The sequence below is a fragment of the Eucyclogobius newberryi genome, unplaced genomic scaffold (assembly GCF_026437365.1).
Source record: "Eucyclogobius newberryi isolate DKJ021-1_F unplaced genomic scaffold, fEucNew1.0.hap1 SCAF_17, whole genome shotgun sequence".
Taxonomy (NCBI): Eukaryota; Metazoa; Chordata; class Actinopteri; order Gobiiformes; family Gobiidae; genus Eucyclogobius; species Eucyclogobius newberryi.
The window spans coordinates 27,294,687-27,430,570 of NW_027315801.1; the positions used below are offsets into that span (position 1 = coordinate 27,294,687).

General features: G+C 40.2%; 8 protein-coding genes across 9 annotated transcripts in view; 4 read left to right on the plus strand and 4 right to left on the minus strand.

Moving 5' to 3' along the window:
- Positions 1–270: 270 nt before the first annotated feature.
- On the plus strand, positions 271–2,533 carry LOC140363602 (uncharacterized). Its single transcript, XM_072450235.1, has 5 exons — positions 271–274; positions 662–1,659; positions 1,897–1,991; positions 2,133–2,282; positions 2,371–2,533. The coding sequence occupies exons 1-5, from the start codon at positions 271–273 to the stop codon at positions 2,531–2,533; spliced, it is 1,410 nt and encodes a 469-aa protein (XP_072306336.1).
- A 38,426-nt stretch (positions 2,534–40,959) lies between these two features.
- Positions 40,960–44,134, plus strand: LOC140363273 (amphoterin-induced protein 3-like). The gene is made up of 2 exons (XM_072449746.1): positions 40,960–41,443; positions 41,888–44,134. The coding sequence occupies exon 2, from the start codon at positions 41,913–41,915 to the stop codon at positions 43,290–43,292; it is 1,380 nt and encodes a 459-aa protein (XP_072305847.1). The 5' UTR covers positions 40,960–41,443; positions 41,888–41,912; the 3' UTR covers positions 43,293–44,134.
- Positions 44,135–53,486: 9,352 nt separating this feature from the next.
- LOC140363274 (protein TASOR-like) lies at positions 53,487–67,665 on the minus strand. The gene is made up of 22 exons (XM_072449747.1): positions 67,322–67,665; positions 65,719–65,864; positions 65,538–65,630; positions 65,387–65,459; positions 65,141–65,232; positions 64,926–65,060; positions 64,715–64,839; positions 64,607–64,638; positions 64,424–64,526; positions 64,244–64,347; positions 63,536–63,645; positions 63,323–63,395; positions 63,148–63,222; positions 61,755–62,591; positions 60,480–60,751; positions 60,277–60,379; positions 59,260–60,170; positions 57,597–57,719; positions 56,408–56,567; positions 56,221–56,329; positions 55,290–55,603; positions 53,487–55,021 (listed from the first exon to the last, which is right to left on the minus strand). Exons 1-22 carry the CDS (start codon positions 67,623–67,625, stop codon positions 53,877–53,879), a joined length of 5,439 nt encoding a protein of 1,812 aa, XP_072305848.1. The 5' UTR covers positions 67,626–67,665; the 3' UTR covers positions 53,487–53,876.
- A 685-nt stretch (positions 67,666–68,350) lies between these two features.
- On the minus strand, positions 68,351–72,134 carry asb14b (ankyrin repeat and SOCS box containing 14b). Of its 2 annotated transcripts, XM_072449749.1 has the most exons (10): positions 72,045–72,133; positions 71,615–71,773; positions 71,248–71,300; positions 71,042–71,173; positions 70,714–70,872; positions 69,991–70,236; positions 69,694–69,862; positions 68,878–69,412; positions 68,642–68,795; positions 68,351–68,570 (listed from the first exon to the last, which is right to left on the minus strand). In XM_072449749.1, exons 2-10 carry the CDS (start codon positions 71,740–71,742, stop codon positions 68,395–68,397), a joined length of 1,752 nt encoding a protein of 583 aa, XP_072305850.1. In that variant the 5' UTR covers positions 71,743–71,773; positions 72,045–72,133; the 3' UTR covers positions 68,351–68,394. The 2 variants fall into 2 exon arrangements, with proteins under 2 accessions (XP_072305850.1, XP_072305851.1); XM_072449750.1 differs by lacking the exon at positions 70,714–70,872 and having other exon boundaries at positions 72,045–72,134.
- Positions 72,135–72,874: 740 nt separating this feature from the next.
- On the minus strand, positions 72,875–91,105 carry dnah12 (dynein, axonemal, heavy chain 12). The gene is made up of 70 exons (XM_072450236.1): positions 90,916–91,105; positions 90,777–90,840; positions 90,547–90,705; positions 90,280–90,472; positions 90,013–90,201; positions 89,783–89,936; positions 89,623–89,714; positions 89,363–89,541; positions 89,114–89,249; positions 88,901–89,026; positions 88,692–88,826; positions 88,411–88,604; positions 88,120–88,342; positions 87,859–88,044; positions 87,578–87,778; positions 87,299–87,493; positions 87,089–87,210; positions 86,871–87,006; positions 86,502–86,648; positions 86,304–86,417; positions 86,058–86,214; positions 85,810–85,982; positions 85,571–85,723; positions 85,256–85,495; positions 84,921–85,166; positions 84,725–84,844; positions 84,534–84,643; positions 84,260–84,440; positions 84,044–84,184; positions 83,896–83,979; positions 83,634–83,822; positions 83,413–83,532; positions 83,145–83,327; positions 82,915–83,066; positions 82,662–82,800; positions 82,414–82,580; positions 82,022–82,277; positions 81,649–81,945; positions 81,388–81,566; positions 81,089–81,281; positions 80,857–81,018; positions 80,462–80,656; positions 80,242–80,375; positions 80,009–80,171; positions 79,373–79,453; positions 79,106–79,282; positions 78,873–79,004; positions 78,705–78,794; positions 78,477–78,617; positions 78,155–78,396; positions 77,917–78,064; positions 77,699–77,844; positions 77,415–77,629; positions 77,142–77,334; positions 76,858–77,050; positions 76,604–76,776; positions 76,360–76,500; positions 76,132–76,290; positions 75,748–76,043; positions 75,373–75,626; positions 75,148–75,288; positions 74,891–75,028; positions 74,533–74,766; positions 74,250–74,438; positions 74,068–74,171; positions 73,786–73,990; positions 73,561–73,698; positions 73,374–73,465; positions 73,230–73,297; positions 72,875–73,112 (listed from the first exon to the last, which is right to left on the minus strand). The coding sequence occupies exons 1-70, from the start codon at positions 91,103–91,105 to the stop codon at positions 72,919–72,921; spliced, it is 11,553 nt and encodes a 3,850-aa protein (XP_072306337.1). The 3' UTR covers positions 72,875–72,918.
- A 3,635-nt stretch (positions 91,106–94,740) lies between these two features.
- On the plus strand, positions 94,741–97,098 carry LOC140363276 (glucose-induced degradation protein 8-A homolog). The gene is made up of 5 exons (XM_072449751.1): positions 94,741–94,881; positions 95,443–95,564; positions 95,683–95,879; positions 95,981–96,178; positions 96,285–97,098. Exons 2-5 carry the CDS (start codon positions 95,447–95,449, stop codon positions 96,456–96,458), a joined length of 687 nt encoding a protein of 228 aa, XP_072305852.1. The 5' UTR covers positions 94,741–94,881; positions 95,443–95,446; the 3' UTR covers positions 96,459–97,098.
- Positions 97,099–97,796: 698 nt separating this feature from the next.
- On the plus strand, positions 97,797–102,770 carry slc17a9b (solute carrier family 17 member 9b). Its single transcript, XM_072449752.1, has 13 exons — positions 97,797–97,958; positions 98,677–98,874; positions 99,303–99,442; positions 99,664–99,763; positions 99,847–99,977; positions 100,318–100,414; positions 100,505–100,601; positions 100,742–100,829; positions 100,905–100,939; positions 101,465–101,580; positions 102,151–102,206; positions 102,279–102,308; positions 102,575–102,770. The coding sequence occupies exons 1-13, from the start codon at positions 97,819–97,821 to the stop codon at positions 102,751–102,753; spliced, it is 1,407 nt and encodes a 468-aa protein (XP_072305853.1). The 5' UTR covers positions 97,797–97,818; the 3' UTR covers positions 102,754–102,770.
- A 31,650-nt stretch (positions 102,771–134,420) lies between these two features.
- Positions 134,421–135,884, minus strand: part of bhlhe23 (basic helix-loop-helix family, member e23) — a 1,493-nt gene continuing 29 nt past the window's right edge. Inside the window, exon 1 of the mRNA XM_072449754.1 lies at positions 134,421–135,884. This exon is cut by the window's right edge and continues 29 nt beyond it. Coding sequence (XP_072305855.1) covers positions 134,936–135,619 — 684 coding nt within the window. The 5' untranslated portion in view covers positions 135,620–135,884 and the 3' untranslated portion in view covers positions 134,421–134,935.

Below are 135,884 nucleotides of genomic sequence, written 5' to 3' on the forward strand. Positions count from 1 at the left end.
TTTACCTCAGTACACATGGTGTCAGATGCCAATTATTGTTCCTCACCATTCATTTCTTCCTTTTTAAAGACAATGTCAACTTTAAATGAGTTGCGAAGTATCATCCAAAGGACCCTACCAACCTGTTCAGAGGAGACCCAAGAAAACATAATGGAGCGACTTGTTAGCTCTGGTATCGACTGCATTGATGACCTGAAGTATTTACAACAAGAGGATATCAAAGATGTTCTACCCGTTATTCAGCAAAGAAAACTGATGGAGGCCTTCAAAATGGGTACTGCTTAAACTTATTTTATTTTCCATCCATCCATCCATCTTCTGCCGCTTTATCCGGGGCCGGGTCGCGGGGGCAGCAGTCTGAGCAGGGACTCCCAGACCTCCTTCTCCCCAGACACTTCCTCTAACTCCTCCGGGGGGATCCCGAGGCGTTCCCAGGCCAGCCGAGAGACATAGTCTCTCCAGCGTGTCCTGGGTCTTCCCCGGGGCCTCTTCCCGGTGGGACATGCCTGAAACACCTCCCGAGGGAGGCGCCCAGGAGGCATCTGGAACAGATGCCCGAGTATTTTATTTTCATCATTATTATTATTAGATTTTTTTTTTTACATCTTATCATTGCTTTTTCTTCATATCCCAATTGTTTTATGTGATGTGTCCAATTTAGTGACGGAATCCATAACGCTGAATCTTGAAGATTTGACATGCGCCCTGGCTGATGACACCATCATTGTACCAATCCCAAGTCCATGCAGCTCATCCTCATCCTCATCCTGCCACCCATTCTCTAGCGAATCTGAGGAAAGTCCAGGCACCTCCCAAATACTAAAAACATGGCCAGAAACCTTCCAAGTTCCCTGGAATCTCATGCCAGCAGACATACAATCTGCTATTGTAGAGGAAAAAAGGGCGTCACCAGGAGGACGCCGACAAATGGTGAGGATAATTGCAGACAAAATGAGAAAAAATGAGCTGAACCCTACCCGTGCCCAGTGTGCAGTGGTGTGTCGAAACATCGTGAGGCAATATCCAAAAACATTTGCAGATCAGATGAGCAGTGGCCAAATAGTTGGAGGAGGATATGATTCTCTTCTACTGCAGATCAAGAATAGAATCGAAAATATTAATCGACCCACCAGCTTCAGGCAGCATCGCTCCAGCAATGGAAAGAAAAGAGGACCCACAGACACTTATGGGTGTACACGTTTTCAACCTGCTCTACCACCAGAGGAAACCGAAAAGACACAGGAGACAAAAAGGAAACAATTATTGGAAATATATGCAAGAGAAGGGATGAATGGAAGCGAGAGAGCTGATGTCAAAGAAACAATGAACGTGACTTTCGCCTTACAGCGGCCACACATTAATGCTCTTCCATCTCCAAACATCGCTGAGCTTAAAACAATGTGGCCCTACCTTTTCACCCAAAAAGGCCTGTTCAGTCATTTTGAACTTCTAACTGACATTTCTGTGTTGAGCACACTGGAGATGGCAATGGAGGAATGTGGGAAGGCTATTATTGAGTTCTTCAAAATAAAACCAACAAACAAACAAGTTAAAGAAGTTCTCAAGTTGACCGCAGATGTGGAGGTCCCCTTTGTGGTGTTGCAGCTCCTGATGGCACACTTTGGAGAACAACTCGACGGCTTAGTCCTGCTAGCACAAGTAAGTAGCCTACAGCACAGCCATGGGGTTGCAGTGTAAAGTAGGACATCAGGCATTCAATTTTTGGAGCCCAGGTCTGAGCCCAGGTCTGAGCCCAGGTCTGAGCCCAGGTCTGAGCCCAGGTCTGAGCCCAGGTCCATACACTATGCTTGCATTTCCCAGTTTGCCTTTAAAACACATAGAATACAAATGTAAAATGAACAATATAACCAAATAAGTTATGTTTGTTTGTGAAAGGAACACATGACGTCTGCTGACATAGAGGGAACCCTTTCCCTTCCTGCCACGCCTCGTCTCATACTCTGTGGTATGTCACCTGAAGTTTTATTCATGTTATCATAGTTCTCCATCTTCTTGAACTGTATTTTGAAGGATTTATATATTGTCATTTGACAGCAGAATAAATACTGACTATATTATATTTACACTAAAACCATTGTAGTTTCAGGTGACACTGGTGGCAACTGCATCAGGCACTGGAAAGTGAGCCTTGAGGGCAGCATCGTCTCTGATGGGATCCAGCCAACCTTCGGGACAGGACTTGCAGCTGTATTTTCCACCTATTATAATTTTAACCTGGAGTACCCAGACGAGGCAGTCTGCACTTTGGAGTTCATTCAAAGGTTAGAACAGTAATTATTATAGAAATGAATAGAAGTTATGTTCTCGAAGTAATAGATTTCCTGACTTTATGCCTCTTCTATTTTCCAGGCGTTACATAGGGATAAACCCTGAAAGGGGCACCAAGATCACAAGGGGAGAGGTCGTCTCCAAAAAAAACGGGAAAGTGACGGTGAAAAAGACATCCACCGTAAACCCACGTGTCTCCACACTATTGAGGAAGCTCATGGACTTTGAATGGGATTTCATTTAACGCTTCAATCCCAAAGAACCTAATGTGACACTAGAGAATGTTCCTCTTCTCAGGTGACTTTGTTCCTCTGCATCAGCGTTGGCTGTAAGTTGGCTGTAAGTTGGCTGTATCTTTAAGAAGGTGTGAAAAATGACATGCAGTATAGAATTTGCACTTTATTTTATAATAGGAAAAGGAATCCCACACATCAGATTCTGTGCCAGGTGCGTAGGAAAAAAGGCGTACGTGACGCTAAATGCAATGCAAAGGAATCCTTTTCCTATTACATTTAGCGTCACGTACGCCTTTTTTCCTACGCACCTGGCACAGAATCTGATGTGCGGAGCACCTCCTTGATAGCACTTTATTTTATAAAATCCTGCTGCTGCGGTGTTTTTATGTTACTATTTTATTTTGTTATTATTCACTGCCAATTATATTGATTTGTTTAATAAAACAATCAAAAATAATGCACAATTGTTGTTTCTTTGTAACATTCACATATTTTTGAATATATTTTTTAAAAAAAAGAACATTATTATACTGTTTTTGAAATTAGATTTAACGGCAAATTAAAGTTAAATCAATGAAATCACAATGACCTAATGTTATTTCATGAACAGTAATAAGCTGTTAAATTTGCGACAGTAATGCCCTGTTAAATTAACAGTTAAATAATGGCAACTATACTGCCAGCTCTTAACTGTTTTTTAACAGGGAAATTCTTTACAGTGTGTGTTAACTTTGCCTTGCGATTGGCGTGAAGGGATCTGGAGCAAAAGTTTGAATATGGAACAGTGAGTGAAAGAAAAGTGACTAATAAATGAACGCATAATATCTGTTTTCTATAAATGGAACCAAGTAACTGTCAAGTCAGTAACAAACCTGCGTGTCCTGTAGTTTAATTTCTGGTCCAAGCCCTGTGGCATTGTTGGCTTTTCTTATTTAATCATTTAGTTTAGTTATCCAAACTACTCAATGATTATGACTATGATGTTGAAACATGGCAGTGGATGTAATAAAAATAAAGCTTATCTAACTTCTGAAAAAGCCATCAACAATGCATGTTGTATGCCATCCTGAATTTACTTTCATTCTAAAGATACAAGCTAATAGCTGATGTTCTTTGGCAATGCAAAAAATAGAATTTTAATCATCAAGACTTAATTAAATTGTGTTTACTGCAGCTATAAGCACGTTGGATCTGCTTTAGTGTTTTTCCATTTTCCTAAGATGCACAATATGTCACCTCGGAGAAATTTTGATTGACCGTCTTTCATAAATGCAAGAGACTGAAAAGGAATAACAGTCTATTACAGTCCCTCTATTTTTTATTTTTGCTCAGGGACACCGGTGTTACACCCATGTTGCCAATAAAGTCTTTGCTCAATACCACGGGTTTTTTGCCTTACCAGCACTACAGACAGCAATAGAAAAATCTTGTATAATCGTTTATCTTTAAAACAACTCATGTGAGCACCATTTTGTTTGTTGAAAACTCTCCAAGTGGTAAAAAAGCAGCTGCTATCGTTGCGGTCTCAGGGGACTAGTTAAATTTAGAAAGATAATCTCCTCCAATATACAGAGGGATTAGAACGTTAACGTCTAAACACAGGCAGATGATGAGAGCTGCATGTGCATGGGGAGAAAAAACACACTGAAATAGGGAACTACCAGGCTTATTGTGGTAATCAACATGCAGATCATGAAAACAACAGTTGTTCAAAGACATACAGGCAGTGTTGGGTAGGATTACGTTACTGCGCTACACTGTTATAAAAGTGTTAGAGTACTCTTGCTTTAGCAATAATCAACATTATTGTATAGCCTATATCGTTTGCTGACAATCCCTTTGCTTAACACAGTAACATAATCGTTAAAAAATCAAAAAAATAAGCAAAGTTAATGCATTTGACTGAGCTTTATTTATATTTTATGTTGACAGATTACCACAATACCATGCCATACAATAAGCAAGGCCTGTCCTCAAACAATGAAAAACGTTGAAACAAATTAGTGGATTAGCAAGAGCACAACAGAACACACTTGTTTTAGGCCTGTAGTTTATTTACATCAAACTCACCACATATATTTTACCCTTCATGTATTCCTCAGTTACAAAATGGTGGTTATTACAAAAGAGAAGGAGTTTTTCAAAATGTGCATCTAAAAGTTTATATCTCTTGAGGGCAAGACTCTCAGTCAAGTCTTGAATGTGAGTCAAGTGTCTGCGGCAACCCTGGCTTTGGGATTGTGAGGAGATGAGCCCTAACCAAAACTGATGCATTACTGATTTGAAAAAGTAACTCGGGGAGCCCAACTCTGCATACAGGTAATATGCCCGCACTGCCACCTTCTGTGAGGATCAGTAATGAGAATAGTGATAGAGGTTCCTCTTTGGATCTTAGCAGTTGCTTCAGTATTTTATTTACTTAATCACACATAGGAGTCTATCCCTGTAACTACAGGCAACTGGCCAGTTAGTTGTCGGTCTGACTCATGGATTCTTAAACTTCCACATCACTAGCAAGCAGAAATCAGCGTGGCAGGTTTCAATCAGAAGCCAGACTTATACAGCAGACAAATGACCATAGATACAAGAAGTCACTAACAGGTCCACTTTTTCCATTGACGCCCAAAGCAGAGGCCAGCTCTCCTGTTGCAATCTTGCAGTACCGTTACTTTCTCCGGAGATCACCTACAGAGGAACACCGCACCAAGACTGTGCTTGTGGCTTAATCAGGGTCATTTGCATATTCAGGATAAAACTAATCCTCATCAGAGGGAGGGTCCCCACCTCGGGCCTTTTCTTGTCCTTTTCCTTTCCTTATTAAATGATCCCTTGATGAAATTCACCTTGCCAGAGAGAACAAAGCGTGCACTCTCATGCTGGGAGCAGAGGGAGGCAGCTCCACAGGGATGTTTGGGATGCAGTTTGATGCAGGGAATAAAAGTGAAGACAAGACTGAGTGTTGCAATAATGCTGTTTAGGTCGGCACTGTTTAACCAAACAGTAAGTTCCAACTGAATAACAATGTGTGGATTTAGAGGAATCCAGTTTGGAGTCTGTAGCAATGTAACATGCTCATGGCCACATGCTTGCTTTTTGTGGTAGAGCCAAGGTTTCCAAACAATCAGCACTGAAAGCAGCTATAAAGACATGTACATAATAAAAGTATGATAAGTACATTTAATACCACAACCAAACCCACAGTCATACTAGTACAATATAGATAAGAGAGAGCCACCAGTTTTCAGGTTTTATCTGACCACACTATCCTCTGAGCAGATTCTCCATTACATCTGAATGACATTTACATTTTATGGTTCATAGAATGATGGGATATTACATGGCCGCATCATATATGCTTGTCAGTTCTTCCTGAAGAGAAACAGCAATATGGACTACCATATTGGGTTATATATAGCCAAGTACGACAGCTAAGCATTCAAAACATTAAAATTGTTAATACTTAAGCTTGGAATATATGTTTTCTGCTGTGGCATCTCTTTTAAACGTAATAACAGCTGATTCAGTCAGACCGCCACAACCAAAATCACCAGACTCTAAAAAACAATCTCTAGCTGACGATGGAGGAGCCGTTTCTCTGCTGGGGGGATTTGTCACATATTAGATGGGTGCTGGGCAGAAAAGAACCAGGTTTTTGAAAGATCCCTTAAGGCCTACACCTTTGGAGACAAGCTCTTCCCTTCTGCAGGCTCTCTCTATAAGATAAGCAAATTTACACAGGCGAACAGACGTGACATTTCTCTAGTGCAGAGGCTGCTTATGTGGAGGCATGGTATTGTAGGTGGGCCGTGCTGATAAGGCGACAGCTGGGACCGGAGCGACTGGGAAACTGGTGTGAAAAGGAGATGACAGAAATCAGCATGAGTGGGATTTGATTTCATTCTCCTTTATGCATGAGGTAGATGGATGACTTGAGCAAGACCAGATTGAGATGGTTTGAGATGATTGAGACATACAGAAAAGGGACAGTAGATGAAGGATGTTGTTAAATTTACCACAGACAGAATGATCAGAAGAAGAGATTATAATAATAGTAAGATAAATGTTTTAAGATTGATTTGATCAAGAAAAGCATACCAGCCATATCTAAAGAAATGCCAAATAAATGATTAGCATTTTGTTTTTTTCATGATTCACACAGTTGGTGTCTTCAGGCATGTCATTAGCAGGGTTGGTGTTGGAGCATAGAGCTGCATTACACGGAGAAGCACAGATTCACCATGACGATATCACTAATATAGCATATGGTCACAGGGATCAGATCACTATTAGATTATTCTCACCATTTTACCCAACCTTTACATGCCAATATGAGGAGAAAGGGCATGCCGCACTTAGTATGATATATATTTTAGAACTGGTTCATAACAGACACATGACCTGTATACTCTGTACCAATATTGGTGCTAGTAACTGAAGCAAACAAACACAAACTACAAAGAAAATCTGCATAAACTGCTCGAATATCAGTTCTAATCTTTACATTGTAAAGTATAGTAGCTGCATTGCCAAACACCAATTTAGCTTCATTGCAGCAAGTTTTGCATAACATGCTAGTCAATGATTAGCATTCAGGTCAGACATAAGGCACTCGAGGATATCCTCGATTGAAACCTGGTCTGTAAATGTCTAAAACTTTCCGAATGAGTAATAGTAGAGCTACACTAACCAATAGTTAAGTTAATAAAGACTTATGAGACTGTGAAAATGACAAGCATTAAAATAACTCACAACTCTGCAGTTTACACCACTAGACCACAATCGGCACTTAATAGTTAAATTTCTAGGGGATTTTGAGCTTTAGGTGCGAACATTGGTAACTATTTCTGCCTTAGAAAGCCATAGAAAAGATGCTTGATACAACTAGAGTTCCACTGAATGTCCAGAAATCTGACTGCCCTGAGTGACGTTAGTTGGCAGAAACCAATGATGACATATATGTGTGACCAGACTTCAGTGGTCTCCCTGTGTTTATGTGCTATCAAATGTGTTGTAGTCTCATTATCAGCGGTTTGTGACCACAAACACACACCACATTTCTACTGGTCAGCCAGAACCCCATCCTGCTCAGAGGAACTCAGCTCACTGTGTGTGTGTCCTGGTTTTATCACGTCACGGCCCTTTCAATTTGACTCTACACTCACTTTTCACACACTGTGTGTTCTTATGGGAATAAAGCCATGGGTCCATAACATAAATCATACAGTTGAGGTTGGGATGAGGGTTAGGCTGAGAGCTACATACATTGTGGTTAAGATCTGGAGGAATAAGTCAATATGGCATCTCCAGAGAGCGTACCAGGGGCTGTGTGGTTTGTGTGTCAGGGTGAAAAGAAACCATCAGTCATTAAAGCAAGTCCAAGCCATTTAAACGTGGTGTCTAATTTTTTTACTTGAAGCTAGATTATTGAATTTACCAACAGACTTGATAGAGCTGCCCTTAAAACACTTTTACCAGTAAACATAAAATAAAAGCATAAACTATTAATTTTCCTGGACCATTTTGCTCCCAGCTCGCTCTTGCATTAAAGAATACTGTGCAAAGTAATCAGAAAAATGTTGAACCAAAAAAAGTTAAATCTATACAACATTAAGTTGCCGATCAGTCGTGCCCAAAATTTCAAGGGTCACTTACCTGAAAGATTGGCTAGTTGTTCTTACCGTTACGTACTGCTGATGTGCCAAATTACTATGTGACTAAGCAGTTATGGAGACCCTTAAAAACATAGCATTATCATAAAAAACAGGACTGCATTAAAATCTTATAACCACCACTGGAGAGGTGAGCGGGGAAGAACCCGTTATTCAGTTTTAGGTATGGCAGCATTGGTCGGCTCCAGTCTAAAACAGATTGATGATCAATTTTCTCTGCCCTGGGGCCACTGTAACACAGGGGCCCAGGATCTGTACCTAGACAGATGGGACCTTGTCTGCTTTGACCTTGCTGAGCTAATATTTCTCCCAGGCCTTCCTTGTCTGTGGCCTCATCATTACAGAGGTGACAGCTATTAACATTGGAGCAAATACTTCAAAGACACTGTTTACTCGGACAGGCACAATCAAGAGCAGGGGGAGATTAGAGCAGGTGTTCAAGGGAAAGAGGGATGGAGAGGAAAATGGTGACAGACAGAGGTTGAAGGGTCAAGTCAGAAGAGTCAGACAGTAAACTACTGGTAAATAACAATTTTAATGCCAAGATCTGAAATACCTTGTCAGAGAATATATTCTTCATCACAACATAGCAACAACATGTAGCATAAAGGTAAAAATGGTTTGCTAAAACGTTGCTCAAAACGTCAGACTATGAGCCGCTACTTTTTCATATACAACAATTAAACTGATTTATATATTTTTACAGGCTAACAGCTTCTAGGGGCTCCAGTAGGTAGGAGTGTGGCTAGCACTCTCACCTCACAGCAAGAAGGTCGCGGGTTTGAATCACGGTCCTTTCTATGTGGAGTTTGCATGTTTCTCCCTGTGTCTTGAACCACATCAACCCAAAACGCACGATAGGTAAAATCATGCAGCGAATGTAGCCCTAACCAAGCTTAGCATGATTATCTGAAAATTGGTCCCCAGGTGCTCCACTGCAGTGACCACTGCTCCTGAGGAGATGCCCCAGTGGCAGTGAAGGATGGGTCAAATGCAAATTTCAAATTTCCCAACAGGAACAATAAAGTGCAAAGTAAGATGTATTGTCCCTGTAGGGCAGGGATGTCCAAAACTTTTTCACCAAGGGCCGGATTTTGAAACTTAAACGGGGCAGAGGGCCACAAACAACTTGACAATGTCGAATTTGTTGAATGACAAAGTGAATCATTCGAAATTTGGCATTTGACATAATTGCGATGAGCCTCCACACCTTTAATTAGACCTAGAACATTAATATTAGGTTGGTATAACATCAATATGCCTGAATTTTCCCAATTTCACAGTAAAAAGTACTACTTTTTGTTGTTTGGGCCGAAATAGCAGGAAGCTGGAGGGCCAACAAAAATTGGTTTGAGAGCCGCATTTGGCCCCCGGGCCCTAGTTTGGACATGCCTGCTGTAGGGAAACCTTAAGCTCTCTCTCTCACTCGCTAAGTACATGTGCAGGAACAGAGCCAGACGTGGAGGAAAGCAGGTAAATCAGCTCACAGAGAGAAATCAAGGACAGAGGGGACTTCTCATGTGTTCACTGTATGTTAAACTTCAAAATGCTGCATTTTTTATTATAATCTTCAAGGAGAAAATAGTTTAATGAGGAACTGAATGCATCTAAATGAAAAGACACATGTGGAGTGTGTTCAAGCTGAGCTTTTAGTTTTTCTGCTCCTTCTTCTTGGAACACTTTTCAACTGGAAACTAAATAGTTTCTAAAATCAAATTTAAAAAAATTAAAGAGACAATGGGATTCTATCTATATATATATATGTTAAGATATGCACCTGTGCACCTTACTTTAAAACTATAGATCTTTATTTGTTTTGAATGTTTGTGTATAGGATTTCAAAAGAATCACTATTGTCACTATAGTCTAACTAAACTCACTATAATCTAAAGGAAACCAAACAAAACAAGGGAACAAAGCGTTTATGTGAAAGGATTGAATTTATGTAAAGAATCAAGAACAATGTACTGCATTTAAGAAAGACATGAAACATATCATAATAAGTAAGTATGGAAAATAAATTTGCTTGTTGAGAGAAAGGACCAGAGATAATTTTGTATGTAATTTTATTGCAAATGGTTATTGTAATGTTTTAGATATCAGCGTCAAGTACAAGTTGAAAAGGGGAAAAATAAAATAAGATTTTTTTCTGTTCTTTTTCATGTATTATTTTTGTAACTGTATGTCGATGATAATGTAATTAATATGTTATGAAATAAATAAATACAACATTTAAATAAGACAGATATTTGTAAACTTGTATTGCTCCTGACGTGTGCTGCTGACCTCTTGGCCTGGTCCCCCTTCAAAAAGAGATCTTGATCTCAATGGGTGTTTTCCTGGTTAAATAAAGTTTAAATAAATCAAAAGAAAAATGTGAAACTATAACTCGCCACAACCCGGGTAAAAAGACAACCTGTGCATCACTACACTGTACCATCTTTCTGTGTAAATATCTCAGCAGCTTAAAAGACAAGTGAGGCATATGCATGTAAAAAAAAAATATATAATCATTGTTTTCGGCGCACTCTATAGTCTGAATTTTAAGGTAAATAAAGTATTTTATGGGTCTCAGTTCAAATCCTGTTTTGCTCTGAGAGCTGCTTTTGACACTGTCCATCATGGGACTCTCTTACAGAGACTAGGACTGGGAAAGCATCTCTGCCCAAAATTGGTTCGAGTTCCATCTAGAAATTGGTGTATTTCAGACCGCATGATATGTGGGATACCCCAAGGGCCAATCCTGGGACCCTTTCTGTTCAATCTCAACATGTTGCCGTTAGGCAAGTTAATATACAGTAATAATGTGTCCTCTCACTATGAAGAATACACGTTTTAGAAGCAGCTTTTTACCATCTAAAAAAAAATTGTCAGAATCAAAGCTATTGTAAACCTGACTTGTAGGTCTTTGAGACTTATCCATGTGTTTGTTTCCAGTAGGCTAGAGTTAGACAACTGCAATGGCCTCTCCAAACAAGCTGTAAAACAGCTGCAGTACATCCAGAATGCTGCTGCTCGGGTCTTGACTAGAACCATTAAGAAAGTTTGTTGCGCTCACTTAAGAGAGGGCCAGAGGGGAGTGCAGTGTTTCAAGATGCAGAACCTCTTTTGGTCAGTCCTCATTCTCGTATAGAGCCATAACCCTCTGTGAAATCATATCATGTACAAATTAAATGTTTACACGCCAGAGGAAACAATGGCTTCTAACTAAACAAACAGGTACACACTGAACTGTCATGAATTCAGCAACATGAATTATCAATATCTAAAAAATATTGTATGGATGTGTGTGTGAAAGTGTTTTGGAGTGGGATTGGTTTTACTAAATGAATGACTGGATGAGTGATTGTATTAATATGCTTGAAATGTATACCGTACATATATTGCATTTTTTTTTAACCTGCCTAGGGACGGCGGATGGAAATTAGCAACTTTGCAACAACAAGCATCTTTCCTGTAGGTCAATGTTTTATGTTTTATAAATAAACTATTAAATGCTTCCTGTGGCTCAGAGAATAGAATCTCTCCATGTACAAGTCTCTCCATGCACCAAAGTACATCTCTAATAATAGTGCCATATGAACCACCCCAGACTTCAGACTCTGCTGCTAGTGCCCAGAGCACTGAAAGTTTATGTGTGTTTTATGTGGAAACAAAAATAAACTTTTTCATGTATTTGCATTTCTAACAACTCTAGTTCTGATCCATAGTAATGGGTCTCTGCAAATAATGCAAGTGTCTGGCAACCAACAGTTTGTGGTAAATGTATCAACAGTTCAGGCATGTTGTATTTGAACACTGATAACCACACGAGGGCCCTGTAATGTTTAAAGTGAAATATTATAATGAAAAACTATGATAAACCTTATTGCATCTTACAATAAGATAAGATAAGATAAGATAATCCTTTATTGTCCACACATGGGGAAATTTCATTGATACAACGCAGTAGATACAGAGGAAAAGGACAGATCACAGAATATAGGAAGTTTAAAAAACACTCAATAGAAGAACTCTTATAAACAAAAACTCCTATAGACAAAACCTCCCATTTCCCAACAAGGGATGGAGGGGAAAAATTAGGATGTCCACCGGGATAACGTGACGATCTCCGGGTAAGACGATGGTTTTCCGTAGTTTCATGAGTTCAATCTGTGTGTTATTTAATCATTTTTTGAGACTTCTATGTTAAGATAATGCCCAGTCCCACTGAAACTAGTCTGAAACTTGCTGTTCTAAATGTCAGATCCATATGTAACAATCATTCTTAACTAATCACTACTCATCATTTGAGTATGTATCCTTTAAAATGGAGCTAAAACAGTCTCCATCCATTCTCTTCATTGTTTTATACAAGCCTCCCCAGCACTCCCAAAGTTGTATTGATGATTTTACTGTGATGCTTTCGATGGACAAACTTTGATGGTTTGGGCATGTTGTGGTTGAATGTGGAAAAATGTTCAGATTGATAATATTTGTGACAGAAACGCTTAAGAGCTTGACACTGCCCTTGAAATCTTCAGTCTTCCTCAGCATGTGAGAGGCCCCACCCACAGCAAAGGGCAAACTCTTGATCTTCTAATTACAAACAGGGCTAATATTTTAATTTTCAATGTGGTTGATGCTTTGTCTGATCATTTTTGTGTCTTCTTTGACCTGTCTGTTTTTCCTAAACCACCAGCTGGTCCTAAGGTTGTTCGGAGGAGACAAAAAAAAAAATACAGCACAGGAGCACTGTTTATGAAAAGGATAAACTTTGAAAATGTCTCATGTTTTAATGTAAATGATTTGTTGAACTCTTTTACATCTAGTGTTTTGAATGTTCTGGACACCATTGCCCCTTTGAAGGCTAAAATGTTTAAAAATAAGCAGAAGGCGCCATGGAGAAGTGATGAAATGTTGATTCGGTCAGGGCACAGAAAAGGGAGTTTCGGACATGTTAGTATGAACCATCTCGGACTCTGAGGACCTCAGGGACCGGCCTCCTGCTGGTGCCCAGAGTCAGGACTAAACATGGACCGGCCTCCTGCTGGTGCCCAGAGTCTGAACTAAACATGGACCGGCCTCCTGCTGGTGCCAGAGTCAGGACTAAACATGGACCGGCCTCCTGCTGGTGCCAGAGTCAGGACTAAACATGGACCGGCCTCCTGCTGGTGCCAGAGTCAGGACTAAACATGGACAGGCCTCCTGCTGGTGCCCAGAGTCAGGACTAAACATGGACCGGCCTCCTGCTGGTGCCCAGAGTCTGAACTAAACATGGACCGGCCTCCTGCTGGTGCCCAGAGTCAGGACTAAACATGGACCGGCCTCCTGCTGGTGCCCAGAGTCAGGACTAAACATGGGCCGACCTCCTGCTGGTGCCAGAGTCAGGACTAAACATGGACCGGCCTCCTGCTGGTGCCAGAGCCAGGACTAAACATGGACCGGCCTCCTGCTGGTGCCAGAGTCAGGACTAAACATGGACCGGCCTCCTGCTGGTGCCAGAGTCAGGACTAAACATGGACCGGCCTCCTGCTGGTGCCAGAGTCAGGACTAAACATGGACTGGCCTCCTGCTGGTGCCTTGAGTCAGGACTAAACATGGACCGGCCTCCTGCTGGTGCCAGAGTCAGGACTAAACATGGACCAGCCTCCTGCTGGTGCCAGAGTCAGGACTAAACATGGGCCGACCTCCTGCTGGTGCCCAGAGTCAGGACTAAACATGGACCGGCCTCCTGCTGGTGCCTTGAGTCAGGACTAAACATGGACTGGCCTCCTGCTGGTGCCAGAGTCAGGACTAAACATGGACTGGCCTCCTGCTGGTGCCAGAGTCAGGACTAAACATGGACCGGCCTCCTGCTGGTGCCAGAGTCAGGACTAAACATGGGGAATCTGTGTTTCAGTTTTATGCAGCTAAAATCTGGAACAGTCTTCCTGAAGATGCGAGACAGGCTTCTACTCTGGTAATGTTCAAATTTAAGCCAAAAATCATTGTGTTTAGCCGTGTTTTGCACTCTTCTCTCTTTTGGACATAAGTTGCCTTACATTTATATTACAACATGATAAATTGATATCTCTAAATCTTTTTCCTTTTTCTTTAAATCTTTTTCTAAAGATTTATTCCAATACACCAATGTATTGCCTTAAAAAAGCATGAGTATGAACAAATTTTCTTTTTATCTTAATTTGTTATTTTCATGTTTAATCTTATTTGTTTGAATAAAGTTATGTACCAAGCTAGTTTCTTGCCCCAGTTTAAACAAGTTTGCTTTTCCATCGTCACAAGCATGTTTTTCTAAGCAAAAGCAGAATTTGCCACATCTTTTCTTGAGAAACCATTTTGCTCTTTGGGAGATTCTAAACCTTTCAAATGAATCTCCTGACATTAGGAATGGATGGCGGTGCAAAAGTCAGTCCGGGAAATACGTTTTTCAGAGGCAATCCAGCGGTCACTGTTACTCGCTAGCAGCAGGCAGTAAGAGCGAGATAAGGAAATAATCAAAACAGAGCAGCAAGGGCTAACTTCAGGCAGGCCACGCTGACAGATAGGCTTTCTCTTTAATTCTATGAGAGACCACTATTATTTTATTCCATTCACGTTTTTTTAGCAGCAATGTGCAAATGGCTGGAGTTAAAAATGCTGTTAGATAAGAGGGCTTTTGATTAATTAATACATGACTGTATCTTATCATTTTGGTATTAGTTGTATAAGACAGTAAGACAGGAGTTGGTCCGATTAGGCTCATAAGGTTTATTGTTTTATTTTGTATTGTTTTTTTCTTTATGAGGCCTATATTTATACACATTATGCCAAAAGTTAAAATAATTGTAGATGTACAATGTACAATTATGTTGATTGCTATTTTTCTATACCCTTATTTCAATTGCACAATATTGCTGCTGGCATGTGGAGCATTATCCCTCTGTTATAACCTTTCTGGTCTGTTTGGCTGCTTAGTGAAAGAACAAGAATACCCCGCAAGCCCAAACTTCTTTATCTCCCTTCCTTATCTCTCATTAGCTTTGGCCTGTGCAGCAGGCGATGGAGGAAATGTTCTATTGAAATTGGGTTTAATTTTTGAAAGATATTATCGGGTTTAAGCTTTTTGAATGTTGATAATGAGGAACAGTGTAAGTCTGATGCTCCGCAGAGCACACTACAGCAATAACAAGACACAGCGGGTGGTAATCACCACTCCAAGCATACACCAAACATCTCAGGCCTCTGCAGTCTTGATCCAGTCCCCAAGCAGCATGAACCCAGAAACACTTCTACTATCTCAGTAAGAACCTCTACACATAGAGCAGGAAATCCAAGCCTCTCCAAGGTTGAATGGACAATACTTTGACTTTGATGGGTTAAAAAACAGTAGACAGTATGTCATTATTATCATGAAGGACAACTAAATCATTTATATTTCAATTACATTTTCATAAAAAGTAATTGGCCAAGTGCATGCATAGTTCAAGGAAATAATCTGGAGAGAATAATCTACATCCACAATTCTCTTTTATAGAATTTGCATAATAATGAATGAATGAGGGAGTAGAACGAGCAGACTTTTTCAAAAATGGTTTGTTTGACATTTGTGGATAAAAGGGCATAGATTCAGGGTCATAGATTATATTTTACTCTCCTTTCTTGCATTAAAAGCCTGAGTGACACATGATGGAAGAGCTCCTTGATCCCATAAAAAAACACCTAGATTTACCTAGAATATTATCATGAAAGAGAACCACTCTGTATTGTCATATCTGCCTGTGTTGGAGTAAAGATTTATCTCCTCTCAATGAGAAAAAAACAACAGGTGCCAACGCCGTTTGCCCAAGGACACTTCATAAGGACGAGTCCCCATAACCCAGACCTGCCTGTCTCATTATTTCCACATAATAGATTCAGTTAGTGGTATGTTGAGAGTGCTCCTCCTCCAACATGAAGGTGCACAGATCCAATCAGCCTACAGGGAACATTAAAATTTCATCTAATGTCTTCTAATGGAGCTGTACAAGACTTTACAGAAACACCATGTGCAACATTCAAAAGCATTTCCAGTGGTGGTTATAATGTATGTCTGTGCGGTGTAGTCCCAAAAGAGCCCGTCATACATCACTCCTATGTAATGCACCTCAGGCTTTCAAGAGGCATCGGCATTTTCATTGTAGCACATTTGCAATAATTAACAGAGCTTTAAGTTTTTCACTGTGATAAATAATGGATAAAAGGGAAGCATTATCGAGCCACACGTTTAATTCTGCGCATTAAACGCAACATATCAGTGTGACCACAATGACGGAATTAGGAAAGGTCAACATGATCATTATTTGAACAGGATGGATAATGGGTGTTGTAAGGGTGTTGTAAGACAGATCATGCTCTGAAACATCAATCTTCTTTATTGTTACCATGGCGTTTTTGGTTGTCATCTTGTTCAATTAACCCTTTTCTTTTGTATATTATTATTCTCCCATCTTCTTATGCTTATCCGTGGCAGGGTTGCGGGGGCAGCAGTCTAAGCGGACTCCCAGGCTTCCCTCAATCCAGACACTTCCTCCTCTTCCTTCCCAGGCCAGCCAAGAGACATAGTCCCCCCAGCGTGTCCTGGGTCTTCCCCGGGGCCTCTCCCGGTGGGATATGCCCGGAACACCTCCCCAGGGAGGCGCCCAGGAGGCATCCAGAACAGATGCCTGAGCCACCTCAGCTGGCTCCTCTCGAAATGGAGTTGCAGCAGCTCTACTCCGAGCTCCTCTCTAAGGGAGCGCCCAGCCACCCTGCAGAGGAAACTCATTTCAACCGCTTGTATCCTTTCGATCATTACCCAAAGCTCATGACCATTGGTGAGGGTAGGAATGTAGATTGACTCAATTGATTCGACTCAGCTCTTTCTTCACCATAACAGCCTGATGCACCAATCCGCCTGTTAATCTCATGCTTCATCCTTCTCTCACCTGTGAACAAGACCAGAAACAGAACAGAAACAAGAAACAATACTTGAACTCTACCACTTAGTGCAAGGACTCCCCACCTACCTGGAAGGGGTAAGCCACCTTTTTCCGGTTGAGAACCAAGGCCTTGGATTTCGAGGTGCTGATCTTCATCCCAGCTGCTTCACACTCGCCTGCAAACCATCCCAGTGTATGTTGCAGGTGCAGGCTTGATGGAGCCATCAGGACAACATAATCTGCAAAAAGCAGAGATGAGATCCTGTGGTCCCATCTTCCAACCACTGACTGTGCCTACAAATTCTGTCCATAAAATCAATGAACAGCACCGGTGACGAAGGGCAACACTAGCGGAGTTTAGATCTGACTTACTGCAGACAATGCTTTATTTTTTGTAAAGCCCTACATTTGGAAGACTGTAAACCTGAAAAGAAATTAGACCAGGGATATGAATAAAAAAGAGAGATACAACTTAACAAAACAAAAAAAATGTTTCTTCCTTGCTGGCTTGTTTTTGTGTTCGTACCCTGTTAAGGCCCACTTTCCCTGATCATGGAGGGCTTGGGCTTTTGTTCCCATTAACTCCAATGGAGAAAGAGTTTTCTTAAGCCAAGAGACATAGTCCCTCCAGCCTGTCAGAGACATGCTATATATTGTTGAAAATGTTAGTAGTCACACTAAAATTTGGAAATGTTTTTGATTTGTAAAATTGCAAATTGAATTACAATAGGTGAGGATGGGAAAATAGGTGCCATGAAAAGTCATTAAAAGCCATGAAAAGGGAGCAAACAATATATACCATGCTAGGGTATTGCTGCGAACATTGTGCTTTTACTGGCTTTGTAGTTAACACAGCTATGTTTAGTGTCTTATTATTTAATGAACAGTTTAGACTTCATGGGATTAATGAGGGACAGATGAAGCATAAATTCAACAGAGCACCCCCATCATTTCCAGCCATTTCAATGTCATCAGTAGTCAACATCTTTCTCTGATCCTATCTGCCTCATCAATGTCAATTATTCTTTAGCAACAAGGGTCTTCTATGTCATCCTTGAGACAACTTCATCGATGCCCCATATTGACCTCCACTGTTTCTCACCATCTCATCAATGACTAGTTCTAGTCACCTCAGGGCCTTTTCTAGTTTAAGTACCATCATCAAGCCCAAGCCCTCATTATGGATGTCATTTGCATTCCCCTTTTCCCCAATCTCTATGATAAGTTTGGCAATGACACACAGATGTGTGTTTTTACATAATTTTACACATATGTGAGTTTATCCCAATCCAATCAATTTAGACGCGGAGGGAAGTTTTGAACACACTGGGAGTGTTAAAGAAATGTGTGTATCCAGAGGGGGATGTAGAGGGTGCAGGAAATGTGTAAATGTGTAAAAGATAATGGTCACATTTATATTGCGCCTATCTATTTTCAAGGCACTCAAAGTGCTTTAAATCATTAATTCATTAATTTTATTTGGTTATACAAAATAACCCAAGGAGAAAAGTTCTCTTTAACCGTCAAACCCTTAAACAAGAAAAAACACAGGATACTAAAACACAAATAAAACATTCAATGAAATGAACCAATATATAAAAACACATTTACACATACAATGAGATAAAATTATATAAATCAGTATCTATTCAGTATTTATCAGTATTATCATTAAATGTTCTAATGAAAAAGTCAAGTGCTGTGTTGGGTTCTGGAATACTAGTGGTAAAACTCCAGAACGATCAGACAGAAATGCTTGCTCATTAAATGGACCTTTTAACAGTTATACTTGATCTGGATTTAATACATTTTGTGTTCTGCACACACCCAATAGGACCGTGGTCACTAAAATCAAGAGGATAGAAACCACTTCAATGGTAATTCTGAGGCTTGTTGCCCCAAGGACACAACAGCAGAATCCACATGAGGCAGCTGCAATCGCAGCGCAAAACTGTGGGTCAGTGGATCTGACCGCTCTACCAAGGATGTTTATGTCGAGAGCGGGTGTGTGAAATTGAAGTGTTCATCAAAAACATGCATTAGGGACGAACAAATATCTTAATTTTGTAAAAAATTCTCTAAATTAAGAGTTTTGCTGACAGTAAAAGAAAACAACTAATCTATACATTACAGAGGCAATAAAACCATTGACAATGGAACAATAGAGGAATTGGACAAAAAATATATTGTTCAGACTGACAGTCACAAGGATATGAAGAAAAATAATTTAACTTCATGGAATACATAATATGTAAATAATACCAATGATAATCATGGATTTAAGGGCTTCCTTTTATACGATGCATCACCGTAAACGTTATCACAATAAAGTGCCACGCCGCCAGACCCTGCTGATCGCCTCGCCTATGATAGCAGCAGATCAAGGGAGAGAGAAGTAGATTCATGTTTAATTGGATCAAAATGGTGACACTGCTGAATAGAACATGATTTCACCATTTAAGAAAAAAATTTGATAATCGGAAAATGAAGGCCGTAGAATACAGAATGTCCCTGGGGACGGTGAAAACAGAACGTGATGTAATGGCGTCTTGACTGCAGGTTACAAAAACATGCATGACCAACTCTAAATACAACTTGGAGTGAATAAATTAAAGGGAAAACAATCATTAACATTGTTTGCATTGGTAATATTGTCAAAATTGTTCAGATTTTCTTAATTTTCTCCACAAAACACAAAACATAAGGGGATGAATAAGAACAATGAATCAAAAAACAAATCTTTTAAAATGTCCTTTCGATGTCATGCTGACCAAGTTGTGATGTTTCAAACTGGAGGAAAAGCTTAAATGTAATTTCCTTCCAATGTTGAGAATAATTGAATCACATTTTGAAGTTTAGCCACTTCACTGCCTTTACTACAAATTGAGCTAGAGTACAGTGCCTTCCTACTGTGCAGGAAAATACCTTTGACACGAAGGCCTGAAGAAGTTGGAAACGGTTCCAGGAGACCAACTCTCCATTTTGTCAGCTCCAGCACTCAATAGCTTCTTGATTAAAGTCGGTCTATTTTATTGATTGAAAGGGAAGAGGAGGAAAACCTTGGGCCTTTTCTCTGCTTTTCAGCATTTCACTCCTGGCTCGGCAAATATAGAGGTGAGAGTCTCTTTTGACCATATCCAGGCAATTTGGGGAGGAGCAGGCCCCTCGTGTTGCACTCGGCGACTCCTGACATGGTCTGTTACCTCATCTCATCAGCTGGGAAAAGTATTTGGGGTTGTAGCAGGAGAGAAGACGACCGCAAGTTAAATTGAGTTACCTGTTCGGCGATGGTTTAATTTTGCACGGATGGCCTCGGAGATCCTTGATTGAAGCGCTAACAGCTCATCACCCGACTGCACCCCCCTCAGTGTCGATCCGAGCCGAACGCAGAGATGTGACTCAGGTGGCACAGACAGCTGCTGCGGGATCCATCAAAATATCTCAACTGTGCAGAGCAGTCGCATAGGGAAAGTGGGCTGCACAGAAAAAAATGATAAAACAGGATGGATGATCCAACAGCTATAATAATACTTAATATAATATATCTTCAATAAAGTACATGATAAATAATGTTGAAAGCTCTGGATGCCATAAAAAGTAACACCACCACAAGAACAACAACGACGACGACAACAACACATGGATTTAAAATCAGATCTTTTTTGGTCGTAATTTGAATAAATAAGGCTACCATTATTCCAATGGTGTGTTAATTTCATTTCTGTCCAAAAGAAGACTAAACCGTGGAACCAAATAGTCATGAATGTTCTAACTTCTTCAATGGACTATTATTTGGGCTAAGTAAGTCAAGTAAATTAATAATATTATGCGTGCTGAGGCGGAAACTTAAAGTACTGAGCTGTGACAATAGAAGCCAGATGGCTCTTCTGAAATTTACTGTTATTGTTTTCATGTTTTATTAGTGTAAAAATCTGCAGTTTAGCTGAAGCTCCTTGATTATAAAACAAAGTAATAATATTACATCTCCACTGTCAAAAAATACTTTAACTGGGCTGTGTGAGGTTGTGCCAGATATCAAACTTAACGTTCGCCACAGAACGTTGTGGCAAATCATGTCAGGTAAATTAGTAATCTTTCGGAGTAACTAATGCAGCCAAAAGCTCCTGGTATGAAGCTCAGATCTGGTAACCAAAATGGCAGACTCTTTCCTCAGGGACTATATTAACATGCTGATATGCTGAAAAGGTACATACACAACACACCAAGACCTGGAAAGTGATGCAAAATTATGCTTTAAAAAAATATGAAGCTTTAGGGCTACATGCTCAGTCAGTCATTAGTTGTTGCAGTAGTGGTTCGAAGTAATTCGGGAAAGGGAAACGCATGCACAGACTAACAAAATACTAAACTTAATATTGTCATCTACATAATATGACACAAAAAAGACATAGGCATACACCCCATGTATCAAAATGCATTATCCAAAGACTAGTCCAACCGGTGGAATTTTGTTCATTAATTGTATGTAATATACACCATACCCCAGAATGTAACACATTTAAAAGCATTCTTCATGTTTACTTCTGGTCTGGGAAACAACAGCAAAGATGCATGATTTAGTATTTGTTAAACTAGTTCTCTTCCCACAGGGCTGTGGCATGAACAGAGAAAAAAAACATCAACAACACAGTTTCCACTGGAGTCACTGCCGCCCCACTGTGGCACCTTGTATTCCCGGTGGTCTCCCATCCCAGTGTCAACCAGGCCCAGCCTTAGTTTGCATGGATCCGGGCATCAGTTCCTTTTGACAACCAAAATTGTGATAAAAGGTCAATTTGAAGGTGTCTCTGGTGCGGGTTAAGTGGTTTTAAAGCAGCAGCATGTACCAGTATAAGTGTCATAAGCTGCATTGGGAGCTTGATTTCCAGCAATAGCAATTTGTTGAATGTCCTTCCCTCTCTCACCTTCATTTCACCACCGTCCTGTCCAATAAAGACTGTTTCTGACTACAATACAAGACCGACTACAGTTGAAAGTACAGACAAAAAGTGATTTGTACGGAGTGATTTGGAGAGAATTGGACAGTGTTTAAGTATAAACACATAATTTGTCGTCATCCCCTTATAAAGCACTCATTTGCGCTAAGTAGCTCACGAATACGTTCCCCATCTCTTGCATGTTCCGTGCATATAAGCATGTAATGCAAAAATTGAACATTATTACTGTATAGAGGGCCAAAAACACAAAGTGGGTGGAGCCCACTCAAAATTAACGAAAGTACCCGTCAGTGACCAGGGACCCACACCATGAGGTAGGAAAGCGCGAGCGCTTTCCGAAAATGTATAGTTTATGATATTTGAAAAATGGGAAACATTGTTTTCGCATCGGAATATTTAGGCCTGAGCCCCAGCAGGGCGGAGGGCCTATTGCTCCCGCAACGCTGCCAAAGGCAGCGTTGCAACTGTCTGACCAAACATGCGGGCGCAGCCCGCATGTTTGGTACCCCGTCGCCCCTGGCAAGTACAGTGAACTAGCCCATGCCGAAGGCATGGATCATGCATACTTACTCCTGCTATGACAGAAATAGTCGACAATGAGTGAATGGGCGTAGCCCATTCACTCATTGTCGACAACAGCAGCGCGAAGCGCTGCATTCCTCCAAAAACCCTCCTGGCACCGTCCTGTACGCGAGAGTCCATGCCGCAGGCATGGGCCATGCTTGTATCTGCTCAAATCAATGGAAGTCTATGGGGAGTGAGCGGAGCATCCCAACGGAATAGGGAATGACAAGCGCGTAAGCGCTCGTAATGATGATTCCACCCCATGGCGGCATCGGGAAGGCTTAGAGCTTTCAAACGATGTATCATTTGTTGTTATAGTGGAAACGGCTAAATTGTTTTTGCTAAAAATATTATTATTTTTATTATTTTTCTTGTTCTTCTTCAGCGCTTTGAACTCTAATTTGACCCCCTGAACATGCTCAAAAACTCACCAAACTTTGCCCAAAATTCAGAATCGGCGAAAAATTTTGTTTTTTCAGGGCCATTTTTTTTACCTTTCAACTTTGGCGTAAAGCTACGAAATTCGGGACACGCATTCCTCTCGTGAGGACAAAAAAAAATATTATTGTGGCCACGCCCCCAGACTTACCCTATGGCCGCCATCCTCCTTTGAAAATGAAAACACGCTGTGTTAGCCATTTTGTTCACGTCAAACTTTGACGAACTCCTCCTAGGGCGTTTTGCCCACCGACTTCAAAATCGGCGTACGTCCTCTGAACAAGTGGGGCATCTAAAGTTATCAAATTTTTTGAGATACCTTTTACGGTCTGTGTGCGGCGCAGCCGCAAAGTTGGACAACTTATTTTGGAATATTGCAGATCTAAAAATTGCTCCCATTTGATCAAAACGAGTCCGATCAGGACCAAATTTGAATCAGTTGTTAAACTTTCTAGTTTGGACCAGTTTATGATGACAAAATTGAAATGGGCGCGATAGCGCCCCCTACAGAGTGACCTTTAAATTAACATTGAAGGTCAAAAATTAGTTTTACCAAAATTGTCTAAACTTTACCCAAAATTCTATTTTGCCATCCCGATCACAAAAGCCAATCACAAAAATGCCTAAATTTTTACGGCGTAGTCGTAGCGATGACAGAAACCTCCCATGTTATCCCTATGGGAAAACCACAAAATCTCTCAAATTACCACATTTTTATGTTTTACACTTTAACGAACTCCTCCTAGTGCGTTTTGCCCACCAACCTCAAAATCGGTGTACGTCCTCTAGACAAGTGGTGTATCTAAAGTTATCCAAATTTTAAGGATAACTTTTACGGTCTCTGTGCGACGGAGCCGCAAACGTTTCCCAGAATTCTGACTATTTGGCCTTCAGAGTGGCCTATAAACAATAGAGTTTTTCCAAATGACATGATATTTTGAATAAAATTCGCCAATTTGCCATCCTGATCATACAAGTATGAGAGCCAAAGTCATATTTTGTACGGCGTAACCGTAGCGATGACAGAAAAATCCCATGTTATCCTCATGGGAAAATCGTAGAATCGCTCAAATCACCACATTTTTACGCTTCACACTTTAATGAACTCCTCCTAGGGCGATGTCCGATCAAGTTCATATTTGGAGAATATCATCTACACAAGCGGGGCATCAAAACTTGTCCATATTTTGATTCTAAGTGCTACGGTCTCTGTGTGGCGGACCCGCAAACATATGTCAGAAATGGGAAAACAGCGAAATCTCTAAAATGACCACATTTTTACGCTTCACACTTTAACGAACTCCTCCCAGGGCGATTGCCCGATCAAGCTCATATTTGGGGGAAATTATCTACACAAGCGGGGCATCAAAAGCTATCCATATTTTGATTTTAAGTGCTACGGTCTCTGTGCCGTGGAGCTGCAAATATACTCTCACAAATGGGAAAACGCCAAATCTTTGAAATGTTCACATTTACGCTTCACACTTTAACAAACTCCTCCGTGGGCAATAGCCCAATCCGCTTTACTTTGGGAAATATCATTTACACAAGCGGGGCATCAAAAGTTATCCATATTTATATTCCAAGTGCTACGGTCTCTGTGCGGCGGAGCAGCAAATTTGACTGACACTTGTGTTGATTTGCACTGGATTGGCCATGTCCAATGTGTCGCCGTCTGTCAAGTTCTTTTTTAATTCAACACAATAAGGGCGCCATCTTTATCAAGTCGAAAGTACAGAGTCGGAAGGCCGGCGGCCCGCGAGGGCCGTTGGATGCCGCTTGCGGCTTTAATTTTTCTTGTTCTTCTTCAGCGCTTTGATCTCTAATTTGACCCCCTGAACATGCTCAAAAACTCACCAAACTTTGCCCAAAATTCAGAATCGGCGAAAAATTAGATTTTTTCGGGGCCATTTTTTTTTTCGTTCAAAAATGGCGCGACAGCGCCACCGACAAAAGTCAAAATACATTGCGCCTATGGGAGACGCCCCGAGGTCAACTTTGGCGTAAAGCTACGAAATTCGGGACACGCATTCCTCTCGTGAGGACAAAGAAAAAAAATCATTGTGGCCACGCCCCCAGACTTACCCTATGGCCGCCATATTCCTTTGAAAATGAAAACACGCTGTGTTAGCCATTTTGTTCACGTCAAACTTTGACGAACTCCTCCTAGGGCGTTTTGCCCACCAACTTCAAAATTGGCGTACGTCCTCTGGACAAGTGGGGCATCTAAAGTTATCCAATTTTTGGAGATACCTTCTACGGTCTGTGTGCGGCGCAGCCGCAAAGTTGGACAACTTATTTTGGAATATTGCAGGTCTAAAAATTGCTCCCATTTGATCAAAACCAGTCCCATTATGACCAAATTTGAATCAGTTGTTCAACTTTCTAGTTTGGACCAGTTTATGATGACAAAATTTAAATGGGCGCGATAGCGCCCCCTACAGAGTGACCTTTAAATTAACATTAAAGGTCAAAAATTTGTTTGACCAAAATGTTCTAAACTTTACCCAAAATTCTATTTTGGCGTCCCTATCAAAAAAGCCAATCAGACAAATGCCTTAATTTTTACGGCGTAGTCGTAGCGATGACATAAACTTCCCATGTTATCCCTATGGGAATACCGCTAAATCTCTCGAATATCAACATTTTTCTGTTTCACACTTTAACGAAGTCCTCCTAGTGCGTTTTGCCCACCAACCTCTAAATCGCTGTACGTCCTCTAGACAAGTGGTGCATCTAAAGTTATCCAAATTTTAAGGATAGCTTTTACGGTCTCTGTGCGACGGAGCCGCAAACGTTTCCCAGAATTCTGACTATTTGGCCTTCAGAGTGGCCTATAAACAATAGAGTTTTTCCAAATGACATGATATTTTGAACAAAATTCTAATTTGCCATCCTGATCATAAAAGTATGAGAGCCAAAGTCATATTTTGTACGGCGTAACCGTAGCGATGACATAAATATCCCATGTTATCCTTATGGGAAAATCGCAGAATCGCTCAAATCACCACATTTTTACGCTTCACACTTTAATGAACTCCTCCTAGGGCGATTGTCCGATCAAGTTCATATTTGGAGAATATCATCTACACAAGCGGGGCATCAAAACTTGTCCATATTTTGATTCTAAGTGCTACGGTCTCTGTGTGGCGGACCCGCAAATATATGTCACAAATGGGAAAACAGCGAAATCTCTAAAATGACCACATTTTTACGCTTCACACTTTAACGAACTCCTCCTAGGGCAATAGCTCGATCAAGCGCATATTTGGGGAGAATCATCTACACAAGCGGGGAATCAAAAGTTAGTCATATTTTGATTTTAAGTGGTACGGTCTTTGTGCCGTGGAGCTGCAAATATACTGTCACAAATGGGAAAAACGCCAAATCCTTGAAATGTTCACATTTACGCTTCACACTTTAACAAACTCCTCCCTGGGCAATAGCTCGATCAAGCTTTACTTTGGGAAATATCATCTACACAAGCGGGGCAGCAAAAGTTATCCATATTTTTATTCCAAGTGCTACGGTCTCTGTGCGGCGGCGCAGCAAATTTGACTGACACTTGTGTTGATTTGCACTGGATTGGCCATGTCCAATGTGTCGCCGTCTGTCAAGTTCTTTTTTAATTCAACACAATAAGGGCGCCATCTTTATCAAGTCGAAAGCGCAGAGTCGGAAGGCCGGCGGCCCGCGAGGGCCGTTGGATGCCGCTTGCGGCTTTAATTTTTCTTGTTCTTCATCGCTTTGAACTCTAATTTGACCCCCTGAACATGCTCAAAAACTCACCAAACTTTGCCCAAAATTCAGAATCGGCGAAAAATGTTGTTTTTTCTGGGCCATTTTTTTTTTCGTTAAAAAATGGCGCGACAGCGCCACCGACAAAAGTCAAAATACATTGCGCCTATGGGAGACGCCCCGAGGTCAACTTTGGCGTAAAGCTACGAAATTCGGGACACGCATTCCTCTCGTGAGGACAAAAAAAAATTAATATTGTGGCCACGCCCCCAGACTTACCCTATGGCCGCCATCTTCCTTTGAAAATGAAAACACGCTGTGTTAGCCATTTTGTTCACGTCAAACTTTGACGAACTCCTCCTAGGGCGTTTTGCCCACCGACTTCAAAATCGGCGTACGTCCTCTGGACAAGTGGGGCATCTAAAGTTATCCAATTTTTTGAGATACCTTTACCGGTCTGTGTGCGGCGCAGCCGCAAAGTTGGACAACTTATTTTGGAATATTGCAGATCTAAAAATTGCTCCCATTTGATCAAAACGAGTCCGATTAGGACCAAATTTGAATCAGTTGTTAAACTTTCAAGTTTGGACCAGTTTAGCATGACAAAATTGAAATGGGCGCGATAGCGCCCCCTACAGAGTTGCCTTTGAGTGAACATTGATGGACAAAAACTGGTTTTACACAAATGTTCTAAACTTTGCCCAAAATTCTATTTTGGGGTCCCGAGCAAAAGGCCAATCAAACTTATGCCTTAATTTTTACGGCGTAGCCGTAGCCATGACGGAAACCTCCCATGTTATCCCTATGGGAAAATTGCTAAATCTCTCGAATATCCACATTTTTCTGTTTCACACTTTAACGAACTCCTCCTAGTGCGTTTTGCCCACCGACCTCAAAATCGGTGTACGTCCCCTAGACAAGTGGGGCATCTAAAGTTATCCAAATTTTAAGGATAACTTTTACGGTCTCTGTGCGACGGAGCCGCAAACTTTTCCCTGAATTCTGACTATTTGGCCTTCAGAGTGGCCTATAAACAATAGAGTTTTTCCAAATGACATTATATTTTGCACAAAATTCTAATTTGCCATCCTGATCATAAAAGTATGAGAGCCAAAGTCATATTTTGTACGGCGTAACCGTAACGATGACAGAAACATCCCATGATATCCTTATGGGAAAATCGCGAAATTGCTCAAATCACCACATTTTTACGCTTCACACTTTAACGAACTCCTCCTAGGGTGATTGTCTGATCAAACTCATATTTGGGGAAAATCATCTACACAAGCGAGGCATCAAAAGTTATCCATATTTTGATTCTAAGTGCTACGGTCTCTGTGTGGCTGACCCGCAAATATATGTCACAAATGGGAAAACAGCGGAATCTCTAAAATGACCACATTTTTACGCTTCACACTTTAACGAACTCCTCCTAGGGCGATTGCCCGATCAAGCTCATATTTCAAGAATATCATCTACACAAGCGGGGCATCAAAAGTTATCCATATTTTGATTCTAAGTGCTACGGTCTCTGTGTGGCGGACCCGCAAATATATGTCAGAAATGGGAAAACAGCGAAATCTCTAAAATGACCACATTTTTATGCTTCACACTTTAACAAACTCCTCCTAGTGCGAAAGCCCGATCAAGCTCATATTTGGGGGAAATCATCTACACAAACGGGGCATAAAAAATTAGTCATATTTTGATATTAAGTGGTACGGTCTCTGTGCCGTGGAGCTGCAAATTTACTGTCACAAATGGGAAAACGCCAAATCTTTGAAATGTTCACATTTACGCTTCACACTTTAACAAACTCCTCCATGGGCAATAGCTCGATCAAGCTTTACTTTGGGAAATATCATCTACACAAGCGGAGCATCAAAAGTTATCCATATTTATATTCCAAGTGCTACGGTCTCTGTGCGGCGGCGCAGCAAATTTGACTGACACTTGTGTTGATTTGCACTGGATTGGCCATGTCCAATGTGTCGCCGTCTGTCAAGTTCTTTTTTTATTCAACACACAATAAGGGCGCCATCTTTATCAAGTCGAAACGCAGAGTCGGAAGGCCGGCGGCCCGCGAGGGCCGTTGGATGCCGCTTGCGGCTTTAATTTTTCTTGTTCTTCTTCAGCGCTTTGATCTCTAATTTGACCCCCTGAACATGCTCAAAAACTCACCAAACTTTGCCCAAAATTCAGAATCGGCGAAAAATTTTATTTTTTCTGGGCCATTTTTTTTTTCGTTAAAAAATGGCGCGACAGCGCCACCGACAAAAGTCAAAATACATTGCGCCTATAGGAGACGCCCCGAGGTCAACTTTGGCGTAAAGCTACGAAATTCGGGACACGCATTCCTCTCGTGAGGACAAACAAAAAAAAATCATTGTGGCCACGCCCCCAGACTTACCCTATGGCCGCCATCTTCCTTTGAAAATGAAAACACGCTCTGTTAGCCATTTTGTTCACGTCAAACTTTGACGAACTCCTCCTAGGGCGTTTTGCCCACCAACTTCAAAATCGGCGTACGTCCTCTGGACAAGTGGGGCATCTAAAGTTATCCAATTTTTTGAGATACCTTTTACGGTCTGTGTGCGGCGCAGCCGCAAAGTTGGACAACTTATTTTGGAATATTGCAGATCTAAAAATTGCTCCCATTTGATCAAAAGCGCCCCCTACAGAGTGACCTTTAAATTAACATTGAAGGTCAAAAATTAGTTTTACCAAAATTGTCTAAACTTTACCCAAAATTCTATTTTGCCGTCCCGATCACAAAAGCCAATCACAAAAATGCCTAAATTTTTACGGCGTAGTTGTAGCGATGACAGAAACCTCCCATGTTATCCCTATGGGAAAACCGCTAAATCTCTCAAATTACCACATTTTTATGTTTTACACTCCTCCTAGTGCGTTTTGCCCACCAACCTCAAAATCGGTGTATGTCCTCTAGACAAGTGGTGCATCTAAAGTTATCCAAATTTTAAGGATAGCTTTTACGGTCTCTGTGCGACGGAGCCGCAAACGTTTCCCAGAATTCTGACTATTTGGCCTTCAGAGTGGCCTATAAACAATAGAGTTTTTCCAAATGACATGATATTTTGAACAAAATTCTAATTTGCCATCCTGATCATACAAGTATGAGAGCCAAAGTCATATTTTGTACGGCATAACCGTAGCGATGACAGAAACATCCCATGTTATCCTTATGGGAAACTCGCAAAATCGCTCAAATCACCACATCTTTACGCTTCACACTTTAAAAAACTCCTTCTAGGGCGATTGTCCGATCAAACTCATATTTGGGGAAAATCATCTACACAAGCGGGGCATCAAAAGTTATCCATATTTTGATTTCAAGTACTAGGGTCTCTGTGCGGTAGAGCCGCAAATATATGTCACAAATGGGAAAAACGCCAAATCCTTGAAATGTTTACATTTATGCTTCACACTTTAATGAACTCCTCTGTGGGCAATAGCTCGATCAAGCTCATATTTTGGGAAAATAATCTACACAAGCGGAGCATCAAAAGTTATCCATATTTTTATTCCAAGTGTCACGGTCTCTGTGCGCTGGAGCTGCACATTTGACCGACATTTGTGTTCATTTGCACTGGTTAAGCACAGCATTGTACATGTCCAATGTGTCGCTGTCTTAGTTCTTAGACAATTGCGTTAGCGCCATCTCTGTAAAATGCAGAGAGCAGAGTCGGAAGGCCGGCGGCCAGCGAGGGCCGTTGGATGCCGCTTGCAGCTTTAATATTCTTTCTTCTTTCTTTCTTTCTTCTCGGGACCAACCCCCCTATTTTTCATCCAGTGAACATTGACGAAAAGTCACAAAAATTTGCACACCTCTAAAAATCGTGCCTCTCTACATTCTGGCTATTTCCCTTTTCTAAAATGAAAAAAATTGGCGCGTCAGCGCCCCCAAATGTACCAAAAATGCATTGAGATAGGAAATGACCCAAAAAAATTCTGATCCTAGAATCATGAAATTTGGCGCAGAGGTAGATGGTGACAAGAGAAGTAAAAAATATTATTACGGCAACGCCGTCCACCCAACCAAATGTCGGCCATATTGGTTCAAAAATGGCTAAGCAGGACTCGGGAGTTTTTACAAACGTCGTACTTTTACGAACTCCTCCCAGGGCGTTGGCTCTAAAAAGCTGAAATTTTGTGAAAATGGTACCGAGGAGTGGGACATCAAAAGTTATTCAAATTACATTGATACCTGTCACGGTCTCTGAGCGGCGAAGCTGCAAACTTTAGCTAGAATTTCAGAAATCTCCCAAATGTAACATTTCTGCCGTTTGCGCAGATAAAGTCCGAATTGCGTCAAATTAGAATCAGTTGTTAAACTCTTTGCCCTAAACCTACTTGAAGTGAAATTAATTAATTTGGCGCCACAGCGCCCCCTACAGATTTTATATGGAGGTTAAATGTTTAGTTTTGCGAAATTATCTGAAATTTGACACAAAACTCAATTTTGGCATCCCCATCAAAAAAGTAAATGAGACCCATGTCATAATTATTACGGCGTTGCCGTAGCGATGACCGAAACCTCCCACGTTATTCCAATGGGGAAATCACCAGAACATGTTTACACTTTATACTTTCACCAACTCCTCCCAGGGCGTCAGCCCTATTAACCTGAAATTTGGTGAGACTCATCTTCAGGGGTGGAACATCAAAAGTTATCCACATTTTTATTCAAAGAGTCACGGTGTCTGTGCGGCAAAGCCGCAAATTTTGCCAAGAATTCAAAATAAAATTGCTTTTTGATGGTAAAACAAAGGGGAGAAGATGTGACAGCGTCACAGATTCAGCAGTAGTTGTAATAAAAGGACAATTGGGGCGCGTTAGCGCCCCCTCCTCTTGCGGCGTGGCGGCGGCGTGGTGAGGGCCGATCATTGCCGCTTGCGGCTATATTTTGTTTTCTTGTTGTTTTCCATGTGTTGTATCTCAAATGTACTCAAGCTATAAGAAAAGGTAAAGTACACTTATATTGCCCCTGTAGGGATACTTCTTTTATTGTATTCTCTAAGGGCGTTTGCGCTGTACTGTCAAAAAAGCATATACATCATATATAAAGCCTTTACCTTGGTGCATGTTCTTGTCTATCTTGTCTATCAATGCAGCCAGTGTAACACAACATGTGTGAGTGGGTGGATCGGATCGTGTGAGATCTGCAGGAGAATTTTTAAATATGGGCATGACCTGCAGTGAGAATGCTTCAGACTGAACCGTATTCACTTCCCGATGTCAGATAAACACTTGTGGGACAATATGGTGAATAGTTCACGGTTATAGCATTAACACAATCCAATAACAATAAGTCAGGGCCCTGTGACGAATGTAAAGGCTTAACTGCTCTCACCGAGCCATATTTAGTAACAACGCAACATCAACAGTGGCTAATAATGTTGTTGTCACTATACTATAATTTCAAACAGTATTTTATGGGATTATTTTATTTTGATCAATGTATTCAGAATATAAACACAGAACAAAACACAGAAAACACAACACAGCGAGCAAAATAAAACAAAAGAAAAGAAAAGGCATGGCATTAATTCAGTAACGTGTAACAAATATTATGACACAAGTCAGTCCCAATCTCTCAATCTCTCAATCCAAAATCTCCCCCATAAAAGATAATTTAACAAAAAAAGGTATTATCAGGCATTACTATTCGTCAAAATGTAACTATTGTGTAACTTTCTATCTTGTTTACAATATAGTTGCTAGGTAACAGTTCTGGAATCACATCCCCAAAACAGGAAGTCAAATTATAAACATCTCCAAAATTGTCCAACTGTAGTAAAATATTAAATGTACTCATGTTCAATACACTTCAGTGAGACATACTGCATAGTCCAACCTGTCGTATGCACTTCAACTATTTATTTTGCATCACACTGTAAATGAACCTGTCGTTTGTTTCATTGCTGAGCTGCATCTAAAATTCCCTCATTGTGTATTGTACTATAATTGCCATTGATTATCACATTCCGCCGGTCGACCGTACGGTAAGTGATCTGAAAGCAAGGTAAAGGCCAATGGCTGCTGTCCTTGTCCGTCTCTGCTGATAACCACAGAGCAGAGTGGATGAACGGGCGCTCCGAGTGATGTGGGTAGATAAGGGTGGAGAGCAGAAACGCAAGGGTAGAAGTACAAGATGAGAGGAGACCGGCACAACGTCTCCAATGAGGAAGTGGCTCAGTATAAAAGGCAAACCTCTGGGGAGGGGGATAAAAGTAAGAACAAGGCAAATACAGGAGTCTTAGGAAACTAGGAGACACGCTGCCACTTCACACACACTCACCCTGTTCTGGCCCATAATCTTTTATAGCTCGAGCGCGAATAGCACAGAGAGAAGTCAGTAGTGATCTCATTTCACAAGCCATATCCCTCAGTAATGTGAACACAAAGGGGAGATGCACAACCATTAGCAACGTCCAGCGCTCATTTACTGCTACTCATGCATAATTGGCTTTCTATGGAAGGAAGCAAGAAAGGGTAAACAGCAAGCAATCATATTAGCTCCACTGAGGACTAATGGAGTCCGTTAAGATGAGGGCAGTGGTGTTGAAGGCGAGAAAGGCACTGGGTTATCGGAGTTTGACGTCTCTGAAGGTGTGTTATCGATCCCCGATGCTAAATCTGAGCGTGGATGAAACACAGCCGTCAAACAGCTATTAAAAGAGGTAATACTGTTTTAATTCAAATCAATGCTCGATGTTTTGACGGTGAAAGAATGTTTGCGAATAAAGACAAAGGCATAGATTTTGCATAGCACAGTCAAGAAGGAGTGTCAGCCAATGTATTTAGGCTTGTACCTAAACAATTTCTTCTCAGCGACCATCGTAGTCTGGCGGATAGTGTTAGGAGCTGCTGTATTTGTATCCCTGGATATTCATTAGTGTCCACAGTACCATTATACTGCCCATTCAAACATTTACGGAGCAGGAAGTAGAAAGTACTATACAACTAATGCAACTTTTATTGTGAGTACTTGCACTCTAACAACAAATACTTGTCAATACTAATTATCGGTACATGTATACAATCATTTTTATTAGTTAATAGAAATAAATTATAACGTAATCCAGCAATGGACATCCAGTTTTACATTTGATAAAGAAAAACTATACACGGTGGTATATTTAAAAGTCCCCTGCTACATTATGCTGTTGTTCTGTGCTTTAATAGCTGACGATCCCAGTTGAGTGTTGAAGCCACTAGATGGAGTGCTTGTCTCTCGGCCTCCTGATGGGACGTGCTAAAACCCCTCCGAGTCCTGTTGTCGACAGAGTGTGACATGATGAAACACAAAAGCATCAGTACAACTCAATGGTTTTGGAAGCGTTGAGTAAAACATTTCCTCCATCACCGAGAAAAATACTCTGACAAAACAGCCCAAGTAAACTGTCTGGAGATGCGTCACTGGGGAGAACACGAAGCAAAGAGGGATAAAAAAAAAAACTCTGGAAATAATAAGACTGCATTTAACATCTAGACAACATTTTGAATAAATCATGGTGAGATCCCATTTTCTTGCATAAATGCATATCAACACTAACACCAGACACAAGAGGTCAGTAAAAGAACAAATTATTATGAATAATAGCACAAGAGGTCAGTAAAAGAACAAATTATTAAGAATAATAATTACGTGTTAGGCTGTCAAAGGCCATATGTTAACAATTTAGATTTGTATCAAGTACATTTCATACAGCCTTAAAGATATAAATAAAAGGTAAATAAAGTGTGCTATTTCATCAAAAATAGTGTGAGGTTTTTAAGCATAGTGCTGCATTAAACAGAAAGTGAATCATGAAATGGCAACTTCTTGACTGGAATCAAACAGTTGTTTTAATTGATTAGTATTATTAGATACATTGATTTGATATCTAGTTTTGACAAAAACAAAAGAAAAATTGCATCAATAGGACAAATGTAGATCTTTCCAATCCTCTTGGTCTTTATCAGAACTAGTACAAGACCACATGGTAATTTAAGAAGAAATTGCAATTATGTTGTGCTTACGATAAATTGTATTATCGATATAAATATATAAATGCATACTCTAAACCAAATTTGGTCTGGAGTATTTTATTTTATATATCAAAATTGAGTCTGAAATGTTTGTATCGTGAGAACGCTATTTAGGACTTAAGAACTTTGTTTTGATCAGGGTTTGTAGTTTCAGTCTTGATCATTGCCCATATAATATATTATTATTCTCATTGCCAGATAAAGTAGGTGGAAAGACAAACATCTTCCACTGTTTGCTACTGTATGTCTACTGTGTTATACATGTAAAAAAGAAAGGAGGAGTATAAAATGTGGTACTGTTATCTGTCCGAGTTTTAATACTGTATAATGATATTCAGAGTGTGTGAAAATACACAGCTTTATATTATCAACAGTAGTGAGCTCCAATGGTTCTCAAGGGCGAGATAAGAGCTGACACATCCCTGCACCACTGCTACTGCTGTGGCTATGTGTGATTCTTTTTCCTCTCTTTTCCCCCGCCATGGCTCGACAGCAGATGGTAAAGAGAAAATCACTTTGCGCTTGGGGCAAGACGTATCAGGGTCGAGGGTTTAAGCTTTTGAGGTCCACTGTGAACCTGCCAGCCTTGTCCGCCCTACCGTGATTTTGCATACACGCCCTCCGTCTAATCAAATATATGCGAATGAGCGAGGCATGGGATTTACAAAGCAGCGTCATTCGGAGATGCTGATTAGATTATGGGGATTGTGCAGAACAGCAGGCAACAGCTGAGCAGACCAGTAAAAACAAGAGCTTCTATACTCTAAGAAGGAATATGGTGGATTTGCTCTGAAGGTGAGAAGTTGTTCAACATTTTGTGTTTCTAAGTGCAAATAGAGGCAATCAGGAGAAGTTAAAAATAATTTTAGACCTGCTTTGATTGTACTGATTGAAGCAAACAATGGTGAATGATTGCACTTTGAAGGGTTGAAGGGCAGTCAAAAGTGAAAACAGATGAACAACATTTGAACTAAACTCTGGCTAGCCATAGGCTGGCCTTGCCTGGAAAATCCAGAATGATATCTCCCTGTATTTTTCATTATTCAGATTGATATCAGTCTGGTCACTCCATATTCTCCCCGAGTTGAGGCTCAAAGGAGGGCGGGGTGACCAGAATCACTCTTTAGAAAGAATTGAAGAAGTGTACCTTCTGGATGCCAGGTAAAGGCTGCCCCAGTGCAGTAGCACTTGGTTGTGATGGTGTATTTAGTGACACATCATAAAGGGACAGACCCCAGAGGGCAGTACTTACAACAAGTACTACTACAACAGGCTCATTGTAATAATTACATTTCAATGACTCTCTATGGACTGTAGTTTTATACTTTTGCCACAATAGGTGGAATGGGATTTATAGAATAAATAGTAAGTATGCTGCCCAGTGGTGGAGTGGTTAAGGCATCAGCACATATGCCAGGCTCCAAATGCTGGAGTCCGAATCCCAAAACAAAGTAATGCATGTCCTCTCAGCCCCCATTTCATGCTCACCTTTCCTGTCTAATAAAGCCATCGGGCCAAAAAAAAGATTTAAAAAAAATAAAGAGGATGAACTTAAGTAACTAGGACTAAAAATGTTTTATCTAAATCAGGATTCATCAGAAGTAAACAGTACTGTCACCACCAGTGAACTCAATTAGAACTCCTATGTACCAGAGGCAGAATCCACACTTCTCTTTTGAGCTGTAAAACTGTTGGCTACAACCTACTTGCATCTATATTGGAAATGCAAACATGAATCACAGCCGGCTTATGCAGATGAACCTGGCTGCATCATATGCTTAGACTGTATATGATCGCAAGGGCTTATTTCATACATGATACACAATACCTCAAAAACAATCAATGCACATGAATATTTCACAAGCTATACGTGTTGCTTTACAGTGGGACAAAGCTATAAGTGCTGCTATACAGTAGGACACAGCTATAAGTGCTGCTTTACAGTAGGACAAAGTTCACTCTTTCTTTGCAGAGTGGCCAAATTACTTACAAGAATTGAGAAGTGAACAAGCCATATACACACTGGACCTGGTTTTAAAAAAACGTATTCAAATAAACAAGTGTGTGGGAGTGTGCAATGCAGTGTAAGGAGCTAAGCTGGTGAATAGCCTTGGGACAGGATTGTGTAAAAAGCAAAATAAATGCATTTTAGAACATGCATCTGATGTAATGCACTTGCAAATGCAACAACTAGAAAAGGGGTTTTCAAAATATGTTTTTTGAATGGCTAAGTGATCTGGGGAAAAAACATGTTCACCATGTTTTCCCTTATATTGTACTTTGGTTGCATGCTGCTCGGTGATTGAGATGTGCAGGTCTTGAGTTTAAATCTGACTCAGACAATTTGCTGCATGTCCTTCCCCAGTCACATTCCCATTTCACGCTGCACTGTCCTGTCAAATACGGGCAAAAGAATCATTTAGAATTTTTTATTTTACAAAATTTGACCCAGAGGAAGCTAAAGTAATTCCAATTGAGGTCATCGTGATGGAGTATATTTACGGAGATCTTTTATCTTTTATTGAGATGTTTTAAATCACAATTGAAATTTAAAATGTCCAAAATATAATATATTTGTAAATAAGGCCGGACTGATGTAACTCCATGAAGATGCTCTGTTCCATTCAACGCAAAAAATCTTTAAATTATACACCGCCATGTGTTTATAAGCATTTTTCACCACTTCCAGATGGAGTAAGTGAGTTTTGCCATGACGTTAAAGCCAACAACAACTCGCATGCTAACGGCACACTTACTGCTTCACAAACAAAAGAAAACTTGTGACTCAATGCAAACAGCACACTGTGGTCTCATTTTCACCCTTAGAACTGCTTTTACAGCATATCTGTACTGGGGCACAACAGATTTTAATTAGATCAGTATTATTGGCTGTTTAAAAACTGTTTGTCCTTTTGGCTTTATTAAATGTGAAATGGAGGCAAAGAGACATTCAGCACAGGTCAACATGGAGCCTGGTATGTGTGCACCAGCCTAAACTTATTTTACCACAGGGGGAAAGATGTTTGTTATGCTCTTATTAAAATATGTATATACTTACCTGGAATATTTAAGAAATGTCATCAGCAAAAGAGTGTTTAATTCCACATATTGCAACATGAAACAACATGAAAAACAAGAAACCAGAGAAACATTTCAAATCATTTTGCAGTGGGCTCTTATTTTTTTCCCGGAGCTGTAGGTGGTAGTGGAGGTGGTGTGTGGGTTAGCAATGAACAGGAAGCAAAGCTAATTCACTGTGACAGGAATCAGAGCTGTGAGGACCACTGTGACCAAACAACATAGACACAGTGGATCCAGTCAAACTAAAGCAGCCTGAAGGAAACGAGGAGAGGATGTCAGCGTAGAGAGCGATCGGATGCAGCGGATAATGCACTTAGACTGATAGTGTGTGCAGCCCCTAGAAGAGCAGGTGATATTTGTCCAGTAAGAACCGGCAAAAATAGAAATTACAAGGTTTGGGGGCTGGAGAAAGCGGGCTGGCCTCAATCTAGAAGGTTTAAGGAGTTTGGGGAGTTTGGGGAGTTTTGGGAGAGAGGTTTGGAAGCTTCACAATAATTGCAGTATTTGAAGAGCGCAATATTTATTGTTAATGCTTTGCCTGAAATGTTCCACAATATGACATTAAACATATCTATTTCCATGGAGACAAGCCGGTGATGCTTAAGTTACAGTTAAGATCAGTGGCGAGGCAGGAGGCAGAGCAAAAATAACAGTGGAAGATTGAATAATTAACTAAATCAATCTTTCACTCATTATATTATCATTATACACACTATAACGGTTTAATTGTGCTATTTATTTGCTGCAGCTTATCTTTTATTTATAGTATGCTTCTTGTGTTAATAGCATAAACTTATTTTCTGAGATCATACATCGCACATCAAAATTTGTTACTGTGACAGGGCTAGAAGTAAGTCCATTAATTCATGTTAACGTACTTCAGTAGCTCAAAATGAAGCACAGCAGCAGAACATTTAGACCTAATGGCAAAAGACTGCAGTGCAGTATGATAAATGCATTAACTTCCATAGTAATTTGAGATGCAGGATCTGTTGCATCAGACAGGCCAGCCTTCCCTCTCCACATCCACCGCTGTCTGCAGCTCAGGAACATAAGAGCTGTGGTTTTAGAGATTCTCTATCATCACTATTATCGGTGCATATTTCATTTATATTTATTCTCATCCTGTCACTAGTACTATTTTATGACATATATTAAAAACTGAAAAATAAATAATATTCATACAAAATAATCAGACTGTACAATTTAACCTGAATCCCCTTTCCTTTCTTTTGATGATTAATATGTTCTATTTTTTACTTCATATATTTTTTTGTATATGTTTCTTTGTATTTACTTAATAATCGTATGTTTAAAATTACTTTTGTGATTTTGTTTTGATTTTTATTACAAACCTTACTTGAATTATTCTGTTAGAAGATTTCAAGAGGTTTGGTTATTGAGTTAAATCACGTAATGTAAAATAAAATATGGCTGCACTGCACAATTTATGTGAACAAGAATGTTAGTCCGGATTTAGATTCAATTAAAGGAAATGTGTTGTGTTTTTTTTTTATTTCAAGGAATTAGTATTGAACTATAACATAAGTAAACTGCAATATTGAACTAAAACAACTTAGTCATTGAAACAGGTAAACTGACTTTGTTCAAAACTGCCGAGCTGATAAACCACGCCTCTTTACTGTAAAAAGCAGCAGATTTTCTTCTTCACCTTCTCAACTTTACAACAATTTATTAGATCGCCAAGGGGTAATTATAACACAGACACTGGCGACAAGGAACTACATGCACAGTCTATAAACAAGACCATGCACAAAAAAACCCACAAGGATGAAAAAAAGAATAGTAAATTTAGTTAAGTAAGTGCATTAAAACAATAAGTGCAGCATCCTTGACTAGAAAAGTAAATGCACTTACCTTATAATGTATTTAAAAGACCGTAGGACAATAGTAACAAAGGATTTTTTTCCCGGTCTGTTTTGTTCTACACTACTGCACTAAGAACCTCCAGTCTGAGAGGATGGAGACATGGTCTGCCAGGTTTTCTTTTGCTTTTTTAACCAAACTAGATTTAAAAGTGTCCATAAAGTCATCAAGCTGTATGCAACACTCCTTCACCAGTCCATTTAAACGGTTCCAGGTCTTTATGTTAGCATGTTAAACCAGCAGGCAAATTAAAATGTCAGGACTGACTCAAAAAAGCAACCATAAAACACTTTCATAAAAACCCAATCAATATCAAAACAATTCCTATTTGTGAAGAAAGCTTTACGTTTGAGCTTTACTACAAACGACATCTAGACTCAAATGTGAATTTATTTTCCATCATAATGCCTTTCATTTTCATGTACTTTGCATGTATCACTTGGAGTCACAGTATCACAGGATTTTCCTGAGCATTTGAGCCTCAGTTGCACGACAGGATTACAAAAACATGTAGGAATCAATCAAAATACAACTTTGAAAAAAATAATGACGAGGAAACACTGTTAAAAGCCTCAAAATCCTCTATAAGATAAGATGACATTATCAAATCATTAACGGTTTGCTGATGTTTGTTTATACCTGATATAGTCCTGTTTTTGTCCTGCTTTTGTCCTGTTTTAGTCCTGTTTTAGTCCTGTTTTAGTCCTGCTTTAGTCCTGCTTTAGTCCTGCTTTAGTCCTGCTTTAGTCCTGCTTTAGTCCTGCTTTAGTCCCGTTTTAGTCCCGTTTTAGTTCCGCTTTAGTTCCGCTTTAGTCCTGCTTTAGTCTCGTTTTAGTCTCGTTTTAGTCCCATTTTAGTCCCGTTTTAGTTCCGCTTTAGTCCCGTTTAAGTCCCGCTTTAGTCCCGCTTTAGTCCCGTTTCAGTCCCGTTTCAGTCCCGTTTTAGTCCCGTTTTAGTCCTAGTTTCTATCCACTTCAAACCCTGGCTCAAAGCTTTAGTAAGAGAAACACGGGGCGTTATTGAAATTGAATATGAAGCGGATGTGATGATATGTGATATGGCTCTGTGAATGGGCTAGTGCGGCGTCATAACTTAATGATGAGAGAGGCAGACACACGGCTGGTCTGTAAATGACACGAAAAAGGAGGAGGGGATTGTGGGGGATTAAGTGAGCTGTGTGCTGTTTGTTAAAGCCCGCAAAGCTCTGCAGGATGTTTGTACAGCGGTTCTCTCGTTTGGGGACGAGGAGAGAGAGGGGCGAGCCAGTGGGGAACCTTAAACTTGGCCCACAACAAGAAAGCCAGTAGCAGCGCATTGTGTCTCCATCGCCCTGGGAGGAAGATACAAAACCATGGAGGATTTGACAGAAATGCGGTGCTCACTCAACAATGGAAGCCAATTCAGAAATGAGAGGAAGTGAAATCGCTTGTAGAAGCTAAGCCGTGAGCTTCAGACTTGGACTGGAAATACTTTTGGTCTATTTTGATGGGTTTTTTTCAGTTTCAGGAATAAAGTGGGATCAACTCGGTGAACCACGTTTCACACGTGTCTGTAAATGCAACTTTTGGCCATTCAACTCCACCGCATCCGTAATTACTACATGGGCTAAGGTAGAGTGCATGTCAATTTACTTTATGGAATAAAGCTTTGGCACAGCGGAATATTTCATGCACTTATTGCAATTGTAATGATGATTCTATTGATTGTACCAACTTTAAAAGTGACTAGCTTTTTTTCAGGTTTTAATCATAGGAATTTTACTTATGTCATATATACTTTGGTTTGTTTCTATTTTCTATTATAATCTGTTCATTTCATGCCCGCCAGTGGGTTCAATTCCAGCCCTCTACCATTTGCAGAATGTCTATACCCGCTCTCTCTCCTCATTTCATGTTACAACTGTCCTGGGCCGGAAAACCTTTAAAAGAAAGAAAGAATATGTAGTGAGGTTACAAAGTAATAAACATTTAATGAGACAAGAGAAAACTGAATCAACGTTACCATATGCTGAGGTCAATATTCATGACTTTATTGACTTTTTGATTTGTTTACAGAAGGAGTGTTGCATCATTTGAAACCATGCCGGACCACATGCCCATAGGCAGCTGCTTCCTGGTTCTCCTCAGTCTCGTCTGCTGCTGTGATGGCACCTGTCCCAATATGTGCCTCTGTATATCCGACGCCGTTAGTTGCAGCTCGACGGGCCTCACCAAACTCCCCCAGTTCTTACCCACATTCTCCATCACTTTGGACCTCAGCCACAACTATATATTCTACCTGGGTGCTGGCAGCTTTGAGAAGATGCCCAGGCTAGAAAATCTATGCCTTGCTCACAATCAGCTCACCAATATGGGGGAAGGTGTGTTCCAAAACGCCTCTGGTCTCCGGTTCCTGGATCTGTCATCTAACAAACTCCATGTGGTTGAACAGCAATACTTCCATGGACTTTGGCGATTGGAGGAACTTCTACTTTACAACAACAAAATAACACAAGTTGAATCTGGGATGCTGAATGGTCTGAGTAGCTTAAAGAAACTCTATCTCAGCCTTAACCAGCTGACAGACTTCCCATTTTTCACCATACAAGACAATACACATCCCTTTTTAACCATGCTGGACCTCTCATCAAATCGCTTCAGCAATTTACCCTGGGCAGATATTAAAGCTTTACCTACTTTGGTCCAAAGGGGCTTGTATTTACATAATAATTCCTTACTTTGTAATTGTGCTATGTACAGTATGTTTTGGCACTGGCAGGTACGAAACTACGACACGCTGCGAGACTTTGCAGACGACCACAGATGCTCAATCCACGGTGAAATGCGGGCGTCTATAAAGTTCTTGCATCATACACAATTTTTCCGCAATTGCACCCTCGAAAAGCCTGTATCACTTCCAGTCACGGTCTACCTATCCACTGTGTTGGTCACAGAGGAAGATACAATTAGCTTAGATTGCCAAACATCCCTGAAAAGCACTGAGCTATCATATACATGGCTGACACCAAGCAGGGGCTACCTCACCCCAGCCAGCACAAACAATTCTCTGATTACCATCTTCCCCAATGGGACGTTGGAGATACAGTCCGTCAAGGTCAACGATTCAGGGCTCTACGTATGCAAAGCTTTCGATGTTAAGCTCGGGGTCAATGCCACGCGGGAGCTGAATGTAACCGTATCATTGCCTCCACCTGAGTCATTCAACACGGGATATACAACACTGCTGGGGTGCGCGGTCACAATGATCCTAATTCTTATGTACCTCTACCTTACCCCCTGTCGCTGCAGCAGCTGTAAACAACCCAAGCCGCCCTCGGTCACGGCCTACGACCCCAGCAGTTTGTCTTCGGTGTTCACCTCCTCCATCAGGGAGAACAAAGCCTACAGCGACAAGCACGTAGCATTTCTGGAGCCAATGATGAGCCCGGGGGTCACAGAGGAGTGGACACAAGACAGTTAATGGTTTCAAATTGAATACTTTGAAGTACTGTGCAACTGACACAATGCGGTCAGCTAAGAATGGTTATTGCAACTATCAAAATTACACATTTTAATAGTAGATTTTCTTTTAAGGGCTGTCGCTTCAGAAGACCACAGAGTCTGAAGTCACTCACAAACTAAAGGTCTACTATAAGTTTTAGTTTTATATTTATGGAGCTTATTTGAAAAAGGCCAGAATTAGAAAACATCATGACATAAATGATTGCAGATGTAATTGTATATTTTTAGTCATTTGTGTTCATTTATATGCCTTTCTTTTCAAAGCTAAGGGCACATACTTTATTACCAAGTTGTTTTAAATCCGCAATATGTTTTCAATGGTGGCAGCTTCTTCAAGTCGGGGTGGAAACTTTCAGCTGTGGTTTACGCTGCTCCCAGAACTGACTGCTAAATCACAGCCAAGCCATTATCACGCTTTAAGATCGGCTAATAACTTGCCCCACAAACTCCTTCAATGGAAAAGGTAGGGGGCATATTTTTTCAGCAACCGCGAAGTGAGGAAAAAGAAATGTAGCTTGCTTTTTACAACAGAGAGAAACTATGTTAAAGCAGTTTATGGCTGTAATGGACTTCAAGTAGTAAGTTGTTGTATTCCATTTGGCTGGACTGAAGATAAGATCAGATATACAGCCAGAAGCGACAGTAAAATGTAGCTTGGAAACACTGGTAATGCAATGCAATCTGAAATCTAATGCTTTGGGTATATTGATGAGCTAACAGACTTCATCAATTCAAATCACATGCTGGCAACGAGTTTGTGGAAGATTGTATCATTAAACCAGATTTACTTTGAAAGGGTCATCCAAAGTGGCATATATTCTTCAAACGCAGCAACTATGAGACTATGTGGCCCTAGATTGTTGGAGAATGTTCTTTGAATCAAATCTATCAAATATGTTAAATAAATGTGTGTTTTATGACTTTCATCATGTAAAAAGAATGTAGGCAGAAAAGAAGAAGCCACCCCCTTTCTGTGTAATCGTCCTTCAGGGGCCGCATACATGTGCTATAGAGAAACCGAGATAAGCTCCCACGGCTCTATGTTCCCACATTTGTAGGGTTGTTAGGTTATGGTGAGGGTTAGGGTGTGATTTTGGCTGCATGGTGGCTAGTATTTACGCTCCACAGCAAGCATTTATCTCGCATGTTTCAATTGGGCCTTACACTCCCAAGTGATAAACGTGCAGAGATAAACGTGAGCTATGCAGAAGCGGAAACTTCAACTTTCAAATTAACTTCAATATCTGGTGCTTGGTTGTATATTATTGCTTACAGGGAATTATTCAAATTTGAACATGGTTGAAATTAAGTTTTTAATTCTACTCCATGATATTCTAAAGGTTCAGACAAAAAAAACGTCAGTAAAATGTAAAAACACAAAAAGCCATTGAACCAAAATCATTCATTTTCTACTATTTGTTCCCGTTAAGGGGCGCGACTGTAGCCTATGCCAGTGTTTTGGGCCTTAGGCGGGGTTCACACGGGGCAGGGGGTCAGCTTGTCGCAGAACCAAAATCATACTATAATAACATAGTTGTGTAAACGGCCCCTCATCCTATTGTTTATTTACTTTTGAGTGTGTTTTCTGAAATAAAATCATTGAAAAGGAAAACTACATTTCAAGCTTCATGATCAAACATTGTATCTAACCCAACAATCGCTGCGTCCCGCTGCGAGGCATTATACAACCCACAGCTTCACATTAACCTGTTGCAACAAAGAACACAATGATTGTCACAATGGGAAGAAAGCAAATTAGAATTAGAAACACCAATTGGGCCATGCTTCAAAAGAACTTTCTGATCAAACGTGTCCCAACACAACAAGCAGGCCAGAAAATGTGAACCGGAGTGACAAATTCTTCAAGAGGCACTGACAAGAGAACACAGGAGGGAATACTCTGTTCTAATTCAGTGTATCATGTCAAAATGGGAGGATTATGCAGAATAACAAAAGAAAAAGGGCTTGTATACAGACGCTGGTATACCAAATGCGTTGTGTGTGGGATTGGAAAAGAGTTGATGTCATGGAAGACCAAAGCGAACATATGGATGACTAGAGATGAAGGGATGAGTGCCAGGATGAGACAAACTGGGACCTTCAAAGACAAAAATCAATTTATTTAGGGCCCATGAAGAATTTATATAATTTACTGGATTGTATTTTCATCTTGATGCCAAAAACCGGGTGGATCTGGGGGATTGCAGCCAGATTGAATGGGATTAGATGTAATCCCTCATAAAATGTCAAAGAGAAGATGTAGTAACCAGAAGTGAGCCTTTGGTTCACAAAGCACCCTTTGATTAACCCAAATCCTTCATTAAAACAGATCTTTCTGGGATTGTAGGGAGTGAAATTGTTACCTCTCTTGAATGTAAAAAAAAAAGTTGAGATCTTGAATCAAATGGACAATGATGCATGAAAGTGGGACAGTGGCACCACAACTGAGGGATTTAGTAAAAATCCTTCTGAATCAAGCAATAGTCATAACATGGCTCCTGGTTTAATCACACTATAAAGGTTTTATCAGCAAAGTCCTGACAATGTGAAACAGGACTCAAATTACTGAATGGGATTATGCAAGAGGCTGAAGAAGGATTCAGGGCAGTATACATGATCTGTGACCACAGTGAACGTGTGCCTCCTTGTGTTTACATACACACTTTCAGTCGTATGCCCTCTACCCGGGCTTGGGACAGGCACAAAGATACACCAACTTTATCTTCCAATTACATATGGGAATTAATGAATCACTATTTTAGAAAATGTTCAACTGCGTATCACATTTTGGTATCTGGTCTGTTGAAGATTCTCTTGACATTGAAGCATGTTGTTTGATAACAATAATGCATTCTATTTTCATACTCATCTTTATGTGTTGCCATGCACATTATTACATCATCATAATGTCATAGGTACACCTTTCCAATCCGGACTGATATAGTATAGTATGTAATGTCATCTGTGTCAACCCTTTTCTTCTATAGGCTCAGAAAAGACTAGATTACATTAGATGAGTGCAGTTATCAGAAGATTATTGCTTTGTTTATTTCACTAGTTTTCCCCAAACCCCCATCAATCTGGACATAAGCTCTGCCACAGCAGCACATCTGGGCCAGTGTTGCCTTGTGATATGATTAGCAAATGGGGTTTTAAAACATGGTGGACTTCATTTGAGTATTTCAAGAGACATTTTTGCAGAGTGATCTATGGCATATTATGTAAGAGTCAGATTTAGGACAAATGCAGCAGTGAGAGCAGAAAGCATGTTAAGAGTTGGGACTGGGACAGGGCAGGATCCAGGAGACATTTGGGGCTTTTTATTTGTAACCTTTCACAAAGCACCTAAAAGCAACCCAAAAAAAACATTATAGAAATTAATGGAAGAAGGAAGAAGTCGAGTCATCTTTGCTGCAATTTAATAAAAGGCAGATAAAAAAGCAAGTGATAGAACAGATGCATAAAACAAAACATTAGAGCAAAATATTTTCTAGATTAGGATCTTCTGGCCAAAATAAACCACTTGCACTGATTTAAGATAAGATAAGATAAGATAAGATATTCCTTTATTGTCCCACATGGGGAAATTTCATTGGTGCAACGCAGGTAGATACAGAGGTAGATACAGAAGAACAGATCACTTATAGGAAGTCTGAAAAACACTTTCAGTAGAAGATCTCCTATAAATAAATAAAAACTCCCATTGACAAATAAATACATAAATACCATTGCATGTGATCCCAACAGTAATTGCACTGTACTTCCAAAGCACCGAACGTCAAAGAGGGAGAGGAAGATGAAGAAGGGTCTCCCTGGAATAAAGCCGGTTGGTCTCTGAAACAACAACAACTATTCTAGTCACAAAGACATATCATGACCTCATGGGCTTTGTAACACCAAAGCAATGGAAGGAGTTCTTTTACGGACTACGACAGTCTGAGGACTACGAAAAGTCTGAGGAATAAAGTCTGGCGGTAATGCAACACTCGGATGCCAACCGCCATAAAACAACAACAACAACAACAACAACACATGAATATGTCATAAGGCGCTGGTACAGCTGGCAGCCCGGTGTAAACGCTCTCTCTTCTTTCTCACACTTATTGTGCTTTATCTCCTATATTTTGTAAATATAGTTAGTATATTTTTTCTATTTTACTGTACGATAGGGACACGCCCTCCGGCCGCGCTAAAGTACGGCGTGTCGTCGGTACACGTTTATATACACGTTTATATGAAAGAGGAACTTCACGAACGATCGGGACACGCACTGGAATCGCTTTAAATTAACTTGTTTTGACTTTATTCGGCTGGATTGAGTGTTTTCGTCGTGTCGTTGCGATGTGTCTTGGCTCTGAGTCCCCCGGCTCCGGCCCCGCCCCCCGGCTCCGGCCCCGCCCCCCGGCTCCGGCCCCGCCCCCCGGCCGGCGCCGTACCGCGTTTCCACACAGGAGGAACTCATGAAACTGCGGAGAACTGTCGTCTTACCCGGAGATCGTCACGTTATCCCGTCGCAATACTGACCTAACCTAATACTGATGTGCAATTCTGTCATATGTGCAATTGCTGTTGGAATTCATGTGCAATTCATGTGCAATTACTGTGAAATTCATGTGCAATCTATGTGCTGTCGTGACACATATTCATGTGCAATTACTGTCGGGATCACATGCAATGGTATTTATTTATTTGTCTATGGGAGTTTTTATTTATCTATAGGAGATCTTCTAGTGAAAGTGTTTTTCAGACTTCCTATAAGTGATCTGTTCTTCTGTATCTACCTCTGTATCTACCTGCGTTGCACCAATGAAATTTCCCCATGTGGGACAATAAAGGAATATCTTATCTTATCTTATATTATATGTGTCACGACAGCACATAGATTGCACATGAATTTCACAGTAATTGCACATATGACAGAATTGCACATCAGTATTAGGTTAGGTCAGTATTGCGCCGGGATAACGTGACGATCTCCGGGTAAGACGACTGTTCTCCGCAGTTTCATGAGTTCCTCCTTTGTGGAAAATTTAAGATCAATTTATGCTTGACTACGGTACTATTGTTGTGCCCAATGGTGTTGCCAGCCCTTGTTTCATACGATTTACATATGCACCATGTTTCCTCATATCAGTTATGTTTTCTTATAGTGTGATTTATTCAGAACAAATTTCTCTAGTGTAAAAGAAAGCCCCTTGATGACTGAAAGGAGGCCTCTCCAGAAGAAAACACTCCATCGAGCTTCAATTAACGCACACGTCTTCCCTCTTTCTCATTAATTGTTTTCCCCAGATCAGCTGGGCTCCGAGGGACTCCAAATCATTTCATTCAAGAATCTAATTACTCTGAAATAGGGGAGATTTGCTCTGAATAGCTCAAGTCAATTTAGGTTATGTGCCAGGAAACTGCCTTTTCAACACTTCCACAACCAACTTCTGCATTTTTTTTCCTGACCATGTTCTAAAAAAAGACATTTGTTTAATACACAAAAACATGAACTGTAATCTTTCAAATAATGTTATGTGTTTTCACTTTTGAGTTTGATTTTACAATCCATTTTTGTGCAATTCCTAACGCTTAACCACCACATTTACAAGCACATTTTACACATTTCTGATTTATCGCAATAATAGAGTGTGTAAATAGTGCTATCAGGATGATAAACATTTTAGATTCAATCAATATTACCCATGTCAAATCCAAAGTTCAACTGCCACTCACTACGGTATAATATGTCCTTATCAAACCTGAAGTTCTATTTGATGTCATATATGCACGTGTAAATAATCCCATTATCATTTTTGGCCTGCTCAGTTTTACCACTTTCCTGTGTGTTTTAACGTTTACTTCCGATTTCAGTGCTTAAAGTTCCTCCACAACACAGTTAAGCTACTTAAATTGTATTTTTCAAACCCACACATTTATTTTAGGTATATTACAGGAAACACCCAGTCCAAATGTAATTGCCTTTCACTATTGGTTTAAATATAAATTGGACCAGATTAAGTCAGGTCCTCCTTGTCAACATTGAAGAATTAAACCGACAAAAGTGGAGAGTTTCTTTCCAGGAGAGCTCTGATTAGCCTTCAGAAAACCTCATATTTTGGCCCAATTTACCTAATCTAAAACCAACAGTAGCATTCTCAAGCATCCTTAACATTTAAGAAAAAATAAAAATCTGAAATGGTACTTGGTTAATTGTTTTCTCCGAGGGATGCCAAATGACGCATTCAAGAATGTAATTACTCTGATATTGTTTTGAATTGAATAGCTTGAGTCCAATTGTTTTTTGTGCCAGTGGAGGCTCTGCCCTGTCAACAGGGCTATAATCAGGCAGAAGTGGCTCCAGGAGACACAGAAACATCCACATGTCCCATAAGCTCCTACACGTGCCAGTTGTGATGCGGCGTGGTATCACCCAAACCACCTGCAGCCCTTTCATCCTAATTGGAAACTTTACTTGAATATGCACACACAGATAAACACACACACACAGATATATTTGTTTCAATGCTGGCAAACTGGATGGATCTTTTTTTGGAGATGGCCTCATTGCTTCCAAAACAGGCCTAAAAAATGTGCAGTTGTGCAAACCAGACAACTGGCGGTTTATCAAATACACAAATGAATGTGAACACAGACGGGGGTTTGTAAATTAAAACCAGTTAGAGAGGAAGCATTATACTCAGACATAACTACACTCATGATAGCAAGCATATCATGTATGTTCATTGACTCATATTGTCCCAACAAAACAAACTAATAATAATAAACAAATATTATTATTATTAATATTAATATTAGAAACTGAAATTAAAAGTAACCCAGAATTGAACCAGGTCCAAACCGGGACTAATTCAATAGTCCTACAATGTAGTAATGTAATACATTTACATGTTTCAATACAATCACAACAAAGTAGCCTATTTGACTGATTGATTTTACCAGTGCAGAAAAGAAACGAATGTATCGACAACTGTCTACTCCAAACCTTGAAGTCGCTCATTCAGAACATGAAGTACGGGAAACACACTGCCCAGACTTTGATCCTCCTGAAGTGCCTCTTCATGGGATATTCCAGGTTAGGGTCAACAAGCAGACTTCAACCACATCAATCATCAGTGTGTCTTCGATTTTCTTCGACAACTCTTCTAAAACAACAATTACCCCAAACAATCTACACAATTAAAGTAATGAGAGTATTTGTAGTTACTTCCCACCTCTGTCCATTACTCTGTTATTACAGTAAAGTAAAGTGTGACTGGATTATGAGTGGCTTCGCCTGTATTTCCCCAGCTGTCGCCTGTAAATCATCTCTTCTGAGGGGGAATAATTGAATGGAGAGTCCTCACCTCTTCAGCAGCAAGTCCTCGTCAGCTCCACATCCTGCAGCTTTCCTCGCGTTGATGTGACACTTTTAAAAGTGTGACACACAGACAGGATCCCTGGGTCCCCTTTGATCAACAGAGAACGAGAAAATATAATGAAGACACTGTAGATCTGTGTCTTTCAACAACAACCAACTAACTTTACCAAGATGTTTTGTTCGTTTTGAACAGCTGCTGCACCATCCCTGAAGGAATTGAGTCATTTACATGGAAGTCCGTATTACAAGCAGGTTTGATTTTATTTTATAACCATCTGTTGTTGTTTTAACATCATAACACTTAAGATCGCACAAACCCAAAGCTGTTTCACTTGAGAATTGATCATCCCAAAGAAATTACAAGTGAACAAGTGGACGATCTGAAAGTTAATTTACCTGAAGTTGAAAGAGAAGTTAACTTAAGCATCTTCTTCTAAATGATAATGCTGTAACTCTGAACTGCAGCGCCCCCTGCCTGTCACATGCGCTATAGTTAGACGTGACACAGTTTTGTTTCTTTTTTTACTTTCAAATGCAATTTGTGAGCTATAAAAGAGCATATGACAGGTTGGATTGCACAGTTCACTAAAGAGTAGCGATCTTTTTAGATCTCACAAAAGATTTGGCAATTTTTTTGTCTAGTTTGACCAATTTTGTCCTGGTTGGACATGAGCAGGAGATGTGACATAGAGGTCATTCCACAAGTATTTACTGCAACCAAACTGTAAAGAAGAGCAGGGCCACAGTGGTGCCCCCAGGCCCCCACCCCTATTTGAATATGTAAACAATACGTACATGTTTTTAATTAATTGTTGTTGTTGTTGTTGTTGTTGTTGTTGTTGTTGTTGTTGTTGTTGTTGTTGTTGTTGTTGTTGTTGTTGTTGTTGTTGTTGTTGTTGTTGTTGTTGTTGATGATAATGTCCCTAAATGTCCTTGCTCCGTCCCAGCGTCACCTGAAGCTTCTCCTGCTCTTGTGCAGAACAGATTGAGGCTCTATAAAACACTACAGGCTGAAAATCATTGATGTTTTCTGATGCATTAATGAAAACAAAACTTTGACATTGTGCACACCGCAGTGTCAGCTCCGCGGAGCTGCACCAGCTCCACAAATCACAAGTCTTGTTCCATTCACTCTTTTTCATGGTTTCTAATTGAATATTTTCGTTTTACTCCTTGGGATTCCTAGAATACTTTTGCACGTCAAAACTGAGTCCTAATTTGTATTGTTAAAGAAAGGCAGACTATACCTACTGTAGGCTCACCGTTTGATTGCAAAGGGAACAGTGCAGCTGCTGCACAAATAGTCCACATCATTCAGTCCAAACTGCCTGATCAGGTTGGAGCCCCTCGGGCGCCTGATGCCCTACGCCAGGGGTGTCCAAACATTTTTCACAGAGGGCCACATTTTGAAACTTACACGGAGCAGAGGGCCACAAACAACCCGACAATGAAGTGAACTATTCGAAATGTAGCATTTGACATTGTTTCGATGAGCCTCCACACCTTTAATAAAACTTGTAATATTAATATTCGGTTGGTTTAAGATAAAAAAAAAATATTGATTTTTTTTTTTATTTTACAATAAAAAGTACTACTTTTTGTTGTTTGGACCAACGTAGCAGGAAGCCGGAGGGCCAACAATAATGGTCTGAGGGCCGCATTTGGACCCCGGACCACAGTTTGGACACCCCTGCCCTATTCATTGCGCGTTTTGTGCATAATGGGAGCAGCAGCACTGAACAAGAGCCAAATACACAATAGATGTGATTTGAAAAATAATATCTGGTAACACATATTTTGTTAAATTATTGTTTAAGCCGTCCAAAAAGGTTCTCTGGAATATTGCTTGTTGACATCAACAGATTATCCCAATTTGTCTTCATGGACTGCCACTTGACATGTAAAACTATGATAAATATTTACCATATGTTCTGACCCGCCAAACTACGCAATAATTAGAAAAAACGGTCATTTGCACTTTAAAATTAAGTAGTACTGTGCGATTTCTTCTTTGTCTGTGTAACCCACATCGAGTAGTGCAAATACCCCCTCTGGCGTCCAATTTCAGCAAAGCACACACTGAAGCCGCCTGAAGCCGCCTGGAGCCGCCTGGAGCCGCCTGGAGCCGCCTGGAGCCGCATCAGCCTGAGCCGCAGTAATGATCTCGTCTCGTGGGCCGATCGCTCTCCGCGTGAGTCTCGGAGGGAGGAGAGTGATGCTGCTCTGTGCGCGTGGCTTTCTCTGCGGGAGCACTTACATTTACTGATTTGTGCCGCTATGCTTTGTGTCAAGTCTGAAATGGAATCTTGACAAAATGTTTCTGCATAATGAAATAATAATCACGTCTTACCAGGAGGCTGAGTCGATTTTAGGAAACAAAATGTTTTCCAAAGGCTTTTGTATGGGTGGGGGGAAGATACAGATACACTATTTATTCATGGACATGTTTTCACGTTATAGACTAGATTTCAACAAGACTTAAAATAGGTTTTCTATTTTAACAGTAATGAAAGTAGCATTATTGACATTTCAGGTTTGCCAGCTGTTTGTCTCCCTAGGGGATGATGTTCCACAGATGGCATTCATCTGTCTTTACGAAGCAGTTGTTACCAGGTGAAGTTACAGGTCAGATCTGTGAAGAAGAGACCCTGCTCACAGTGGGAATGCATGTCACGCTGCAGTAAATGACATCCTAAGTAATCGTAATCTGCAGTGAAGGCACAGTAGACAAACGTCAACAGTTATGTTTTAATGGTTTCATTCATTATCAAATCTTTCACACTCAAACAATATTTGAAATGTTTTATTTTATAGAATTTAGGACAACCAACTCTCAAATAAAAAAAGGAAAACCAACAGCAACATTTTTTTCTCTTAAAAAAATATCAGCCTTTCCCCTTAGTTCACAAACCGTTTTGATACATGAGACAAACAGAAAAGTGATCCGAAGGCCATAAACATTTGTTGGCAAATATAAATATAGTGGTCTGACAGGGTCAAAGATCACGCAGAGTGTACGTACAGTTATGTGACAGTAGGACACTCGGCACTGCCTGTATCAATTGTTATTAATGTAGAAAATGATGAACCTACTTTAGGGTTTTTGACAAGGAAATATATACATTCATTTAAGTCTCTGGAGAATCACCAAAACGCCCCTTCACTTGAGCTGATTGTCTATTCAGGAGCATAGTTGTGAGAGTATGAGTAGTCCGAGTAGTAATTCTGTCCTCTGCCTCGTCCTCCCTGAAAGCCCCAGTAAGAGCCTGGTCCTCCACCGCCTCGCATGGGCCGGGGCCAATGTCCCCCAGGAGCAGGACCCCTCCCCCGGAAACCCCCCACTGCCCCTGGGTTCATAGCACCTCGTATAGGCCCATGGTCCATGGGTCCACGTGTGGGCACAAACCCACTGTAGCCAGCCCCTGAGTGTAAAGGAGGCGGCGGCATTCTAGGCCTGTGTATAGAACTCCCCCTGGTGTCCGCTGCAGGAACACCCACAGCTGGACCAGGAGTGTCAGAGTTCAATGGAGTCCTGTCCCCTTGACAACTGAGATTGCTGCCTCCCATCAGTTCAGTACTGGTGTCCACACAGAGAGGCGCCCCCCACATGCCCTCTCCAGGCCCCAGTGTTCTGTCCAACGTCACAGGGACATTAGAAGTGATGCCTGCCGTGTAAGCTGCTTGAGCTGTGTTCACACATTCTGAAAAGGGCCGTGGAGCCGTGAGGGGAGAACCCTCTGCAGTTTCTGCCCCTGTGCTGTCGGACCTGTACGTGTGGCCCAACATCATGAGATGAGGCGGAGGTGGCGGTTTAACTTCAAGGGGTAACGATGCCAGATTGGCAAGAGTTTCGGCAGGGACAGGTGCAGGAGTATTGGGCGCTGCGCCCGTGGTTGAGACCAGGGGCCGGTAGTCAGCCTCCTGTGTGCTGCTGGAGGGAGAGGCGGGGTATGCCGGGGAGGCGTTGTAGCTGGAGGTGCCAGTGTAGGATGACCAGGGCGCAGAAGGGCAAAGGAAGCTCTGATGAGGGTTGACGGGGAATCCTCCAGGGGACAAACTGTCAAAGTCTGCTGGTCCAAGCTGGTTTACCGCTTTGAACTGGGAGATGACACTTTTGAGGGCGCTGTAGTCGGACAGAGAGGGAGGTTTGCAAGGGTTGGCCAGTTGATCTGGGAGAGGAGGGCGAAACGCCTCTTTGTCGGGAAGTGGGGGCTGCACAAGCATATCTCCCTCTTGGTTTTGTTCTTCTGAGATCCCAGGTGCTTCACCATCGTCCTCGGAGTCGATGGACATGTCTTCCTCCACACACTCATCGTTCACTACTGTAAGAGAGAAAGAACCATTTACAAATATCAGCCAAAAACATATGAAATGGTTTGTATGGAACAAGAACATAATGAAGTGTCTACATCTGGAGCAGTCAAACAAAGCAACCAGGCCAAAAAAAAATGTCTACAGTCTATTCAAATGTTCACCATATTTGTGACATTGATGCTTACATTAAACTTAATGACAACTGAGCCAAAGCATGAATTTCATTGTTATATTTCATTGAATTGTTTTATGCACTGCTCTGTCATCAGAACTCACCAGTCGAGGGAGGCGTGGGAAGCTCATTATGATTGATGGAACCAATCAGACTGTGGAAACTGTTCATGACGTCATCAATGCTCGCGATGACTATCCCATTCCTGGAGTACTGGAGAAACATCTCAAACGGACGCTCCGTGAGGAAAATGAGGTGGCGTTGCTGTGTGTGCTGGGCCTGTAGTTTTATGAGACAGTCGAGATCGGGCGCCTGCCGTGACACCGTGTCGCACTCGTGATAAGGCAAGAACTCCACCAAGTGCTTCTTCTGATACATGTTCAGGAGATTCAACAGGCCCATCGCGTTCGCATTGAGTCTGGGAGAGAAAAAAAAAAGAATATTAATAAAACATAGTAGTCTCCATATTGCCTTATCCAATTACGGTATAGACAAGACTTCATTACTACTAATTATTCCAGACATTGCACGTTTTTGTGAGAGAGATTGTCTCTTTCTAACACGCATTCTTCACTTTGCCTCAATAAGTCGGTGTAATCCCTCATTCGTCCAGGCGTGTTCCATAGTAGAAAAAGCTTCAGTTGTAGTCATCTGGACTCAGTTAGAAAAAGTAGACGTTTCGACTCTCATCCAAGAGTCGTTGTCAATAACAGAATTTAGGTCGAGAACTCCGATATTAATACTGTTCTGTGGTAAGACCCGCCCATTGGGAGGAGCCTTCCTGAAGTAGAAAGAGTTGTTGGTTTCAACAGAAATACAAGGGGGGAGTTTCTGTTGAAACCAACAACTCTTTCTACTTCAGGAAGGCTCCTCCCAATGGGCGGGTCTTACCACAGAACAGTATTAATATCGGAGTTCTCGACCTAAATTCTGTTATTGACAATGACTCTTGGATGAGAGTCGAAACGTCTACTTTTTCAAACTGAGTCCAGATGACTACAACTGAAGCTTTTTCTATTTGCCTCAATAACTAACCTGCCCAGTTCCTTCAGTTTCTTCTGTGACTTGCAATGCACCTTCCACTGCCAGGGGTGCTCCGGGGTGCTCTGCTCCTCTAAGAATTTAAGTATCCCCTGCAAACGATCTGGACAGAAAAATGAGTCATTAGTTAATCCGCTGACAGCTGCAGCCAAAACTTTCCGTGGAGAATGTAAAATGTTACCCTGGGTGATGGAGTCGGGGTTGAGGACAAACTCATCGGACACCATGAAGCCGCCGGACACAAAGAGCTCATTGTACGTGTGGTTTTTGACGTCGTCCAGAGAATCGACTCCAGCAAAACTCACCAAAGGCAGCTTCTTTAAGGACACTAATGCTGGGATCTGCAAAAATAAGGACAAATATTTTATTTGAGCTTGAACGGGGATTTGCAGGTTGAACAATCTGTTTTTTTTTTTAAGATTGTTGATTCAAAGAACAAATCTCTTGAGTAATTGTTATTCACAGGTGGCACAGGCAGTTGAATTAATGAATGAATGATTTGCCAAAAATTGTTCATATTTCTGTTCACAAACAGAATTTTGATGATGACTCATCTCCAGCTCTTTTGGACATCAGTTCGTTTAGTTGGAGCACGGCCAATCCGCAAGGCCCTGACTACAATGAGCAAACACCGTCAGGTAAATGTGACGAGTAAAAAAAATACTTTAGTTCCTGCTCTCATTACAACTAAACTTTAGGCCGGGCAACTAACGATTACTCTATATAGTCGACTAGTCTGTGATCATTATTTTGATTAGTCAACTCATCAAATAATATGATTATATATTCAAGTTTTAAATGAATCAACCAAATAAAAGTTTGTCACAAAGGCTTTGAATATTTACAAATACTCACAAACAAATACTGTATTAATGAAAATCTGAAATATTTTATAATTTTTTGACTTAATACCAATACTAAAATACAATCTAAATATTTTTATGAATATCGACTAGTCACGATTAGTTGATTAATTGTTGCAGCTATAAACTAAACTGTGCAGCAAATATTTACCAAGTCAATCTGTAATAACCATGATGCTTATTTAGCCAATGACTGAACGTGGGGACTTTTCAGTTTAATGTCTTCCTCAAGATGAGAGTCCGGCCTCTACTCCAAATTCAAACTAAAACCAGTTCTGTTTAGCTGTGCATGGGACTAAAAGCAATCTGAATCCCTTTGTGTACAAATTGTGCCCTACAAATAAACATGCCTTAAAATGTATATTAGTAATGCATTGGTCTTGCTATGTATTCACTCAGTCACACTCAGACAATCATAAATCATACATTTTAAGGGTTTATGTTACTGCTTTTAAATGATTTTGAGGCTCCCAGTGGTAATCTAAAATTCAAAGCGTGTGATCTTACCTTATGCACGTGGGCAGCGATGTGTTCATTCTGAATGATGATCAGGAGCTTATCTAAACTGCCACTGTTCTCCAGGAACGTCTGAGGGCTGCTCTCACTGTTGCCCAGACTGATCAAGTACTCCTTTGTGACAGACAGAAGAGACGTGCTTGTTAGGGCCGGACACACCAGTTACTCCAGCACAGACAGAGCCACGCACCAGTGACAGAAACACTGTATTTTAATCATTGCCTTGAACAACAGTCAACTTTGTACCATTTGTGAAGTCAAACTATTTGGTTAAAAACTGGGAACGGAATCAAGTTAAAATTATTTATTTAGTGTTTTATGAAAACTGGAGAGAAAAAATATATTCTATCAAAAAATCTTATGTTGTGGAATGCCTACTTAATTATTTTAGTAGAAATTGAATAACTTTTTTCAAAATATTTAATTCTAATTAGGGAGGCACAGAAAGAGCTTTAGTTCTTGAATATAGACTGAAAATAGCCTCTCAGCAAAAATAACATAACTAAAGTGATCCAAATTTGATATATAGCTAAGTGACATAAGAACAGGCTGAAACAAACAAGTGTTTGAGATGTTCTGTGGGTCAATAAGGGTCAGTTACAGAAATGCAACGATACAGTTTCAAGACTATTCAATACACATTGATACACGGGTCACAATATTTATAAAATATTAAAAGTTTTAGATCTCAGAAGTATTAAAGTCTCGAAGACTTTCCTCTATCATTTTTAATGGTAATTATCAATAAAACATAGTATTTTATTCTATTAAACCATCTCTTTGTTTGAATATATATTTCTTACACATCTGTTATTGTACTTTTTTACAGCTACTTTTTTCCCACGCTTTGAACCCTGCAGTCAATACAACGGTGCATCTAATTTATAGATTTGACTGGCTAAATTCCACCGGAGAGCTATCAAGCTGGAAGCACAAGCGTTTGACACACAGTACAAGATGTCAGGGGACTTTAAGCTTCAAAATGCTGTGTATTTTTATTACAATCAAACTCATATTGACAGAGAAATTAGTCTAATGAGGAAGTGAATCTATACATGGCAGAACACAAAGACAAACACGGAGCGCGGACATGCGATATACGCCGGTCTGCAGTTTAGAACCTGCTGCAGAGAAATGAGACTCTTGGTCAGACCTGACACACAAGTCAAAAGACAACATGTGCATCACTGTCATAGACCATATTTCTGTGTAAATATATCATGTTACAATGTAATACTCGCCAAGCACAAGCTCAGGACCAAATGTGAAGACAAGGACAAATCAGCTCATACAGAGTAATAAAGGATAGAGGGGACCGTAGGACAGCTCAGATGTGTTTTCTGCTAGTTAAACCTCAAACTGCAGTGCGTTTTATTATAATCCAACTCATATTCTCTGAGTGCAGGTGCACCGCGAGAACCCCGGTTCACTACCACCTTTATTTATGTGTAAAGATCTCATGTTACAACGTAGGCACCAGCGGTTTATCGACAAGTAGGGGCCCGTATGTGTACTAGTTCTATTTTCTTTGTAAATTTTGTGTGCGCTGCTTTTATTCAGGAGAGCTATATTGCCCAAAACGTACGGTACTCAACCCAAAATATTTTACTGGATCAGCGCCGATATGCAATCCCACACAACTCATTCACCCTACCTTGATCTCTTTGCAGATAGTGCTTTCCTCAGTCTCGTCTCCGGAGTAGATGAAAAACTTGACAGTATTCTTGGTGACATCTTTAAAGATCTCCACCAGACTGCTGAACACTTCGGGTTTGAGCTGTCCGATGAGGCTCCCGGCCAGAAGCCCCGGGCCACGGCCTGAGGAAGCGTCCTGGTTATCAAGGCAGGCGCTCGGAGAGTCGGGAGTAGCATGAGTAGGAGAGTACATCATCACCCGCTCCCCTTTATGGCCTTCAGATTTGACCTTAGTGGATGGCTTATCATTGACTGGGGCTAGTTTGGCAGCAGTGGCGGTGGATGTTGTACTGGAAGAGGGCTCTGCTGCAGCTGACGACTGGTTTGTTGTCGCGGAGGGGACAGTGAGATCAGATGTAGAGACGGGGGGAACTGAAGGAGAATCCTCTGAGGGAGCAGGGATTAGCTTGCTTATCCTCTCGCTCAGTATTTTGACATGGCTCTCGACAGATACGGCGCCGGTGTAGGGAACGACAAACTCTGAGAAGCTACTGTTGGGCTGCCAGCAGTGTCTCCTGGGTAACCGCGGCGGAAGCTTTGAGGTATAGGAAATGTGGTGACTTTGCATAAGGCTTTTGATGTCCGACGTCATGCTATACACTTCCTGGTTTAGAATAGTGTCCAGGCTGATGGAAGGCCTCGCCGCGGGGAGTTCCTCCACTACAGCTAATACTGGCGGTGGAGCGGGGGTCTTTTTCACTAACGTCACTGGGGGCACCTTTGCCTTCGGGTAACTATTCTCCGGCTCCACCTCAGTCTTCACTTCTTGCTTTATGTCGGGCTTAAATTCGGGCTTAAGCTCAGGTTTGATATCCGCTTTTAACTCGGACTTCAATTTCTCCGGTAGCTTTGAGGACAGCTGCTCTTTGTCTGCGAAGGAAGCAAAAAAGGACACGTGAAAAGATTTGAACCAAATTAAGAATATGTCGAGCGAACATGAACAGAGAATAGGTGGTGCTTCGCTCAAATAAAGTACCTTCAGAATTGGACGCTGCCCAGTGGAGGTCGTTGGACGTGTGAGCTTTCTCCAATGGCGACCCTGCACTGAAGGGACTTCCAGGGCTGCAATCCATGTCCTCCTAAACAAAGAACATGGTCCCGCACGCTGGTTAAAGCAACTGTGGCTAAAACCATTTGACAATAATAAGTAATGATAATTAATAATAATAAAGCATCTACCTCCACGTAATTTGTCTGTGCTGCCAGTTCGTTTGGCTTCCTTTGGTCATTATTGGGGGTGACGGAGTCGGTCCTTTCAGATCCTGCATCATCCGGCTTTGGTTTTGAACCCTGAGCGACGGCTTTGTTGAGTGTGGCCAGCAGAATCTTGAGCAGGCCTTGGGTCTCTGTGATGGCCGACCCCTGCTTGGTGTGCGTTTTGAGCTCAGAGTCATAACCGATACGCTCCATTACGGAGTACAGATTGTCCGCCGGCGCGACTTCCTGCGATCCTAACAGACACGATAAAATAGAGAACACATCATTGGGTTGGAGCTTGGAATGGACTGAAGATACATTAAGTCCGTTCGTTTGTGAAATTTGAAGGTTGAGAAGACAAACGGAAATTGTTTTGCACTAAAACTGGAAAATGAATGCATATACATTTAACAAAATGTCCATGTTTTGTTCAGATCAGTAAGTGTTTTTATTTTTGGTCACAGGCCATGTTTACAAGCATGAGATTTCTGGACCTTAAGATTATTTGAATGACATCCAAACTGCAAAATCTGATCAGAAGGACATGGTTAGAAGGAAATTAGATTACTCGCATGAGATTTGGCTGACATTTTGCTTCTCTTAGATCTCCAAAACCAGGTAATAATCTGATGTTCACTGTGCATTAGGGATGTCAGAACTTCTTTGCAGGACCTGTACGTCTCCAGGACTCTGGTACGAACAGGTTGGATCACAGCCGACCCTTCTCACCCTGGACAACGACTATTCGAACACCGGCAATTTGAACTATACGGTAATTTAATAAACAACCACTCACGATACTGTTCACTTCTGCACTACTCTTATAAATTTAACTGTAAAATTGTGTACATACCAAGTATATTTTTTATCTTATAATGTTAAATCTTATAATGTTAAATGCTTTCTTTAATGCATGCCTTATTTGATTTGATACATTTTGCTTCATTATTGTTCATTGTTGTATGTTGCACTGAATCACCAAATCAAGTTCCTAGCCTGTGAATTTTGTTCACTGACGATGGCAATAAAACTTTTGTGATTCTGATTTTGAAAGATTTCACTGTTGTTTGAGATCAGTCATTGTGAATTAACATTAAACCGTGATGTTTTGTCTCACAATAATCTTAAGACTAAAATCTATTATCGTGGCATACCTAGTGTGCATCCAAGTGAAGATCTTTAAGGGCTTTCTTATTGCAATGTTTTAAGTCTCACTGGTCCACACAGTTAACCATTTGCCCGTGGACTTTGCCTCACCTTGGCTGGGCTCTCCGTTGCTCAGTGAATCTTTGCGTTGGTGTTTGTTTGTTGCTCCTGGCTCATCTCCTTCATGTTTTCTCTTTAAACTATTAACGTCACAACTCACATCCTCCTCCTCTTCCTCATCATCATCGTCATCCTCCTCCCCTGGCTCCTTTACGCGAGTTTTCTTATGAAGCTGAATGAGCTTGAGTAACTTCCTCATTTTCTCCTCATCATACTCGGTCTGGGTCATGGGCGGTTTTGGACCTGGAGACGGCTCAGCTTGCATCTTCGGCTGAACCTGTGCGCCGTTCGAATGCGCAACCCCCGGCTTCTTTTTGTCAGGCCGCTTGTCCGGTGGCGCTCTTTCCGGCTGCACTTTGACAGGGGGTTTCTCGACGCGATCCGAACCCCGATCGGACCCGCCCCAGTCAGACACGGGACTGTAGTCGGGCACCGGTGCGGCCTCAACAACAGGCACCGGGTTACGTATCCTCTCTATAATATCCTTGGCTTTGGTTAGAGGTAACATGTAATTATTAGAGTTGTGGACGTATGTTCGTAGCGCTGCGTCCATGTTGTACTTGGACCTGGTCGGTGTTAGCAGAGGGTTCAACCGGTCGTCCACGTTGCTTTTATAGTCTGGCAGAATGAAGGGGCGCACAGTTGCCGACTCCATGCGCGTCAGATAGTCCGTGGACTGACGCTCAACACCGGAGCTCATGTCCTTGCCTGGGTTGGGCCGAAGTTTGAACATAGAGTAGTGGATGCCTGGGATGAGGGGCTCGGCGGGGGACAGAATCGCCGAATGAGGCTCCATGGACAGTGGCTCGGGCTCGGACATCCGGGTCGCTAAATTCAAAACAAAAAGTGGGAGCGTTAATAGCTGTTAAATGCCCAAACATAAACACATCAAAAGTTATTGTGGTGAGCAATGAAATTTACATTTTACAGTGGATTGTTTTTACTTACTACATTTGAGAGCAACTATCATTACCTTTCTACTCTATATTTTTTAGTTGGACTGAAAAGCAAAGTACATTTCAGTAGCTTTTGTTGATCAAAAATAAGCACAATTCTTTATCAAGATAGTCCATCTAACGCTCACAGTAAAATCTGTGTGAACTACTTTACACTTAAAAAGTAGTAGTAGTAGTAGTAGTAGTAGTAGTAGTAGTAGTAGTAGTAGTAGTAGTAGTAGTAGTTTTACTTTATACATTTTCTTGAGTATTTGTTTGCTCCTGCATCTGTTCTTTTAAATAAAGTGACAAACGAGTGCTTGTTCCACCACTGGTAATAAAGAAGTTATAATGATGAGTGTTTTGCCCAAGGACACAACAGCAGTTTGTAATACACTCAGCACAAACATGAGTGAACCTTTTATGTGGAAATCACAAATCACACTTACAATATTTAGCAACTATTCTTGGTTCCTGAAAGATGAATAATGCTTGCAGGTTTCTCTCAACCTTCCCCCAGCGCTCTACAAAACAAACAAAGATGTTAAGCCTTGCGTTTTACTAGAGGCAGAAAACAGCACAAGGGTGATGTCGGAGCACAGAACAGAGACGGTGTAACGGCACCTTTGGAATCGTGCATCTGAGCAGAGGACAGGAGGAAGAGAAAACCCCGATCAAACAACGACTTCACTAGCACCTGAAGAAGAAGAAAGCCACAGCTGTCAGATTCAACCCAAAGAGGCGACATGTGCGTAAATCTACTGTATGTGCCGTTAAAATAAACATATCTGCTTATATTATAATAAACTGGGGATTTACTGGATGAAGGAAACTCACCAGTCTGTCCCTCTCCAGTTTGTTGACCAGAGCTGCCAGGTTGCCTCTGCCGGGTTTGCCTTTTCCTTCAACGATGTCAAACAAGCTGCACCACAGCCCACACCTCATCACTGTAAAAAGTCAGTTACATTTTCAGGAACAGCACAGTAGGACCTTGATACAGGTCAAGATATTCTCACGTTCACAAATCACGTACCAATTAATAGTATAAAATTGTAACATGAAATTTAGTAAGAGAAAAATTGCATAAGAAAAAAAGAAACGGCAAAAACTTTTAACTACAGCCAGCTGTTAAAAGTGGTTATGTTCATGTGCACACTAAAAATCTGATTATTATCCAATTTCTGGAGTTATCAGACTATTAAAATGTCATGTGAGTATTTGTGTGAGTTCTGATTGTTCATAGTTGATCAGGTTTGACATGAAAAAAAATACCTTTTAGTGAAAATGAATGAAAGAAGTATTTCAAATTCATTGTACTTCTAATACAAGTGACTCTAAAAATCCCTTGATTAATTGACACGTCACCTGGTGTTGTTTATGATCAGATTTCAGATTTTTTGTAAACACACACCAAAAATCTGATCTAAATCTTGGCTTGTCCGATTGCTCTCGTTGTGTTTTTTCCTGGCTATGTAGCGGTAAATGTACTCAGTGACATCTCTGAGCAGAGCTGTGTGTAGGAGTGACTGTGTGGTCTAGACTGACCTTCCCGTGATGCAAGGTAGGTCTCTGAAGAAAACAGTATTGAAGGAATCTTCCTCTTAACCTGCTCCAGCTGCATGCCCTGATTCAGTTCTAGCTTTTCAGATCTACAAAAAAGAGGTGTCAATCAGTGTCAATGTAAGACAAACTTCATAAAATGATTTTCCAGAAAGATCTACGCACAGTTTAAAGGGAAGGTAAGGCCGTGAGGACCGTAAACAAACAGGGAACAATTCTTCCCCCTTGATTACTAGTGGCCCACTCCAAACAGTGTAGCAGCTCTTCCCTAAATTATAAATGAAATAGAAATATGTGAATAGCAATGTAATATAGCATTCACTACATATCAATTAAAATGTTTAGTACCTCTACTTCCTTCTGGTAAAATGGTGTTAAACCTGTAAAACATCCATAGCATAGTGTCATGCAAATATGATGAAGAAATAACACTCTAATTCCTTCTCCATTCTGTACCTGTGTGCAGACATAGGAGTCGTTGCTCCCTCTTTGCCTTTGTACAAAAAGGAAACCACAGCGTAGGGGCACACATGCCGGGGTCTTGCTTTAATTTCCTCGAAAGCAAACTCAAAAAAATATTGCTGTAAAATGAACATAAAATAAATATTTAAAAGGGCCAAAGCGTCACAGTGGTTTATTATCAAAATAGCTCAGGGGCATTCTTTACCTGTGTGTGCTCAAAGGCTCTGTATGACAGCAGCGACGTAACTCTATTGGCACGTTTGGACAGATGACAGTCGAACTTAGGAGTTGGTTCAATGGCGTTTTTAGGCATATTCTCGTGAATGTGCTTTATTCGACCCTGAAAAATATAGAGTGTCAGACTATTTTCTTTTAAATCCAGGCACATCTAAATAGAATAATATATTATACACAACTTACCCTCATGACTTTGAAAACTATCATATCCCCAAATGATCCGGCCTCAAACGGATTAATTTGTAATAAATCTGAATACTTAGAAAGGTAAACACCTGAAAAGACACAAAAAATGAGCCAATCAAAAAATGATTAAACCACATCAACTATACGGGATTTTTACATACACACAAGTTCAAAAAGAGAAACAAAAATGAAAATGCCAACCACATTCAACACACCATCTTTATTCAACAAAAAACAACTTACCGGATGAAGGATTGCCAAGAGTAGTAATCCTTGAGTGACCAACAGACAAACCCTTTTCACAGATCCACTGTAGCTAGAGGGGATAAATAACAAATGGTTGAAAATGTGAAAAGAAAAAAGCTGTTCTTTTAAATGTTAATGGCAAACTAACTTTAGATTTTTCAGGAAACAGAAAGCAGTAGGACTCCACCAGTTCGGGTTCATTTCGACCCTCTTGCTTCATTTCTCTTCTCTTCTCAACAAACTAGAATACAGAAATATTTTGGTGAATACATTTCTCTTTCCCCTCCGGCAGGAGACTTTCCCCAGGCTTGAATGTGATATGAGCCTACCTCTTTCTCCAGCAGCTCGTTGTGGATGAGCCGGGCCTTGCAGTACGTGAAGGTTCCCCGTGATGCAGAGTCCAGGTAAAAGGAGGAAATGGTCTTCACGAGGTCGTCAAACTCTCTACTGTCTGGAGGTAGAAACTGGTACAGGCCTGGACACAAAGAGGCATTCATAGTTATCATGAATTGTATATATTGTTAATTAATTCTGCATTGCACATTGCTCTTAGCAGTGACAGATAAAAGTAAGCATAAATAGAATATGGCACAAGGAAACTAAAAGGAACGTTTGGAACAAGAGTTGGGACCAATATTAGTTTACTCATCAATTCAGATATTTTTACAAACTACCTCAAAGAAATAGGGACGCATATACCACCAAGAAAATCCCCTCACAAAGGAGTATGAAGTGCTACTTTCTACAGTGCAGACACAAACACACTGGTATTTACATGTGGTAGATCAAGACAATCCAAAGCATGCAAAAAGGTGACGCTAGGGCACACAACCATCTGAATACATTTGCCTTAATAAATGAGCCACTAATTTGAGTAGGACAACAACCATCCAGCCAAGACAAGGACAATATTGTGACTTACAATAAAAAACGACAATAATCAAAATAACAGTGGTACATTTTGTATGATTATCACCTCTATACCACCAAATTGAGGAAAAAAAGAAGCTATTTATACATGACGTTTTCTTCAGGATTATTGTTATTCTCACTTATAACAAAGTATTAATCAGATATAGTTGTTTATTCACAATATTATAAGTTTGTATTGTGTTCATGTATTTTGAACGCATTTGTATAGTCATTTGAATACATATCCATAACATTTGTAATCTGTCAGCAATTTTTGTTTAAATGATTGTGATGTCATAATGTTTATCGCAATTACTTTGGCAATGATAAACATGACAACAATTGAATACTGTCCCATGCTTGGCCCATGACTATCTTGAGAGTAAGTTATCATTTTACAAACGTTTATTGTCAACTGGGGCTTCCATAGCTTCCTTGACTCTCAGCTATGGGCTATTTATAATAACGGCTGATGGGTCTAATGCAGAACACAATGCAGCAGACATAAGAGCTTCAGGATAAGTCGTTACATTTGGTTGATGCATAAGTGGTCGCCTGGTGCAAACTTGTTATGGTGCATGGATTAGCTCGTGTCCTTCAATGGGGTCAAAGTGACAAGCGCAGGTTTTCAATTGTAGCACACGTGAGACAGACAACCATACGATCCTCAGTGTGTGTGATGTGCTCCCATGCACTTTAAGCACGTTTGAGCACACGTGTATTCAAAATGCATCCTTCAAGCAGTCTTCTCTTTAACTGTTGTCATGATGAAGTAACTCCTGAGACCACAACCTGGCCATCACCACCAACTTTGCACCAGCCCACGCTTCACAGCATTAACTGTAACAAGCTAATGCAGTGCTAACACACCGATGCCACGGAATAATCCAGGCTCGTGTCAACAAAAACAGTTAATAGTGCATTATCAGAAACGCTTGCTAGCTAACACAGGCTAGCAACATGCTGTAGAATTATGAAAGCCAACGATAGCCACTGTGCAAAATAGCTCGAGGAGGCCACCTTTCCGCTCTCGTATCTTCCTCGGGATTTGGAAATTTTTCCGTGGCAGCTCGTCGTTCGGTCTCTGGCCCGGTAAAGGAGACCCGCTGAAGCTCCGGGAGTCCGTGTGAGCGCTCTTCCTTCGTTCTGGAGCTTCATGTTCGGGCATTACACGGTCCCCACATCCAGGCTGATCGCCATTTTGGTTGGCCGTGGCCGAGGTGGCGGTAGAATTCATCTGCGTTCCGCCGCGGTCCGCACCGGGTCCGTCCGTCGCGGTGCAGTCCGTGTCTCTGTTGCCCGGTGCTTTTGGGTTCAGGGCCATTTTGGGGGCAGCATGCACGCACAAACGGGACAGTATACAGTCTCACAGTCGGGGCGCCGCTTCGCACACACTCTCCTCCTCACCCTGCCTCCGCCATTGTGAAAATGACGTGCGCGTTCTTCTCCACCGCCGCAAAACGCTGCCGTCACTGTTTACATGTGGGAGAATCCGCGCCCCCACACGGACAGCACGGGTACTACATCAATAATGCCATTTTTACTCCCGTGGTGTCCCGAGCGTCTTTTCAGTGCAACATGGGCGGGCGGGCAAGAATGTACGTAAAAACAGAAGCAATCAAAGCACTAATGTCACGACCAATATGATATATTCTCATTTTTAAGTACATTTTGGCAAAACAGAAAAAAAGTTTGGGCTATACACATATTATTTATTGAATCTAACTTGTTGTTAGACAAGGTCGTTTCCAAAGTGCTGCTCATGATAGCAATATAAAACAAACATTTAGCATTAAAAGCCAAATAAAATTACACATTTGAATTTAAAAACAAAATGGTACTGGGCCTAATAAAATCTGTCAGAATAATAACAAATACAGGGAAAATTGGAGTATTAGATTCAATCAAATAAATTAAATCAGTATGACAAACAAAATGCTAAAAAATAAAAATCTAATAAATAAAGAACAACTGGACCACATAAGACATTTGGTTGGTAAAAGTGGGTTTTTAAGTGGGGAATTAATGAGAAACACAATAATAATACTCTTTCTGACAAAACGTATTTATTGTATAGTCCAACGTGCATATATTTATGAGGCTCCCATTATTCCCCTGTTGTAGACATCATACTCCTTGTAACGCAGGTAGTCTTTCAGCCTTGGAGGGAGTGGAAGGAAATTTATAAAATATGGAGCCCTCAAGCGAAGTTGACAAAGATGTTGTCGTATATTTAAGCGGCACAGATGTTTCAGACATCTCACGTTTCCTAGGAGGAAAAAAAAACATGTCAAAGGCAACATTTCTGACATGGGCTGTGAAATTGAATGGTGAAATTACTTGTAATGTCACAAATCTCTGGCCATTGCTTTTGCTCTTGTAAGGTCTCTTTGAGCTTGGTGCAAAAAGACACATTGTCCGTGTAGTCAAGCATAATGCGCACAACCTGACCAGACAGGTGCCTTAACCAGGATACAGTTATTACTTCACAGAACTGTAAAGACAATTTGATGTAATAAAGGTTAATACCTAAAACAGATGACTTTTACTCATTTACATTTTGTTGTGATACTCACCACCATGTCTTTTATAACAGCAGAGGCCCATGGTGCGTAATCATGGGACCCGTCACCATAGGGACAGTCAAAGCAGCGTTTAACATCATAACCATGGTTCAGAATCACCCTCAACATAACCTCATCTTTTAAAGCGTACTGAAGAGCTGAGGGGAAGTGTGTTGTGTTTACCCTTGAGTAGTAGTTAACATTAGCCCCAAACTTTAACAAAATGTTGATCAGTTCATAGTTGCCCTGTCGGAGAGCCACCTGTAGGCAATTGACCGTATCCTGGTTTACCATCGCTCCGGCCTCCAGCAACAGACGACTGCACTGGAGGTCACTGTTGGACACGGCAAAGAAGAGCGCAGACCTCCTTTCATCGTCATAGTTGCGGCGGACTCGTGGGTGGAGCATGAAGTTTGGATCATAGCCAGCTTTGAGCAGCAGGTCTACACAGTGAGCATGGCCTCCAGCAGCTGCAGAGTGGAGAGGACTCATGCCACTGTCCTTTACTGCATACAGGTCCGTCACTGGGATCAGCTTTTCCAGAGCTCTGTCAAAGAAATGCACTAAACTCTTACTCATCAAGTGCTATATTGGACATTGGCCATGCGCTGAGGAAGTAATATAGGAACACTAAATAAGGCACAATAAACGTTTAGCCATGCAATAGAAAATAAATAGACAATTTCAGTTTCTTTCAGTCTGTACCAGGTCGTAAAACAATAAACCAAGATTAAATTAAGACAAAACCAGGTTTCAAACTGAAAAAAACATGGGTTATTATGTAAACTCAAAACCTCTGTATTTTGAAACATTTAACTAACTACGTACAGGACGTGCCCATGGTAGGCCACACGATGAATGGGCAGGTGTCCGCTGTAGAGAGGTAGGTTAGGATCTGCTCCATGGTCCAACAACAACGACATAATGTCAGGGTTTCCTGAGGCAGCAGCATCAAACAAAATGGTGCCTGACTCCGATTCACATTTTACATTAGCTCCTAAAAAAACAAATGTGTAACTGGTGTGAGTGTGGTCATATTTATCCCGATGTAACCAAACAAATCATGTACTTAAAATACAAAGTGCGTTTGTTTTATCTTGAGATATGAGGTTGAGTTTTCCATACCTTTCTGTAGTAGGACTTCTATCACATTAAGATGCCCGTTTTGAGCAGCCAGGGCAAGAGGAGTTTTCTGTTTGATGTCACGTGCATTTGGATTAGCCCCGGACTCCAGGAGCAGATAAACAAAGTTCTCCAGGCCTAGAAATGCAGACTCATGAAGCGCTGTTCGGTCCAAGAGCCCAGTCTGATCAACGTTGGCATTGTAACGCAGCAGCAGAGTGGCTAGGTCATACTGGTCATTCAAAAGAGCTGGGAAAATTAGAACAAAATTAAGTTGAATGAACTAAACACCTTGCATTCACAATATTAAAGAAATACATGTGTGTTGTATTAATTCAAACTGAAAATAGGTTACGCACACATCACGTCATAACATTAATGCTTTTAGATGAAACGCAACATTTATGGTTAATATGTATGTACTAACTCGGCAAACAGAAAGCTGCAAAGTTTAACATCTTGTCTTGATAGAAACAAATCAACTATTGTAACTATAATATAACTGTTGATCCAATTCTTCACAATGAATTATATGGTTCAACATTTATATATTTTCTGTTAGGTTGCCTTCCATTTGGAAATAGGAATTCTTATCTACAGCCCTTGTGGTGTTCTCTGTTTTTGATGGTAAAAAGAGGAAGAAAATGACTGCTGTGATGACAAGCCTCATGATATACACAAAGATTGACATTGAGTATTTATTGTGGAGCCCTATACAAAACATACCAGCGACTAATGGAGAGTCCTGCTCATCATTCTGGGTGTCTGGGTTACTGCCATTCTGTAGGAGGAATGTAGCATTCTCTCGGAGCCCATGGACAATTGCCAAAAACAGTGGCGTCTCACCCTGCAGGGTTCGACACTGTGCGGCACCAGGAGGCGATGCTAACACACAGGGATAAACATCCATGATATAAGAACTATGATTGCCCTCTAGCTTATTACTTTATTGCGATAATAAGTATTAATGTCCATAGAAATTTGTAGCCCACCAACTACTGTACCTACTGTATAAAACAACATAAGAACAATTAAAAACAAGTAACACAATTACCTGAAAAGATAATCTCAAGGATGCGTTTGTTGTCCTGAATTGCTGCTTCGTGCATTGGAATCCATCCACGCTCATCCACTTTACAGAGCGTCTCAGGTTGTATGGTCAGTTCTATCAAAGCATCCTCATCACCTAGAGGTCTCAAACACATGATTCGTTTAGTTGCCTTTTGTGTTGGTCTCAGTAAGGCCATGACCTCAGCTCACCCTCCTTGATTGCTTTATAAATCTCATGTGGATCTTCACTCACTTTCAGATCGCTGTTGATCAGAGGTGGATAGAAACAAGTTATTTTTTAAAAACATCCATTGCCTTATCATTGCAACACAACATATTTTCCTTCTTTTTGAGTATTTTTTATTTATTTATTTAACTGTAAATCTGAAAAAAGTGATTAGATGAATATTTAATTTCCTTTTCTTTGGTTTGTAAGACTTTTTTTTTTTTTTTTTACAAAATACCCTTGCAGTTGATTGTATTCAACTTAATGCAAAGCAGATCACTGAATTCACAAAGCAGTTGCAAATTCACAGAATAATATACAGTATGTCGGTTAAGAAAAGGAGACTTTCACCTTGGATTAAGCCCTTTAAGTTTCCTGTATTGAATCAGGCTTTGTTCTATTATGTATTGGGTTGCCTCATCGTCATCGTCAAAGTTGTCATCTGATTGGTAAAAATCATCTTTTGTTTCAGTGTTCATCTGTGTTTATGTCCAGCACAGGCTCCAGGAGCTGTGAACAGAGGGAGACAAAAGGTAAACGAGACCGTAAAGCCTGGAGGCACAGAAAAGGACACACCGCTTGCATACTAACAACTGCACAACTGCAAATAACACAGTCAAGGCATTTTTAGAAATCTGATGTCTACACTTAGCTCAGCAAATTCCATCCTTGTTTACATGCAGCCATAAGACAAAAACATACAAGTAAAATATGCTATTTAACTGTGACCAACATAGAAGAAGGCCAACATGGAGGCAGAAAAGTCAGAAAACATATTTACCTTAATTCAATGGCTGCACCCAACTGGTAGTTTTCACAACCGTAACGTCTGCAGGCTCTCAGTTACCCACATACTGTTGCTATATTAGGTCGGCTAAAAATATGAGATCATGGGGCCATCATAGTCAACACCACACTCTGACCCACTATGGACTGAGGGTTTGCCTTACAGTGGCATCATTTCACTTAGATGTTGAGATAACGTAAACAGAGTAACCACAAACAGTAATGTTTTAGACATATGCAAACGTTGTATTTATTTCTATTTGCAATAACTTATATTCAGTAAGAAAAAAGGGGAAAAAGAAAATAAGTTTTGACAATAAAAATTAACAGGGAAGATATGTTGAGCGAAAAATCTGTTCCAACTATGAGCTCAAATCTTTTCAATAATTGTAATAAGGATACAACACTCCCCAGTGTCCATATAGAGTACTGTTGCTGCTACAGTATTGCAGTATATTGAAGAAACCAGGAGAACAAATAGTTTCTATTTGAAATTTCACCCTGATTTTCACCAGATGCCTCCTCCTGGAGCGTAAAGTGGAATGTAACTGACCAACCTTTAAACGTTGTTTCTATTTTGCATTGTTTGATTAGACGTTCTCACCGCAGCGTCAAAGCGTCAAGTTTACATTCAAAGTCAATGTGGACGCGCGTCAGGATGTTTTGAAGGCTGGCTTATGTTTACCCATCAAATCTATGCACATCTCCGCAACACACAGCAACCAGAAAACTTGCGGCAAATACACGACAACAGCCACAAGCTTTGTGTATGGGCGTCGTGTGCGTCGGGGAAGTCTGCGTGGATCTGAAGGGGAAGCAGCATCAGCATCTCAAACGCCCCTGACCGATTCTTTGGTGTGAACCCACTATTAGTCATCAAGCTGACAAAGCATGGCTACTCCACGTTTGACCCAGTGTTGAGGCCTCTGGCTTGTTGGCAGCATCATAGTAATGACAAAGTTAGTAGAGTGGCCTGTGGTCGACAGAGTTCCTTTTCTCTCACTGGTTTTGTAAAGTGGACAAACGTAGAACTTTGCAGACTGGATGATGTTCTTCTTTTCAACTGTGAGGGTAAAAACAGATAATAAAGATATGTGGCAACTAAATGTATATTCATTTCTAGTTGCTACTCAGCACAAACATGACAGTGGTTTGAAATGACTCAAGATTATTTTCTTACTTGGTTTGATCCAGAGAATTGGCATTGAATCAAAAAGGACTTTGGGGTATTGTTCACCCAGAACGCCACTAACAAAAACAAACAAACATGTTTTAACAAGACAATTAATAAGAATGCAGTTGTTCCATTGTGTATTTGTCTTACCTATCTCTGTCCCATCGCGCTCCATCCAAAAACAGTCCATGAACGTAGACGCCATCTTCAGGCGACGCGTCCGACTCATCGATAGAAAGAACCTTTAGCCAAAAAAAAAAAAAAAAAAACCTCAACACACATTTTAAAAGTTTGAATTAAGATAAAAAAAAAACACACACACAAACAATGATTTCACCTCATAATCAAACCCGAGTAAGTCAATAGGGATCCGGTACTTTCTTGCATAGTTTTGCATTGCACCAGTGAGGAAAGCTTGAGTGAAGAAGAATCCAGACAGCCAAAACACGTTAGGCTTATTTCGGTCATGCCACGTCTGTTGACAATGGCAAACAACACAAATAAATGCCTTTCAATAAACTTCCAATTAAGAGTTCAATGTCTTTGTAAAGTCAAATCTTACTTGCAAAAACTTTAGCCTTGCAAGGAACTCAGTAATGTAGCTGCCCAAGGGTTTGAGACTGGGATAGGAGCGCTTGGCCCAGCGTTCTGGCACCTTCCCCACCATTAAACTGCCAGCCACCGCCTCCAGCTCAGCATCCATCACGACTAACCCCTTGATGGCTTTGAGGAGGTTCTGGATGCTAACGCGGATCGTAGTGCACAACCTAACAACATAAAATAATGTATTAACGGCAAAAATTGAAAGCGGAAAACGTTTTGTAGAGGCAGTTTTGGTGTTTACGTGTTGTAACGCTCCATCTCTTGGACCAGTACAGTGTTCATACTCTCCTCATACTGAACAGGGAATTTCAAAAGAGCCGCTTCAATGTCAAAATTATCTGGCAGCTAGAAATAAACAAACAAACAAAGATGATGGACACTGAAAAATAATAATATGAGGGTGTATTGCATTTTTGTGTATACCTGGGTAAGAATATTACTAGCTATGTCATAAAGTGCGTTGTCACTCCCAGAGCTGCTTCCTCTTTTCCCCCCACCTCCTTGAGTAAGCAGCAATGAATAAAATAACAGTTTTGTTTGCTGTAGATCCTTTGAAATATCAACATTTTCGTGCATCCCAAAAATCTCTGGGTGTTGGCTGACCGGCAGTTCCTGCAAAACATGGCACAGACACAATATAAATAGTATAAATAGGACAAATATTATCACTTTCACTAATTCCCTTCCCTTTCCACGATTGTCTCACCTTGATATACTCGATGTATTCTTCATATTGAGACTTTGGTGGTGCGCAGTAATCTCCACTGGGTGAGAAGGTGTAGTGAGGTTTCTCGATGATGTCGCAGTTGTAAAAATCTGCTAAAATGGTCAACAGCAGTCGTCTGTCCCAGTCGTCAGTCACGCGGCCACCATAGTTGCACTCTCCAGTCAAGTAGGTTATAGCTTCAAACGGCACCTCGTCCGATTCATTGACAAACAGCTAAAGAGAAAAATTAAGAGAGAAAACGTTTGAAATCGACGTTTAACACATCATTTTGTTGCTTATTTCATGATATATCTATATATACACGTAATAAATATTAAAATAACAAAAACAACAATACCTGGAGCTGTCTGATGCTTATGCGCAGGTCAGACTCGTTAAAACCATATGGAATATTCCAACCCAGTGGACCAAATTTCTTTCTCTCCTGAACAAGAGCGTGGAAGAAGCACAGTCCATACAAGAGCTTCTCCCAGATCTGAAAGATAAAATCACAAAGGTTTCACTCATTACATAAATCGATTACATTTTTCAATTGCAAACAAGCAACAAACTGAAAAATCAACATTTTCGACAATAAAGTTCTAAATTGCTCACCAGCTCTTTATTGGGACAGTTGCCGAAGAATTCCGACTCGGAAATGGGATCCGTCAGATAAGACTGGAGCAAATTTAATCGAAGACCAGTTGGAGGCTCGTTTGTCATTTTAACACCATTTTGCAGAATTGTCACTGGAAACTGACGAAACAATTTACATCATATCATTATTTTTGAATTACAGTTTACAAAAGAAGGCTTTTAACAAACAGACTAGTGTAATACCTGGTCAGATGGGTAACTCGTGAGCCAAAGTCTAAAACTTGGATGGCATGTTTCTGGGCTTAGGTCTTCGCAGATTTTCTCTAGAGTGGACATCCAAGAAACGGCCAAGTGAACATTTTGCAGACACACCCATGACCCGTCCTGCATCGCTGTGGAGATCATTTTTGCTGCAATGGGACCTTGGCCTTGCCCCAAAGAAATGGACTGGAACTTTGAAGCCGCCATGTTCTTGTCAGTGGCAAATTTGAGCAAACCTTTGGATAGAATAATTTGTTAAGGTTGGAAGAAAATTGGAAGCAGAGGTCCAATAAGATAGGGCTTGATGAGGACAAATTAGGCAGTGAATTTGAACGGTGACCATACAAAAACACTTACTTGACATAGGATCCGCTCCAGGACACAGAACAAACACAAGTGGAATGGTGGCGTTAGAGTCTTGGTAACTTTTACTCAAATCAAATGGAGGCGGTTGGACAAACGTCTTCCCCAGTTTGTCAGTCACATATTTTGTAATGGCCGGTACCATCTTATCAGGCCGTAGACAGCGAACTATGATAATCTTCTGAAGCTCATTGAGTTTTTCACACCAGGGTGCAGGCAGAGGAACTTTTTCTGGATTTTTGCTATCATATATCGGCTTGAATGCCCCGGGGTCATTGATGAAAGCGTTTCTACGCAGCATAAAATTGTTATTAAACCAACTATAATTTAAAAGAGTAGGAAAGTGTAGAGAGTTCAAAAAGTTAAGACTTAACTTACTTTATGCCCTGTAATCCTCGGAGTTCATTGGCTCTGCAGATCTTATCCCAGTTCTTCTCCTGAAGCCAAGTGGGGTCAGGGTTGGGGGTGGTGTTTTGTAGACCCACTCCTCCAGTCAGCAAAAACATGAACTCTGTGTATTCGATATCATTCTTCGCCCTGAATACACAAGACATCAATATCCAATCTGGTAATACAATTGTGTATGTTTTGTAATAATATACTTACAATAGTAGATTAGAGCAGAGGAGGAATGAAAAGAGGAGTTTGTCTTTCTCAAACAGTGAGCGGCAGACATTGGAGTACAAATTGTAGGTGAAATGATCGATGAGGTACCGAAGACGCTTCTCCAGGATCTTGGACTTATTACTGATAGAAATTAGATCATGAAATAGATAACATGAATAATGTGTGTATATGTTTCATTATAATCATGTTAAAGTTAAGTAAGTTAAATAAAGTTAATGCTTACCTGTCTTGGATAGAATTAATATATAGGTTGACAAACCAGCTCAGTGAATACTGGTACATTGGGTCTATATTAGTCAAGTCAGCAATAGTGAAAAACAATGTAGATGAATGCTTTGCTATTGGTCTGTAGCCTTCTCTCGATTCGGCAATTTTGATCTCTGTTTTCTGTGCAATCTGAAAACACAAGATCAGTATTTTAAAGTCTTAAGTACTGTAATATTTATGTTATTGTTTTTAACAATTTGGTTTGCAAACCGCTTGTTTTTTGGTTATCTCATCGGACACAATCTTTGCAGAATCTAAAATCTTAATTGCAGACTCATCTTCCAGGATATTCCCCTCTGAGGACTGTAATGTTTCCAGTATATTGTCTTCAATTTCTTTCAACTGTCTATTATTGGCAGCTGATTGTAGGATTAGGGCATTTCTTTCCTCCTCCAGCTCAGGACTGTGGAGGAAATGCACAAACAATTATCCTTAAACTCCAACAGGCATTGTATAAACATGCTATGGCTGTGGCATCATATTTTGATGACTACCTTTCCTTGGCAACCACAATCCCCAAAAGCTGGTCCTCTAGGCCTTCAGGGGTTATCATGAAATTGAGTAGAGACACTTTGGTGGATAGTTCAGGCATATAGTGTGGGTTTCTAAGTTTAGTAGTCATGTAGAAACGGAAATCTGAAGAGTACTCTATCACACTCTCTCCAAGTCTTATACAGTCTACCCCTCCTAAAAATAGTAGAGTAAAAAAAATACTAGTTAATATAACATATCAAAGAGATGGTTCTTCTTAGGTACATTTGAATCACCTTGTTTGAATATCTGCTTAAGGAGCAGCGGCTCCAACGAAGGGTCAAGGTCTTCTCCCACATTTTCAAGCAGGAGTGGGGTGCCGAACTGAATACAATTTTCCAACGTCCTCATATAATCTCCATCTGTCAACTTTATGACACTCAAGTTGTTGTCCTTTTCTGAATTCTTCACCCACTTGTTAGCCTGGCCTTGAGGATCAATCATTAAAGGCCTAAAATAGCACACATATATTAGATGATATTGACCAACATTTATACATGCATTTATTAGAAATATTTACCATCTTCTTGAATTACTGACAATAACTCCATTGTCAATGGAAAAGCTGTCATTGGGAAGGCCTGCGATATTCCAAGCCCTGATTTTAATTGGATCTCCCAGAGTTTTACTAAGGGAAAACTCATCAGATGAGGGAATATTTCTTGACTGTAAATAGAAGTTAGATAGTTCATATAATTTGCTTATTATGAAGCTTTTTTCATCAACTGTTTTACATACTTTGCAGAGGTTGGTCCAGTCTTTTGTACAGTCCTGTCTGAAGCCTGCAGTAAAGGCTCCCAGGTAAGCAATGACACCAGCCGAAATGATGACATCCCCAGTCAGGTTGTCATAAGTATTCTGAAGGTTTACTGCTGCTTTACGCCACCTGAAACATACATAAATGTAAACTTTTTAAGCAAAGCAAAGTTATTGTAACAGATTTTCCCAAGGTGAACATATTTTGCCCTTTCTTTACCTTGTCTTCTCTCCTCCCAGGCCACCAATAAGCTTTTCGGCTCTTTCCAGTTTTTTTGCACACATATCCACCTGCAACTCTAATTTTGCCTTCTCTTCAGTCTTTTCTTCAAATGTTTTTTGAAGAGCAGCTAAACGATCCTCAACCTCTTTGAGCACAGCTCTCTTCTGGTCCAACAGAGCCATAGTGTCCGCAAGAGACCCTTCAGCAACAGCCAAATTGGCTTTCTTTGGAGCTACAACCTATTGGCACATACATTTTCAATTTAACACGAAAACACCTTCACTTGAGAAACTATATGAAAAGCTCAGTCACACCAGACCTTGGCCACTCTGTCATACACCTCCATTGCTTGTATCCATTTACAAAGGCCTTCAGCTGCTGAAGACGCTTTAGCCACTTTACTGGGGTCGAAATCTGGATTAGTCATGAACTCACTGCGAATCTTTTGCATCACAGATGCCTACAAAGGAAGAAAGATGTGGTAAATATTTATTTATAAAGGGTATAATATGATTGAATATCAAATCATGTTTTCAAGAGAACATACGGGTATATTGTCCTTGTCATACTCTTTGAGATCTCGTAAAAAGTTAATATCACCCAATAGCTTCTTGCTTGGTCCCCAGTAGTCTAACTCCTATAAAATGTAACACACGATCATGAGCATATTGTTGACTGTAAAAACTGTAAAATGTAAGGAATATTTCAGTCTAACTTTTTTCCCAGTTCCAGCAGGGTCAGCGATTTTATCTGGCTTTATATCCTTCATGACACACACAGCAGACATCACAAGCTTCACTCCGGACGGTGGGTTTTTCATGGACTTCACAATAGTGACATCAGAAGGCTGAAACATAGAAGCAGCTTAATTTAGTGAAAGGTCAACTTACTGTACAATAGTTTCTATGGCTGTTACATATATTATTGATTAAAAGAGAAAATACCAACCTTCAAAGTATTTAAGGCTGAAAGTGCTGCCTCAAGAGCAGGGATGGCTTCCGCCAAATCAGCCTCACACTCATTCTTTAAAGCCTGGGCCACATTTGCCTTTGCAGTCGCTGCTTCCTCATCAACACGAACAATTTTACTCTTAGCTTCCACTTCAACCGACTCTACTTCAATAATCTGAAATGCATTAGAGTAAAGCAAGTAAAGAAAACAACAACAACAACAACAACAACAACAACAACCGCAAAACAATTAGAATATACCCACCCCCATCATTTTGGTATTGTCAATTTTAGCCTGTTCCAGTTTGGGCTGTAGGTCCACCAGTTGCTGCTTCATCTCTCCAACCTTAAGGTAAACAAAATAGAATAGAATCTTTACCATTTACCAAGATAAAAATGTATGGCAAAAAACAACAGACTATTGTCAGCTGAACTCTGTATCATCTCCCGGAGTCGATGATGCGCTTAAACTGTGAGCTCAGAGGATATTGGGGCCCTGACACTATACTTCTGGCTTTGATAAGTGTCCGGGCTCTGTACAGTTGACTCAGGGGATTCTGGGGTCTCTCTACAATCTTTGTGCCCACTGAGACAATTTTGTTCAGTTCAGTTTGTTCTTTGTTCTACAGTTCATGTGATTGTGCCATGCAGTGACATGAAAAATGAACAGACTCTCTGACTCTCAACTATTGATTTTTGTGCTCAGCTTTTGTGGACTAAGCTTTCTCAGACAGTACAGTCACTAAATGAGAACATCATTCTATACACACCCACTGCATTCATTTGTAAGTTGAGCATCTGAGAATTTGCTACAGAATATTTGTGCTGAGATTAGAAAACGAGTTCTTTGGTTCTTGACCACACTTGCATAAATACGGCAATATTGTGCAATATACAGTACCTGAGATTCAGCAAAAGCAAGTTTATCCAGACCATTGGTATAACGTTGCTTTGCCTTCATAACAATGTCTCTTTTTGCAGTGAGGAGTTGCCGAAAAGCCTCCATGAGCTCCAGATAGGATGTTGGTGTCACATAATTATAGCGACCAAGTTCTGACAGAAATCTGCAAGTAACAGTTTATTTAGTCAATTGAAAAAAACAAGGAAAATGGAAATGCAATCTTCCAGTCATACCTTGTTGAAAGCTGCTTTGTAGACGTGTGGAATGTTTTACATATAGGTATAACCTCGTTTTGCTCTGTTTCACTCATTTCTAATGACTTCAAGAATGAGACTGCCACTTTCTCAAGCGCCTCTTCTGGCCATGGCTAATGTACAAGATAAAGGACAAATACATTTCAAATTAACTACATGATGGATTTTCATGCGCATATTCTGTCACATTTTAATTTACCTGGAACCAGTCAATAGTGCAGCAATTAACGAGAGATGGAAACTGCCGTAGTCTGTTTCGAAATGCACTTCCGATTGGGCTGAAAGCTACGACAATGTGCAGGTTTTCTCTGCAGTGTGCAATAAAAAAGGCAAACAGAGTCAAAGGACTCAGTTCCACGTTCTTGTTGCCAGCCTGAGCAATTGGGCGTACGGCCTATAAAAGAATAAAAACAAACTAATAACAAAAGAGGTAACAAATTAGAGTGATGGCTTAAAATCGTGTCAGTGGTTTTTATTAGTTTACTTAAATATTTTATGTAGTTATTTAGCCAGGTTTAAACTCATTGAGCTTAACAATCTCTTTTTGAAGATCAACCTGGCCAAGAGACTGCAGTTAGTTTTAGTATACTGTACCTCCATGATTTCTTGCTTTTCATCTGAAGCGAAAAGATTAGGAACCTCTCCAGTGTTCAGCACACTGTCCACGTCTTCAAGAAACGCTTCATCTTTGATCTGAGTATCTGTGAGGAGGAACACTGTCTTCTGACTTTTCACTCCAGCATTTTTCATCAGCATCTACATCAAATTCAGAGTTAGCTTACACATCTACATTATAAACCTTCCTTGACATTTGTGTAATGGTCACCTTGAGATCATCCCTCCATTCGGTCATGCCGTAGCTCTTGGAGATTTCCGGCTGAAACATGGTCATGTGGGCCATAAAAGCGGCCAAACGGGTTATGGACTGTCGACCGCTGCCTCCCAAACCCACCAGCAGAGCGTTCCCTCCAGGCTGCTTTAACACACGACTGATGCGCGACAGGTGCTCCAAAACATATCTATATGACAAAGACAATATATTTAAATCAACAAACGACATAAGTCTTGATCTATTAAACACGGGGGGAAAATAACACTGTAGTATATAATAAAATAATAAATTACCGGAATATTACAAGGTTCATGCGGCTCTTGTTCATCTGGTTGTATTCTACCAAACAGGATTCCACCACCTGAGCAAAACTTTCCATTGATGGTATTTCAGCATACAGACGGTCATCATCTTCCAAGTCAGGGTTCATGTAGTCACCAAATAAAAGATTTTGCATGTCCTCTTCTACGAGCTATTAAAAAAAAATATATATTTAATTAATTAATTCACCTAAAACATATTACATCAAGTTTGAAGACTGTTTTTGAACTTACTTGATTGCCTGTTTTTAGATGTTCAAAGACTGTCTCAAATGACAGCTTAAAGATTTCTTGCAGAATGCTGCTCATAAGTCCGTAAAGCCATGTGCGGTCACTGTCATCTACCAAACGGTCGTAATAGACTCGGAAAACTTCATGAACAAACAAGCGGATCATAGTTTGTCTGCTTTTAAGTGACTGTTTCTTCAGCAGCAGACAGCCCTGGATCACTCTGGAGAAGTCACGCAAGTTAAAAGTGTAATGTGATTTAGCTGGAGTCGGAAGCAGATTCTCCATGGCCGCCTTGTAGACCTGTGCACACCAAAGCACATCATTGAAAACTGTATGCAGCAATAATATGCGACAATGGTGATTTAGTAGAACTTACCTCCATGGTGGCTGTGACGATTTGATTGCCAATAGTGAAATATTCAGAAGAAAACTCATTGTTTTTTAGATAAAATGACACTATGTTGGAGAATATGTGAACCATTGTGTCATCACTGAAGGAGTTAATGCTGAAAATGTTGAAGTGTCTCAGGAAGCGAGACGTAACTGCATTTCTTCCACCACCAGGAGGACCCATTGCAGAGATAAGCTGAATGTCTACGAGAGAGATCCTAGATGTGTCCTTAAGATCATACCTACAAAAATATATATGAATGTAAATAATAATCAAATAGACAATACTAAATACTAATTACAATCTTGTATAATATTATACGGTATTATATTGTATTCCATTCAATGATATTCCATTAATTAAAGCAAATTTAGTACCAGTTATTATGGTCGATGTATTGTCTGAGAAGTTCCACTGGTGGTTGTGCTCCAAACTGTTCCAGGGCTGGCATATTCACATCATCAACAAATATGATGCACTTCTTTCCCATAGGGGGCCCATAGACTCCCTTTCTTCGCTTATCTAATTTGGACATAATGATGTTCTGGAAAAAACAAAAAAAATACACAAAGTACACATTTTGGTTTGGATTTTGAAGAAAACTTTTGAAACTCTGAAGGCTTACCTGTATCTGATTGGAACTTGTACGTGCTGAAAAGTTGATGAAAAAGGGTAGGTAGAGATCTTTGTCCAAATTGTTCATTAGTTTGTCCTTGACATACACAGACTTGCCAGTGCCAGTGGGGCCGACAAACAAACCAGGCCTGAACAGCGATTAAACACAGTAAAAAAAAAAAAGCATGTTATTGCACCTTAAACCTTCAAAATACTGTACGTCTATTTCAGAATGGTATGTAATGCTAGAAAAAGATCCTTACACTCCATATGTGATGCATAGATCCATAAGGTATGTGTAACGAACAGTGTCAATTGTGGGAACAATTATCGATTGCACTTTGGTGTTTTTGTCCCCCAGGTTGATGTTCTTGATGCTTTCATTCCAGTGAATCCAGCGACCTCTACCTTGAAACTGTACAAAAACACTCATTAGCTTAATTTAATGTAGTAATTAAGGCAATTGTATAAAAGTAATTAATAACAGTAGTACCTCATAATAGTAGTCGTAAACTAGTCCTTTTTCATCTAATGGACAGTCCCATTTCCCTACACTCTCAGGTATGGGGCCTGACCTTCCTTTTAAAAAGGATCTGATGAATTCACTAAACCTCGCTCTACTCTGTGTATCACCACTGCCTCCTACTGACCACACCAAGGAGAAGGAAAAGGCAGCCTGTGGGAGAAAGATAGAGGTTATATAAACAAGCTGGAGAAAAGTGATTAAAAGCTGCAAAAAAAAAGAAAAAATCTCAATTTACCATGACCCAAACACGAAGGATATCCATCCCAGGGCTTGTCTTAACAGGTTCAGTTAACAGCATTTCAAACAGCCGACACAATGACGTCACAGTGTTACTGCTACTAGTCGGGACAACTTCCTGTAAAAAAAACAAAGAAAAAACAAAACAAAACACGTTTAACATTAAGGATGATGTAAATTATAAGTTTACATTTCATTTCATTTTCATGCTTAAGCTACCTTGCAATTTTTGCGCATCATTCTCAGTGCAGGGGATACAAGCCAGTGGAATAGTCCTAACAATAGGGTCCGGCACTCTGGACTTTGTAAATTCTCTGGAAGAGTGTTGATCCAGGAAAGAACTAAAGGCTCCCAACCTAACTGCGATGGCTCCATGTAGATCATACCACATCTGCTGACTGTGGCAGGCTGCAGAACAATCACAGTAAATACAACTGCATGCTCATATACTAAGATAAACCATAGTATCTGGCCTACTTACAGAAGCTTGCGAAAGATCCATGGCCTCAAAGATCAGACTCATTTGATTGGACATTTGAATGATCTCACCGCTCATCAGACACAGCTGTAAGGGTCAATTCAAGTTTAAAAAGTGTGCAAATACAGACAAGACGGATCATTTCCCTCACCTTTTTGTTATCATCAAGTACTGTGTTCATGCTCTCAATCCACAGTGTATCTATGGGCCCATCAAACACCACCCATTTGCGATCTGGAGTCTCGGCTGATGCAAATTCCCGAAACGTGTTAGCCACAATACCATCTGTCCACTGTTTAAAAAAAAGAAAGAATTGTACCACATGAAGGCTATTTTATAAAATGTCTACGGTTAGACAGTAATGTACCTCATGGGAAACCAAATCAAATTGCCCGAATAGCTGTCCCATAGTGATAGATTTGGGGTTCAGTGTCCTGTAAATGATCTTCTCCTCCTCATGACCCTGTTCATTCATGAGCGTCAGTGTGTCTGCTAGAACATGAAGAACTTTTGTCTTCCCTGCAAAGGACTCTCCAACCAACATGAAACTGGCAGAGATAAACATAAATGGATGTAAGAATAATTATATGCTATGTGTATCATTTACATTTTTGTATTATTGACAGAGAAAACAAACATACCCATGTCTCACGATCATCATCTCATATGATTGAATCATCTTCTCTAAAAATACTTGAGTAGGTTGGACATTATGATTTTTGCAGCACTCTAATGCAGCTGCATAAAACAACTATAAAAAGGATGATAGATGATTATCATTTCAAATAAATACATACAAATAAAAACAAACAGATTAATAAAATGTGAATACCTCATAGTCAGCTTCAGCAAGGGAGATCCCGGGAAACAAATCACTGGTAATCCCATTGAAAAGGGGAATATCATGGGACAGAAATTTAGGCTCATTAACATCCTTTATGGACCTTAAGAGCTACAGAAATATATGAAAAACCATATTACAAAATGCTCTAAAACACACGTTGTAAATGCATGTTGACAATTCATACCAGTATGTCCTCATTCTCATTTGGATACTTGAGTTTGAGATTTCCTGCTGCCACAAGAACAGCTTTCACAGCCCTCATGCCGTAGTCGTAGTGAAACTGAGAGGAGAGTTGTTCTGAGCACAGCCTATAGGTCATTACTATCTTCACCGACAGTGGTTTGGCATTCAGAAACCCGTACGAATACAGCGAGATCTCAGCAATCAAAGCGTAGTTCGGGACCATCATGGCAACAGTTCGGAACAAAACCTGGGAAAGAAACGTTTGACGTCAAGGTAAATAAAATAAAAAAAATAGATAAATACTCAATAAATGTGACAAAGAGGTGTTTTGTTTACCTTAAGATTGTCGGGTAGTTCAGAACGCCCTGCATAGCCTGGGTTCATGGTGATGGACACAAAGCAGTTGGGATTGAGTTTGAGTGTTGTCCCTTCAAAATCAAAATACTCCAGGTCCTGCTCGATGGCTCTCTGAATACACAGCACTTGTTGAGCCACTACAGAAAGTACTTCCAGCTCGATTCGGTTGAACTCATCAAAACACGCCCACGCCCCTGATGATGCCAGACCTTTGAAAAACTGCAAGACAAGGGAAATGAACAAAGTGTTGACCACGTGCTTGCAGGTTTACCATGATATAACAGTCGCTCTTACCTTGCCCATTGCAAGATAATCCAATCCATCTGAACAGTTGAAGACGACACACTGAACAGCAAGTGCTTTGGCCAAATCCTTTGTGGTTTCAGTTTTCCCAGTTCCTGCTGGACCCTCAGGAGCACCGCCCAGGTTTAGGTAGAAAGCTCCAATCTAAAAACAAAAACAAAAAACAAATGATTTAGCAAGATAGAGAATGCTGTATGTTATTTTTAAGCTACTGAATGCTTTAGATTTACCAGAGTTCTGTAGCATCTGTCCGTGAGTGGAGTGATGACCAAACGTGGAGAGTTGCCAAGATATTCATAAGCATACTTTACATCGCAGTTGATAATTCGGACACGGACATTGTCGTTGTTCCAATAGTACCGAAGCTGGGCGAGCCACTGGAAGTCGTTTTCTTTGGATACACCTGTTGGCAGTCGGTATTTAGAAAATATATAGTGCAAAAACAAACTTAAAATGAAAGTGTTCTGTGACTGGATACCTTTCTCAATCAGCTCCAGGATGACATCTCTGGCATGTACATCTATTGTGACCAGCGCGCCCAGAGTGGTTCGGGTTTGCTTGGGTAATTTTCCCCTCACGAGCTCCACAATACCGTTCAATTGACTCAGGAGCTGATCGTAGTATTTTTTCAAACTCTACACAACAAAAAAGGAATTTAAGTCTGTTCCATATTCTTTAGAGCATCTTGACAGAAAAATACTAACTACTGTTATTTTAAACTAACCCCTGCTTTAATAGCTTCATGTACTTCCAATGTCCAGAAGATTTGTGAAGTACAAAGCACCACCTGCCCAGGCCAATCCCTCACCCACTGGTTGCGGTCGGTCTCGGCATAGGCCTGGAGAGGGCAGAATCACATCGTTAAATGACACGCGCAAGAACTTTAGTCCATAGTAGTGATGTACTGAATGAATTCACTAACGTCTTTCGAACGCGCAATCACATCCTTGACACTGCGCAGCATCAAATCCTCCACCTGCACCAGCCACTTCTCCACCGCCCCTTTGGCCTCAGATGTGGAAATTTTGCCGACAAGGGCAATGCGCTCCCCTTCACTGCTGTACATGGCCTAGAAGAGAGAACGATTATTAGGTTGGGCTGTCACTGTAATGTTCAATTAAATGGGCAGAATGTGGACGAAGGCCCAGAAACACGCTTTCTAAAGAGATGATCAGAAATGATTTATTGGCTTGTTAAACTTTCATAAATCCCATGTGCCTCTGTCCTGCTACCGCTCTAAAGATATTCCATAGAATTCCAGTAAAATTGCTTTGAAGAGCAGGATGTTTACCTGGATATCCAAATTGGGTAAGAAGTCCAGTTTAGAGATCCCCTCAAAACACTTTTTGAGATGAGGCTGAACTCGCAATGGATCTTTGGTCTCTGACAAAATCTCCAACATTTCATCATTTGACAAGAAAAAGAACCTGATAACAGAAATAGTAACACATCTTAATAGTATTGTGTACATTTTGGTATTTGGAACTACAGAGAGCATCGTCAATTTACCTTGGGAAGAAAATTCGCTTCATTTCGAGATACGCATTTAGACCTTTCATAATAATGTCCAATAGGTTATTGGATTCTTTTAGATTCTCAAGTAAATTGGGCATCGAGGTTGCTGCCAAGATCTATGAAGCAAGAAGTGCATAATACATTTCCTTTTAAATGCTCATATAACGGCAATAACGCTAATTACAACATGAAATACATAAATACCTTAGAGTCCTTGACGCAGTGTGCCATGACTTCTTTCCAGACTTTGTCCACAGTTTGGAAAAGTTGACCTTCCTTTGGAATCTGCTGCATGATGTCCTGAGAGGAGAAGATGGGTTCCAGGTAAAGCCACTGGGCCTGCACCTTTAGCCACTCATCAATAGTTTCTTGAATACGAAGCAGTCGCTCTTCCCAACTCTATGAAAATAAAAAAAGAAAGAAATTCAAACTATACTTGTCCTTTAATATTCTTTAACATTTTGCACATTTCCAGTAACCTGCCTTAATTTCATGTTCAAACGGTTTACTAAATGGTGAGCTCCTCATTGTCTGAGTTTTAACTATTTGGTCGTCCAGCATAGTTTGAATCTCATCCAGCGCTGTTAGAATAGACACACCAGTCTCTCTGTAAGGCTGGTGGTGGAAAGCAACACCATTCCATATAGTCAACATCGTCTGCATAGCTTTCTCCAGCGAAAACTCCTGCAATGATGGAGAACCACGAAGGAAACATGATAATTGTGAATAGCTAAAAATGTCACCGATACTGTAAATGCACTTACTTTACTCGCTGAGGCACTGATTGACTCCAATTTCTCTGTGTACGGGGTGAGGTTTTGTTTCAGGATTTTTCGGAGCGTGGTGCCAGAGTCTGGAGTGAGGTCATACCCAACTATTTCTGACATTTGGTCCCAATGGCGCTGTCTGATGCCCGGGTTGCACAAAATGGACACAAGAGGAACAGTCCCCTGCAATACAAGTATCATGACGTTCTCTCAGGCTAAAAAAAAAAAAGCATTTGAAGTAAGTACTATGTCACATACCTTGAACTCTTTGACCTCTCCTAATACAGTACTGCACAAAGTCACACTGGGGCTGTTTTTTTTGATTGAATCTTCATCTTCCTTTGCTTTATCCGTTTCTTGTTCAGCTTTATTTTGTTTCTGCTGAAAAACCTTTAACGTCTTGAAAATGCTCCTGTAGAATTCATCCACTTCCACCTCCATGCTTTCTCCGTTTAGACCTTGGAAAGTTCCATCCATCCATCTACACAGAGGCAATATTAATGTCACAGATTTGAACAAATAAACTAAACGCAAAGCAATAGATCGTACGTTTTTTGAGTGCGCTGCCACTTCAGCACAAGCCCAAACAGTTTCTGGTAAGGTTCAATGCTCTCTTGAATAGAATCTACTTCCGGGTAACTGGTCAGGTCCATTTTGTAAAGTGTTTCTTCTTTGTTGATGTATTCTATCACTTCCTCTGTCTCCTGGATCAGTTTCTGAACAGTCCGGACATCTGCCACATACTGCAAAGAGACCAGTTGTGAATGATTAGAAGAAAATATTTATATGACTATATGACTATATTCAGTAATATCCAATAGTATTTTAACCTGTGGAATCAAATCCAGCTCTGCACATTCTGAGAAATCCATGACTCTTTGGCCTAATTTCGCCAACTCTACCATTAGTTTTTCTCTTCTGGCAATCAGCTCACGTTCTCCTTTACGTTTAGCTTTCTCTATCACCTGGATGAACACAACACGGTGTATTATGATAAGAAGTATTGATTTTATAGTATATGAAGAGGGAAGATGATTACCTGATCACCCAGTTCAAATGCCTTCAGGATTTTTTGCGCCCACAGAAATAAAGTGACATGAAGGGTCAAATCCGCTGGATCAAATATGTGGACATCCAGAAGGTACAATAATCTGTCGAGGGATTCCTTTTGCAGATACATTACACGCAGTATGTTATATGAAGGAAAAGAATGGGAAATCCTCATCAGTGGTAGCAGAAGCATTTTACTCACGGATATTCTGTCCTTCAGTTGTGAGAGACCTGTAGTTTTGGTAAATTTGATGTATTCAATCATTTGAATAATTTCCTCTGAGTTCTTTGGTACTTCCTGAGCTTTTTTCTTAATTGCTTCAAATTCTGAACAGATCCTGCAAACACATATAGAACATTATATAAATGACATGTGGAGTCAATGTAATATTATTTCAATGCTTTAAAAAAGGTATGTAATTCATGATATGTGAATACTTCAGTCACTTACTTCAGATTCAGCACTCGGTGATCGTCAACTACTTTCTTTATGAGCACTTCAGCAAAGTGTTTCGCTTTGCTGGCCAGTCCCTGCTTTAGCTCTTCACAATCCAGATGGACCATTGTGAAGTGGACTTTGATTGGAAGGTTGAAAATCTTTTTGGACAAACGGAAGAACTCCTCCACTTTCTTAAAAAATCAGGTAAATATTGATATATCTGGTTATATATTTATAATAGCTACAGTATTGTTTAACCTATTTTTCAATACCTGTGTGTATTCGTCGAAGGAGTGCTCCTCCTCCATAAACAGCTTCACTTGACTTTGTGCTGTTCCGTCGACAAGCCATGCATAGTTATCCACTGTAAACGTGAATATTTATAGTAATCTTTTATAAGAAAATGAAAAGAAATGATTTGTACAATATTACCATAAGTTTGGAAATGTTTCTCTGGTTCTTCTAAATGTTTTTCTACCGCTTTCTTCAATATGGCTTTGGCCCTTCCCAATTTATGATCAGCCACTTTAGCATCCACAAAAGAGGATGTTGACCCTGCTAACCATGATTGGACAGTCTGCACTGTCTGAAAAAATATTGAATATGCATCATTAAAACAACACATTAAATCCGTTTGAAAAAACAGTCGGAGCCACACTTACCTGCAATGTACTTGTTATTGAATTAAGAATACCAAAAATGGCTCCTTCTAGATCTTGTAAGGTTGGGTAGATCTCCATCTTCTCATCATCAAATGTCAGAGACATTCGGAACAAAGGCAGGATATGGTGATTATTTGGATCAAAGAGTATGACATAATGCTCCATACTTGTATGAAGCAGGGATTTAAGCTGTAAAATACAGGTTTAAATAAGAAAAATGAAATGAGCTGTGTATTTAAGTATTTCAAAGTTAAACATCAGTCTCACCAAATTGGACATGAGTGTGGATGCGCAGTTGTAGAAAGAGTCCAATTTATCTTCTTTAATGCCTATCGTCTCTTTTGTGGTTAGCAGATGGATAATTTTAGGAAACCAAGTGTTCATTATACGCTCTTCTATTCTCTTACACTCCAAAGCCATTTTATCGTGCAAACTTTTACAGTCGACAGGTCCTGAAGCCCTGAATCAGCATAATAAATCATGACATAAATATATATTGGAATTATGATTAATATGTTGATGTTGTTCCTGTACCTGTATCCTGAAAGATCAACCAAGACGATTGGCAAAAATGTGGTGTAGCTGATGTCAAGTATCAACTGCATCACTGGACGAAGAATGTGCAAATTTGTTTTCATCTTCTTGTGGCTTTGAACAAAGCTCTTGTGCCAAGGCTGTGAGAAATCCAGCATTCTGTTGCACAAGACACATTATTTACAATATGATGCAGAGTTTGATGCATTTTTATCATTTGAGTTACTTACTCAGGTGGAGTAACGTCTGGTTGCTCACTACTCGGTTCAGGTGGTTCTTTTAAAGTTGAGCCCACTGATTAATAAGAATAATTCAAGTAAAACATTTATAGGCGCAAGCACAAATTGAAAAAGTTGAATATGGAAGTACCGGTATGTGTGACAACAGCACTGAGGAACTCCTCACTCACTTCAGAGCAGAGCTCATGTAGCAGTGCCTGTGTTCTCGGAGTATTTTTAAGCGCAGGCAGGAGTCGGTCAGTGATGGAGTCCAGCCACTCTTGTTGCATTGAAGCAAAAGGGCCACTTTCCACACATTTCTTTAAAAATGCATAATTCATCTGAAAATAGAAGTACATTTTATTATACATAACCGAAAGTCGACTAAACATGATAAACTGGTTGACCAACCCGTTCCTTCCGGTCTTCACTCATCATCTGTGTCAAATTAAAAACATTGTTAGGTGGATGCGTGAAAGATTATAGCATCTTATTCTATAGACTGTGTGTGTCTTACAGAAGGTGGGAACATTGGCTCTGGCGATGAGGGCCTTGGTTCCATGTCCAAGCTCTCTCTGTAGTCTTCCAACGCTCTGGACATCCTGTATCATACAGAACACAGGCTGGTAAATAATACAACAGATGATTGCGTGTGCTGATTTGAGGAGAAACTCTTTGCAAACTGTTAGGAAACGTACAATAACATACGGTGCTGGTTGCTTTTCATTTTCTTTTTTCGACGCTCCAGCAGTCTCTGGTTATACAACATGCACGTCTCCTTGACAGCATCGACCTGCTTTGTATCGATTGGTGGCAGGACAGGAAACTTTGGCAAACCATCATTTCTTTTGCTAGATCTATCAGAGTTTGCCATTTTGGGCAAATAAACACTGGCATGTAACGTTAGGTAAATATAAATGGATTCAAGAGTGTCCGCCAACCCCGCAGAGCTTAACCGGGAGAAACTCTCACCGTCCCGAAAAACACCGCGCACACGGAAGCGCTTCAAAGAAAACACACTTCAAAGCAAATGCACGTGAATGAAAGAACACGTTGCTCACGCGGAAACGTCACAGAAAATATCCGTAAACTAGATGCTGTGCAGACGGATGAAGCCATTGTGCGTGACTGCGTGATGCATGGCCGTATTGTGTACAGTTGCCATGACGATGAGGCCGCGACGATGAGGCCGCGACGATGGATGTCGCCGATCACCAACATTCCAGGCCAAGATATGTGAAAAACTTTGACGAAGGACGGTATAGCGTGAAACACATGCTTTAAAGACGTACAAATATGTAAATGCGCCTTTTCAGTTGGCTGCCAATCACCATTAAACGTAGCACAACAACAACAACAACAACACGAAGATATTACAGGAACACCAAAAACAGCAAGAATTATCTACAAAAGGAACTTTGAATGAAGAAAATCGGACAAGAGATGCAACCTGTGATACCTTGCTTTAATGAATATCTACGTACCCTTATAAAAATAAAATAAAATAAAAACATTATGCGATTATTTATTTATTATTCATATTTTTATTAAATTGTGTTTTAGTTGTGAGAATCATTGTAGGTGGTTATTAAAAACATATTTGTTCAAACACAATAAGAAAACATTCAAACCGAATGAAAAACTGGCAGCTTATAGAAACATTGATACTATATGGTGAAAATTGTTTTGAAGACATGCTTAAGTAAAATACAGGTTTCATTAATATCATAATTTCAGATGGAGGCTGATATTTGTTTCATCCAACCATCCATTTTCTTCCGCTTATCCGGGGGCAGCAGTCTAAGCAGGGATTCCCAGACTTCCCTCTCCCCAGACAATTCCTCCAGCTCCTCCGGGGGGATCTCGAGGCGTTCCCAGGCCAGCTGAGAGACATAGTCCCTCTAGTGTGTCCTGGGTCTTCCACGGGGCCTCTTCCCGGCGGGACATGCCCAAAACACCTCCCAGGGAGGCGCCCAGGTATCCAGAACTGATGCCCGAGCCACCTCAGCTGGCTCCTCTCAAAGTGGAGGAGTAGTGGCTCTACTCCAAGCTCCTTCTGTGTGACTGAGCTCCTCATCCTATCTCCAAGGGAGCACCCAGCCACCCTGCAGAGGAAACACATTTCGACCGCTTGTGTCCGCAATCTTGTCCTTTCAGTCTTTACCCAAAGCTCATGACCGTAGGTGAGGGTAGGAACGTAGATTGACGAGAGATTTGTCTTTCGACTCAGCTCCTTCTTCACCACAACAGTCCGATGCAGGGACCGCATCAATGCAGACGAAGATATTACTTTCATTAACAGTACATTTCCCAAACTTCTGATCCGCAAAAATCTGGTTTACAAATGTTGAACTATCTCTTTATTTGTTTGGTTTTGGCTCCATAAACAATCGACATTTTGAATTATAATTAGAATACAATAATCAACATTGAAAAACTGACAAACTTCAATGATAACGTTCTTACACTTCTGCAAACAATTACCAAGGAATGCTGAAATTGAAAAGAGTTTGTCTTTCTCAAAAGGTGGGTCTTTATTTACTAGTCTAAAGTAAATATCATTGTCCCTGGGAGGAGGCACTGGTGAGGATGAGGGAGAAGGCACTGGTGAGGATGAGGGAGGAGGCACTGGTGAGGATGAGGGAGGAGGCACTGGTGAGGAGGAGGGAGGAGGCACTGGTGAGGATGAGGGAGGAGGCACTGGTGAGGATGAGGGAGGAGGCACTGGTGAGGATGAGGGAGAAGGCACTGGTGAGGATGAGGGAGGAGGCACTGGTGAGGATGAGGGAGGAGGCACTGGTGAGGATGAGGGAGGAGGCACTGGTGAGGAGGAGGGAGGAGGCACTGGTGAGGATGAGGGAGGAGGCACTGGTGAGGAGGAGGGAGGAGGCACTGGTGAGGATGAGGGAGGAGGCACTGGTGAGGATGAGGGAGGAGGCACTGGTGAGGATGAGGGAGAAGGCACTGGTGAGGATGAGGGAGGAGGCACTGGTGAGGATGAGGGAGGAGGCACTGGTGAGGATGAGGGAGGAGGCACTGGTGAGGATGAGGGAGAAGGCACTGGTGAGGATGAGGGAGGAAAAACTGGTGAGGATGAGGGAGGAGGCACTGGTGAGGAGGCACTGTTGAGGATGAGGGAGGAGGCACTGGTGAGGATGAGGGAGGAGGCACTGGTGAGGATGAGGGAGAAGGCACTGGTGAGGATGAGCCTCACAGATTTGTAAATGTTTACCTATGTCAGAGTTTTATTGCATGTTAAATTGCAGTGACAAATTTTCAGTAATAAAAAATGAGATAAGATCTGAAAACTATAGATAACTTTACCTTACCTTTAAACATAATAGCCTGTGTGATGTGTGCCTTTAGACTGCAGCTCCAAGACGATGTCTGAATCATTGTGGATTATTGAATTGACCAATAATTAACTGTACCAACACCTATTCATTCAAAATGTTACTCATAACTACACAGGACCGGTACATCTCCAGGACTCAGGGACGAGCAGGTCGGATCACGGCTGACCTTTCTCACCCTGGACATGGACTATTTGAGCCACTCCCCTCAGGCAGGAGGCGGTCCATCCTGACCAGAACCTTCCGCCAAAAGAACAGTTTCTTTCCCTCTGCCCTTAGACTCATGAACACTTAACACTTGCCACTTTAACAACTATTCAACAATACTATTCATTGCACTGTTCACTTTTTTGCACTATTTCCAACCATCTGTAGAGGTTGAGAGACCAAGTTCATTTTTATTTTATCAGTAAATTCTTAATTTATGCATGCCTTACTTGATAAACTTTGCTTTTATATATAACAGGAGGAGGGGCTGGAAGTGAATGGAAATAAATCCCCTTTTAATTTAAAGTCGTTAACAGCTACAGCTAACATCAAGTTTTTGTAAAAAGCAATTTTACTGCAAGCTGAATTCATTTTACGTTATTGTATTGCACTCTACAAGTTTATGATGTAATCTGAAACCTAGCAATAGATGGCGCTGTTGAACTCGTTGTGGCAGTTTAGTTTTTTGCCAATTCAACAAAAATGACCGGAAGTTGACGAAAAAGCTTTTCCGCTAGCTTATTAGCTGCTGGCTGTTGCCGAAGAAACAAAACAAGGTAACGTTACTACTTTAAAATTATTATTTTGAGATCGAATAATCGACTTTTATAATAACAAAAGTAACTACTAACAACGAAGATCAGTTTTATAGATAACGATAAAGCCATGTAACAGCCAAATGCCTGTATTTGAAAATACAGTGATAGCTAGCTATTGGTGCAGTTGTTGTTACTACAGGCTGTGGCATTGGGTCGTAGACTATGATCCAAAGAAACAGAAGGGGGCGAATTAAATAATGTCTTTATTCTTAAGGGAAAGAACGTGCTTCGTTCATGTCTTTTCTACCGCTTGTTCCCGTTAGTGGCGCGGGTGACTGGAGCTTATCCCACTGACCGCGGGGTTCACCCTGGACAGGGGCCCAGCTCGTCACGGAGTCAACACAGCTAGACAAACATTCACTCATACATTCATTCACTAGGGGCAAGTTAGAGTTGCCACTTTTGCCTTACACATGCATGTCTTTGGACGGTGGAGAACCCGGAGAGAACCCACGGTACACGTATACGGTTACCGTATAAAATAAATTCAATGTTTTTTGTTTTTTTTTTACTTTTCAGGATAATGAGTTATGCGGATAAACCAGAGGACATAACAAGAGAGGAATGGATGGATAAGATCAACAATGTCCATATTCAAAGAGCGGATATGAACAGGCTGATTATGAATTACTTAGTGACCGGTACAGTGTCTTTTTTTCTGTTTTTATATATCTTTTAACATTTATTTACAATCACAATATCTGTCTATTTGTATTTTTTTCTGATATACAGTCCATTTAAGTTGCTTTTCTTTTCCAGAGGGCTTTAAGGAAGCTGCAGAGAAGTTTCGTATGGAGTCTGGGATTGAGCCTTGTGTAGATTTGGACTCTCTTAATGAACGGATTAAGATCAGGGAGATGATCTTGAAGGGGCAGATCCAGGATGCTATTGCACTTCTTAACGGCTTGCACCCAGAGCTGCTGGACACCAATCGTTATCTCTACTTTCATCTTCAGGTACATTTTTGGGTGAACCAATGAAAAATGCTGGATCTTCATGCATTTGAGTAAAAAAACAACAACAAAACATATTGTTTTCTTCATGATTCTTTTTGCAGCAACAACACCTAATAGAGCTTATTCGGTTACGGGAGACTGAAGCGGCCCTCGAGTTTGCCCAAGCCCAGTTAGCGGAGCAAGGCGAGGACAGCCGAGAGTGCCTGACTGAAATGGAAAGGACACTTGCTCTACTGGCGTTTGACAACCCAGAGGAATCACCTTTTGGAGATTTGCTCAATATGATGCAAAGACAAAAGGTAATATTTTCCAAAATATTTTTTTGAATTATATAATATATAATGTATTGTGTTTTTTGGCCAATAGTGTTTATTTTTAACTGTATGTATCTGTTTTTTTTTTTAGGTATGGAGTGAAGTAAATCAGTCTGTGTTGGACTATGAAAACAGAGAGTCTACTCCAAAGCTTGCCAAGCTCCTCAAGCTACTACTGTGGGCTCAAAATGAGCTCGACCAAAAGAAAGTAAAGTACCACAAAATGACAGACCTCAGCAAAGGCACCATTGAAGACCTGAAATAAGGAACCTTCACTGAACCAGAACAGTAGAGACTGGAGAGATCTTTACTTAATTTATATGTCAACAAACTTGCTCATTTAGTACAACCTTTTGTTTTGTAAGGGTTTCTTTCTTTGATCTGGATACATGGTATACAATACACACATATCCATGTTTTTACTTACATACATTTCAATGCATAAATGTATTTCTCATGTTAAGTTCCGTTAAACATTTTTTTTCTGTCTAGTCGCAGAGAAAGTTAAAGAAAGGAAGTATGAATGAAGCCTAAATTAGGCTGTCATGTTTGACTGTTATCATAACCACTTGCAGGGGGGGGCTTATAGATAGCACCCATTACATTTCTTAGAAACACCCACACTTTGACAATTGCCACATTAGAGGTTTTTATAGGTAAATGCGATTTATTTGCTGTTGAATATGTTATTAGCTGGGTTGAAGCATTTTGAAAACCTTTTACTACAAGCTTAACTGCAACTCTTTCTTACTGTAAAATGTTTATTAAGATCAAATGTGAACTGCTCAAATGTACATAAACACAGTTTTAAGAGTTAAAACAGCCCTTTTGGAACATGTGCCTACTATATGGTCTGCTGTTTTCCTCCTGTATCAGTTTGCAAATAAAACACGTTTTATAAATGGTGATGTCACATTATTTACTGTACAAACCTGCCATTTAGTTTTTGGAATTTTCATTTCCAGACACTGCTTGTAATCTTTACTACAATAAGTCATATTTTAGCTGTGTTCATTATTACCCTGTGGCAAAACAACAGCTTCACCGTCGCACATCCTGGACTCCTGGACTCCTGGCCCTTTAAACAAAACCCCTCTTGACTGGACAAACCCAACCTGGCCTGACCTGCACCGTCACGATTTCAAGATGACGCCGAAGTCGATTCCGGGACTGAAAACCATGGCATCACTAGCTGAAATGTCAGAGCAGATCGTCAACACACGCACACGAACACAAACACGCACGCACACACACGCGCACACAAACACGCACGCACACAAACACGCACGCGCACGCACACGCACATACACACTTCCTGAACTGGGTGGAGGTGTTGCGTGGCTGAAAGAGGCAGGCTCCGGAGAAAACTGACACGTGGATTACTCCTCCTCGGCATCAGCAAACGCAGACAGGCTCTCATTTAGCCCGCTGCGTGACCATCGCCCGCTCTTTCATTAGCACAAAGACCCCTTTGAACTCTCAATCCGGGTCAGCCGACTAATGTGGAGGCGAGGAAGCGGGGAGAGTTGGACTTTTCCCCTCTTTTGGCGTCTGTTTAACACGAATACCCGGCGTTAGGCAGGAAAGAGAGAGAGATCTTGGAGGCTGCCGTAACCTTGCGTTGAATGGCAGTAATTCAAAAATACTGCAAGAACTCCGATCCAGATTTGGTGTGTTGCAAGGAAAACCATCAGCCCAACAAGCGCAGTGGGGCCCCCGCTGTGTCCCACAAGAAATGGAGCGAGCAGAGCGCGTACTGGCCCAGGTAAGACGTGTGGTCGTGTGGCGTGTAAAACCCCCGGGGAAGAGTTCAAAAGATCAGAGCAAAAGTGTCTTAATTGTTAATGTGGCACCAGCACAAACAGCAATGCACGTTTGTTTAGTGTTTTTGCACTGCATGGGCTCTCACATGGTCATTATTACAGCATTGCACAATACTTTCAGAATCACTATGTTACTGTAGGTTACTGTAGTTCAACAGTATTCGATGGTTTTAGAAGAGTAAATGGCAAAGTAGGTTAAAACGGAGAGAGGAAGTGATATTTCGCAGAATGTAAAATGGCTCATAAACAAACTGGCATAATTGAGAGTTCTTAACAAGCCTGTTATCAAACATCTCATAATTGTCAAAAATCCACAAAATTAGAGTGCTGCATGATAATATGTCTGTTACTTATTGTTTGTTTTGTTTTTGTTGAACAGCAACCAAATAAGCTTAATTCATGGCTTACAACAGAGATTGCAAAACTGTCTATTTAAGCTCTTTGTTTTTCACATCTCTATGGGTGTGTGTAACTGCATCAAACTGCATCCAAAACCAAACCTGGACTAGATCAGTACTAAACAAGGACGAGAACAAGACCAAACCAAGTCCACATCAAGACTTCAATTAGCTCAGTTTAGGACCAAATAAGTGTGAACGCACCTTTAAAGCTGTCTTAACTTTGCTGTTGATGTGATCCTTTAATCTTGTCTTGTTGCAGGCCCACTGCGAGGTTATGGACCGTGGTGTTGTTCTTCGGGACTTGTTTGCTGTACTGTGCCCGGATGAGCATGCCCATCTGTGCCGTCAGCATGGCAGAGAAATTCCACTGGAGCCACAAGGAGTCTGGCATGGTCCTGGGTAGCTTCTTCTGGGGCTACTGCTTCACCCAGATCTTTGGAGGCTACGTCAGCGACCGGTAATGTAGTGTATATGTAATGTATATGCAGCGGTGGGAAGCGTATTGAATATTTCTACTCGAGTAAAAGTACCCTTACATGGCTGAAAAGTACTGCTGTCAAATCTGTAAAAGTAAAAAGTATGCATGAAAAAGCTGCAAGCACTCCAAGTACAGTTTCAGTATATTTTCAGATTGATATTTTGATTTATTAAACATTTTAAAGCTGAATTAACTTGTTTAAAATGGCAGTCTGCATATTCTTGAAGCTCTGGTCAGTCAGATTACACGCTAAAATTATACAAGTACAAGTTAAAAAAGTACAATTACCCAAAACATGTACTCGGTTACAGTAATGAGCGTTGTAGTCAGTTACTTTCTACCCTTTGATTGTATGTATATTGAAAAGTATGGTTCTAAATGAGAGAACATTTAATTTGTGTGAACAGAGTTGGAGGTGAGAAGGTCATGTTGTTGTCAGCTGCGGCCTGGGGCTCCATGACAGCATTTACTCCAGTTCTGGCGCACTTCTGCTCTCAGCCAATAATCTCAATGACGCTCGCCCGTTTCCTGATGGGATTACTACAAGGTGAGATGTTTTCTTACGTTGCTGCATGAGAAAAAACTGTAGGTCAGCCGAAATAACCGGTCGAGTCAGATTTCGGTATCAAACCGGTTGATTATTTTTATTTTGTTATGGTCGAAATGTTTAACTACCGTACTTTCAGTATCTGTTTTGTGATCAATGATTTCAAACTAAGTAAAACAAACTTCACAGTCATCGAAATAGTCATGGTTGTTCTGTTTTAGGAGTACATTACCCATCATTGGCAAGTCTATGTTCTCAAAAGGTGGTAGAAAGTGAACGAGGTTTCCTTATGAGCACTGTTGGTAGTGGCTCCTACCTGGGGTGAGTTAACATTAGTCTAAGTGGTTATTGTGTTCTTGTTTTATTTGGCCATGTTTTTGATGAGACATTTGTATTTTGTGTAGCACGCTGATGATCGGTGGAGCCGGGTCCTTCATGCTGGACCTGTACGGCTGGGAAAGTGTTTTTTATGTGTCTGGGCTGCTCTCCGCGCTCTGGGCCTACTGCATGTGGAAGTATCTACTCAAAGGAGAAGGCAAGGAGTGTTCATACCGTCATAATATTTTCACGTTGGCCCAGGTCACCTTTGGAAAAAAAGGTCTCAATCTCAGTGGATTTTTATCTGGTTTAAATAAAGTTGAATACAGAAATTATAATTGATTTAGTTATTTACATAAGCCTAATAGCAATTTTCCATATTAGTGCTGCACAGGACAAATCCTACAACGCGTAATATGTCAAGATTGCAACTGGATTATTGCTATAAATAAAGCAGAAATGTGCCTTTTTTTTGTTGTTGTTGTACATTACAGTACATTTTCGTAGTTTTGCAGTTGAAACGGCTTCATTATGATCCCATCCGTTTGTTTTTTCAGGTCCTGTCATTACCCTTGAATCCTTAGGAAGCAGCAGGATCCCAATCAAATTCACAAAAAGACACTGGTTGCGGCTCTTCAGACAGCCAGCTGTTTGGTAAGATAATGTCAACTTTGACCTGATAAACAAGTGTACATTAGGTTTTAACTGCAGATAACAGATTATCTCTCTTTCTGTGCTGGACAGTGCCGTAATTATTGCACATCTTTGCACAGCGAGCACATTCTTCACCCTTTCGTCCTGGCTGCCGACCTATTTTAGAGACACCTTCCCAGATGCCAAAGTAATGACACACCGAAGGCACATTTGTTTCATTTTTATCTGACACAAAGATTATAGAGGGAATTGTTTTACCTGTCAAACATCATAAACAATTTCCGTCTTTTTTAAGTTCAAGTTGAAACATGAATATTCCTTCCCCAGGGCTGGGTGTTCAATGTCATTCCCTGGGTGGTGGCAATCCCGTCATCTGTTTTAAGTGGGTGCCTCTCTGACCACCTCATCGGTCAAGGTAAAGCTTTCAAAACCTATTTTCACAATTTATGAGTGATATCCACAATGGTTATTTCCTTTATTTTTCTCCCAGGTTTTGATACAGCTTCTGTGCGGAAGTTGATGCAGGTAATATCTTCAAACAGTGATGATGTAATATGAGATGTCAAAAGTACAAGTATAGCCTATATTAGTTTCCAACAGTGTTGATAATATGGACATTTGTAATGTTTTTGGAGACGATTGATTGAGACATCCACTAAATGCATTGTTGTTAACTATTGGAACTGAGACACAATGTTGTCATTGTTCTAAAGAGTTTTTACTTTGAAGAAGCCCCTATCACCAAAATACTTTTTAATTTTGAATGTATGTATTTAGTTAGAAAAGGGACTGTGCATATTAATTAACATAGGAAACATATGTAAATATGACAGATATTAGCCTTAGGCTAGTTTCCATCTGTTGTCCGTGGACAGGTTTATGTACCAATTAAATTAAGGTAAAACAATTTAAAACAACAACAATACAGAACACATCACAAGCAGACAATAACTCCACAGGAAACATCAAATAGAGGACTGAACACTTTGCACACGCAAACACAAACACAAATGTTATACTTGCAAATTCTTGTTTCTTGTGTTTGTGTAGTTTTTTGCCATGGGCATGTCCAGTGTGTTTACCCTGTGCCTCTGTGGTAAAACAACATTTCCCTGGGCTGTAGCACTCATGTCTGTCACCATGGGCCTCCACACTTTCAATTACAGGTATGGAAAACAGAGCATACAGCAGAAGACTTGACATGGACTAATAAAAAATAAAAAATAAAAATAGCTATTTAGAGATTTGTGATAGGGTTACAAATTTTGTTGCAATTTAATTAAAATTGCAATTGGATCAGAACCAAGCAAAATAGCCTTTCTTATTATGAAAAATAGCTTGGCCTGTAGATACAGTTCTGAAATACATTTGATCCTTATATCAGTTTTATGAATGATTCATGGGTTTTAAAAAAAAATACAAATATATTTATATACAAATATATAAATGTGCTGAAAAGTCTCTCATTCTGTACTAAAGCTAACAGGTCCAGTACATTCCAAAAGTTAAGATCATTTTAGAAAGATGCTCTTTATTTTTGAACTGATAAGCAAAAATAATCTTATTACAAACTCTTATCATAGTGCTTTAGAGTCGAGTCACTTTCTGCGTTACTTTCAACAACGATATCGTTTTTTTAATTTGGAAAAACACATTTCAATCTGACCTTCTTGTATTATCTTGTATAATAAATGTCCTTGATAGTGGTGATGATTAGATAACTTTCTGTCTTGCAGTGGTGTATCAATAAATGTTCAAGATCTTGCTCCATCGTGTGCAGGGTCATTATTTGGTATGTTTGATTAAGATATCTGTCATGCTTTTTGTCCAAATACATTGTAATTGTTCAACATTTTCTTGACAGGTGTTATGAATACATGTGGCGCTTTCTCAGGTGAATATCTTCATTATAAATCTTCAATCAATCCATTACAGTTTGCTCTGAATAATTCAATTGTAACTGTAAATTGTTCATCGTTCTGTGCTTTCGAGCTCCATTGTCACTCAAACATGTCCCTATTGCACCATACATATTTGATCAAGGGAACGGCAGATGAAAAATACAGAGGGCAAAAGATGACAGTTAAAGTTCCTGAGGGTTTTATTGCATGGACTGACGTTTGTGATGTGTGCTAAAAGGGATCATCTGCTTCTCTGTAGGGGTCCTGATGGTGTATTTCTCAGGGTATCTGATTGAGACCACCGGATCTTGGGCGTCTGTGTTTGCACTCATCACCACACTGAACCTACTGGGGCTCGGCATTTTTCTGGCCTTTGGAGACGCCAAACGAGTGGACATTGACTCCAGTAAGGGCCGCTACCACAACGTCCACATCTAGGTCTGCAGTCACAAAAAGACATTACCATATTGGTAAATGCTTATATGTCTTATGAAGGTATTCAAGATCATGTGGTTTTATTTTTGTAGACATTGTTATCGAGAATCAATGCTTTTTATAATGTTGCACTGTTGTACCTAAATTGGGACACATACTATTTATGTCCGTGGGAGATGGGCCAGTGTGACATTCTGATGATTTACTGATTCTCAAGATTGTTTTTCAATTTGCAGTATTGCTCTCCATTCCTATTTATCCAGACATGGGACTGGTACGTAGAGCCCTATGATTTGTAAATTCTTGGGATTGGGATGTACTTTAACTGCATAGAACAGGGTTTCACATTTTTCTAATTATGACTTTATTTGGGGGGTGAGAACCTCTGGTAAATGTATTTATTTAGTTAGTTACTTAGTTAGGATGATGGCACATGTTCTGCTGTGACAACACAGTCTGAACTAAATATTGATCCCAGTTTTACATCAGTTAAAAAACAGTTTGGGAAGAAAATAAATGTTGAAAATTACAGGAAGTAGTACTGCGTTATAAAAAAAGAGAGAATTTACACAAGGAATGAATTTAAACATTTTATATTTTTATTGGTCAACAAATAACGTTTACCCTTGTTTACAGTTTTGCTTGTTAACACTTACATCCATGTCATATCTGCCAATGTCCACTAGGAGGTAAAATTGGTCAGACTAGAGAGAACAGGTGTGATCATAATTATGTTACCTACATTTAAGTGAAATTGTTAGTCAAACTTATGCAAATGCACTTTGAGTGTTGTGCTGTAAAATGTATGACTTTAAAAGAGTTGTGTTCATGAGGTCTTGTAGAATAGTTTTGCTCAAAACCCTAGGAGTGTTGAATTTTCTAACCAAAGGCTTACAACCAAAGAGAGGTTTAGAATGAATGATACACAGACATGGGGTCAACTCTAAATTGGCCCTAGTGAGAGTGAATGGTAATCTGTGTGTCTATGTCTAGGCCCAGGGTGTACCCCGCCTAAGGCCCAAAGTCACTAGGATAGGCTCCAGTCACCGGTAGAAAATGAATGAATGATACACAGACATGTGACAGTTGGTCCCTCACGCAGAAGCACTTTTTCATTCCTTTGACATTTCACGCTCATAATGGGTGAGCTTTCTTTGACATCTCATTATCCGGTGACTAAGGATGTTATGGTTAATGTTCTATACCTTTTTATAGTCTCAATCTTCTATTTCAATTTAATCTGGTTAAGAATGTTTATCAAGTGTTAAGACCAAAGTTTATATCATCATTTTATATCATCAAAATACCTCAATTAAGTGTTGTTAGTAATTTAATATTTATAGATTGTGCTTTTTTATGTATTGGGGAATTTTGAGGGGTGATCTAACTTTTAGGTTTAAAAATGGATGGGAAACCAATTTATGTATCAAATGACATTGTGCTAAATTAAAAGATTATACAGTAACCAATCAGGATTTGAATAGACAAAGGAAACATGACTCCATAGAACCTCAGCCAGTTTGTTCTATGTTTCATTCACTATTGACACTGTTGAACATTGACACCGGGTTTTTGTGAATTACACGCAAAACAGAAAAAAGGCCACTAAATCTTCAGACATTTTTTGGTTGAGAGGACTCTGTTGCAGGCACAATCTCCCAACATATTTTCTTAAGTTACTGAGTTTTCTTAGGTCGGATCTCTTAGTTTGTTTTTAGTTACTGTGGTTCAAAAGTTTTATGTTACAAACCGACATGACAAATGTTACTGATCTGAGAGCAACATTAAAACCTGTAGTCTTGGGCCGGGGTTGTGACAAGAAAATGAAATCATTAAATCAACGAGATGTTAATATTGTGCCTAATATTTATGCAAATCATGTTAAATAAATGTTATAGCAAAAGTTCACATTTTCGATGCCTTCAAACATCATGCTTACTCTTTGTCTGGTCTTTGGAAGAGCGTTTGAGAGCTTGTGTCACTAGATGTTAAACCATGTTAAAGTCTGTGATCAGGCACTGCACTAACCATACACTTCATTAACGTGATCAAATCAGTGAACGTCAACCCACTGTACATCTTACGCAATGCAATTGAGCTATTTGAACTTACAAAGCCAGCTCTGTATCTGAGATTTTGGGCCTAAAGTTTACTGTCATGTTTTGTTCCCATGTTGTTGGTCTTTTACAAATTATTTGTATAATTTGTCATTTATACATATAAATAAGAAATTGCAGTATTGTAATGGTTTGATAATGTATTGATTTAAAAGAGGATTTAATAAATCTATTTTGTCAGTTGCTTATGTGTTTTTATTTTACAGTTTTAAAACCATGCTACGATATAGGCTGTCTATGGGTTTCCGAGAGTGATGAATATTTTTCACCATTCCCATAACTCAATTTAAATCTAAATATCCTGCCTTTTTAATGGGGAAAAGCTGTCAAAATGTTAACTATAAACAGGGAGCTTGAATCAACGAATAATACTACAAATAATGTTTGGTGTCATTGGTCAAAATAGAATGATATTCAATAGAAAAGCTATATTTGACCTTTAATTAGCTAACTATTTTTTTTTTTTTGTTACTTTGGGTTGATTAGAGAGCGATATTTTGCCAAAATGGAATGTAAAGACGTATTTTGAGCTCCAATTATTTACAACAGAATGTGCATTTTTCTGGGGAAAACTGTGTGGTGCTCATGTATTACTCTCATCTACCGCCAAGTGGCAGTAGTGTACCAATAATGATTTACACTTGTGCGGGTAAAATCGTATCCCAAAGTATACAACGATTCAATTACTTGAGGTTTAGTGGTGACTTCGTGTCTAAATCTATTTGTGTGTACAGTCTAGACAGAGCGAAGGCTCCACAATGGGCAAGAACAATGAGTAAACATTCCTCACAAGTTTGGGCCCCTGGTTTGGGCCTGTGTAAGTACTTGAACAGTGTGTTATGCGCCCTGTCAGTCAGGTTCCGCTCTCGGCAGATTCGACATTGGCCACTTCACCAGCTCAGTCCGGGTCCGGGATCTGAATGTGGGTTTGGGGCCAGCGGGACGTACAGTGTGGGGTGGCACCATATGGCACGATGCTGTGTGCCATGTTGGTGAGCTCGCACTGCCCACGTGTGAACGGCCAGACGCTCGTCAACCATCAGCCCAGCCCACTCCTCCTCTAGCACGGATCCATGTCCTCGTGGGACAGAGACAGGGATGCAGGTTACCATGGAGACGCGTGGAAAGGATAAGACCGGGAGGGAGTTCTATCCTAGAACTGTACTCGCACTGTAACTTCAGAGTATTTGTGAGGTAGGCAAACGTAGCAATTAATACATTATATATTTAGTCCCCATCTAATGCAGGCTTCTTGCAGCTACAGGTCCGGTGGCCTCCTGAAAGTGGGGCCAGTTTGGCAGTGGTGGGACACAGTTGAACGGACATGATAAATAGCCATAAAACCATATGCATTTCAATATTTATCCTTTAAAACATAATTAGAGAGTTTACAATAGTAGTTACTTGCCTGAGATCTAGAATACACACTTGTATACTTTCCGAAGAGTGATTTGTATACAGACACAGAGAGATATCACTCTGGACATTCAAGGCAAACTGCACACCAAAACTTTTCTTACGGTATTCAGAAGTTGAATGTGTGCCATTCTTAATCTGCAACTGCTCAAATAAAACAACATTTTGCATACAAACATACTCAAGATAGTATTTGAAGGTTGTAAGTGACTAAAATATCAGGTCTGCTAAAAGTCATATCAGAAGCTGGATGCACAGTACATTATGGCCCGCCATTAAATATGTGGCACTGACTGGAGTGGCTCTTGTGGCACGAATGATGTTGTAAAAGCAGATATAATCGTGATGAGTGGTCCAGTATTTAATTAGCAGAGATGAAACTGTAGAAAAAGGGAGAAGCGCAGCACAAACCATCCCCCACCAAGTTGTCAGCTGGCTGCAGTCTAACCCAGTAAAAGCCATCAAAAAGCCAGAGATACGTGTAAATGAAATAGACCCATTAATTAGTAATTAACATCAAGTTAATGACATTTTAGGGTGTCGCCTCGCCTCCTCTGTCCTTCCTCTAGTGGGTGCTGGCTCTCGGTGCACTCCCACATCTGAATGCTAATTAGCAGCTTTAGTAGAGTGATATACCTTTGAATATAAGCCTACTTTAAGAGTGGTCATTGTTGGAGAGGATTAATCACTGAGCAGTAATAGATCAGCAGTGTGTCTCTCCTCAGAGGAACCTGATACGGGACCAATGACAGGTTTATGTGCTAATTGCGTTCTGTCTGTTAGCCCACCAGTACCCCCGTTGAGTTAAAACGTATTCTGAGGGATGTGCATAAAGTGTCTCAGAAGATGGACAAGACAATAGTACCATTGTGTTGTGCAGCGGGCTAAGATTGGTGCTCAAGTAGTCCACTCTTGAGGCTATACTATATATTTTTCAAAAGGGTTTCATACTTTAGTTGAGTCCTTGGGCAAGACTCTACCAACTCCAGTCTTGTGGGCCGTGCAAATGTATACGGGACTACGGTCAGACTTGTGGCTGGTTGTGATGGTACTAAACATGCATGCAAGTTACTTTGAGGCTGGTTTGCTATGGCAACCGTGACTGAAATACATCTCACCTATTTTAGGGGCCCAAAACAGTTCACTAACAGTCTTTATTTTGTGCAATGTGAAGACTGCCTGCTGAACAGACAGGGCATGTAGTTCCCAGCAGTGTCTCTTCTAAAAGAATGGCAAGCTTAGAGTGAACAAATGAAATTAAAGTACAGTCGGCAGTGCTAAAGAATCTCTAAAAGGTTCTACATTGGATCTACGAAAAACAATCTGATTGTTGCCCGGTGGTTGAATGGTTAAGGCACAGTTTACTGCATGTCCTCTCTTCTCTCAGCCCCCATTTCTCACTCATCTGTCCTGTCTAATAAAGCCTGTGGGCCAAAAAATACTTAAAAATAATAATAATAATCTGACCCTAACCCTATTCAAGACTGTAATGCTGCTTAAGCTATGTTCACTATTGTAAGAACAGTTCAAATTGGATTTAGGCAACAGGTCAGAGTTTGTAAACCACATCATGACAACTTCTGCTTTACAGTTACCATATGAAAGTATGTCGGTGTAATCCCTCATTCGTCCAGGCGTGTTCCATAGTAGAAAAAGCTTCACAAAAACAAACAACTCTTTCTACTTCAGGAAGGCTCCGCCCAATGGGCTGGACTTACCACAGAAGAGTATAAATATCGGAGTTCCCGACCTAAATTCTTTTATTGACAATGATTCTTGGATGAAAGTCGAAACGTCTATTTTTTCTAACTGCGTCCAGATGACTACAACTGAAGCTTTTTCTACCATAATGAAAGTAGCCTTCTTGTACATGCTAATGTAAAAATGTTGGTTGTGATTTCACGCTGCAGATTGAGGTAACTGTCCATCAATTATGTGGAATTATCCTATGCGATATAAAAAAAAATATCTTATCCATGACATTTATATATTGTCACTTTCTATCATCCAAATATTTATCTAATCAACGCAATCGGAATAAAAACTGAAGGCCATGTTTGGTATTATGTAACTTGAAATTAACTTTTGCAACAATTTGATCAATGGAGTTATTTCTGTGATTTTCTCTGTAAATACAATTTTTCTCTTTCTTGTGTCTGTTTATTTGACAAACAGTTCTGATCATCATTTGACCCTCTTAAAACATGCACATAGACACACACCGTCTCCCTGAATATGTTGATTTGTGTCATTAAACCCCATCAGCTGTGTGCCTCCTGTTAGACATATGGCGTGTGTTAAATGGAAAGAGCAAAATGAGCTGTGTTTGAGAGGGGCATCGTTTTAATAGAACCCAGAGGGACGGGCCACACCTGCGCAATAAAAACATGAAACCATCGGTTCAATGGACAGATGAGGACAGGAGAGCGAATTGGACACTCTCCTCTGCACTTGATTCGACAAACATTTTAACTTTATGGAGTTTTTAATGTGTGTGTGTGTGTTTAAGGACACAAGCTGGTGTTTAGAATCAATACGTTTATTCAAGTCAGCGCAGATCAAACACACTGTAACTGTTGCGTAACCGAGGGCTTACACATTTATTAAACAACAATTTCCTAATTTTAATGCAAAATTGTGCAGCCAAATGTGGTTGTTTTGTCCACAATAAAAAAAAATATGGCTTTAGTTTCCAATAATCGATGTATCTATTAAAGTAGTAATGGCATCTTCAATCAATGCTTTCTACTGTCTCAGCTACATCGCTTTTGGTTCATTTAAATGCACCTCAAAAAAGCAGCACAGATTTCAGTATTTACCAATATATAAGCCAGCAAACAAGTAAGCAAACGCTCCATCGGTCCAAACCAGACCTCCCTGCTGAGAGGAGCGGCAAGTGGTGAAGTTTATGTTTGATCAAACAGCAATAGAACAGTCCATCGTAATTGTGCCAAATAAATCTGTTTGAGGATTTAAAGTAAAGTAAAAGCAAATACCATGTTTGGAACAACAAAAAAACACCATTAACAGATATAGATGTGAGAACTGAACTTCCTTAAGATTCAACAAAATATATGTACTGATTGTTTGTGCTGTATTGTGTGTTTTTGTGTCTTTTTCCAAATTTAAACATTATTCTATGTATAAAATAATAAATGCTTTTGTGTTTTTTCATTTGTTTCAAAGCATTTTTTTTTCCTCCACAAAATAAATAGTTGTTTGCTTCAGCTTTGTGTCTGAAGTCATAATGATTATAGATTATAAACTAGGAAATTGTAATTTGACCTTTTTATTGCACTTAATTTATGTCAAATTATGCTATTACACTGTTTAAAATAAAAAAAAATTGCATACAAAATGATCAGTAAAATGATTCTTGTTTTCTTGAGTTGCAGTTTGTTCATTTGGTGTAGCTTTGTTATCAGCATATAATTTACTTATGGCATCCAAATTGTATTACAACCATTTGAATATGATCTGAATAGTAATGTCATGTTTGGAGGTAGTTGTCTGTTTGTGTATGCACACGAGGAGGTTAAACGCCTCCCGCCACAGTCACTGCCCTCCTCTCATCTGCCCCGCTCTCTCTCTCTGGCTTCAACATACTCACATCTCTCACACCACCAGATCTCCTCTTTTTACCCGCCTGCTCTTTACTAAAGTTTGGCTGTCAATCAGCTCTGGCCTCGGGCAACAGGCACTGATGAAAAGACCCCCGAGACAAGGAGACCCAAATTAGATTTCAATAAGGATGTTGAATATTCATATCAGGCAAACATCTAAAGGTAAACGCTTTTTGATCTCGCCTCACAAATATCACTTGTGTGCTTTCCCAGGTCCTGACGCTGTGGTTCTCTCCCTGTTTTCTCCCCTCAGCCCTGGTCCAAGCCTGGTCTGCGCAGGGCTCCTCGGGGGATGCAGCGGAATAATGATGATGGAGCTACAAAGGAGTAAAAGGGCCATAATGAATGTTTATACTAAAGGGACCCGATAGAAAGGGCACCAACCACACTAAGTATTCAGTAATTAGTATTTAGCAGAAGTTGATCAGTGCACAGTGAAACACACACACAGATGAACAGACACCAAGGTTGGGGCGCAGGGGCTGAGGCATTTGTAAACTTTGGACTGAATGCTCATGACAGTGGCAGTCAAAACACACTTTTATTTGAGCTGTCAGACTGTTTACTTTATTTATATAATTGGCTTTCCCCAAAACGTCCACAAGGTCTCTCAAATCACCCACAATACCTGCTTTTGATGCAAATTTAAATACAGCTGTTGTTGATGGATACAGAAGAGATTTCCTCATCTCATAAATGTTGCACTCGTAACACGTAAAAGACGCATCCTAAATACCCTAAAGAGATTGCTATCACTTCCACCTTGTCGGATATGGGACGTGCAGGGCTGGTGGAGGAGGGGGTTGTTGTGTGGTGGGGAGGCGGGGGCATAGCTCGAGGCTCTTGTCCCCACAGACAGCAACACAGCTCTGGACGCTTTCTGTGAAGTGTGTCTTAAATGAGTCCAAAAGACGGGAACACCATCTCCTCATCGTGACGCGGGAAGAGACCGTGGCGCTAATAGTCCACGTCAACTCCTATCATTAATAACAGCCTTAGAGTGGTCGTAATATTGTAATGTTGGACAAGGAGCTAGTGCTGTCCATGATGCAGGGAGACAAGCCAGCATTCGCCTCTCTGCCCTTTAGCAATGCCAAGTAAAAGAAATCTATTCTCATGTATACTTTCCTCTTGTTATTTCTCTCACTCAGTGTTCCTCTCAACCTACCCCCACTCCTTCCTTACAAGATGATGGTCAGTCTATTGCCAGGCAATCTGGTCTGTGATGTTGTTCACACCTTCATTGAGCCAAAAAGAAAAAAAAATCTCTGACAAGATGAAGACTTGCCCAGGTGGTGTGATGTGGTCTTGAGGGTGAGGGCAGCCATGTAAAGTACAAGTATGTGTGTGTAGTATATGGTTGTGTGTACACCCGAGGCCCTGTGCTACTGTGATGGCGAGTGTCACTGCTCCGGCCTAAGCCCTGCAGCTCCTCAAACCAGCTGTGGACCTGACAGTGCTGTCTCCTGCACTCACCTACACTCTGCCCCCTCCGCTCGCACACACAAACACAACATAGTCCCAAACACACTTGCATGGCCCCAGGTTTAAGTACACTGCATAGAGCACCACGTACCCATGGACCACCACACAAGCTGCAGGCAGTCTCTCTCATGCCAGATACAAACACAGAGCAGAGGAATATGCTTACTGATCATCTCCCATGCAGGAAGCAGAGATGGATCAGGAACATATTTTAACCCAAAACATGCTTCTTTTTTTTAAACTTTCTTAACAATGTTTAACATGAAACTGAATTATTTACTGAAAAAGTTGGCAACTTTACTTTGATTGCAAAGTGAAGAATGCAATCTTCAAAACAATTCCTTTATACTTGTTTTCCACCAAATAATCTTGATTTGTTTTAGAGAATAGAATAGTATTTTGTGGCTTTTTAAAGATCTCTTTATGATGAACTGGACAATGCAATTATTCGACTCAATCATGATTAACACAAACAGTTACATGTTTGAGCTTTTTGCATTTAAATAATATTCATGTCTGCTCGTTTTAAATGTTAAGCTTGCAGACGCACCACCCGTCTCTGTGCGAATGGTCGTTTCAATAATTGTGATTTCAATTATGATTGAATAATCATGTTTTTTTCCCCATATTCAAGCATCCCTATTAGGAATTAGTTAATTGAAATTCTGAACAGTAGCGCTGCAACTAATGATTATTTTAGTTGTTGACTAGACTTTTTTTTTTCTTTATTAGTCAAGCGATTATTTCAGAATCAGAATCCGAAAGGGGTTTATTGCCTTTGTCAGTGAACAAAAGTCGCAAACTAGGAACTTGCTTTGGCATTAAGGTGCAACACACAACAATTCATAATAATAGTAGCAAAAATAATACATTAACAGTACATGAATACATTTCTAACCAGTTAAAAGACTTCAAAATGCTGTTGTCTTTGTTAGATCTTGCATAGTCCAGATAACAATTAATAAATAGTCAAAAATTATTTCAATAGTGGATGAGTCACGATGATTTAGATGAATCGCTGCTGTCCTATTGAACAAACTATTACGACCAGTGGTAATTATAACCTACCTGTATCACTTATTTTTGTTCAACTCATCTTTCCATCAAACGTCATGTGTAATTCGGAAAGCAGGATAAACTATTGTCATGCAAACCGTGATCGTTTGTGTCGTGCCCTGAGCAAATAAACCTTTATGATTATAACCTGTATTTCACCCGTCAGAACATCAAGCGGGGCGTGTGGTAACGTGTTGTATCATGTAGGTCAATAGGGACATGCAACATCGCCACGAGCGTCTGAACTGAACTTGTAGTGTGTCCAGGAACAAACTGATGCGCTGCCCCTGAGGAGACGTTAGATTTACACCCCATCTCCCTCCCCCATGTCTCACCTACCGGCACCAACACACCACTGAAGGCTGCCATGTGGATCCAGGTGTTTCGTTTTGCTGCAGCGCCCTTCGCATGTCACAACCGAAGAAAATCAGAGCCCGCTGGTGGACGACGTGGAAGTGTGCGGCGCTCCGGTGGTCCTTTGTGCATCTTTGTGTTCGTGTCTCTTGTCCCAGATTGTTCCTAGAGGGCGAGGGTGAGAAAAACAAGTGAGAAAACGGCAAAACAAGTTACGAGTCGCTGAGGGAAGCGGCAGTGGCACATGTTTCCCGGCTGTGAGGAGAGTAGGCCCAAAGAATAGCACTCAATCCAGCTCACACAATTTACCTGGTCAATACTTTCTTGATGGTTGCACTGGTTTTTACCATTTACATGCAAAATATATATATGTAATTTCAGTTTTGACGTGTAACATAATCAAAATATACAAGTGTATGACAGTAAAACTAAAACCTCTTCTTTAGTCTTGAAGTGAAATATTAAAGTCAATAGAGTGTTGGAATGTCAGAATATCATATTAACTGTTAATTTGGAACCGTGATCAACAGGGAAATCTACAATTTAGTTTGATTCCCACTGTCTAAACATTAAAATGACTCTAGTCTACAAAATCAAACTTTCTAACTGATAAATTTAAGATGAGGTGACAGATAAAACCACACTTTACGTTTAGGTTTAATTCTTGAGTACAGATCCAACTGAAATGATTTTGTTTTGCTCCTAAAATTGTCACAATCATTATTATTATTTATTTTTTATGATTGTATTGTGATTCAAACAGTCTCGATTCCACATCACTTGCTTAACTTATTATCCGAAATTGCTGTTTAGATTGCATGTGCGCTATCCAATACACGTTTTATTTGACCTTCAGCACCTTCAGCACCTTGTTATATTTCTGGAGAGAAATCCAATGCATAAGTTCCATGTCAGTGTAGTGAAGTTGAATCGCTACAATCATCCGTCTGATGCATGTCACACTCTGAGAGCCACTGAAGACACTGACACTCATTCAACAAAGCAGTGACAGCCTGACTCATGAATGTGGAAGAGGAGAATGGACAGAGTCTGGTTTGGTTGAGGTAGAATATTGAGTGTTTGCTGCTTGAGAATAGTCTAAATACTGCGGCATCATTTGTTTGTGTGATCTACCAACTGTAACGGTTTTAATACTTTTTTTCAATATGAAACTAAACGCACTCCCGAATGTCTATTAAATTAACTTTCCTATCAATGGCCAAATCTAAGAAGTTACATTTCTGTTCATTTTATTTTTTTGTTTAAAAAAGAAAAGAAAATTCTGAATAAAATGTATTTTCTTTTTTACATACTTGAAAAGGAGGACAAAGAAGATCTATGCAGTGCTAATACATTTACAAAACTCTTAAATCTAAGGTTGCAACAATTAATTGGAGTAGTCAACTAAAATAATTGTAATAATCTTTTAATGATTATTATCTGTACAATATAGACTAAAACATGCAACAATATTAAAAAAAAAATTGCATTATTTAATCAAAATGTCTTAAAAAGAAGAAAACCCTTTCTGATCATTCATTCCACACTTTATTTGTTCAGAAATATTCTCAGTCTAGAAGCCTTTAGTTACTAAATGTTGACCTTTATTTAGTGAAAAATGTCTTTTTAAAAGCCCATTGTTTGATAGAAATTATTATTTGACAAATCAAAAATATAATCACCATCAAGTCGACTGCAAAATAATCGTAGCTTGCAGCACGGCTAAATTCAGGTGTGTTTTCAGTGATATTCACAACTTCATTGTGAACTGAAAAAGTCAAGTTTTAAGTCTTTTCATTGACTTCCACTGAATCACCTTTATCTCCCCTCCTCACCATCAGTAAATAGGATTTTCCCCAAACACGCACACACACTTTCTGTTTTTGGTTCAGTTATGTGGCCAGATGTCCAAGTTGACATAGCGCTTAAGGCGTTTGACTGGATGAAACAGTGCATTGGCGATGGGTAAGAGGGATTAAAACTAGGCCCGAGGCGGTTCTGTTATATTGAAAACATCCTGGGCTGCTTTGTATGGGAGATTTGCATACATCGGGGTCTGTGCAGCGATGGCCCATCTGGTGAAGTGCATTGTCCCCGAACAACAAAGTGAGTTTCAATATTTTGCATCTCCATCTATTGGGACAGAGAGAGAGGGAAAGAAAGAAAAAGAGTTAGAGAAAGGAGAGAAATTGTGGCGGTGAAAAAAAAAGACAAAACAAGCATGGTGTAAATTGGCAGAGCTTTGAATTTGTAATGCTCCCAAATGTGCCTCAGTCAACACTCGTGCCATCCAGATATACAATATATTGACTATAAAATTTACAAAAATGCTACTCTCTTTTATTAGCGTTTCTGTTTTTCGTTGTGTTGTGTCACTTGGTGCCCTTCCAATGGCAACTCTGCTTATTTATTGAGGCTTGGGAAACTGGCCTGTTTCCCAAGCCTCAATAAAGCCCTTTGACTGGTTAAAATATTGTTAGACAAGCATCATCTAAAAACATACGAGCAAAAGTGTTAATGACAGTAAAGTCCTTTCAATGGATTCAAAAAACGCCGGGATTCACAATACAAAATCTATTAAAACTGTATTACTCAAGCTGTAGTCTGTATGTTATATATTTAATCTAATCTTTTTTTTTTGTCCTTTTGTCCTTTGGTTTGGTCATCATTTGGAACTACTTTATCCACGATTTTGTCTCATTTAGACACGGTTTAGCCCTAAGTGTGAGTGTTTATTTTACCATTATTATCAGTATTATCATGTCTTACGCGAGCTGTTTTTATTTTATTTTATCTTTATTTTTCCCCTCCATTCCTTATTAAGAAATGAGAGGTTTTGTTTATAAGAGTTCTTTATTAAGAGTGTTTTTTAAATTTCCTATACGTTATCTGTCCTTTTCCTCTGTATCTACCTGCGTTGCAACAATGAAATTTCCCCATGTGTGGACAATAAAGGAATATCTTATCTTATCTCGTCTGTTATACACTGGGTTTATATCTGTGGTACTGTGGTTTTCTTTGGTGGTACTTGGTGAAAAGTTTGAGAACCACTGCTCTAAAATAAAACATTTGCCGTTCTATATTGAATCTCCGCATCTTAAGTCTTTTACTAATTTGTACAAAGCAAAAATCTATAGGCAGAATGTTATAAAGAGTGGCCAAGTATTAAGTTATCTTTCCTCTGGCCAAAACCCTCTTTATTGTATTAATGCAATAACTCTGGATTTCCCTGACGTTTAATGGCACTGTAAAATGAGATAATTACAGTAATATATCTGTATACTCATGCCCCGTCTTGAGGTCAGACACATAAAAATTAATAAGGAACAAGAGGGCAAAAGGAGACTTGGAGAGAAGATTAAATTAGCCCGAGTAACAAAGTATTCTTAATGTGAGTTATTTAGCATCTTACACTGTGAAATATTCTGTTTATTATGTACTGGCCATTGGGTGCACCCCTCCAACGGCCCATAGTAGCTGTGTTTGGCATTATTCAGAGCAAAATAAATACACAAATAATCTTTATTTATTCAATTTAGTTCTTAGTTTGCCAGATTTGCTGCTGACAATATTGAATTTAAGTGTATTTAGTGAATTTAGCTTGAGAAATTTGCTGATTACCGCATTGAGTTAAAGATACATTACACTACATATATATTTTCACATTTACACCAATTTGCAATTTGTATATGTTTAGCCAAGTTGTCCAACAATTGGAATTAAGATCAGTCATAAAATCTTAGACTTAGACAACATTATTGAAGAGAAGTTACTCGGACAAAGTAGCTCTCATAATATCCTAACAAAGAGCGAAACAATCATAAAAAGGTTGAAGTTTTAAACAAATATTGGAGCAGCCAAAATGTATGACTGCGATTGGTGATGGTTGAAGAGGCCGTAGGTAGAGTTTGTCAGCCACGATGCCAGTCTGACAACTACTTATTTAAAGCAAACGCATGAGTGTTAAACACAATACTGCCAAACAAAAAGTACTCACTCGTACTAATTCACTCGTCTTGCCAAGTTTTCTTCATCTGACATCGACCCAATCTCCTGTCCTGACACTTCCACCATTTGTATCTTTTCCCTCCATTTTCTCCTCGCGAGCCTTTTATTTCAACCAAAACACACACATTAGATTGTATAAAAAACATGCTTGGGGGCAATAGATTGTAGGTGATGTGGCGTCGGGCCGGTCTGTGTGTAGGATGGACAGCCTGCTGCAGCCTCCGTCTTCACAAACACACACATTTACAAGTACAAGAGCGCACACAAGAGACAGACACACATACTGACACCAAATATCTGAAAAAACAGCCAAGATGGACGTGAGGAACATGCTGCCTGCACGGGGGAGGATTTTGGAGAGAGGAGCTTGGTCAATCTGTTTGTTTCTCTGCCACATCCAACAAGAGTGATAATTTCATTTTCCTTTCATTATTTTCCCGGTGTCAACTTACTCATTTATTTTTTAGACGTAACCCCGGGTATTTGAGAAAAAGGCAATGTTGACACAAAAAGCACAGGACAATGAGCTCATTTAATTCAACTAAACGATTGGAAAGGATAACGGCACGGTCACTGGGAATATTACAATTAATTACAGTTTTTTTTAATTATCTATCATTAGTACTCTATCGATGCATTTACCTCATTGGTCGGTTCAATTTGCGCCGGGCACTTTTCAGCTGCTGAGGGTCACACGCGGGAAAGCCTAGGAAAAAAAGTATAACAGACACACATTAACCCCCATTTAATCAGGATTACAGTGAACAACCGCATTATTTAACACAGATCAGAGCGAGCGACAGCAGTGAGGAGATGTGGGACGCACACACTCACAACACACACACACACACACACAAATCCTCCGCAATCAAACTAATGGTGTGCATTAGTTAACTGCCAAATGTTGGGCTTTTTATGGCGGGATCACCCTTCGCTTGAAAAGATAAATACGGTGCACAGATCCCAGTAATTACAGCAATCCCTTTAGAGCGCACACAGACACACAGGGAGCGAGGAGAGAGACAAAGTCAACAGATTCTCTCCTGTCGGGTGACTCTGCCGTGCTGTGGGCGCTGCACAATATATCGCATAAAGCATCGTTATCGCAATATTGTCTGACGCAATAATCGTAGGTAAAGGTAGATCGGTCTGCGATAGCCTTTTTCTTTTCACATAATTTAAATCGTCATGTTGAAAACAGGGTCGCAACGATTCATTGATTCATTGTGAAAAGTTGATGCTAAAAAATAATCGTAGTTGTATTTTGATGATTGTAATTGTTATCTGGATTATACAGAGTCTTCAACACACTCTCAGAACAAAGACAATGGCATTATTAAATGAACATGTCAAAAAAAAAAATCTGTTTTGATTGGTAGTTGCAGCCCTAAAACGTACATTAAAATATTGCAATAATATCGATATTGCAGTTTTGAACAGCATTATCTTTCCCAATATGATGCAGCCCTACCGGAATGACTAAAGTGTAATAAAGACATTTATAGATGGGGAACATTTGGGATAGTGCTGCAAGATTAAACGCAATTGAAGAACAAAGTCGCACATTTTAATAGACGCAATGAGAAAATCGCACTCCATAAACAAACAACCATCGCATTCTGCATAAAAACTGCAGTAGTTCTCTACAAACACGCACTGAAATACATGTGATTCTTGTGAGTTGTTCTTATTTGATTTGACTAGTTTCATTGCTTGAGTGAAATAGAGCTATATTCTGTTTGGTTAAACAAGTCAAATGTTTAAATTAAATTTGATAAACAAGTCACAGAGGAGCTTGCAATGTCAATCAAATCGTTGCCTATAAAATGTTTCCTCTCTTTCTCTGCATACTATTGTCTTAAGCCAAGATGCATGTTTGCAGAGCTGGTGCTCTAAATGCTGTTGCGAGGTAGTTTGGAGAGTTTGGTTTTTTTAGTCCAGATTTTTTCTGAAGTACTATCTCACTTGAATTACGTATTTCAAATGAATCCAAGACCAAAGACCTCGGAAAAAAGATAAAAAATGTACGAAGGTGCCTTACAACAAAAGGGTATGTCAGAAATGTCCATCCATCCATTTTCTACCGCTCGTTGCCTGTATTTAATTTAATTTCATTTTAATGGGTATAATTTTCAGCATGCTTGTGTGTAGAGTTAGCCTTCTTTCCACACTTAAGCTTAAGTGTCACTACCGTTTGGACAGCTGTGGATTTAAAGTGTTCCAAAAAGAACATAACATAACATTACACTTTTTCTCCATATAATTTCTCAAATAATAATTGTGATTGGTGTCAGTTTGGCACATTGGAGGAAGGTGCTGGAAAAATACACAACGAGCAACAGTGAAAGTTGTCAAATCATGGTCACGGTCAGCACCCATTTAATAAATGGCCGCACAACTTTGCTTGATCTTGTCTGATCTCAGAAGTTTAGCAGGGTTGGGCCTGGTTTGTGCCTGGATCGGGGGCCAGTGCTACAAGGCAGCAGCTGTGGGTCTAGTGCAAACTGTCGCTGTGTCCTTTGGCAAGACACTTTGCCTACATTACCTTGGCCCTAGTGTAAAGGGGGTGTTTGAGTGACTGATTGGTGGTGGTCAGAGGGGCCAATGGCACAGACTGGCTTTGAACTTTGAGCTTCTGGAAAGTGCAGGATAACGCTTCAATGAATAACCTTTATTATTATTAACACCTCTCAATTTTAAACATATTTCAATTGTTGTAGCATAGTGGCGCAGTGGTTAGAGCACTTGCCTCACAACAAGAAAGTCCTGGGTTTGACTCCCAGGCTGCATGGGGTCTTTCTGTGTGTAGTTTGCATGTTCTCCACGTGTCTGCGTGGGTTTCCTCCTGGTGTTGCCCCACCAATAAAAACATGTAAAATAGGCTCCACCCCTCTGGGGCCAGGACTCCCTGAAAAAGAGATGCTACATCTCAGTGGGGTATCATTTCCTGGAATAAACCACAAGTTATTTTGGAGTTGTAATTTGAAAGGGGTAAGGACAAAAGAATGACAAAATGAGAAATTGTCAGATTGTGGCTGTATTTGCTGAAGTGAGTTATGGATGAAATGTCAACAGACTGAGTCAGAGCAGAGCCTGGAGCGTCTGGAGGAGAAAACACACGGATGACAACACTGTGGGAGCAGGAAAAGCAACCGTTTATTCATGAGTAAAAGTTACCATTTTAGCAACGGATTTCCTTTGTCCTACTAAATTATTATTATTTAACAAGGAAAGTTGCAATCTTCTGAAGGCAAGTGGAAAGATCCCGTGATTGATAACCACTATATAGTAAAAGGTAAGGTAAAATAAGGGATGTAGGGATACAGTGTTGCAGACCGAGACTCAATGCAGATTAAAGTCTTAAAAGCTTTCAAATTTACCCCCCAAAAAACGGCATTTAATACAGAACAACAGAGTATTTGTTATTCATTACTTCCACCTCTGCCAACAGGGCTAATGGCTTGAGTGATTTGGACATTATTTGGACATCAGTGGTGCGTTGTACATGTTGCACGGGGGTGGATGTGGGATTGGCTGAAGTCTGCTGTCTATAATGAATGGTTAATGTTAGAATACGGTCACCATCTGCTCAAGTCTGTGTTCTTTCTCTATCTGGGTGTGTGAAAGTGTGTGTGCAGTGTGGCTCTTGGAGAGAGATTTGGAAATACAGACGAGCAAAAAGGAAAAAAAAAAAGAAGAAGGGAGGGGGCAACAAATGGAAAAGACGAGAGAAGAACAATAGAGACAAAAGAATGATTTGAAAGTTTGAAACGGAGTATGTGATATGAAGTATATAAGACAGGTTAGGGGAGGGGTCGAACTGAAGCACACCGGAGTCATATTTGTAAAGGTATTTAGCGCTTACACATGTGAGCATTGTTAATTAACTATGATTCTGCACCTAAAAAAGATATTTTTAAGTTAGCCTAATGATGAACAAATGGAGATTTTAAAATGCTGAATACTAAATGCAAGTATTGAGTCATTAAAGAGTGATAAATGTATTAACTTACCGGTATATATTGTTTTTGCTAATGTATCTAACAGTTTATTTATGATAAAATAAAGTACTATATACTGCATTCATTGTGTCTATTGTGTAATAATAGCTGTATAATGACTGCATATTGTGCCTTTATCATGGCATTATGGTCTGCACAGCTACTACAATAGTCAGTATCAGTATTTAAAGCTTAAGTGGGATTACAAGAGTAGAGGACACCAGACCAGCTTCATCCTCACCATCGCCCACTCATGCACCATCGCACAATACAACGGCATCCTTTCTCCGAGAACACATTGGTCTCAAAACTTTAAAACTTTTAAAATGACTTCATGCATTGTTCTTCTTCATCAGATAACAGGAGATTTTGGTAAAACATCTCTCAACACCGGCTTGATAAGTAAATACAGCGACATGGGTAATCCCGCTGCACTCACACATACACATAAATACACCAGGTTGTGATTAAATTCTCTGCAGCCTATGATCCAGCTCTAAATCTTTGCAATTTTCATTTTATGCAGCTTTAATATGGATCATAGTCGCTGTGAGAGTGCCCCATCTCTTAATCTGGAGCAATCTGAGCTGTGTGCGGCTGTAGGCCAACATCTGACGCTAAAACACAAAGTCAATTCAACAGACAGTAGTGTGTCAAGGAGCGAGATCAGCTGCAATTATGGGGCTAAAAGACAATACAAATTTGGATTCGGCGGTACATTTTCTAAAATTGGTGGAAAATAACTAAACTCAAGAAACAAAGTGCATTTTCTTCAACAACTTTAAATTTGCGATTTTTTTAATTTTAACAAGTCTGTAAAAACACTACAGTATTTACACTTAAATGACCAAATAAGACCGGCACACACTGTCAATAACAATAATAATGGCTGTAATAAAAAAAAAAAATTGGGATGTACAAACTGTTTACTGTTACTTTTACTTGATCAATAGCCAAAAAAAGAAAAATGTCCATTGATACTAATGGTGACAGTAGAGAGTAGGAGGGGCCCAGGAGCATTCAGGGGGTGGCAGTGTGGGTGGGGTACATCTCTTTATGGGGCACAAATATTAGTATTCATACACAGATGTGCAATGACCTTGTTTTAGCAGTAATGGACGGGACATAAGAGGCTTAAGTAATTAAGGGTACACTGGTAAAATGTCTATTAACATTTTAAACCTGCGCTGTTAGGAAACTGAAACCTTAGTTATTTGCAAATAAAGGCAAAAAATAACAAATGGTCATGAATTGAGATTTTATGCATTTTCCTTATCAAGTTTGTTCTGGGGCTGTCTCTAGAGGTTATTTTAATTGTTGACTAGTCTGTGATAAATATGTTGAATGATTATCTTGAAGGCTTTTAGAATAAATAGTGTACTGTTGATGAAAATCCTTTTTTTTTGGTGTCATTTTTATTTAATAATGCGCCATTGCCACTGTCTTTATTATAAAATGTCTTTTTGTATGTGTTTTTGAGTCAGTATAGTCCATATAATGATTACGATTAACACATTTTATATTTTTTTATTGTCGACTAGTCACAATCAGTTAATCAATAGTTGCAACCCTAATTTGTACTCTGTCGAATGGCTGTGAAATACTTTTTCAAATACGTCATGATGAGCTTTTTAAAATCTTTCCAATGACTAAACAGCTGTGATGCTCATCATTTGAAATATAATTTCTGAGCAAAACATTTTATTTTGTAGCAATGGAATCTTATATAGGTATTTATTTATGATTTATTTTTAACTAAAAAAACAAAGTATAAACCATTTTGCAGTAGGCCTTCTGGTTGCAATACTTTGACGACAATAAATCATTTTCATACTATGATCATTGTTGTGTTTAACTGTTGGCAGAATTAGCTGATTTTGTCCTGGGAGAGAATGAACATGCAGGGAACAGGGTCACCCCACCACGAAGATAATCCTCTGCAGCAGACGGCATCATTATGGACATATTGAGAGCAACATATCACTGACACCAATATGGACCTACAAACAATTAATAATTCTCACACTTCACATTTTTATTTTAACATGTCATGCACCTTGAGTTACCATGAAATGAGTTACTTTGTAGCTTAAGCTTTCATTGACATCCAAACATCTAATAATACTGGTCAAAAAAAGAAATATATATATTTTTTAATCAATATGAATTTCCTATCAAAAATCCTATACTAATCAATGCTAAAGATAGATACTAATGATCACATGAACAAGACAAAGTTTGACCTTTTGTGAATGGTTTGGAAATTATCTTGAGCTTTATCAGAACTAGTATAAGACCAGAGTGTTTCATAAAGAAAATACAATGATTTTGTGTTGAAATTGTCAGTCAGTTGTGTAAAACGTTATCATTGTGGCACCAAAATTAGTATTGAGAAGAATTTTCCACTACAAAAGATAAAATATACAGTCTTATATTTAGGGTTATTTCTTTCTCCACATGCTTTTTTCTGACAATTGGCTGTAAACCTCACAAATACCAATGACAATTAGAAATGACTGCATCTCAATCTTGATTAAAATGTGATTAATTAAATTAGTAAAAGATTCAATGGTCAACTAATACCAACTAATACTGCATGTCATTTGTCACTAAACAGCAGTAGTACGAGTCATTGTTCACCTTTTGAAACCATGTGTGTGTCATAAAGTCCAGGTTCACCTCAACAGACACGATTTAATCACACCATAACCTCCTTTTCTCCTCCAATCCTCTTAAGCAGACTGTATTACATATCTCCAAACAAAGAAAACTCAATCAGAACAAGCCCAGGACTGCCCCCACAGCTTGTCTGATCCCATTGGCATGATTAAAATGAAAGTGGATCCGGGACATTATCAGAAATCCCATGTTCACCTCTCTGATGATGCGTGTGTGTGTGTGTGTGTGTGTGTGTGCGTGTGTGTGTGTGTGTGTGCGTGCGTGCGTGTGCGTGTGTGTGTGTGTGTGTGTGTGTGTGTGTGTGCGTGCGTGTGTGTGTGTGTGCGTGTGCAGGTCCAGATCAAACCACAATGACTTTATCTTTGGCTCCGTAAACAGAATGAAGCTTATGATTGATAGGATTCATATTGAGACGTTTAGCATAATCATTCCCAAAACATATTAAATTGATTTGTTTATGGGGTTTGCCGTGTGCACAAAACATGTTTTTGTGTTTTGTACCTGCACACAGGAATTGACCGAACTGGTTTGGTCCATGTAATCATTTTTAGACACTGTTATATATCTACTACTGCAACAACTACTACAACTACAACTACAACTACTACTGTACCTAGTTGTACTGTATATACACAGCATGATGTATGACTATGCCTTCAAGCTAATACTAATTACATTTAGGATTTGTTACGGAAAACATGAACAAATAAAATAACATCTGTTTTATGAAAGAAAAAGCTGTAAAAGTACTGATGGACTAGGAACATTTTACATAAACAGGGGGTAACGGGGAGATATTGAAACATCTCTTATTTTGGAGATATGCAAAATTACAATATCATAAAAACTGCAAATAATACAAAATGAAACAATATTGCATTGTTTTCTTTCATATAAGTGGATAAAGTGACACTGTTGCACTTTTGTGGGTAATTTTACAGTCCATTCACTTTTACATACACCGGCAGGTTTTAGCACATTTTCTATGAATAATGTATGACTATCCTCATCATTGTGACAATCATAAAAATTATCACCCTGTTCATTTTGGTCTGTATCGCCTATCGCCCACCCTTAGCTGATGATCTTGATTACTAACCAGAACTGTCATCACATTAGTCTTCATATTTAGGCTATAAGACTCCCAGGCCTTTACAGTAACACAGGAGCACACCTCATATTATCGTTGCTCCACTTCACTTCCTGGGATAATCCTTGACACCACAGAGAGGACGGCAGGCAACTTGGACGGACCAGCGCACACCCCATTAACACGCACACACACACACACACACACACACACACACATGATCACAATTGCACAAGTGGCAGGAGTACACACAGCCAACCATTCATAAATAATGGTGATGTGACCCTGCCTTCACCCGTGCGCTTCTCTCTCATCCCAAACCTCCTCCTGAACTCTTACAGAAACATATTGCAGTCCCGCTGATTGTCAAACAGGTCCCAAAGACACGTCACCCTCTATCAGAACTGGGTCTTTTTAAAGTTTTTACTATAGTTGCTGCAGCCCGTAGTACTGCTACCTCCACCTCCAATTGGCTCATGCTATAGCTGTCAATTAAAAGGATTGTATTAGAAGCCATTATACATCATGCTGGATGGAAGGTAATGGGCTGGAGCGTCCATTTGTCATCACTTAAACCTGCCCTTTGTTCTTTTGTACAGTTAAATTGCAACAAAATGTATCAGCGCTGAACATTTTGAGTGAGGGACTTATAAAGCCAATCATGGTGAAATTGTAGCCTCATCAAAAACGATTAATATACAACTATTGCAAATGCTACTGGATAATATACATATACATATTTGACAGACTTTAGACCATTGGGAACTATGCCAGACTGTACATTTAGACGTTTTGTGCCACTGTACATTTGCTCTCTGTGTAACATTCTTTGTTTGTTAATATAATATCAACATGGAAAAATGTAAATATAAAAAAACACATCTCATATTGGTTGAACACAATTTTATTTTATTTTGTCTTATCATAAACAAAGTGCCTTACAATATTAGATTCCTGAACAAAAACAAGACATGTAAGTACGAACTCTGCTCCAAATGACATGCATTTACTGATTGGCTGTGGACCTCCTGATTAAACAGCCCCAAGCATATTGACAATAAGAAATGACTCGCAAGTAAAATTAGATTAACTGCACAGATCTACTTTATACACCTCCAGGAACATTAGCTTGCTTTTGCGACGTCTTCCCGGTGGGCAATATATTGTCAAAGATACTCTCAGAATTATTGTTTTGGAGATTTAAAACATGTGAAAATGTGTTAATTTTACACTTTTTGTCAGTAACACATCCTTGCATTTTAGGGCAAAATGCACGTAGGAAATAAAGTTCTGGTCCTTTTTGTGCCAAAACCTTCTTCTCCTACAAGCAGGAAACTGTTGCTATATTCCCATTATGTCTCCACAGATGGCGTAAAATAATTTGACTTGAATTCAGTTTTGTAAATTGTATTCCCACTGTAAATCCCAGTACTATTTGAGTCCCAAAGTCATATTGTCCATTAGCCCAGTGTAATTAAAGCTCAAAATGACAAGCACATTCAGAAACACTAATGACCTGGTGACGATCAGGAGAGTGATGGGCACCTGTCTGTCTCTGTCCACATCGACCTTGAGACCAGGTTATGTCTGTGGCACCAGCAAGGTTAGCCGCTCACTGATAATGCATGATTTATACACAGTAGCTCAGGCAGCTAATTGCCTTCCTAATTGGACTCTATTTTGTTAACAAAGCTTTATTTTTTACCATGGATGTTTTTGTCTTTTGGTTCAAACAAAGTACACGGTGCCAAATAACAAAGGTGTTTTTCTGTTGTTTGGCCAAAACAATTGAGAACAATAACTGGCTCAGGGATCATATCCGGTGATATTATCCTCTTATTTGCCAAAAGAAAATAACAAAATCATAATGCAGGGGATTACCAGGAGTACCTGTCTGCGACTATGTCCATGGTGTATGTGGGACTTAACCTACATCTACTGTATGTTAACATCAACTAGGTGTTTTTTTAGTTTTTTTTAAGTCGTCTTGTTTGTAATGTGTTATTTTTCTGAGAATGAATAGATGTCTGTGTTAGGGTTTTCAAATGCACGGATAACCAGATACTATTTGATACTCAAAATAGTGTAAAAACTAGATACGTCTTCAAGTATCAGGGCTGAAAAAATAATCACTTAAACAAGACAACATTTCATGATGAATCTAATTAAACAAATGCAAGTATATTTTAATTGTTATTTATTAAGATTTTTTTTTTTTTTTATTGAATGTCTCCAATCACCTGCTTTTCATGAACTGCGCGGTAGAGAACGGGAAAACTCATGGTGGGTTCTCTTATCTTATTTATTTTTTGTGCTGAAAAGTGTGAATTTGATATAACTGTACTATTGAATTTTGAGTCCAACCCTTGAGAAACCATAAACTCTTATTATCATGAGGCATTTTCCACGGACTACACTAGAAACCACATTTTTATTCCTCAAGTAGCATTAATATTGCCATATTAACACCTACAGTGACTTTTGTTCAATGGAAAACTCTCAAAACCACAACATCCTGTCAGAAATATCTTGAATCAGTAAATTTATACTTTCATGCCATTGTGTCCTGAAGAAACCTCCACAAAAAACGCAAATCCATTTCCATATTAGTCTGCAAATGTAGGAGGAATTATCCCTCTACAAAACAGAACCAAAGCCCTCCGATTCCTGCTAATCCTTCAAACCCGATATTACCTGATAGGAGGTTGTACCCAGTGAATACTATCAACGGGACAAGCCCAAAATAATGTAAGCAGGTCCCAGTGCAGAGATTAGACTGAGCCTGCCTCTCAACCAATTTATCTGTTCTCTCAAAAGGAGACGCTTTGTATTTGACCATGTACTGTTGAAAATATAACTCTTTTCGAATGGTCCAATAAATGAACTTTGGTATCTATTTGTTTTTCTGTAGTAATATGACCACATAGTAAAATAAAGAAACTATTATTCGTCTGTGTTCAATTTGTTTTATTATTTTGTACTATTACTACATAAACCTTCCTATTTTTGCTACTATTATCTATAATGGAAGCCTTTTTTTTCTAGGTTAAGAAAATGGCCATCTGTTTTTACTTAATTATCAAAATACAAAGAAATAATATTACATATTCCACTTTCTGCAATTTTTATGACTTACAAAATCTCACATCATCTGAAGTTGTTGATAATCGGTCTTGGAGAGCGTAAAATCATAAAGTCGCAGCTTACTGGACACTTGAATCCCTTAAGTCCCTCTCTTTATGCTCTGTCCACATGAACAGTGTGGCTAAGCAGATTAGCACGATGGGAGAAGAGGCTCTGAGAGACTTTGTGCCCTCGTTCATTAAAGGGTCAGGGAAAGTTTGAGCCTTTAAACGGTTCAGCCCTAAAAAGCTGTTTATGAGCGAGAACAAAGAAAGCTGTGAATCAAGACGTGAGTAAAACAATGGCAAACATTACATAATGCAAAAACGCGACGAGAAAATGCTAATAAAGAGTTGACAATTGTGATCGCTGTGTGAAATGTCTCAAACATCCCTTGTACGCACATGATTCATTACTGTGTGCAAACTATTCATTATTTACAGCAATAGCAAGATTTAGCACTCTAACATATTTTACTCTCTGTCTTCAAGCCAAAATAAAACATCCCCCCCATGACAAGGGACGCGCACCACAGTTTAGAAAACACTGCTTTGACATAATAGTAAATAGCTCGACAATTGTTGTGGTGTAGCTGTGAAATACATTAAAACAATATACATGATAATGATAACTAAAACATCTCTCTTATAAACTTGTGTGTGGGCGGGTTTTTGTCACATTGTGGGGACTGAAATCTGTTCACAATCTGCTTTGTGGGGACCAAAAAACTGCTCCCCATGAGGTAAATCCTTCAATATTCACCCGCCCCGCCCCCTTTTCTTCTGACTGCTATTGACCCGCATTACCGTGTCTGTGTTGTCATTTTCGCTGTAGCAGGAATTCCATTCATTTCACTGGAGAACTAGAGAAAAGATTGATTTGTGTAAAATATTCAACGTCCATGCAAGGCTTAGTAGTCTGTTTATGAAGTATTTAATGTAGAGATTGGCAAAACTACTACACAAAATCACGCAACCGGAAAGAGAGCCACAGATAACTTCTTGAATAAGGTGAATGAAGTTAAGATATTATGTACATAGTTAATTGAGGTTGCGGTTTAGTAGGATAAGGTTAGACAAGAGTTAAGGTTTGGATCTAACTCCAGGAAATGTATGTAAAACAATATAATATCCATACAAAGCTTTGAAACTTAACGTGTGTGTGTGTGAGTGTGTGTGTGCGTGCGTGTGCGTGTGCGTGCGTGTGCGTGTGTGTGTGTGTGTGTGTGCGTGTGTGTGTGTGTGTGCGTGTGTGTGTGTGTGTGTGTGTGTGTGTGCGTGCGTGTGTGTGTGTGTGTGCGTGCGTGCGTGTGTGTGTGTGTGTGTGCGTGCGTGTGCGTGTGCGTGTGTGTGTGCGTGTGTGTGTGTGTGCGTGTGTGTGCGTGCGTGTGTGTGTGTGCGTGTGTGTGTGTGTGTGCGTGTGTGTGTGTGTGTGTGTGTGTGTGTGTGTGTGTGTGTGTGTGCGTGCGTGCGTGTGTGTGTGTGTGTGTGTGCGTGTGTGTGTGTGTGTGTGCGTGTGTGTGTGTGTGTGTGTGTGCGTGTGTGTGTGTGTGCGTGTGTGTGTGTGTGTGTGTGTGTGTGTGTGTGTGTGTGCGTGCGTGCGTGTGTGTGTGTGTGTGTGTGTGTGCGTGTGTGTGTGTGTGTGTGCGTGTGTGTGTGTGTGTGTGTGTGTGCGTGTGTGTGTGTGTGCGTGTGTGTGTGTGTGTGTGTGTGCGTGTGTGTGTGTGTGCGTGTGTGCGTGTGTGCGTGTGTGTGTGTGTGCGTGTGTGTGTGCGTGTGTGTGTGTGTGTGTGCGTGTGTGTGTGTGCGAGCGTTGAAATGACATGAAGAGTTATTTGGGTTGTAATGAAGCTGCTTAATGAAATCAGTGCCCTTGAAAGTTCTTCATCAATTTCAGCCCCCTTTTGCCCACTTCCACACATACACTCTGCACCATCGCCGGTCCTGTCAGCTAATCCACGCGCGCGATACAATATTAATTAAACACAGCGTTTCCTGAAGTCCTTAAGTGAGTCGCTATCGTTGATAATGAGCAGGTTTAAAGGAGTCACATCCCTCTAAAATTACTTTTTAAACTGGCCTTATTAAGCAGAAAATGAGGCCCAAATCAGGCTACAAGCTCGTCATTAGGAGCCACTGATCCTTGGCCGCGCGCATGTTTCAATGGTTTTAATTAGCCGTGCACAAGATAGTCCGCGACAGGAAGTGCCATTAATCTTGTCTTTCTTTCAGAGAAGAAGGGGGACAGCGTGTTGCGACAGACAGGGCCCAGTGGATCTGAATGCCACAAGAATTAGTGAAACAAATGAGGGGAAAAAGTAGTTAATAATTTCACTTTGGACTTGAATAGACGTACACAGCAAAAGTTTTGAAGAAGACTGAAAAACGTAACTCTGCTTTCATGAATTGATTGAAACACAATAACGTTTGAACAATTCTATTTGAGATTTCTTTGCCCATTAACAACCCAGTTTGGTATGGATACAACTGATACAAGAGTGTTAAAGATAAGGTTGTATTAAGATGAGAATTAATGATTTAAAATGCTCGGTTGAACTTTTGAAGATTTGTTCTGAGCACTTTGACCATTAATATTCTTTCATAGCCTTAAATATCTAGTCTATTCAGAGTAAGGATGGGCAATATTGACAAAAATGAATATGTCGATATTTTTTGGGCGTATTCCTGAAACGATATTTAGACGATATTATGTCAATCCAACAGAAATAGGTTAAAACATGTATTAAATGTATTAAAGGTTTCGCTATCAGACAAAAGTGAAAGGACTCTAAAAGTGCAGGAATATCACTAAATACCCTTGATTTGGTTTTTCATTTTTAATCTGCTCTTTTTTTTTAACAGATATTCACATTTTGCATATCATTAAAACAACATTCACGACCGGTCCGTAAAACAACATTATTTTACATGACAAACCCTGGAATTAACAACATCCACTCCATCACTGGACACACACACTTGATGAAATATGCCAGCACTGTGTGTTTATGAGTTGCACTTGCATCAGAGGAGGCTGGTCCCGGCCCCTCCTGTCACACCCTCTCCGCATGGATGATTATGGATGGCCAATTACATCGCTTTTGTCATTAATTAATGAGGATAACGAGCTCCCCCTGCTCCCCACAAACTGCGGTCTTCCTCAGCTGGTACCGAACAGAAGAGGGGCGAGCCAGGGCTGTGCGACTGTCACCGAGAGAGAGTGAAGGGAGAGGGGAATGGGTGAGGATTAATGACCTAAAATGAGCCTAACTCCTGAGTAACTACGTACTAACCAGATTTAAATTACAGCTAAACCAGGATTTAACATAGCTTTGTTTATGTTTTGTTTTATTTATTCACTTTGGATATCCCCTTGAGATGTATGATTTATTTTTGTAGTTAGCCCTGGACTTCATTGCACTCAATGGGGTTTGTCCAAGACTAAAACATATTGGACAAGTGGAAATCCAGAAATAAACCTGAACTAAACTGGGTCTAAGTGAATTAAATCAGCTTTAATTCAACCAGGGCTGAATAAGGTACACACTGCCAGCAACATCATAAACAGAATGAAGTCAGAAAGAACTCAATTGAGCCAGAATTGATCCAGGACTAGATCTGAAACATCAGGATGAGAGAAAGAAAAACAATAATATAAGACTCAAGACAAAACCAGGACCAAGCCAAAACTAAGTACTGCCCAGACAAACCCAGCAGAGACAGTCAGAGCTATCCAAAGCCCTAACACAGATCTGATTGTTGACCCGAGGCCTTTATGGTAGTTCACATTTGCCCAGTGCAGTGAGGTGTGTTTGCTCACCACCAGTCCACTATCTGTGGGGCCATTATAGAGATTAGGCCGAGCTACAGTAACGGATGCCCCGGTTTGTCAGCTCCGATCCTCTGTCAAGACAACAAGCTAAAAGCAAAGAGTGAGAGTGATGAGGGTAAACCGGGGGGAGGGATGCTGGGTGTTGAGGTGGTGGATGGTTAAACTGTGTGAAATGAGAAAATAATGTCAGCGGCAGAACGAGGCACACGAGGACTGGGATACTGGAGAAGAAAGACTCAAAACTCAACTAACACAAATTGACCATTCTCATCACGCAGTGGTTTACTTTGCATTGTTTAAGCCACGAGAGTAAGTCAAATTTAGTGCAATGCAATATTTATTTCCTGCTTACATTTTATAGTCATTTAAAAACAACACTTTAATGTGCCGCTCTAAATTCTGGATGTAGCACGGTGATGACAATATTCAGGTATACAGCAATTAAACCCTTCAATATTTGCCTCATGTAATACATTTTTGAGTTATTTTTTTTAAATTCCTGTAGCACGTTTTTCTAATCAAGTATTTGCACAACTGAGCCCTAAAACAAGCAACTTTGACACACAGCAAAAACACACAGAGACACCCCCATCTCCCACTCTGTTGTCTGATTAACAAAAAAAGGCCTATGCCCAGCTCTGTGCACTCGCAGCAACGTCGCCCCAAATCACAAAGCTCCTCTGAAACAACTGACTCACCCAGTCATTGTTTCGACAAGGTGGAGCTGGAAGGAACACCCTTACATTGGCGCTGCGGGCACATGCCGAGATAATCTGTGCCTTAATGCTGTCTTATACCAGCCTCTTATGCATGAACTCCAGTAGACCTCCCAGCTCTCACATCATCACGTATTTCAAAAGTACTACTACAAAGATTTTAAACGTTTTTAAGCCTTTGGTCTAAAAACTGAAGCTTGCATTATTTGCTTCAATGCACTGGAAGTGTAGAAAGAGCAGGGACTTGGTTGTAACATGGAGTGCTACAATGTGTAAACTTGCACATAGACATAACTTAATTAGAGAAAACAGCACTGTCAGAAGCATTAGGCCGAGGTACGCACTTAAGGGCATATGGTTTAAGTATTATACTGTCGGATTGAAGCAAAGCGCACACACATACCTCAAAGCTGGGAGCCATGCTAATGAAATCACTCCCTTTCTATCCCACGGAGAGCAAACACAAATGTTTACAGACATGGCACAGTCGGCGCGGACTCCTGCACCACGCTGCGCTGTTACTGCCCCAGCACAAACCGCATGGACTCAACTGCTGTGAAGGTCCACATTCACAAACCTGCACAGAAAATACACAGATTAATCATTTTACTGGGTGATATTGGTGCACCAATTTCATCATTTGTCTCACACAAAATGATTAACCGCTTCTCTATTAATTTAAAGCTTACAATAATACTAATCAATTGTGACCTTAAATAATTTACATTTCTGTAATTTGGAAAATGCACTTGACTTGGTGTTAATTCATATTCATATCAAAAGCCAGGTTTTATTATATTGTATAAAAATCCTTATGAATCCACAAATAATAATTCATACAGTTGTGTTCATTGAATTGTGTCAGTGTAATAATCATGAATACAATTTATGCACATTTAAAAATATTTTGCTCTCATTTAATCTATTTTAGTCCACACAAATACAAATTTTGTAAAAGCTACATTTGAGGAGTGCAACTAAACAATGACTTAAATAAGTGAACGCTATTTCTTTTAGAATCTCAGTTCTAGAGGAAAATGTTTTTGCTGGTAAGTAACTGGTGACCAGCATATTACAAGTCCATCTTATTGGACCACACACATGACCTCAGCGTCATGTACAGTCATAATTCACTGTAATGGTTATCAGTGTTAATAAAGCAGCACAATACCACATCTATATTGCATCAGTGTGACATAAAGCGGCCCATGGTGAAGTGCCCATTTGCTCAGGCATGCAAAAAGGCAACCGTCTCATTTGTAGCAATTAGTTTGCTCCTGTTCTGATGGAGCTCAGGCCTAGAGCATCACATCAACTACAGCTTTTGTCATTTTTCATCCTCTCTGGTCCAACTGTCTCAAGGGTCCAGACAAGACACATGTCATCAAAGTGCCCATTTAAGATGCTCACTGTTGTGTCAGGGGGCTAAAGAGGGACTGGAGAACTTGCTTACTGACAAATGCAATCATCATAAGCTCATGGCTGTACATCCGCAGCAATAAATACATTTACTGGTGTTGCAGGGGTACTGATTTATTACCTAATTCTATATTTCTATATCAATTATATTTAGAGCTCATATATATTGAAATTACATTTGAGGAAGTGTTGATATTAATTTAGCTTTTGCAAGGTATACAAATCTAGAACACTGCAACACTATTGAAGACCAATGCTTAGGCAAGTAACTAAATTCAGTCTATTCTCTAAAACCGGGTGATAGACCTGCAGTGATGAAGACTTGCTCACTGCATTTAGTGGAGCGTGCAGACAAGGGCAAAAATCGTGTTAATAGCTGACCAGTAAAGAGCACCAAAGAAGTCTGCCTGCGATCACCCAAATACCCAGAGACAGGTCCTGTGCGCCCCGGGGCGTCTCGTGTGTCTTTCCTCTAAGCGCCACGACCCAGCGCGTGCCAAACAGGTCCCTGCAATCTACAAACATCTTCACAGGCTCCTTGTCTTCTCACGCGCATAAACTGGGCCCAATGTGTAACTTATTATTAAAATAATCTGAACTGAATTGTTCGACAATAAGAAGAACCAGTTTTACAATTTGAGTCAAGTTTTAAAACTTTGAAGCTTGACGCATTCACACATAATGGCACAGTTTCTGTCTGAAACACGATGTGGTGAGGCTGTGATGGATGGAAAATTCGAAAATGAGGCAAATCGTTTTCAGGCATAGATAGATTTTAATTATAAAGACATATAAACAATATATGAAATCCAAGTTGCGACACAACCAGTGGGCTGCATTTGAATAATTATAGTCGGTTTTTCACAGTTGTACAATACAATCATGTGAGATGAGTGCATGAATTACAAATAAAAATCCAAAAATGTCAGTACGTCTTCAAAATATAGATCGAGGCCAGTTCGGAGATTCCATTTAACCCAATTCAATTAAGTGGCTCCAGATTGGATGAATGTTGCATAGTTACAACAAAACAAGACAAAACCTGTTCAAGTTGACTAAAAATGACAAACCTCTCAAAACATGATCCGCAAATTCTTGAAAGTGACAGAGCAACGTAATTGTGGCCTATAAACAGTTAATAACAGTATTATTCAAGTTATACATTATGTTCAACTTAACTTCTTACTATTTAAATAACTAGAGTGGGAGAGAGAGACTGAATGGGTGTAGCAGAGGTCAAAGTTCAAATCAGTTTAAATGAAATAAATCAAGGCTTGTCGTTACAGTGTTTGAAGAGACTTGAAGGTGTCCCGGAATAAGTCGAGCACTTTTCGGCGCAGGTGGCGAGCGCCGAGCTGGAGAACGGATAGACGGCCGCTTGTCCAAAAGGGGCCAGCGCGGTGGGGATGGGAGACGTGATGGTCTGGCCCTGGTTCAGGTACGCCACGAGCCGTCTCATCTCCTCCAGAGCCTGCGCTTGCATGAGAATATAGTTCTTAGCCAAAAGAAGAGTGGCTATTTTGGAGAGTTTTCTCACAGACGGACTGTGCGCGTACGGGATAACCGCACGCAGGCCGTCCAGTGCGTCGTTCAGGTCGTGCATCCTTCTCCTCTCCCTGGCGTTGATGCTGAGTCGCAAGGACCTCTGCTCTTTAGACTTTTTGGCCAGTGGGCCCCCGGGCTTGTCGTCCCCAAAAGACGGGCCCCTCTTCCTAGACTCCAGAGAGTCAAACGCATCATCGTCGTCACTCGTGTGCTCCCCGCCGCTCTCGTTGGACTTCGCGGTCTGTCCGGAGATGAAGTCTGTGGCAGGGGTCAGCGGAAAGCGCGCCGGACCCCCAGTGTTGTGAGCGGGACCGAAGCCGAAAGCGGACTGGCCATAGCGCTGCGTCAGGTCCAGCAGCGCGTCGTTGCTTATGGACTTCAGCAGGTTCTCCTCGTTGACATTCATCTTCCTGTGGAGAAAAGTGCGCTCCTCTTGTCGTCTGACCGGCTCTTGTTTTACACTTCCCTCACAGTTGCTCTGTTTCTATGACTTTCCTGTCACTAACAGAGACTCTTGAAGCAGGAGCGAGTTTGTGTGAAGCCTTCACGCACAGCGCTCCCCCCTCGACGCGCGCATAGCCTACGTTAAACAACACTTGTCTGATTGTGTCCGTGCGCTATAGGCTTCAGCTTCACTCTTTCCTCCCTGTGCCCTCCCTCGCCTTGGGCAG

Excerpts from the sequence above, each read along its gene's own strand:
- LOC140363602 (XM_072450235.1), top strand. Across the intron at positions 1,660-1,896 it reads GCTTAGTCCTGCTAGCACAA|GAACACATGACGTCTGCTGA; the intron begins GTAAGTAGCCTA and ends TGTTTGTGAAAG. Across the intron at positions 1,992-2,132 it reads TCACCTGAAGTTTTATTCAT|GCACTGGAAAGTGAGCCTTG; the intron begins GTTATCATAGTT and ends CAACTGCATCAG.
- LOC140363273 (XM_072449746.1), top strand. The coding sequence starts at position 41,913 with ATGCCGGACCACATGCCCATAGGCAGCTGCTTCCTGGTTCTCCTCAGT.
- LOC140363274 (XM_072449747.1), bottom strand. The coding sequence starts at position 67,625 with ATGGCCCTGAACCCAAAAGCACCGGGCAACAGAGACACGGACTGCACC. Across the intron at positions 56,568-57,596 it reads TCGCTGCCCACGTGCATAAG|ATCCCAGCATTAGTGTCCTT; the intron begins GTAAGATCACAC and ends TTATTTTTGCAG. Across the intron at positions 56,330-56,407 it reads CCCCGACTCCATCACCCAGG|ATCGTTTGCAGGGGATACTT; the intron begins GTAACATTTTAC and ends TTTTCTGTCCAG.
- asb14b (XM_072449749.1), bottom strand. The coding sequence starts at position 71,742 with ATGAACACTGAAACAAAAGATGATTTTTACCAATCAGATGACAACTTT. Across the intron at positions 71,174-71,247 it reads TTATAAAGCAATCAAGGAGG|GTGATGAGGATGCTTTGATA; the intron begins GTGAGCTGAGGT and ends TGAGACCTCTAG. Across the intron at positions 70,873-71,041 it reads CCTTGAGATTATCTTTTCAG|CATCGCCTCCTGGTGCCGCA; the intron begins GTAATTGTGTTA and ends CCTGTGTGTTAG.
- dnah12 (XM_072450236.1), bottom strand. The coding sequence starts at position 91,105 with ATGAATTATGCATTTTTAAAGAAATGTGTGGAAAGTGGCCCTTTTGCT. Across the intron at positions 81,282-81,387 it reads ATGAACCTTGTAATATTCCG|ATATGTTTTGGAGCACCTGT; the intron begins GTAATTTATTAT and ends TTTGTCATATAG. Across the intron at positions 78,397-78,476 it reads TGTATGACAGAGTGGCCAAG|GTTGTAGCTCCAAAGAAAGC; the intron begins GTCTGGTGTGAC and ends ATGTGCCAATAG.
- LOC140363276 (XM_072449751.1), top strand. The coding sequence starts at position 95,447 with ATGAGTTATGCGGATAAACCAGAGGACATAACAAGAGAGGAATGGATG. Across the intron at positions 95,565-95,682 it reads TATGAATTACTTAGTGACCG|AGGGCTTTAAGGAAGCTGCA; the intron begins GTACAGTGTCTT and ends TTTCTTTTCCAG. Across the intron at positions 95,880-95,980 it reads ATCTCTACTTTCATCTTCAG|CAACAACACCTAATAGAGCT; the intron begins GTACATTTTTGG and ends TTCTTTTTGCAG.
- slc17a9b (XM_072449752.1), top strand. The coding sequence starts at position 97,819 with ATGGCAGTAATTCAAAAATACTGCAAGAACTCCGATCCAGATTTGGTG. Across the intron at positions 99,978-100,317 it reads GTATCTACTCAAAGGAGAAG|GTCCTGTCATTACCCTTGAA; the intron begins GCAAGGAGTGTT and ends TTGTTTTTTCAG. Across the intron at positions 102,309-102,574 it reads TACATGTGGCGCTTTCTCAG|GGGTCCTGATGGTGTATTTC; the intron begins GTGAATATCTTC and ends GCTTCTCTGTAG.